General features: G+C 43.8%; 2 protein-coding genes across 4 annotated transcripts; one reads left to right on the forward strand and one right to left on the reverse strand.

The window, feature by feature from the left end:
* The first annotated feature begins 2,742 nt into the window (after positions 1 to 2,742).
* Positions 2,743 to 65,171, forward strand: LOC120927970 (C4b-binding protein-like). Of its 2 annotated transcripts, XM_040339003.1 has the most exons (11): positions 2,744 to 2,851; positions 4,446 to 4,536; positions 17,122 to 17,313; positions 23,821 to 23,917; positions 26,010 to 26,089; positions 31,688 to 31,870; positions 39,836 to 40,015; positions 43,458 to 43,643; positions 54,975 to 55,157; positions 60,418 to 60,652; positions 64,981 to 65,171. In XM_040339003.1, coding segments are annotated over exons 2-11 (1,407 nt in total). In that variant the 5' UTR covers positions 2,744 to 2,851; positions 4,446 to 4,466; the 3' UTR covers positions 64,982 to 65,171. The 2 variants fall into 2 exon arrangements, with proteins under 2 accessions (XP_040194945.1, XP_040194937.1); XM_040339011.1 differs by lacking the exon at positions 31,688 to 31,870 and having other exon boundaries at positions 2,743 to 2,851.
* Positions 65,172 to 108,507: 43,336 nt separating this feature from the next.
* CCL28 (C-C motif chemokine ligand 28) lies at positions 108,508 to 135,924 on the reverse strand. 2 transcript variants are annotated; one of them, XM_040339037.1, is made up of 3 exons: positions 135,808 to 135,924; positions 116,839 to 116,965; positions 108,508 to 108,988 (listed from the first exon to the last, which is right to left on the reverse strand). In XM_040339037.1, the coding sequence occupies exons 1-3, from the start codon at positions 135,860 to 135,862 to the stop codon at positions 108,808 to 108,810; spliced, it is 363 nt and encodes a 120-aa protein (XP_040194971.1). In that variant the 5' UTR covers positions 135,863 to 135,924; the 3' UTR covers positions 108,508 to 108,807. The 2 variants fall into 2 exon arrangements, with proteins under 2 accessions (XP_040194971.1, XP_040194963.1); XM_040339029.1 differs by having other exon boundaries at positions 116,839 to 116,968; positions 135,808 to 135,915.
* Positions 135,925 to 144,179: the final 8,255 nt, after the last annotated feature.

The following is a 144,179-nucleotide window of genomic DNA, read 5'->3' on the forward strand; positions in this document are numbered from 1 at the left end:
TTGCTCCATAAGTTGGGACGGCGGAGTGTAAATGCCCCGGCGTAGCCTGGCGGATCTCCAAGGGGGCGGCTTGTATTCAAATTAAGCGCGCCCCCGATTCTAATGAACTGCGCATGTGCCGGGCTTCAAAAAGCCCAGTGCGCATGCTCCAGTTCTCGGCGGAAAACGTCAATGACGCCGACGTGTGCGTCATTGACGTAAAGTCGTATTCAAGAACGACTTACGGAAACGACGTACCCGACGAAAAAACACGACGCGGACCCGACGCCATCCGTAACATGGCCTACGTGGGACTTGCGGAAATTTACTCCTCATATAGCAGGACTAAATTTCCGCTTACGCAAACGACGTTAGCGACGGTTACGCGACGCGAACTCGTTCGGGAATCGGCGTAGAAGGATCATTTGCATACGCAAATGAGTCCTTCACGTAAATGCCATCTAGCGGCGGCTGGCGTCATTACATTTAAGTGACTTACAGATGGCGGATCTTAAGTGTATCTATGCGAAAATGATTCTAAGAATCCTGAGATACTCCATCGTAACTTCTATGAGAATATGGCCCAAGATCTGACATCTGTAAGACACTTACACTGTCAGATCTTAGGATGCAGTACCGCATCCGCCACTGGGGGCATTTCGCATTGAAATGCAGCTTTGCGTATGCAAATGAGGACTTACGGAGATCCACAAAGCTTTTCAGCTTTGTTTTTTCTGCGTAAGTTTACGTTTGCATACGTAAAATTAGGGCTGCTTTTACAAAGTGTAAACTGTTTACACCTTGTAAAAACAGACCTTTTTTTCGATCGCCGCGATTTTTTTTTAAATTTGATTTTTTTTTTTCGCCGGATCTTTTTTTTAACCCGTCGCAATTTTTTAACCCGGCGCGATCCTCAAAACTCGGCGTATCGTAAAAACACGCGATGCACGTCGGGAAAAATGACGTCACGGGCGTGCGCAGTACGTCCGGCGCGGGAGCGCGCCTCATTTAAATTGTAATCGCCCCCTGGAGAAGAGGACCGCCTTGCGCCGGGAGAATTTAAGTTACACGGCCTGAAATTTCTAGGTAAGTGCTTTGTGGATCGGGCACTTAGGTAGAAATTTTAAGGCAGTGTAACTTAAATGGGAAAAGATAAGTTAGGCAGGATTTTTGAGGATTTGGCCCAAGATTCTGTGTCAGTTGTGACCATCCTAGAATAATGTACCATCCTGCCACATCCACAACAAACCGCATCCATCACCACTGCCATTTTTATTTCTAGGAGAGGTGGCAACTCTAACCAGAACAAGGTATACAGTCCTGATATTTACAGTAGTTGGTCAGGTTTGGCACCATATTAGTTCTATGATATGTTGAAAATAAAGTTTGGATGCACCAAGCATCCTTGTCTCGTCTCCAAATGCCAAACACATAAAATGTTACAATATATGATTGAAATTGAGCGATTTACATTTTGTGCCTATGCAGTATAGAACAGTACTAAAAACATTTTGGGCCTAATCCTCAAAAACCCGGCGCAACGTAACTTTTGCCATTTAAGTTACACCGCCGCAAAATCTCTACCTAAGTGCCTGATCCACAAAGCACTTACCTAGAAATTTTGAGCGGTGTAACTTAAATCCGTCCTAATTTAATGGGGCGAGTCCCATTTAAATTAGGCGTGCTCCCGCGCCGGACGTACTGCGCATGCTCCCGACGTCATTTTCCCGACGTTGCGCCGGGTTTTGATAATCGCGACGGGCGTAAAAAAAAAAAAACGAGTTGCGGCGGGAAATTTTTTTTCTTTTTAAAAAAAGACAGCGACGCGGGATAGAAGGGTCTACTTTTACAAGGTGTAAACAGTTTAGGCCTTGTAAAAGTAGCCCTAATATTGCGACGGCAAACTAATACTTACGGAGAAAAAAGGCCCATTGGGCCTGATCCTCAAAAGGGATACGCCGGCGTATCTACTGATACACCGTCGTATCCCTGTTTCTATCTATGGAACTGATCCACAGAATCAGTTTCACATAGATAGGCAGAAGATCCGACATGTGTAAGGGACTTACACTGTCAGATCTTAGGATGCAGTACCGCAGCCGCCGCTGGGGGCATTTCTCATCGGAATGCCGCTTCGGGTATGCAAATTAGCACTTACGGAGACGCTTCGTTTTTTCTCCGTAAGTATTAGTTTGCCGTCGCAATATTAGGGCTGCTTTTACAAGGCCTAAACTGTTTACACCTTGTAAAAGTCGACCCTTCTATCCCGCGTCGCTGTCTTTTTTTTTTTTTTTTTTTGCCGCAACTCGTTTTTTTTTTTTTTACGCCCGTCGCGATTCTCAAAACCAGGCGCAACGTAAAACCGCGCAAAGCACGTCGGGAAAATGACGTCGGGAGCATGCGCAGTACGTCCGGCGTGGGAGCGCGCCTAATTTAAATTGGACTCGCCCCATTAAATTAGGAACGCCTTGCGCCGGACGGATTTAAGTTACACCGCTCAAAATTTCTAGGTAAGTGCTTTGTGGATCGGGCACTTAGGTAGAGATTTTGCGGCGGTGTAACTTAAATGGCAAAAGTTACATTGCGCCGGGTTTTTGAGGATTAGGCCCATTGTACACTGACTCCATCCAGGTTTCGTACAGGTCATCCTGGTAAGGGAACTTCCCGAAATTGTTTGTTGCAGGTATACGGTAAACATAGACACAGTCACAGGTCAATGGTGTATTATTTTAAATCTAAGTAAAACAAAAGTATAATTATTAACAGAGAATTCAGTGAATTGACCAGGTGATATATTGACACATTTTACTTAGAACAGTGACGACAAAGCATTGGCCCCCATTTCGCTGGTGAGAGAGGAGCTTTCCACAAGGTAAGGTTTATGTTCTCGTCAGTTATTTAGCATTGAAAGATTAAGATTGATATTGTTACATATTTGGTGTTCCCTTGTTCCAGATGCTGAACATATATATATTTTTTTAATCAGAAGTACTGCCGATCCAATGAATAAATTAGTTACAAGCAGTTAAACAATAAGTAAGCAAGCACCACTAGATGTTTTCAGTGACATTTGGTGGTTTCCAAAATTTCTCCTATTCTATCCCATTCTGTCTTACATTAAATATTTTTTCTGACAACCAAAGATAATGAAGTTAGGTCTACTCAAGAAATAGCAAATGTGCAGAGGGTGTATTTACACCTATAGTAGGCAATGTAATGCTCATCTTCATGCTCCAACATCAAAAATTGCATGTGATTCTCATTGTTTGTTACAGCAAAAAGCACAAGTCTACTTGTGTGTGTTAAAGAAGAAGTAAACCCTCTCGTCCAAAAAAAATGAAAAAGACAACCTGCAAGACAAAGGCATAATGAGCTAGTATGCATAGCATACTAGCTCATTATGAATGACTTACCTGAGATCGAAGCCCCCTCGTTCACCTCCTCCGACGCCCCCATGATACCTCCGGGTATCGCTGCTCCGGCGCTGTGACTGGCCGCAGCAGCGATGACATCACTCCCATGCATGCGCGCAGGAGCCACCACTAACGGCATGATGCTGTTAGTAGTGGCACGCTCAGTGTGCCTGCACCAGATGTCTTTGGCATAGACATGCGCCGTAGACATCGGTGCCGCTATTTTTTGCAAATATCTCCTAAACCTTTTAGGTTTGGGAGATAATTCTTTCACCTACTGGTAAGCCTAGGCTTACCTGTAGGTTAAAGTGGTTGTAAAGGGTTTACAACCACTTTAAAGTAAGCTGGATTAGAGGTGTAAAGTTTCCGTAAATTTTGAAGTCATGGGAAAAAAAAGATCCAGAAGCATATATTGCTCTATGAAGGGCTTGATCAATGTGCTCCTGATTTTTAGGTTTCATTTTCTCTATATATAAAGGAATTGTGTACTGTGTGATCAGGGGCAGCATGTCCATTAAGGGCGCATGGGCACCACCCCCCCCTGTCCATTGCCGCCTCCCCTATCCATGCATCCGGCTCCTTTCAGGACACGGGCGCATGAATTCCAACGAGGAGGGGCGTTTTTTTTTGAAGCACTGATTAGAGCAAGAGGCTCTAGTAGACTTCAACAGTGAATGAAAATTTGCTGTGGTAACACTGATCCTCCTTCCAGCCAATCAGGAAGCGGGTTTTGACACCGGTCACCCGATTGGCTGAAAGGACAGGCGAGCCTATTGGATGCTTTTGGGGGAGGAGGGGAGGAGCTGGAAGCCGCTGTAGAGGAGAGGACTCAGATTTGAGTCACTGCACCACGCTGCCTGGGGGGGGGGGGGGGGATGTGGGTGGTTGTTTGCTGCCCCCCCAAAAAAACACCAGCCGCCACTGTGTGATAAACAATATTGAAACACTCACCATTTTATTCTCTAGGTCCTCTTCTAAAAAAAACATATGCAATGTTTGGAGGTTTTAAGAATTGGCCCAGAGCTGAATTATAAATTCTGTCTTTTCTTATAGATTGAGGATCACCTTTATACAATGGAGAAAACGTGTTTGTCATCCGTACTGTGGCTAATTCTACTTTACTCCTTCATCAGCGCTGTTCACTGTGAGTAATAACAGACTGAAGATAATTAATTATTATACCATCCAGATATGATTAACATGCTGCTACAAGAAAGTGACGCCTGATTTCCACTCAAAATAATCCTTCCTGATCCTAATTACAGAGTTTTAGAGCAGGCATTAGGTGACTCAGCTTCCCAAATTCTTACTTCATGGCTTTTCCGAACAAACTTTAAAGTGTTTGCCATTTTTTTTTTTTTAAGAATTAAAAATCATTTAGACCTGTCAAGTTGGAAAAACCTTTTTGTGAGGTGCTAAGTGGATCTGCGATCCATGATACCATCAATCCACGTCATCCATGAAGATGAAGTGCTGAGGGGTTCTGTAAATTTCATCTTGAGCCAAAAACAGTTTATTAGTGGCTGCATTCATTTTCCTTTTTCAGGCCCCTTTATTTTCGCTTGGTAATCATGCAGATAACACACTTCCTGTCCCTGAGCGGCTACACTGACTCGTATATGGAAAAGCCATGGTTGACAACTAGGTTGGACATCAAATATGTCTGCCTTTGTTCATCTCCTTTATACGGAGTGGGGTGTGACAGGATTAAGCGGGCCAAGGATGGATCAAATACGATACATCTATAGGCAGGCTAATTCTACCCAAGTCCTGGCCGGGGAGGTTCCCTGCTGCCAAGGCACAATAGCGCTGTGGAAGGGATTCCCTCATCAACACTGACTGTGTTGATGGGGGAATCAAATGATTTTCTTTCCTTCCACCAGTGACTGTTTCTGCATTTAGGGCACGCATGCTTTCCGGAACAGCAGGAGGAATCAGTGTTGCTCTCTGTAGCAGATGAAAGTCGGATTCTCTCCCTCCCGCCGGCTTTCAGCTGCTGTAAGGAGAAACACAAACACAGAGCATTGTTCCTGTAATTGTTTCCCCCGTACTAATTCCACTCCCTGTTCTGCCTACTTCTTATCCCCGCCAGTGTGCCCCCTATTACTGTGTTGAGCCCCACCCCCTTCCCGTAGCACTGTCGGCTTTCCTGCCCTGTAAAAAAAAAAATAACATTGTATTAAATAATTGGTAAAAAAATTTAAATAAAATAATTCTAAAAATTTTAACATTTTACATTTTTTTATTTATTTTTTCTCTTTCAAAATATTTTATTTTCAGAAAATAAATATTACAATTCAGTACATTGCGGTGCATCTCGTTATGAATAAAATCTGGTAGATGACCTCTTAGAATAAATACTATTATTATGTAGATAAATAAAGACATATCATTAAAACGATAGATGTGGTTTTAGAATGTTAAATAATTAATATGAAGAATTTAAATAAGAGAAGTTTCTCCCATATAGGCCAACTGATAAACAAAGACATTTCTGACCTCCTGGTACCCCTTATTAGGAGCTAACTGCACCAGGGGACGAAACCTCTCACCATACTTGCAGTTTTAGTTAAAGATACCAGGAATAGCCAGGCTAAAAGAGATCGGCCTTATTATCTTTGAATGAGGATATTTTATCTATCATTTCTATGTATAATCAGAAAGTAAAAAAAAAAAAGGGGAGATAGGTCTCCCTCAGAACATCACCACAAATCCCTATAGGAGGGGAAAAATAAAAAGAAGAGGGAAAAAATATGAGAGAAAAAGGAAAGAAGGGTTAGGAAGGGGGGAAGATAGGAAACGTGCCTAACTTATAGTTATGTAGGAACCGGAGGAACACCCTGGGTAAGAGAGATTCCTATATATCTAGCTCAAGGTTCCCAAAGGTTTTCAAATTTCGGAACAGTATCAGTTAGAATACTAGCTAGCTTTCTTGAGTCATTATCCATGATATATTTTTTTGGGCTTCCAAGAAAGAAGGTTTAGGTTTCTTCCAGGCTTTGGCAATTGTAAGCTTGGCTCCTGTGAGAATAAAATGTGTGTGATTTGTTTTTGTGTAGTTTTTGGTATTTAAGGTATGTGAGCATTTAGGAGAGCTATTGAAAGAGACCTAGAAACCTGGCAACCAGTGACCTTGGAAATCATAGAAAAGATTTTGTCCCAAAATGGGCGGATTCTAGGACATTCCCACCAGATATGGGCCATTGATCCTAAAAGTTAGCATCCCTTGAAACAGGTCAGATCAGCTGTAGGGTATATAGATGCAAGTTTAGGGGAGTTTAGAGGAGGTTAAATACCACCTGGTTATAACCTTGATTTTAGCCTCCATCAGTGAGACATTTAGAATACCCTTGAAGGACTTTGACAAGGCTCTATGCCAGATGTCTAGGTCCCATCTATTATGAAGCTCATTTTCCCATGCCTCCATATATGAGGATTTCACTGTAGGGTGAGTGAGGCACGAATATATTACGGATATACCTCCCCTTTGCCCCCCAGCCTGGTCACACCATAGCTCATATTTTGTGAATTGGGGGGGGGGGGTTTCCTTCCAGACTAGTTGTAAAAATTGTGAGATTTGATCAAAACAAAGTCTTTCTGAATCAGGGATTTCCAAAGTTTTAACACAGTGGTTTAGAGACAAAGGTCTACCAGAGTAGAAGAACTGTCCTATACTGTATAATCCCTTGTCCACCCACCACTTAAATGCTTCTAAATCCAAACCAGGAGGAAAATCCGGGTTCCCCAACATATTTGCAAGTGGCCTTCTGCAGAAACAAGGGCTGAATGATTTCTAAGTCTATCCCAGAGCGCAAAGGATTGTGATAGGTATGGGGCCAGTATGGGAGGTCTTTTTTTGGGTGGACACCATAAAAGATAGTTGAGAGAAAAATGTGGTGCAGCCTGTCTTTCAATGTTGAGCCAGTCCGGTTCTTCTGATTTGGAGTAGACCGTAGATAACTGTGCCAGTCTAGTTGCAAGATAATATTTATGTAGATCAGGGAGACCTAGGCTTACCTTATTCCTATTGAGGAAAAGGGTGTTTTGGGGTATTCGATATCCAGATGAGCCCCAAGTGTACTTGAGTATTTTACTCTGAAGTTTTTTCAAATGGATTTTTTGGATGGGGATAGGGAGCAACCTAAAGTAATATACAATTTTAGGGAGTAATGTGATTTTGATCGAGTTGATTCTACCCAGCCAGGATAACTCATATTTGGACCAGGATAAAAGGTCACTTTCTAATTTCATGAACAGTGGGGGATAATTGTGTGTATATAGAGTTTCAATGCGGGCTGTTAATGTAATACCTAAATATTTGATTGAGGTGTCATTCCATTCAAATTTAAATGATTGCTTTAATAAGGAAACCTCAGAGAGAGGGAGCAAGATCTTAAGGGCTTGTGATTTTGTGTAATTGACTTTAAGGCCCGAAATCTTAGAAAACTTGTGTAGGAATTGACAGATATTGGGAAGGGAGATCAATGGAGAGGTTACAAATAGGAGTATTTCATCAGCAAAGAGTCCGCATTTGCGAGTTTGGAGTCCACAAGTTACCCCTTTAATGTTTGGGTTTTGTCGGATAGCTAATGCCACAGTTTCTATGGCTATTGCAAAAATGAGAGGTAAAGTGGGCACCCTTGCCTAGTGCCTCATGTTATGTTAATTGGTTTAGAATAGTAGCCTTGTAAATGAATTAGTGCCTTGGGATGAGAGTAGAGGGAATGTAGAAGGCCTGTAAATCATTCTCCGAAACCCCAAAGTTCTATAAGGGTGAATATGTATGGCTAAGACACTGTGTCAAAGGCCTTTTGTAAATCCAAAGACAAGAGAAGTCCCTGCTGTCTCATTCATCCTTCCCAATTTGACTGTAGTATTAACTATATTAATTGCGCTTCATATTTGATCTGGGCCTTGTCTGCATGGGATGAAGACCACTTGGTCCTTATGAATGTAGATATTGATAAAAGATGCCAAACGATTGGCCGTTATTTTTGCCATTATTTTTATATCATTATTTATTAGGGAAATAGGGCAATAGTTATTAACTTCCTTAGGGATAACCGTGATATATGCTGTGTTAAGGTGCATGTCCAAGGGGACTCCCTGTGTTTTAGTGTTAAAAAAATTGGTAAAATAGGGTGCTAAGATGTCTACAAAGGCCTTATAATAGGGGATAGATAATCCGCCAGGGCCCGGAGCTGACCCTTTTTTAAAGCCTCTAACGACCTCCCTAACCTCCTCTACCGTAAAAGCAGATTCAAGTAAATTTTAGTGTGTGGTGTTTAGAGTTGGGATGGGGAGGTCATCCAAGTACCTAGCTATTGAGTTTTTGTCAGGCTGAGAAGGAGAATTATACAGGTCAGAGTAGAAATAATGGAATGCCTCTAGGATTTTGACCGGATTGGCTGTAGGGGGTTGACCCGATATCCTGATTTTAGGCATAGTATGAGTTCTGATTCTGGGAGAGAGTTTTGCAGCGAGTAAAGATCCCATTTTGTTTGCGTGTGTATAGAATTTATTACCACTCCATTAAATTGACTTTTCTGCTTGTGTAGTGAGAGCAAGATTGAGATCCAGTCTGGCTCTTTCTATTAGGGATATGGGAACCTTGGTGGGATCCCTTTTATGACTAGCTCATAAGGCTGCATATTCCATTTCCAGGTGCTCTACCCAATCCCGTTTGGTTTGGGTAGAAATTTGGATAATTTTACCTTGAATGTAAGCCTTATGTGCAGCCCAAAGCACTTTGATTGAGATATAACCTGTGTCATTGATTGAAAGATATTCCTTAAGTGCCTTACAGGGAGTGCAGAATTATTAGGCAAGTTGTATTTTTGAGGATTAATTTTATTATTGAACAACAACCATGTTCTCAATGAACCCAAAAAACTCATTAATATCAAAGCTGAATATTTTTGGAAGTAGTTTTTAGTTTGTTTTTAGTTTTAGCTATTTTCGGGGGATATCTGTGTGTGCAGGTGACTATTACTGTGCAGAATTATTAGGCAACTTAACAAAAAACAAATATATACCCATTTCAATTATTTATTTTTACCAGTGAAACCAATATAACATCTCAACATTCACAAATATACATTTCTGACATTCAAAAACAAAACAAAAACAAATCAGTGACCAATATAGCCACCTTTCTTTGCAAGGACACTCAAAAGCCTGCCATCCATGGATTCTGTCAGTGTTTTGATCTGTTCACGATCAACATTGCGTGCAGCAGCAACCACAGCCTCCCAGACACTGTTCAGAGAGGTGTACTGTTTTCCCTCCTTGTAAATCTCACATTTGATGATGGACCACAGGTTCTCAATGGGGTTCAGATCAGGTGAACAAGGAGGCCATGTCATTAGTTTTTCTTTTTTTATACCCTTTCTTGCCAGCCACGCTGTGGAGTACTTGGACGCGTGTGATGGAGCATTGTCCTGCATGAAAATCATGTTTTTCTTGAAGGATGCAGACTTCTTCCTGTACCACTGCTTGAAGAAGGTGTCTTCCAGAAACTGGCAGTAGGACTGGGAGTTGAGCTTGACTCCATCCTCAACCCGAAAAGGCCCCACAAGCTCATCTTTGATGATACCAGTCCAAACCAGTACTCCACCTCCACCTTGCTGGCGTCTGAGTCGGACTGGAGCTCTCTGCCCTTTACCAATCCAGCCACGGGCCCATCCATCTGGCCCATCAAGACTCACTCTAATTTCATCAGTCCATAAAACCTTAGAAAAATCAGTCTTGAGATATTTCTTGGCCCAGTCTTGACGTTTCAGCTTGTGTGTCTTGTTCAGTGGTGGTCGTCTTTCAGCCTTTCTTACCTTGGCCATGTCTCTGAGTATTGCACACCTTGTGCTTTTGGGCACTCCAGTGATGTTGCAGCTCTGAAATATGGCCAAACTGGTGGCAAGTGGCATCTTGGCAGCTGCACGCTTGACTTTTCTCAGTTCATGGGCAGTTATTTTGCGCCTTGGCTTTTCCACACGCTTCTTGCGACCCTGTTGACTATTTTGAATGAAACGCTTGATTGTTCGATGATCACGCTTCAGAAGCTTTGCAATTTTAAGAGTGCTGCATCCCTCTGCAAGATATCTCACTATTTTTGACTTTTCTGAGCCTGTCAAGTCCTTCTTTTGACCCATTTTGCCAAAGGAAAGGAAGTTGCCTAATAATTATGCACACCTGATATAGGGTGTTGATGTCATTAGACCACGCACCTTCTCATTACAGTGATGCACATCACCTAATATGCTTAATTGGTAGTAGGCTTTCGAGCCTATACAGCTTGGAGTAAGACAACATGCATAAAGAGGATGATGTGGTCAAAATACTCATTTGCCTAATAATTCTGCACTCCCTGTATATATTGTTACAATTGAAGCCGGACTTGACAGAATGGACTCATTGAGTTTCCATTGACCCTATTTTCTACCTAGAATGTTAGAACAGATAGATATCATTACTATTGAGTGATCGGAGAGGGCCGTGTCTTTGATGTGTGCACTAACTATAAAAGGAAGTAAGGGTGTAGGAGTAAGAATATGGTCTATTCTAGAAAAAGTGTTGTGAGGATGTGTAATGCGTGAAGTCCCTTTTAGAAGGATTTAATTCCCTCCAAGTATCAGTAAGATTATTGGCCGAAATTATTCTGGCAATTTTGTGGCTTTCTTTGGTTGGACGAGTCATTTGGTTTTTGGGGGGTTTGGATTTGTCAAGAGCCTGATCGAATGCTGTGTTTGAATCTCCCCCAAAAATTACTGTGCCTACTAACATAGGGCTTAGAGTGTTCATCATGGTACTAAAAAAGGCAGCTTGACCTCTGTTAGGGGCATAATAAGAAATTAGGGAATATAAGTGTCCTTCTATTGTGCCTTGTATTAATAAAATTCTCCCTTCGGGATCGATATATTATAAGAATTTTTCAAATTTGCAGGATTTTAAAAAAATAATGGCTACTCCCTTGGTTTTATTTTCTGCATTAGCTAGGTGAAATTGGGGGAAATATGGATGTAAATATTTGGGACTATACCGTATAGCAAAGTGTGTCTCTTGGAGTAAGAGGACATCGAATTTAAGTGATTTGTAATAGTCCAAATGTTTTCTTTGTTTGATTGGGGAATTCAAACCTTGGACATTGTGGGAGGCTATTTTAAGATGGGTTTGTGAGCTAGCCATGAGGGCCAGGGGAGGCATACCCACTTTCAATGTCCCCACTGACCCCTAGTTGTCTTCTAATCGTAGGCGTTTCAGGAATTTCTCCCAACCAGTAGGAGGGGAATAAGATATCCATCTACAAATCAGGGACACAAAGTTCTGTGAAATACGAGAAGGTTAGGCATTTAGCGAAGAATAACATAAAATAACAGAGTAAAGAGAGAGGAAAAAGGATGAAAGATAAGGAAAAGTCTCCTAACATGTAGAACCAGGGTTCAGGAGGGGACACACCCTCTGAAACTTCAAAACTAGAACAGAAAGTAGTAGGGATAGGTTGATCAGACAACCTATCCCTCAGAGGCCCGTAAGTTTCTAAGGGGGTAGGTGGAGGCACATGTGGACCATATCATAAAAAAATGCTAAATTTAGCATGGCAAAACATTTGAGCACAAAAAATAAAAATAAAATTAATAATAATAAATAAAATATAATAATAAATAAATACATTTTAGGTAAGTCCATAAAACTGTAAGGCAGGCATGGATTAAAAAAAAAAGGGGGGATTGTTTTTATTTATAAAAAAGAAATAAAAAACAACCCTGGAGAAGAAGGATCCCTTAATAGTGTTCACAGACAGGTCTGTGGTCAGACTCTAGGTCTGAGATATGAAAATGGTGGTGTAGAAAGAGAATGAAGTCAGGTGGGACCACTGTCTTTGATTTTCTTCATCTTTCCTTTGTTCCAAAGGGGAGATTGAGGACTCGTTGGAGTGGGTCTTTTGGTTGAACCGATGCCGGTTGAGGAGGTATGCATTTCAGCCTCTTGTGAGATGAGTTTGAGTTGTAGTAATATGCTGTAACGGTCAGGGGTTAACGCCGTTTACGATATTCCATTCCACCAACCCACGACAGCTTATTGACACTCCACAATCCAGCAGACGAACCCCAATAACGAGACACAGCTCTGTTTGAGGTTCAAACAAATAGAATATTTTAATGGGAAACTCAGGCTTTTATACAGTTAGAAACCCCAAGGACATTCTTGAATATATTGTGGCTTACAGACCCATGTTAAATCAATCCAACATATGTCCATTATTTCCTGGCTCATACTTTGTAAGAGCTTCTGGGTCCCACGGCCCTCCCGTTACATGTCTCCCCTTTTGGCAGGAGACTAACACAGGAGGAGACCCCAGAGGGATTGACTCCGAAGTTAGTACATAGTTCCATTCCTCTAATGCCTGGAAAACCCATCAGCATTGCCATTTTGCTTACCAGGTCGGTAGCTGGTGGTGAAGTTGTAAGGTTGCAGGGTGAATAATGGAATTCAGTTCTGGAACAGTCACTTGCTTTGCTCTCTCAATGGCTCCCAAAACCTGTTGCTGATGCTCTTGGGAGAGATAAGGCACAACCTGGGCGCAAATCCCATTTAACCTTTTGACAATTTCAGCCTGTTTGTGCCTTTCAATGTTCAAGCCACGGGACATCTCATAATACATGACGTAGTGTCGTTGCATCTCCAATTTCTCACTGGCCAACTTGTCACGTTCCAATTTTAGACTGTGATATTGTGCCTGATCTAAGGTACATGTCGGGGAAGATAGTCTTACCTGGGTCTCAGCAGCGAGTGGGTTGGTTCCAGCAACACAGGTCTGGGCACAGTTAGTCACTGGGTTGGCTTCAGCGGGGCACATCGGGGCGTAAGCAGAAACAAGGGGGGCCAAATCATTCCCCAGTAGTACATCCGCTGGCAAATCCTTCATCACCTCCACATTTACGTGTCCTGAACCAACCCCCCAATCCAGGTGAACCCGGGCAACGGGTAGCCCGGAAGACGGTGCCTCCCGCTACTCTTACGGCTACAGTGTCTCCGGTGTGCTGGCTCTCTGGGATGAGGTTCTTCTGTAGCAGGGTCATGGTGGCCAGTATCACGTAGCCCATTGGCTACCTTTCCATTGACCCAGACAGTCTGCCTGTGTTGCTGCCTGTTGTCCTGGTTAGCTGCTTGTATTGGATCTGCCTCGTGCAGGACGCCCCAATGTTCTTCCTCCTGAGCGCAGTGGGCCGCAGGCATGGATGTGTGGGGGTTCCCCCTTTCTGGCTGTCTCCATGTCTGTGACTGCCTGGGTGGATTCAACGGACAGTCTAGCTTTTTGTGTCCTAGCTGTTTACACCCAAAACACTTGATGGGTTGTGAGTAGCCCTGGAAGTTGAACCTGGGCTTCTGAGGATAAGTGGCCGCTGGAGGTGGTGCTGTAGGGCTGTCCGACTGGGGTTTGTAGGCAATAGCTGGCGGGGGTGCCGCTGATTGATAATCCACCCAAGCTGTTGTCTTGACCACAGAGTTATCCCGTTTGCGAGCGTCTGTGTATTCGTCTGCCAGGCGAGCTGCTTCAGACAAGGAGAAAGGTTTTCGGTCCCGGACCCACTCTCTGACTTCCAGGGACAGTTTTTCATAGAAGTGCTCCAGCAGGAACACCTGCAGCACCTCTTCCCCAGATTCTGCTTGGCATCCATCGACCCAGTCGGATGCAATGCGGTGTAGGCGGCATGCCCACTCGGTATATGAGTCTCCAGTCTGCTTGTTCGTCTCTCGGAACCGCCTCCGGTATGCCTCTGGTGTGACGGCATACCTGGCCAAAAGTGCTTCTTTTACCAGTCAATAGTTCATAATATTCTTATCTGGGATGGCCCTGAACGCTTCACTGGCCCGGCCGGACAATTTCCCAGACAAAATGGTAACCCATTCCTCTGTGGGCACCCGGTGTAGGGCACATTGCAGTTCAAAATCCACCAGGTACCCATCAATGTCCCCTTCAGTTTCAATGAAATTCTTAAAAGCAGCAAAATGTATCTTTCTCCTTTCAGTTGGTGCTGCTGTGACTTCTGCTGCTGCAGAACCTCTTTGCCGTAGCCAATTTGCATCCACAGCAGCTATAAGCCGGTCTATGATCTCCGGTGGAGGGTTAGGACCATAGTGTGCCAGTCTTAGTTTAACAGCCCGATCAAAACTTGCCTCCTCGGGTGTCCTGTCTGTTACGCTGGGCCTTTCCGTTAAGTTGGGTCTTTCAGATCCATCCATTTGGACTAGTTCTGTGATCATGTCCATCTTCTTACGGTTGCTGGCTGGTCTGCCACGGTTCTCCAGTAAGTCCTTGAGGGTAGAGAGCTTTCCTAGTGTGCCTTCATTGTCCTGTGTCCTCTTGTAGCTGTTCTTCTGGCGATGGGAATCATTCCACTGCTTGCCAACAATTGTAACGATCAGGGGTTAACGCCGTTTACGATATTCCATTCCACCAACCCACAACAGCTTATCGACACTCCACAATCCAGCAGACAAACTCCAATAACGAGACACAGCTCTGTTTGAGGTTCAAACTAATAGAATCTTTTAATGGGAAACTCAGGCTTTTATACAGTTAGAAACCCCAAAGAACAATGACTTAACCCCACCCACAACATTATACAATGAGCCCAATACGCATCTTTTAGTCAGACTTTCTGGCACCAGGTCTGACACAATCCACATGAGCTAATTAGCTACAGCTGACAAGTTAGACATCATGACCCCGGCTTCTCTCACCTGCTATACAATACACATCTATAATCAATAGAAATTCACACAATACAGTGTCAATTAGCATAACACATCGAAAGGTCTTTTAGAAGCCAGACTAAGGTTAGTTTACATGACAGTAGCAGACTTAATTCCCCCCTTAACAGTCTGTGTTCCCACATGAATGAGTCACTCTTCTATTGACCTGTTGGGTTCAGAATCAACAACCTGTAATTACTTCTTCCAGACATTCTTGAATATATTGTGGATTACAGACCCATGTTAAAACAATCCAACATATGTCCATTATTTCCTGGCACATACTTTGTAAGAGCTTCTGGGTCCCACGGCTCTCCCGTTACATATGCGTTCTCCCTCCTGAAGGTTAGCGAAGGAGTATGATTTTCCACTGACAGAAAACTTGACTGCAAAAGGGAAAGTCCATCTATATTTGATTTCTTTCTGCGTCAAGACTAGTAATAATGATTTTAGTGCTGTGTTGGGGAACATTAGGTAGCATTGTTTTGATTAGTTCCTGAACTGCTGAGGAGACATCTAGAACAGTTTCAGGTAACCCTCTGATTCTAATATTGTACCGTCGGGACCTGTTCTCCAGGTCATCAATTCTGGAGATGGCATAATCAAGTAGCTCCTGGACTGTGGATACATGTTTGGAATGTTGATTAGAAACAGACACTGTTTCTTCCAGTTTATATTCTATTGTGTCTATCCTTGCTCCTAAATGTTAGAAATCAGTTTTCAGGTCTCCAGTTATATTTACCGCTGTTTGAGCCAGTCCCCTATCTAAAAGTTCTGAAAATTTCTGGAATAGTTCCTCCATTTGAAAAGCCTGGTCTCTGAGACGAGTTTCTGACAGCAATAAGGTATTCTGAGCTGAAGAATTGTTCCCTATGGATGTGTAGGGAGAGACAGATACTAAGTAGCTGATAAGAGGTTCAGTGGAGATTTGTGAGGGGGAAAGTATATGTGGGGGTCCTGCCTGCGTTTCTGAGGTGAAATTTTGAGCCGCTGAGGTGATTACATGTCTATTTTCTGTGAGACAGAGTTCACTGGAGGCTATATGCCGTGCTGTGGCGGCCATCTTGGGTTTTTTCCCTGACAACGGATTGAAATTGCAGCTGAGAAAACCAGCTTAGAGGGGTGTTCCTGGGTTGATTATCTACCAGCTCATCAATTTTGGGGTTAAACCGTTCGCCGTGACGGCTTCTGTGGACGCCGCTGTACACAGCTGGAGTGGAGCTCTCGGCTCAGGCAGCCATCCTCAGAGCCCCGCAAATGCGCTCTCTCTTTATTTATTTTTTAATAAAATGTAAAAAAAAAACAATGAAAAAAGGGCTAATTCACACAGGTTCTCTGTTATGTTTGTGCCCACTAATAATGATTTTAGTGTATTTTTCGTGAAACTCTTGTTATGATATATTTGGGTGGGAGGTCCCTGCCAGGTAGGCTGTATGGGACCCTATGATTTCTAAAATCAGCCCTGCCACCGACACCAGCTGTTATTGTACACAGCGGGAGTCTGTCAGCAGGTCGCAGCCAATGATTCATAGCTGGGACCTGCTAAACAATCAACATAGGGTTCTGTACAGAGGGAATGATCTTTTGCATTTCACCCAGTTTGGGGCTTAACCCTAGAGGCTATTGGTGTGCCTTAACAGTGTGCAATGGGTAGTCCTATGATTGAGCCTGATGAGCATTCATGCAACCCAACCAGCACCTCAAAGCAGCATGAGCCACCTGGAGTAATATAACGGGGCACTGAGGGGTACTGTTGTAGCTTTTCTTCCAGAATCCCAACAAATTACATTAATGAATATTGAAAAAAATACAGATGTCCATAACACAAAATGCTATCAAAGTACTGTATCTGCTCCATGTTACCTGGAACTATTTGCAAATTTTCTGGAAGGGCATCACCAAACAGGAGGTAAGTATCATAGAGATGATATTTTATGACCTTGTGCAAAAAAAAGTATTTGTGTTTTATTGACAGGTGATTGTGGACAGCCTCAAAATATTCCCTATGCAATTCTAAAACCAGAGTTTGCAGTTAAAATGCATTTTGCTGTAGGATCCACTGTGAAGTACGATTGCCAGCCTGGATTTATACGAACTCCTGGAAGTAAAAATTATATTACTTGCTATAAGGACTCCAGTTGGTCCTCCTACGATGAATTCTGCCAATGTAAGCAAACATTTACTTATCATGTTCTGTGCACTGCATCACACCTGATTTGCTACTTGTGCTGCTTCTCCCTACCTCTCTTTATTCTAATTCTCTATTCTATATTCTTAATTTAGAGGAAGCGGAATAACATGTGCTTCAACACATACATATCGGCATGAAATGCAGACAACATAGTACACCAAAACAAAAAGTCAAATACAGATAGATCAAAGGTGTGAATAGCAGTGACAGCCTGTCCATAGAAGGCGCGTGGGCGCCGTCTCCCTTATCCATGCCTCTGGCCCCCTGTTCTACATATCAGGGCGCTGGACTATGGCTTTTTTTTTAGGTTGATTTACTAAAGACATGTAGCGGTATCCTGGTAAGGGCTACTGAGTGTTGTGGTCCGTCTGTCACCCTGCCCAGCCAGGTACACGTATCTTATTCACCCACAGGCAGAAAAACAGTCCTTGAACTTTGTTTGTATTTTTATTGAGGGGAATAAACTTGGATAGGGATGGGGTATACTTGGGACTAGCTATATACACCTCCGGTATATGCAACTCCAGCACATCACTTGCTTACGGACTATTTTTCCTTAACACCTCCAGCACATCACTTGTTTGCACTTCCCAGACCAGCTAGCAGATTTATAGGCCTGACACAGGCTCCTGTTCGCACCCGAGCTCCAGGCCCAAGGTCACCCCCCCCACCCCCTCGAAGGCCCTGACAGCCTAACACTCCTTTTCCAGCTTCCACCCAAACAACTTCTCCCCAGTTGGGCTGACCTTAGGTATTTAAGGAGACCTGCCCCCTACCAACCCAGGTTGAGGATTGGTCAGTTCTCCATAAAACACCCCAAGCAACTCCACCTCTCCTCTTTACTTTCCAGAATATTCTAGAAGGCTCTAGAAAGAAGTGGGAGGTCTGGGTGATGCTGCCTGTGAGTCACCAGCTCTACTCTGAGTCACTTCCAACTCGGATCAAAACACACCCAGGCATGGCTGCTAGCCAAGCCTGGAAATTTACCGACTCTACCAACACTCTAGCCATTCTACTTCTAGCACACTAGAGGGTGCTACAGACGAATAAGCTGTTTACTTTGCAAGGGAATTTTCTCCAGAACTTAGTGAATGTGGTGAAGTTCTGATGATTTCTGTCATCCAATCATTTATATGCAAGCAAAAAAAGACTGTTTTTATTTCCCTTGCATTTAATTTCTTTACAAAGTGAAATTTGACCACAATCACTGAGCTTTGCAAAATTTTGCTTAAAAGAGCCAAATACTCTTGCAAGATGTAACGTCACTTGTACAGTAAACAGCCTTTTTGCAATTAGTAAATCAACCTCTAAAACTCCACCTACTGGCTTGAAATTTAAAATGCATAAAATTCACATGCAATAGATCATATTTACCTGAATTGAAAAAAAGAAAAATGTTACTATTTAATTCTGAGCTTAATAAAAAAAAGGAAAAAAATATGCAAAACCCATATAGAGTCACACTATTAATAAGAGTAAAAAGAAGGTAAAAAGAAAAAGGTTAATTCTTATCTTTAGGAAAGTCCAAAATGCAGCGCTTAAAATAATAATCAGTCCTAAGAGGGAGAGTTAGATACACCCATCACCAGCTTCAGCGTGTAGATAACACTAGACATGTGCACACTGAAATATTTTGTTTCAAAATTTAGTTTTCATCCAAAGAATACAATTATTTAGTTACTTCCGAAAGTCGTTTTTATTTATTTTGTTTTGTTTAAAAATGCATTTGTCCGAAAATTCGAATTAACTAAGGTCGAATCTGTCATTGAATGCTTATGGTAAAGAAGATTCGATGAAGCAGATAAACTGTACGTTGCCGCAATCGTACATTTCCGGTCGAATGCTCCGCCCACAAGCCATAGTAGAATATATATTATATTTATTCATTATTATTACTAGTCATTACTAGTCAACCAACATTAGAATTCTTCTATAGCCTATGGGCGGAGCATTTGACCGTAAATGTCCGCTCGCAGCAATCGTATGTTTTTAGCTGCTTCGTCGAATCTTCACGTCTCTACAATGCTGAATCTTTTCTCTCTATGTCGAATAATCTCAGACTAATAGAGTTAGGTTAGGCACATTCAACCTCAGATTCGATAGACACAGATCGCTATTGTCACCGTCATGTCGAATCTTCTATAGATATCAAACTGTAGTCGCAACGAAAATAAAGCATTTTTTATGTCGGATCTTACGGATTTCGGACTCTGCACATTCATTATCATTTGTTAAAACAAACGTGAAAATCCCTAAAAATTCTGACGAAAATGCATTCGGACGAAAACAGATGCTCATGTCTACTCGTCACCCCGTGAGACTTCAATCTGCTTGCCAGATAGCTGTAAATAATGTACAGTGGAACCTTGGATTACGAGCATAATCCGTTCCAGGAGAATGCTCGTAATCCAAAGTACTCGCATATCAAAGCGAGTTTCCCCATAGAAGTCAACGGAAATAAAAATAATTTGTTCTGCATTGACTTCAATGGCCTGCAAAACCGCATGTGGCCAGAGGTGGGGGCGCCGGAGAGCCTCAGAAACACCCGAAAAGGCCAGAGGACAGCTCGGCTGAACTCGGAAAACCTTGGAAAGGCTCTGGAACATAGTATTTCCGAGGTTTTCCGAACGGCTCCGATCGGCTCCACTCACCTCCGGCGCCCCCCCCCCACCTCAGGCAAAACACGGTACTGCACACCACTTTAGCTTGAATCTTGCTCGTCTTGCGAGACAACACTCACAAACCAAGTCAGGATTTTTTTAAATACAGTGCTCCTATTGTGAAAGGTTCGTTAACCGCGTTACTCGCAATCTGAGGTTTCACTACATATAATGGTAACCCAGCAGTCACATCTCCATTGATCAGCTTTAAATCCAACTCAAGGCGGCAATGTCAGGTCATCAAGTGGTATTCACACAACAGGATTTTCTTTAGGTTCTCACACCAGATTGTAAAAATTCAGCATATCAGCCAGCGATACCAAGTGAAGAAATAAGGTAGCCAATAGTGAAGCCAATAATAACATAAAAAAAAATATTCGTAGTAACTTACAGTTTTAGAACATGAATGAATACATCACACAATTCAAACGACCACAGCTTTCAGCGTGCTAGTGTCAACTACTTATCTTTCCTGCAGATGGTCTGTTAAATCTTTGCTATCATAAAGATGTCCAGGTGATGCTGTTATCCTACGTTTCCAGGTGTGTCAGATGCTGTGCAGGGCCGATCCTAGGCAGGGTGCACAGGGTGAATTGCACCCAGGCGCCTGCAGAGGTGGGGGCGCCGAACATCTAACAGACTCTCTAACAGAAGCCATCTCTGTCCATCAGAGAGGCTCCCCTCCAGGTCCCAATAAAGTACTCTGCTTCTCTTCCTGTATTTTGTTTATTGTTAAGAGATCATGTAAGGATCACAGGGTAATGGAGACTTTGTGGGGGAGCATCTCTGTGGTTGAGTCATTGAGTCTTTTTAAAGGAGCCAGCCAATTTAAACGCAATAGTTTGCATAGCATTTGTCATGTTGTATTGATGTTCATGGCTTGTGGGTTGAGAAAGCAGAAGGGAGTGAACCTGACATTGGAGATAAGGGGCCAGATCCACGTAGATAGGTGTGAATTTAAATGGGCGTAGCGTATCGTAGTCACGCTAAGCCGCCGCAACTTTGAGAGGCAAGTGCTGTTTTCACAAAGTACTTGCGTCTAAAATTACGACGGCGTATCGTAAATGTGCCGGCGTAAGCGCGCCTAAATCAAATGAGGAACAGGGGGGCGTGTTTTATGTAAACTAAGCGATTTTATTCTATTCTGTTCTATTGTTTTTCTATTCTATTCTTTTCTATTTTCTATTCTATTCTAATCTTTTCTATTCCAATTCAAAATCATTCTAAATGAACTTCGAATTTTCGGAAAATGGTTATATATGTAAATATTAGGGTTAGGGTTAACCCTAACATATATATATATATATATATATATATATATATATATATATCTATATATATATACACACACATATATAAAAAATCCGTAATTCGAATTTCGTATAGAATGAATTTGAATAGAAAAATTTAGAATAGAAAAGAATAGACTAGAAAAACAATAGAACAGAATATAATAAAATATAATAATAATAATAATAATAATAATAATAATAATATTTTTTTTATAATTTTTTTTATATAGGGGCTAACCCTAAACCTAATATATATATATATAGGTTTTATATAATATTTTTTTCTATTCTGTTCTATTGTTTTTCTATTATTTTCAATTCTATTCTAATCGCTTCTATCCAAATTTATGCTATATGAAATTCAAATGTTGTTATATATATTTTGTATAGAATGAATTTGAATAGAAAAGATTAGAATAGAAAAGATCAGAAAAGAATAGACTAGAAAAACAATAGAACAGTACAGAATAAAATATAATATATGTATATTTTATTCTATTTTGTTCTATTGTTTTTCTAGTTTATTATTTTCTATTCTAATCTTTATTAGGCTTAGGGTTAACCCTAACCCTAATATATATATATATATATATATATATATATATATATATATATATATACATATATATATATATATATAACCATTTTTCGATGTATGGAATGATTTTGAATTAGAATAGAAAAGATTAGAATAGAATAGAAAAGAAGAAACTAGAAAAACAATAGAACAGAATAGAATATAACATATATTATATTTTATTCTGTTCTATTGTTTTTCTAGTCTATTCTTTTCTATTCTAATCTTTTCTATTCAAATTCAAGTTCATTCTATTCAAAATTTGAATTTTGGAAAATGTATATATATATATTATATATATTCTATGCTGTTCTATTGTTTTTCTGTGCTATTCTTTTCTATTATTTTCTATTTTATTCTAATCTTTTCTATTCGAATGTAAATTAATTCTATACGAAATTAGAATTTCGGAAGATCGTAGAAAATATATAATGTAATATATATATATATATATGTAAAACCTCTTCCGAAATTCGATTTTCATATAGAGTAAAAACGAATTTGAATAGAAAAGATTAGAACAGAAAAGAATAGAAAATAATAGCATAGAAAAACAATAGAACAGGGCCAGGGCCAGATTCACAGATATATGCGGCGGCGTAACGTATCCCCTTTACGTTACACCGCCGCAAGTTTTCAGCATAAGTGCCTGATTCACCAAGCACTTGCGTGTAAACTTACGGCGGTGTAACGTAAAGCCGTCCGGCGCAAGCCCGCCTAATTCAAATGGGGCGTGTACCATTTAAATTAGGCGCGTTCCCGCGCCGAACGTTCTGCGCATGCTCCGTGTGAAAATTTCCCGACGTGCTGTGCGAGAAATTACGGCGCCCCAACGTATTTTTTGAACGGCGACGTGCGTTACGCCGTTTCGTATTCCCGGACGTCTTACGCCAACAAAAAAAAAATTTGAAATTCGATGCGGGAACGACGGCCATACTTTAACATGGCTGTTCTAAATATAAGCCATGAAAAAGCAGGCCTAAGTTTGCGACGGGAAAAACCGACTAGTGACGACGTAAGAGATTGCGGCGAACGTGCGTATCTTCGTGGATCGCCGTAATCAGCTAATTTGCATACCCGACGCTGGAAAACGACGCGAACTCCACCCAGCGGCCGCCGGAAAATTACACCTAGGATCCGAAGGCGTACGAAGCCGTACGCCTGTCGGATCTTAGCCAAAAGCCGTCGTATCTTTTTTGTGAATTACAAATAAAGATACGACGCGGCAAATTTGAAAATACGCCGGAGTATCAGTAGATACTCCGGCGTATTTCCTCTGTGAATCTGGCCCATAGTTTTGAGCGGAAAACTGACTTATGAGAACACCTAGGTATTAGTGCACCAGGGGAGCAGAAAACTACTATAGGTAGGTGTACATCATGCCAGCAATATGACAGAGTTGCTTTTGTTGATCTACAGTATGTACATGAATTGTAATAATCTTTGTAGCAGATTCCAATCTTTCTGTTCTGAAGAAAAAGCTTTTTGTTCCACTATGAATTTGGAAGACTTTCTGAATGGGAGGTTATGTGTTTATTATAATTACCTGGTGCACATTCACTAATCAGATGAGAGAAGTTGCAGTGTGTGCATCCCTTTAGAAGTAATTAACCCTCATGGCGTATCTCACCGAAAATGGAATTCCGATTAGAGAGGATGCCTAAAATTTTACTTGTATCTTAGTGTAGACTTCTGAAAAAATTGATGAACCAATTTTACAAGCAGAAAGTGACATTTATGGGGGCTTTCGGTGCCCAACTGTATTTAGAACAACTCAAGATTGCAATATGGCATTGCATTATAATTCCAAAATGACTAGTGTGGCGGTTTTTTATATATATTTTTTTTTTAACAAATTTGGAATTCCAAAAGATTAGCCCAACATTTGTCTGAGATTGCAGAATGGCAGTTTATGGAATAGACAGCTAATCAAGTCTTGTCTTCTCTTTTACAGTAAGATCATGTGGATATCCTGGTGACATAGAAAATGGATATCTTGAAACTGAAAGTTTTTTCTTTGGCTCAAAAGTAACATTTCACTGTAATCTGGGGTGAGTTTAAATCCTTGGTGGCCAACCTGTGGCCTGAGAGATACATGCAACCCATTGGTGCGGCCCTCCGTCCCTAGCAGTCAGTAGTGGGAGTATTAGATATGTGCATTCCCGTTCATACGAATGTTATTTTCGTACGAAAATTTTCATTTTCGTACCCGCAGAATAATGTGTACATACGAAAAACTTTAAGCACCAAAATACGAAAACAACGGGATTACGAATGAGTCGCATAACGAACAACCGCAAATACGAATGAACGATCCGACGAAAATACGACAAAACGAAAACGGCAAAAGAACGAATATGACATCTATAACAAAAGACTTGCATTCTGCATTTTGTTTGAATCCTTGTTGTGTTCGTATTTTGATTTTCAGTCGTATGTTCATATGACATCTAACAAAAGATTTTCATTCTGTATTTTGTTTGAATCCTTTCTCTGTTTGTATGTTCATATGACATCTTATAACAAAAGATTTGTATTCTGTATTCTGAATTCCTTTTTTCTGTTCGTAATTTGGTTTCAAAATACAGAATGCAAATCTTTTGTTATAAGATGTCATTTTCGTTTTTTTGAATGGGCAGTGAGTGTAGTTAGTTAGTGAAGCAGCTTCTCTTTTGTGCTGAGTACAGTAGTACAGTAAAGCCAAATAAACTTTTCTGTGGATTTTCGTCTGAAGGGAGAGATCAGTTTGCCAGACTTTTGAACCTGGAACCCAAAAATGGTTTTCTGATGGAGTTTTTATGTTTGTTGTTTGTTGTTAAAAAAGTCTGACCAAGTATATGGGGCTTAACAATAGTTAATATGGATGAGCCGCGTGTTGAAAGTGCCGCGAATCCCGCGATATATTTACGAAAGTACAAAATGACGAAAATTCACGAAAATTATTGTCTAACAAGTAACGAACATGAATTAAACAGAATAACGAACCATCCCGCATGTACGAAAATAAAACGGTAACCAAAATACGAAACGATCGGAATACGAAAAAATCGCGTCGTACGAAAAACGAACGGGAACGAACAGGAAAACGGGCGTCTTACGAAAAACGAACGGGAACGAACCTACGGAACGATACGAAACGGAACAAAAAAAACGAAAAAAAATTCTGTGCACATGTCTAGGGAGTATTGATTTGTTAACGGGCCTTTATTACCAATGATCTTTAGAAATCTCATCTTACATATCCGAAATCTTTGCTGTCTCCTACACCGTGACTTTGGGCTCTAGTCACAACTGTAGAACAGTCTTCTGTACCATTCTACAAATTAAATATTATTTGTGGTTCTTTGGAGATATCAGGGGCTACATTTGAGGTCCCCTTTACCTTGTAAATTAAGAACCACTGGTCTATATACTGTATATAGAGTTACATAATCATAAACTGTCAGCAGTCAAAATTGTTAGGACACGCTCCCTCTTGGGGGTAATATAGTTTCTATTTTTAAAAATATTTGTGATTTTTTAATATTATCCACATACATTTGTTTTTTTTACCACTGCCTGAATTTTGTAATGGAATCATGAGATGTCAGCCCACTTTATTAATGAGAAGATACATTCTATTTTTCAGATCAGCACTCCAAAGAGAGTGGAGGAGCAGAGCAGGAGAGATGCTGACTGATAAGCAGCAGCTCTCCGCTCGGGGAGGGGAGAGAACCAAGCCATCGGCGATGTTCAGTGGCTCGGTTCTCAGCGAAGAGGCGGTGTGGGGACAGATGCAGCATCGGTCTGATGCTGCATCCACCTAGGTAAGTATGAAATAAATAAAAAAAACATACTTCCCTTTTAACCATTTATTGGTGACTTGTGTAATGCATGTCATGCAGAGAAAACTAAGGGTGGATCTCTTTTTTTTGTCTCCAAATTTTTTTTTATACTTTTACATCTCCTCTTTATAAACTGGTAGAAAGACCATAAGCAGAAGCAACATAAAGCAAGTGAAATGGGCAGAATTAAATTCCTGTTACTTTATAATTGCTTTATAATTCACCCCCAGTTTCCTCTGCCTTTTAACATCCCATAGCATTGCTGTAAGAGATATTGCAACAAATGTATTTATTTCTGGTTACCTATTCATCTTTCAAGGTTCAATATGGTTTCAAAAAGAAATTCCCGAGAGTGTCAAGCAGACGGAACATGGAGTAACACGCTTCCTTCCTGTGAAGGTAAAAAGTGCTTTAAATCTTATTAAAGAAGAACTTCACAAAGTGCATTTTGGAGTTCTTTACAGTGGACCTGTCATTAAACTGTAATGTCATTAAAGTTCATACTTCACATGGGACAATGTAGCTCTACCCCTGCAGGAGCCGCTGCAAAGTATAGGTCCTCTTGTTCTGTACCTTGACCTTTCCAAGTATCTCAACCTTTTTGACTCACCTGGGGGGATATATATATATATATATATAAAAATGCATTTAGTACCATAAAGTCCACTAAACTGGTTCCTGACACCCAGCAACAATATTCTCTCATTAAAACAAACACTGAGTTGTAGAATAAAAAAGATAACTCTGTATATTGTAAGTTAGGTCAATAGGTAACCGAATAAACACAATATTAACAGCTAATTGACATTTAATGTAATGACTGACAGGATATGAGGTACTGTTAGAATTGAGACTCCAAATCAACATAAATGGTAACAATGCCACCAGTTGAGCAACTGTAAGCAGAGAAGGAATGTAAACTAAAAACGGGTAAGGCTATACTGTTCACGTGCACTGATGGCTGCTATGCTATGCCTAGAAAAGCACCAGACAAATAAGTGATGATAAAACAAACTAAAAGGACTAATGGGGGGTATAGTAAGGGATAAAGGAAGGGATAGTCCCTAATATGATCTATCTGTCGGCTATCATTGGGGCCCTTGAAAAATGTTGGTGCACTTGATAAAAATCCCCTTAAGAATCTGTATGCAGTTAATAAATCAGTGAGAGCCATCTTGTCGTGAATATTTGGTGTCTGCCATCAGATTTGGTTGCTGTTAAATGTCCCTGAGCTCACTTTCTTTGAGGAGGATGTAGTGTGGTATTTTTAACTTAAGACCCGAATTAGCTCAGGTGTATTGGGATTCTGATGCTTAACACCTAATGTCCTGTTCTCACCAGTTCTGTGAATAATTGCAGCAAATAAGGCAGCATTATTTTGCTGGGAAAGAAATCAATGCATGCATGTGGAGACAGTAAAGGTATAGAGTTCTGTAGTTTGGCAGGCAGAGTGGACAATGCTGCTTGGGATTTCAGTGCAGTAGAAGCATTGCGTTATCACCTCAAACAGAGGTTAGGAGCACACTGGACTTGTAGCAAATTATCAGGTATTTTTCTGTGCATGCATTGCAGAGATATACAATTTAAAGACCAAGGGCCGGATTCTCATAGAATCGGCGGCGGCGTAGTGTAAGCCATTTACACCACGCCACCGCAACTTACTGGAGCAAGTGCCGTATTCTCCAAGCACTTGCTCCGTAATTTGCGGCGGCGTAGTGTAAATGGCCCGGCGTATGGCCGCGTAATTCAAAGGGGGCGGCTTGTATTCAAATTAAGCCGCCCCGCGCCGATCGAACTGCGCATGCGCCGGGCGGAAAAATAGCCCAGTGCGCATGCTCCAGCTCACAACGGAAAACGTCAATGACGCCGACGTGAGCGTCATTGACGTAAAGTTGTATTCGCGGACGACTTAGTAAAACGACGTAACCGATTGAAAAAGTCGACGCTGACCCGACGCCATACTTAACATGGCATACGGCGGACTGGCGTAAGGTTACCCCTCATATAGCAGGGGTAACCTTACGCTTACGGAAACGACGGAAACGACGACGACGCGCAAATTCGTTCGGGAATCGGCGCATCAGGTTAATTTGCATAGTCAAATGAGAACTGAACGTAAACGCCACCTAGCGGCCAGCGTCGAATTACATCTAAGATCCGACGGTGTAAGTGACTTACACCTGTCGGATCTACGCCGTATCTATGCGAAAATGATTCTAGGAATCATACGCATAGATACCCGGGGCCAAAAACAGAGATACGACGGTGTTTCCTGAGATCAAAATCCACATCCTTTTTGAGTTCATCCCGTAACTCAATGGGGACTTTCAGCAAATAATTTTGCCAGGCGAATGCAGATGGTTGGTATTTCAGGGAAAAATTGATAAAAAGAAAAAGTAAACTCACAAGAATCTTCTGTTAAGACCCAATATGAAATGAAAGAGGCAAATAAATGTTTGGAAAGCTTGCCACAGCAGTTTCCCTGCTCAACTCTGCATTAGGAAACTGTTTCTGCGCCCTCCTGAGCTCCCTGTAGTGTGCCTTCCAGACCCCACTGTACTGTGCCCTCCTGACCCCTCCGTATCATACCCTCTTGACTCTCCTGTATTGTGCCCTACTACTACTACACTAGCCAGAGCAGACAGCTATGATAGCATTGAGGAGACAGGCCTGAAACTAGTTGAGAAAGTCATCCTGCAATTCCAGTTGTTCTGTCTTCATGATGGATTCCAGCATGAGGCTTGTGGGGGTGACCAATGCCTTGTTTCCACTGCACGGAACGGTTCGGGTCAGTAGAATGGAGCGGTTAGAATGGGACCGGTCTATTCTCGTGAGCGTTTCCACTGCAAATCGGACCGTCAGGGACCATTCAGGTTTTAGAAAAAATGCCTAGCGCATCCACCAATCAGTGGAATGTATTGCATCTCCGCCCTAATGGAACCGTTCCATTTCCTATGGCCCCACATCTGAAGCAGGACCCAGAATGGTCCGGGTACGGTTCGGTTTAATGGCACACTTTCATAATGGAAACACCCAAAATAGCGAACCATACCGAACCGTACCGAACCGTACCGAACCGCTCAGTGGAAACGAGGCAAAATATCTCCTCAGGCCTCGTACACACGGCCGAGGAACTCGACGTGCCAAACACATCGAGTTCCTCGGCCAGTTCAGCCCTGAAGCCGCCGAGGAGCTCGGCGGGACGAGAGCTCCCATAGAACAACGAGGAAATAGAGAACATGTTCTCTATTTCCTCGTCGAGCTCCTCGTCGGCTTCCTCGGCCGAAAGTGTACACACGACCAGTTTCCTCGGCAGAATTCAGCCAGAAACTCGGTCGGAAGCTGAATTCTGCCGAGGAAACTGGTCGTGTGTACGAGGCCTCAGACATGAATAAAATTGTGAATGAAAGTGAATGCAGAGTTCCTCGCTGAAGCTAACTTTTAAGGTAGGCTTAGTTTGTATTTTTATGGTCACATTTGCTTTAGTATCATTTTCAAATTTTTCTTCATGTCATCCTTACTTTTTATTGAAGGCTTGCTAGTTAATTTTCTTAAAAAGAAAAGAAAAAAAGGGTGCCACATTACAGTAATCTTTTACCTCTCAAAGGTTGCCTATCATTGCCCTGTATCATACCAGGCCACACACATTTGAACATTGTAAAGGATACATTTGAAGGTAAAGTTGCCCTCTGCCCTTGCAAGGCATCTTGTCCCCACATCTGGTCCCTTAAAAGAATGTGGGGGCATGTGGGGGGACATAGGAATATAGAAGACTCTGTATTTAAAACAGGGCCCCCATATACAGTATCTCACGTGAGTACACCCCTCTCATTTTTGTAAATATTGTATTATATCTTTTCATGTGTGTAAGAAATTACACTTTGTTACAATGCAACGTAGTGGGTGTACAGCTTGTATAACAGTGTGAATTTGCTGTCCCATCAAAATAACTCACACAGCCATTTATGTCTAAACTGCTGGCAACAAAAGTGAGTACACCCTTAAGTGAAAATGTCCAAATTGGGCCCAAAGTGTCAATATTTTGTGTGACCATTATTTTCCAGCACTGCCTTAACCCTCTTGGGCATGGAGTTCACCAGATCTTCACAGGTTGCCGCTGAGTCCTCTTCCACTCCTCCATGACGACATCACTGAGCTGGTGGAGCGCTCCTCCACCTTCCATTTGAGGATGCCCCACAGGTGTTCAATAGGGTTTAGGTCTGGAGACATGCTTGGCCAGTCCATCACCTTTAGGGCTCTTTCCCACAGGCGTGTCCATGTACGGACTCCGCTTTGCTCAGCAGGGATCACTCCGTTCATCCCCGCTGAGCAGGCAGATGACAGGTCCGTCTCTACACACTGTGGCGGGACGGAGCTGTCAGAGATCCACTCTCCTGTATGGGGGGGATCGGATAAAAACCGACCGCCTGTCCATTTTCATCCGGTCTGATCGGAGTGGATCGGATGTTAGCAGACATGTCACCACTGACATTCGTCGCTCCATAGACCTGCATGGAGCATCCGTTCAGGTCCGCCTATAAAAGCTGAACAGTCCGCCCATGTGAAAGGGGCCTAACCCTCAGCTTCTTTAGCAAGGTAGTGGTCATCTTAGGGGTGTGTTTGGGGTCTTTATCATGTTAGAATACTGCCTCCCAGAAGGAGAGGATCGTGCTCTGCTTCAGTATGTCACAGTACATGTTGGCATTCATGGTTCCCTCAACTGTAGCTCCCCAGTGCCGACAGCACTCGTGCAGCCCCAGACCATGACACTCCCACCACCATGCTTGACTGAAGGCAAGACACACTTGTCTTTGTGCTCCTCACCCGGTTGCCGCCACACACGCTTGACACCATCTGAACCAAATATGTTTATCTTGGTCTCATCAGACCACAGGACATTGTTCCAGTAATCCATGTCCTTAGTCTGCTTGTCTTCAGTGAACTGTTTGTGGGCTTTCTTGTGCATCATCTTTAGAAGAGGCTTCCTTTTGGGACAACAGCCATGCAAACCAATTTGATGCAGTGTGCGGCATATGGTCTGAGCACTGACAGGCTGGCCCCCACCCCTTCAACCTCTGCAGCAATGCTGGCAGCACTCATACATCTATTTTGCAAAGACAACCTCTGGATATGACGCTGAGCACGTGCACTCAACTTCTTTGGTCAACCATGGTGAGACCTGTTCCGAGTGGAACCTGTCCTGTTAAATCACTGATTGTTCTTTGCCACCGTGCTGCAGCTCAGTTTCAGGGTCTTAGCAATCATCTTATAGCCTAGGCCAGGGGTGTCAAACTGGCGGCCCTCCAGCTGTTCCGAAACTACAAGTCCCATCATGCCTCTGCCTGTGAGAGTCATGCTTGTAACTGTTAGCCTTGCAATGCCTCATGTGACTTGTAGTTTTGCAACAGCTGGAGGGCCGCCAGTTTGACACCCCTGGCCTAGGCCATCTTTATGTAGAGCAACATTTTTTTTTCAGATCCTCAGAGTTCTTTGCCATGAGGTGCCATGTTGAACTTACAATGACCAGTATGACCGAGTGACCAGTGAGCGATAACACCAAATTTAACACACCTGCTCCACATTCACACCTGAGAAATTGTAACACTATAGAATCACATCACACCGTGAGTGAAAATGGCTGATAGGGCCCAATTTGGACATTTTCACTTAGGGGTGTACTCACTTTTGTTGCCAGCGGTTTAGACATGAATGGCTGTGTGTTGAGTTATTTTGAGGAGACAGCAAATTCACACTGTTATACAAGCTGTACACTCACTACTTTACATTGTAGCAAAGTGTCATTTCTTTAGTGTTGTCACATGAAAAGATGTAATAAAATATTTACAAAAATGTGGGGGGTGTACTCACTTTTGTGAGATACTTATTACTCATTCCAAAAAAAATAAGAAATGTAATTAAAAACACAAACAGGGTGAAAATATCTATCTATCGTCTGATTTCATTTACTAAGCATACAGATGAATTTTGGCCTTTCAGTTGTAATGTGTCCCCCTCCTCCAACGATTCCGAATGGGATTTTTTCCCCTGTGAAAGAAGAGTATGAATTTGCAGATGCTGTAAGATATAAATGCACCAGTCCTAACATGGTGACGGAGTATGACAGCTCTGTATTCTGCATGGACAATGGAAACTGGAGCGATCCCCTGCCACGCTGTATAGGTGAGACTTCTAAGTGTTTTTTTTTTGTTTTTTTTTGTGGAATACAGTAAAATTGGCCATGTGTGGCATATGTAATAGATCAAGTCTTAACAATCATGTACTAAGAAGATCCAACAAGGATCAAATCATTTTTTCTAGGTTTTGGTGATTATTTGTTGGTGATCATAAATATTCCCAAAATAGTATTTTATTGGGAGAATTTGTTTTTCCTTTTTATGAAAAGAAAAACTACAAAACTTCTGAAAGGCAAAAGCGAAGCGAAGCCCCAACATAGTGGTGGACCAATAGGATTGTGTAGGGACAAATATTAGCGAGGAGCTTTGACACTACCCAGAAGTGTTGGGGCTTTGTCAGAACAGCCCATTGAAGATAATTTCTTCACTCTCTGACCTATAGACCCCACAGAAAATAGGAAAATCCCCCAACAGACAGTTGCCACCTAAAAAACTTGCTTCCCCTCTAACGATGTTCCACAATTAAAGATTTTCAATCTTCCCTCACTTAGTGTACCACTGACAATGGTCACTAGGACAAATATAAGACAGTGAAACTCCCCAGTTGGGACACAGCACTAAAACTTGACAGGTTTAACCTTTCCCTACTATATCCAAATAAATAACGTATTTTTTTGCTCTGGACACACTGTGTTAATTATATTACTTCTATGTGAATGCTGGCAAAATCAAATGTTACTAAACTATTTTCTCTCCAGGTCAGATGTTGTTCATTTATAATAGCAGGAATCAACAAAATACTGCAATATGGCCACTAGATGGAGCTGATTATCATAGAAAATAAATACTTAGGGCCTAATCCTCAAAAACCCGGCGCAACGTAACTTTTGCCATTTAAGTTACACCGCCGCAAAATCTCTAACTAAGTGCCCGATCCACAAAGCACTTACCTAGAAATTTTGAGCGGTGTAACTTAAATCCGGCCGGCGCAAGGCGTTCCTAATTTAATGGGGCGAGTCCCATTTAAATTAGGCGCGCTCCCGCGCCGGACGTACTGCGCATGCTCCCGACGTCATTTTCCCGACGTGCTTTGCGCGGTTTTACGTTGCGCCGGGTTTTGAGAATCGCGACGGGCGTAAAAAAAAAAAAAGACGAAAAAAAAAAAAGACAGCGACGCGGGATAGAATGGTCTACTTTTACAAGGTCTAAACAGTTTAGGCCTTGTAAAAGCAGCCCTAATATTGCGACGGCAAACTAATACTTACGGAGAAAAAACGAAGCGTAAAAGCTTTGTGGATCTCCGTAAGTGCTAATTTGCATACCCGAAGCGGCATTCCGACGAGAAATGCCCCCAGCGGCGGCTGCGGTACTGCATCCTAAGATCCGACAGTGTAAGTCCCTTACACATGTCGGATCTTCTCCCTATCTATGTGAAACTGATTCTGTGGATCAGTTCCATAGATAGAAACAGGGATACGACGGCGTATCAGTAGATACGCCGGCGTATCCCTTTTGAGGATCAGACCCTTATTTACTATGATTCATTCTATTCTTATGCATAACGAACATCCTACTTAAAGTGGAGGTTCCATCAAAAGAACTATTTTGCTTTAAACTGTAGCTTAAGACTAAAAAAGAAAAAAAAAAATGTATTTTTTTTACTCATCTGGAAATGCCTGTTGCTATGCGGTCCCACGAAATCTGCCTTTGAATCCACCTAGGATTCTGACATCATCTCCCTCTAATGCTCCTGGGAAATGTGTGTCATCATTTCCCAGGATGCAGTGCGCTGTCCAATTATCACTCCCCATCCAAGACTTCCAGGAAGTAAGTGCCTGTAGGCTTCACAATGCCCACAAGCAAAATGACAACGGTGTAGATATAGTTTTATAAACTATCTTTTTTGAATATCTATGCGGATCAGTGGCGGATTGTAAAATAGTAAGTGACCAGATTTATATTATAAAAACACAGGATGAAAGGACATACATTTAAAAAATGCTAATTGTGGTTGGAACTCCGCTTTAAGAAAATAGATTAGAAACATATGAGATTGCAGGCTTTTGCACAAAACAAATGTACATTCAATTTCACAGGGAAAATAGCTCTGCAAATTTTTATTACATACACCACTTTAAGATCTTTTTGTAAATCTGAATGCATAGTAAATCTATGCCAAGTGTATAGCAGTGGCATAGTATGTGCACCTCAAATATATCTCAAATATCTGAGTAGATTAGACTCATCTGTGGTTTTGTCAGATTTTAAACCAATAGTGAGCTTTTTATTAATACTTTTACCTAGAAAACCTTATGATTAGTGTTTGAAGACTGTGAATTACATTTTCATAAAAAAAAAAAAAAAAAACATAACTGAACAGTGGCCTTAGCCATAAAAACTCCCAATAAAATGGCTAACTACCCAGGTTTTTTGTTTTAGATGATTAGTGTTAATCTAATTCAATGACTGTATCCAGGGAAAAAATGTGACGTCTTCCATCCGTCAGCAGTTGCCAGAGAAGCAGCGGGTGCTTGTATCTGTCGAGTTTTAACTATCTACTGATGTCACCTGGTCCATTCACTTACAGTCATGGTCGAAATTGTTGGCACCCTAGAAATGTTTCCAGAAAATCAAGTATTTCTCACAGAAAAGTATTGCAGTAACACATGTCTTGCTATACACGTGTTTATTCCCTTTGTGTGTATTGGAACAAAACAAAAAAAAACAAAAAAAAAGGGAGAAAAAAAAGGAAATTGCACATAATGTCACACAAAACTCCAAAAATGGGCTGGTCAAAATTCTTGGCACCCTTAACTTAATATTTGGTTGCACACCCTTCGGAAAAAATAAGTGAAATCAGTCGCTTCCTATAACCATCAATAAGCTTCTTACACCTCTCACCTGGAATTTTGGACCACTCTTCCTTTGCAAACTGCTCCAGGTCTCTCTTATTGGAACTGCGCCTTTTCCCAACAGCAATTTTAAGATCTCTCCACAGGTGTTCAATGGGATTTAGATCTGGACTCATTGCTGGCCACTTTAGAACTCTCCAGCGCTTTGTTGCCATCCATTTCTGGGTGCTTTTTGACGTATGTTTGGGGTCATTGTCCTGCTGGAAGACCCAAGATCTCGGAAGCAGCTTTCTGACACTGGGCTCTACAGTGCGACCCAAAATCCTTTGGCAATCCTCAGATTTCATGATGCCTTGCACACATTCAAGGTACCCAGTGCCAGAGGCAGCAAAACAACCCCAAAACATCATTGAACCTCCACCATATTTCACTGTAGGTACTGTGTTCTTTTCTTTGTAGGCCTCATTCCGTTTTCGGTAAACAGTAGAATGATGTGCTTTACCAAAAATCTCTATCTTGGTCTCATCTGTCCAAAATAAGTTTTCCCAGAAGGATTTTGGCTTACTCAAGTACGTTTTGGCAAACTGTAGTCTTGCTTCTTTATGTCTCTGTGTCAGCAGTGGGGTCCTCCTGTGTCTCCTGCCATAGCGTTTCATTTCATTTAAATGTCGACGCATAGTTCGCACTGACACTGATGCTCCCTGAGCCTGCAGGACAGCTTGAATTTCTTTGGAACTTGTTTGGGTCTGCTTATCCACCATCCGGACTATCATGCGTTGCAACCTTTCCATCAAATTTTCTCTTCCGTCCACGCCCAGAGAGATTAGCTACAGTGCCATCGGTTGCAAACTTCTTGAATGTTGCGCACTGTGGACAAAGGCAAATCTAGATCTCTGGAGATGGACTTGTAACCTTGAGATTGTTGATATTTTTCCACAATTTTAGTTCTCAAGTCCTCAGACAGTTCTCTTCTCCTCTTTCTGTTGTCCATGCTTAGTGTGGCACACACAGATACACAATGCAAAGACTAAGGCTGGGTTCACACTACTACACTACTTTCATCCTACTTTGCTCTGCTACATTGGTCCTACATTTATCCTACATTGGTCCTACATCCATCCTACTTTCATGAACAGGATACTACTTTGGTCCGACTTCAATGATATTCAATGGGCCTGAAGTAGGATCAATGTACAGTAGGTGCACGCGATATTGTGTCAATCTCGCTCCCTTTCTCGGCGAAATTCAGCACCTACGAGCCCCATCGAGGGAGCCAGCGCCGAGCTGGCTTGCCGCGATGGAGACAGAGCCGTCATAGAAGCGACGGGAGATCCGACTTGGATTCCCGCCAATTCTACACGTGTGCGGCGTTTGTTATGAATCCTGAGGGGGGATTTTAAATAAAAATTCAGCATGGGTTCCCCCCTCAGGAGCATACCGGGCCCGGCGTAGGGGGTCCCCCTACAATCCATACCAGACCCGTATCCAAAGCACGCTACCCGGCCGGTCAGGAAAGGAGTGGGGACGAGCGAGCGCCCCCCCTCCTGAGCCGTACCGGGCTGCATGCCCTCAACATGGGGGGGTTGGGTGCTCTGGGGCAGGGGGGCGCACTGCGGGCCCCCCCACCCCAGAGCACCCTGTCCCCATGTTGATGAGGACAGGGCCCCTTCCCGACATCCCTGGCCATTGGTTGTCGGGGTATGCGGGCGGGAGGCTTATCGGAATCTGGGAGCCCCCTTTAATAAGGGGGCCCCCAGATACCGGCCCCCCACCCTAAGTGAATGGATATGGGGTACATCGTACCCCTACCCATTCACCTGGAGGAAAAGTGGTAAAAACACAAATAAAAAACACTATTCCAGTGAGTGCGAGATGTCGGCGAGATCTTGGCACCATGTCGCCGAGAATCAGCGCGATGCTGTCGTGCTAAAAACACAATATCACAAACACCTACTGTAGGACCAAAAGTAGTACAGGGAGCATTTTCAAAGTCGGACCGACTTGTGTAGGACGCTACAAGACGCTCTCATAGGGAAACATTGAACACAGAGCAGAGCAAAGTAGGATGAAAGTAGTGTAGTAGTGTGAACCCAGCCTTAGGCTGGGTTCACACTACGATTTTCCCGTCCGTCAGCCGCATACGATTTATATGAAAAACCGTATGCGGCTGAAACGGACGGGAACGTATGGAACCGCACATATGTGCGTTTTCCATTGACGTTAATGTTAAAGAAAAACGTATGCGTTTGCCATACTGTTTTAAAAACGGCCGCAAAACCGTGGTTGAACACGGTTTTGCGTACGTTTAAAAAACGTTTTGCCAGCAAATCGTACGCACCCGGATGCATCTGAGTGCATACGATTTGCAATGCATTGTCTATCTATACGTTTTCCCGTCCGGGCCCGTACGTTTTCAATACTGAAATCGTATGCGGCTGACGGACGGGAAAATCGTAGTGTGAACCCAGCCTTAGTGAACTTCTTTCCTTTTTATCTGCTTTCAGGTGTGATTTTTATATTGCCCACACCTGTTACTTGCCCCAGGTGAGTTTAAAGGAGCATCACATGCTTGAAACAATCTTATTTATCCACAATTTTATCCACAAGGGTGCCAAGAATTTTGACCAGCCCATTTTTGGAGTTTTATGTGACATTATGTCCAATTTGCTTTTTTTTGTTTCGTTCCAATACACACAAAGAGAATAAACATGTGTATAGCAAAACGTGTTACTGCAATACTTTTCTGTGAGAAATACTTGATTTTCTGGAAAAAATTCTGGGGTGCCAACAATTCCGGCCATGACTGTAAATGGCCTGGAATCCCCAGGCCACATAACATTGGCCAAATATAGCCTTTAACCATTTCAAAACCGCACGCAGTCATATGAAGTCCAAAAAGGTGATCTGTTATCCCAGGTGGACGTCATATGACGTCCTGTACTTTGTGCGGGGATATCTGAATAATGCCTGCACCTAGAGGCATCATTCAGATATAATTCTCTTCCGGTGGCGATCCTACGAACGATCATAGCAGCGGTTCCGTTGCTTGAACGTTCTTATAGGCGGCGGGAGGGGACATCCCCGCCTCCCGCCGCCATCCGGTGCTTCTCCGGGCTCTCCCGTGCCATCAGGGGCCCGGAGAGATGATCGCCATCCGCCGGATGTGAAGCATAGAGATGACTAGTGACCAGATGGTCACCAGTCATCTCTATGACTGTCGGAGGCCCGGGCGCGATGTGATGACGTCACGCCCGGGTACCCGTAAGTAAACAAACCGCAATTGCTGCTAGTAAGAATGAGATCTGTAAAAAAAAATAATTCACAATCTCATTCTTTCCAGCCTGGAGGAGAGATGTGGGGTCTCTCCTTAAAGAGGACCTGTCACACACTATTCCTATTACAAGGGATGTTTACATTCCTTGTAATAGGAATAAAAGCGATCGAAAAAAACAAAAAAAAAAGTGTAAAAAATAAAGTAAAATAAAAAAATTCGCCCCTGTCCCCGGTAGCTCGCGTTTAGAAGCGAACGCACACGTAAGTCCCGCCCATGTATGTAAACGTCGTTCAAACCACACATGTGAGGTGTCACCGCGTGCGTTAGAGCGTGTGCAACAATTCTAGCACTAGACCTCTTCTGTAACTCTAAACTGGTAACCTGTAAAAAATTTAAAGCGTCGCCTATGGAGATTTTTGAGTGTGCGCAATTTTAAAGCATGACAGGTTAGGTATCTATTTACTCGACGTAACATCATCTTTCATATTTTACAAAAAAATTGGGCTAACTTTACTGTTTTGTTATTTTTTTATTCATGAAACCATTTTTTTTTTAAAAAAGGCGTTTGAAAAATGATTGCGCAAATACCGTGCAAAATAAAAAGTTGCAATGACCGCCATTTTATTCCCTAGGGTGTCTGCTAAAAAAATATATATAATGTTTGGGGGTTCTGAGTAATTTTCTAGCAAAAGAATGATGATTTGTACATGTAGGAGAGAAGTGCCAGAATAGGCCTGGTATGGAGGTGGGTTTTAAAGCCCTGTATTGAAGTGGTTAATAAAAGACTTGTCAAACATTTTGGTATCCTTATTTAATTTTTTGAGTAGAGGTACTACATTGGGCAGAGGAGATATCTGGGGGCCCTTATTTTTAAAGGGGGCTTGCAGATTTTGATAAGCCCCAAACCACCAGTCAGAGTTGTGGGAAGAGGCCCTTGTCTTCACCAACATGGGGATTGCAAGGCACTCCCCCATGTTGATTGCATGTGACCTGGTATGGTTCAGAAGTGGGGCGCACACTTTTTCCCTCCTTTTTCCTGGCCAGACAGGCTGCATGCTCTGATTAAGGGTCTGCCATGATTTTTTAGGAAGATTTCAAGCTTTTTTTCTCTTTTGCACCTTAACATCCATGCATACCAAATCCAAATGGTCTGGTACGGATTTCCTATGGAGACCTCAATGTTATTTTTTTTGCATAAAGTACCACCTTTAAATTCATACCAGACTCAAATGGTCTGGTATGTATTTTTGGGGGAACTCTACACAAATTTACCTTTTTAGTTCCTGCTGTAGGATGTGCTATAGCCAAACTGACATCTACAAAGAAAATAAACAGCACCTAGACCCATGAAAAGGTCCTCAAAATACATGCTGGTAAAAAAAAAAAAAAAGATTGTCATTTGCCAGCAATTAACACTTTTTTCCTTTGTAAATGTCAGTGCAGCTGCAGCATTTTCTGTGCATCACTAAGGTGACCCCTTCAGGATTAGGGCACTCCCTCAGGTACGTTATTTAAAAGAATTGTCTATTTTTGATGTTTAATTTTAAGCATTTAAAAAATAAATAAATAAATAAATAAAATCACTGCTCCTGTTTGAATAGAGCTTTAAAAAATAAAAAATTGTGCATTGGTACATGTTCCCTGGGGCAGTGCACACTCCCATGTTATTTTTGCCACTCCATTCCCTATTAGCCTAGAAAATGGGAGTTTTTCGTCTGAAAAGTTTGGCTCCAAATGATTTCAATGGGGGTCAGGTTTGGCATCTGAACTTCGCCCAATGCTGCTTGAACCGAACCCTACTATATACAATACATTTACTACTACTACGCATTATGAATGTGTTAGTTATGAATTAGTTATAATCCTTGGTTGTTTTTTATTGTAGAAGTTAACTGTGAGCCTCCGGAAATCCCACACTCGCGAAAGATGTTAGGATTTGTTGGTCCATATACATTAAATTCTGTGATGAGATTTGAATGTAATAAAGGTTTTGCAATGGAAGGAACAGACACTATAGTGTGTAATATCCACAGTGAATGGGACCCATCACCACCTGAATGTATAGGTGAGTGTTAAAGCTAAACTTCAGACAAAAATCTCAATACATAGTTGCAATACATATGTTTATAGTATCTGTTTTAAATTCCAAACAATGTGTAATTTTGTCCAGGCAGTCCTGAGATTTACACAGCCCTGACCGACACCGCACATCTAGAATGTGGGTTTTCTGTCCTGCAGTTAAAGCGGGAGTTCACCCATTTAAGTATTTTTTTCTCTTTTCCCCTTAGATGGATGCTCGTTTTGTCTAGGGGAATCGGCTAGTTGTTTTAAAATATGAGCAGTACTTACCCGTTTTCGAGATGCATCTTCTCCGTCGCTTCCGGGTATGGGTCTTCGGGAGCGGGCGTTCCTTCTTGATTGACAGTCTTCCGAGAGGCTTCCGACGGTCGCATCCATCGCGTCACTCGTAGCCGAAAGAAGCCGAACGTCGGTGTGGCTCTATACTGCGCACCGACATTCGGCTTCTTTCGGAAAATCGTGACGTGATGGATGCGACCGTCGGAAGCCTCTCGGAAGACTGTCAATCAAGAAGGAACGCCCAGTCCCGCAGCCCATACCCGGAAGCGGCGGAGAAGATGCATCTCGTAAACGGTAAGTACAGCTCATATTTTAAAACAACTAGCCGATTCCCCTAGACAAAACGAGCATCCATCTAAGGGGAAAATGTGTTCTCTATGGGTGAACCTCCGCTTTAAGCAATACAACTTGGTCACCTCCCAGACAGAGCGTGATTGGACATTGACATGTTGATCCATCTGCTCACTCCTGCTGTCAGCATGTTTCATGTCAGCACATGTACAACAGAATCTGAATGGTTCTTAGTCTGACCTGCCTTCAAATAGGCTGAATGTAGTAGAAAGACGCTACGCCAAACTCAAACCAATAAATCAGAACCTTTACGTGCACTGTGTAGCGATACCCCCGTAGGAGCCACTTGATTTAAAAGGGTTCACCCTGTGTGTGCAGCCAGGTGGGAGGCATTCCAGCCCGACAACCAAGCAACCAGCACTTGTGACAGTCACTCGAAATCAGAGAACAGTCAATAGAATTGTTTTTTGTATTTATTTGGAGATTTTAACTTGGATTGGGTTTGGGAAAGGTCCAGGACGCCATTAATCCATTATCTTTGTAGACTGAGGACTCTGTCACTTTAAGTAATCTTCAGACTGCCCAAGAAAAGTCTCCCCTATGTGGCGTAGTCTCTTTTACAGCAAAACTTTACATACAGTCAGTGGCGTATCTAATAGGGGTGCAACGGATAAAAAAAACTCACGGTTTGGATCGATCCTCTGATAATTTTTCGGATCAGCAAAAAAAAGACAAATAAACATAAGTTGTCTTTTTGTTTATTAACACTTTAATGAGAAGGGGCAATCGGACAACTTGTTACACCCACCAGAGTTTTAGATTTCACAGTTATTTTCAACACAAAACGGAGCTTATATGCTTAAATACAGTATTTGGAAATTCGCAGTCTCTGGTCATCTCCTGTAGTTTTATTCGCAGTCTGGTTATTTCCTGTAGTCGCATCCTCAGTCTACTTAAAAGTAGTACCCGCTGTTGCACTGCACAAATCACTTTATGATATTTATGGATATGCATATTTATTTAATCCATATTGAGCACTAAATTTGATTGGCTGCTTGCTTCTGCTTGGGCCTGGCACACACAATCATGTGTGATTGTGTGTGTGCCAAGCAGAAGCAGCAAATCAAATATAGTGGTCAATATGGATTAAATAAATATCATAAATAAAGTGTAATAAAAAGTGATTTGTGCAACAAGCTCATTAAACATTCCACACTCAGTGAAAGTTCATGTACTGCAAACTTTGCAGTACATGAACTTCACTGAATGCAGCATGTTTAATGACCAGAGGCGGACTGACCCAATTGGGCACTTTATGTAGTGCCAATCCATAATTAGTTAATTGAAAGATTAAAGCGCTTGACTTATAGTTTTGTTAGCTGTTTTATTTGTTTTGACAGGGGCGCAGTTTCAGTGCTTTCCATAGACGCCATTTTCACTAGATACGCCTCTGGGTAGAGACCAGGTAGTGCTGTAACTACAGGAGGTGCGAGGGCCATATGAAATGTGAATGTACCTATTAACTCTTTTGTTGGAAGATGTAAAGAGGGCTAGAAACAAGTTGTTAATAGAAAAATGACATTGTAGGCTATTAATATGAAAGGGAAAAAAACAAAAACATTATGGGCTAGATTCACATAGATTTTGGCGGGCGAAGTGTATCTCAGATACACTACGCCGCTGTAAGTTAGAGCAGCAGGTCCTGTATTCACAAAGAAGTTGCGCTCTAACTTACGGTGGCGTAGTATAACTGGGCCGGCGTAAGCCCGCCTAATTCAAATGTGTAAGATGTGGGCGTGTTGTATGTAAAATCATTGTGACCCCACGTAAATGACGTTTTTTTACTAACGGCGCATGCGCCGTCCGTGGACGTATCCCAGTGCGCATGCTCCAAATTACGCCGCAAAGACTCATTGGTTTCGACGTGAACGTAAATTACGCCCAGCCCCATTCACGGACGACTTACGCAAACGACGTAAAACGTGAAAAATTTTACGCGGTTCCGACGTCCATACTTAACATTGGCTGCGCCATCTTTTTGGTGGTTTATCTTTACGCCTGAAAACGTCTTACGTAAACGGCGTATCTTTACTGCGATGGCCGGGCGTACGTTCGTGAATAGGCGTATCTAGCTGATTTACATATTCTAGGCGTAAATCAGCGTGCAGTTAAGATACGACGGTGTAGGAGACTTACGCTGGTCGTATCTTAGCAATATTTAAGCGCATCTCAGTTTGAGAATACGCTTAAATATACGACGGCGGGGATTCGGACTTACGATGGCGTATCTACTGATACGCCCGTCGTAAGTCTACCTGAATCTGGCCCTCATATATATATATATATATATATATACATATATATATATACATACACACACACACACAGTGCCTTGAAAAAGTATTCATACCCTTTGAAATTTTCCCCACTTTGTGATGTTTCAACCAAAAATGTAGATGTATTTTATTGTGGTTTTATGTGATAGACCAACACAAAGTGGCACATAATTGTGAAGTGGAAGGAAAATGGTTTTCAATTTTTTTTACAAATAAAAATGTGAAAAGTGTGGGGTGCATTTGAATTCAGCCCCCCGGAGTCAATACTTTGTAGAACCGCCTTTCCCTGCAATTACAGCTGCAAGTCTTTTTATGGATGTCTCTACCAGTTTTTTTACATCTAGAGAAAGTGACATTTTTGCCCATTCTTCTTTGCAAAATAGCTCAAACTCTGTCAGATTGGATAGAATATATAATTCTATTTTCTTTTTTCTTCATTCTAAAGGATAAAAAAAAAATCAAGCTTTGTGAACAAACACAACTAAATCTACTACTTTTTTTGCCTTTTCGTTAATTTCACAGGAGCGTTCTGTCCGGAACCTAAACTGTTAAATGGCAAAGTAAAACGAGGAAAGAAAACTGATGGATATAGTGTTGGTAATTCAGTAACATTAGAGTGTGATTTAAACTATAAACTAAACGGTGAAAGCAAAGTAACCTGTGGAGAAGATTTCCAATGGTATCCCCACTTGCCAACCTGTGAGCTGGGTAAGTTATCATAAAAAAATATATATTTTTTTTTTCTTTTATTACATTTGAGTGAACCAAATGAAAAAAAGCCCAGCTAGACTGTTATTCCTTATTATACAGTATATATAGGGCCAGATTCACAAAGGAGATAATCTCAGATACTCCGTCGTATCTCTCAGAGTATCTATGCGACTGATTCATAGAATCAGTTACGCATAAAAAGCCAGAAGATCCGACAGGTGTAATGGACTTACACTGTCGGATCTTAGGATGCAATACCGCGGCCGCCGGTGGGGGGAGTTCGCGTCGTAAACCAGCGTCGGGTATGCAAATTAGGAGTTACGGCGATCCACGAAGATTTTTCCCGTCGTTACGTCGTCGCAAGTGTTAGATTTCCGTCGCAAAGATAGTGCACCTTTAACATGGTGGAAAAGTACTCCACCATGTTAAAGTATGCCCGTCTTTCCCGCGTCGCTTTTGAATTTTTTTAAATTTTTTTCTTTTTCCCGGTGTAAGTGCTTTGTTGACGTCGCGATTCTCAAAACGTCGGCACGTCGTAATTTCGCGCAAAGCACGTCGGGAAATTTGCGATGGGAGCATGCGCAGTACGTTAGGCGCGGGAGCGCGCCTAATTTAAATGGTACCCACCCCATTTGAATTGGACCGATTTGCGCCGGACGTGTTTACGATACACCGCCGCAAATTTCCAGGTAAGTGCTTTGTGGATCGGGCACTTAGACTGAAAACTTGCGGCGGTGTAACGTAAACGGTTTACGTTATGCTGCGCCGCGGGTATGTGAATCTGGCCCATAGTTTGTAGGTTGCTTGCTATACTCCTGTCAGCGCTTTAGTAGCATATTTTACATATATATATAGATGTGTGTGTGTGTGTGTATATAATATAAATTAAACTCTTGATTGCTGAAGAGACTTGAATAAACTCAATCCGTGCTCCGTGACAGTCTCTGCAAAGAATAAGCGCTGACAGATAATCACCCCCACCTACGTGTGCAATGCCTGCTCACCTCAAATAAATACCCTCTTGGGTCTATTGGCACTTATAATATTGGCACAATAATAATCCACACACGAATCAGCTCGATCGTACACACGTTTTCAGCTAATGGCTCCAGGACTACCAGCAGGACTTCTCCATAAACAATTACTTTCTACAAATTCAATTTCTCAAAGTAAATAAAAAATCATCATCGTGCAAGATTGCTTAAAAATACTTGCTTTTAATTAACCACTTCCGGACCACCACACGACTATATACGTCGGCACCTTGAAGAGTGATATCTCTGTTATGGCAACAGCTAGCTGCCATAACCCAGGTATCCTTGTCTTCAGCCGGCGGTCCGGTTTCCGATAATGGGGGTCTCTGCGGCTGATTCACTGTGAGATCACCGTTATCGGCGACGGGAGAGGAGCCCCTCCTGCCGTTCTACCGTGCCCTCTGCCGCTTACCAGAGCCGGCGGTAGCGGTGGAGGCGATCGAGTCCTTCTCCTTCCTGGGTATGGATACGAGTGAGGGGAAGAGGGCTCCCACCCGTCTCCATACCATAGCAGGGCGGAAGCGATGTCAAAACGTTACTTCCGCCCATAGCTCTTAAGGGATTTTTTATTATTATTATAATTTTTTTTAAATTACATTTTCATTTATTATTATTATTATTATTATTATTATTATTATTATTATTATTATTTATTGCATTTTAGTCCAAATATGAGATCTGAGGTCTTTTTGACCCCAGATCTCATATTTAAGAGGACCTGTCATGCTTTTTTCTATTACAAGGGATGTTTACATTCCTTGTAATAGGAATAAAAGTGACACTTTTTAAAAAAAAGAACAGAGTAAAAAAATTAAATAAAAGGTAAAATAAATAAGAAAAAAAAATGTAAACGCGTCCCGTCCCGACAAGCTCGCGTGCAGAAGCGAACGCATACGTGAGCAGCGAACGCATATGAAAACGGTGTTCAAACCACACATGTGAGGTATCGCCATGATCGGTAGAGTGAGAGCAATAATTCTAGACCTCCTATGTAACTCAAAACATGCAACCTGTAGAATTTTTTAAACATCGCATATGGAGATTTTTAAGGTTAAAAGTTTGTCGCCATACCACGAGCTGGCGCAAATTTGAAGCATGACATGTTGGGTATCAATTTACTCTGCGTAACATTATCTTTCACAATATAAAACAATTGGGCTAACTACTGTTTTCTTGTTTTTTAAGTAAAAAAAAGTGTATTTTTTCCCAAAAAAAGTACGCTTGTAAGACCGCTGCGCAAATATGGTGTTACATAAAGTATTGCAACAACCGCCATTTTATTCTCTAGGGTGTTAGAAAACAAAATTTATAATGTTTGGGTTTTCTAAGTAATTTTCTAGCAAAAAAACGTGTTTTTAACTTGTAAACAACAAATCTCAGAAAAAGGCTCTGTCCTTAAGTGGTTAATAACATCATATGCACTCACATTTGAGCAGAAATAAAACCGCATTGAACGATCAGTTTGGCATTGGGACAGCTCTCCTCCTCACTACACATCCAGGGTAATGAGACATCGGAAGTGTCGTCACTGGCTCCTTCTGACGCATTGCATCACAGGTCGCGTGACTTCCTTAAAGGGGTTGTAAAGGAAAAACATTTTTTTCCTAGCTTCCTTTACCTTAGTGCAGTCCTCCTTCACTTACCTAATCCTTCGATTTTGCTTTTAAATGTCCTTATTTCATCTGAGAAATACTCACTTCCTGTTCATCTGTCTGCAACTCACCACCGTAATGCAAGGCTTTCTCCCTGGTGTGGAGAAAGCCTCTTGAGGGGGGAGGGGGCGAGCAGGAGTGTCAGGACACCCACTAACACACAGCTCCTTTCTCTATCTGCGAAGTAGAGAGTGTCCTGACTCTCCTGCTCGCCCCCTCAAGAGGCTTTCTCCACACCAGGGAGAAAGCCTTGCATTACTGTGTGTAGTTACAGACAGAAGAACAGGAAGTGAGGATTTCTCAGAAGAAATAAGGACATTTAAAAGCAAAATCGAAGGATGAGGAAAGTGAAGGAGGACTGCACTAAGGTAAAGAAAGCTATTTAGGGATTTTTTTTTTTACCTTTACAACCCCTTTAAGAGAAAATATTCCATCAATCGCCCTTGGTCTGGAACTCCATGCAATATTTCACTTCATTGGGTAAGGATGATCATGAGAAAAGCAGGGGGTCAGCCCAGAACTACACGGGAGGAACTTGTGAATGATCTCAAGACAGTTGGCACCACAGTCACCAAACAAACCATTGGTAACACAATACGCCACCATGGATTGAAATCCTGAAGTGCCCACAAGGTCACCCTCCTCAAGAAGGCACATGTACAGGCCCACCTGAAGTCTGCCAATGAACATCTAAATGTTTCAGAATAGGATTGGGAAAAAGTGCTGTGGTAAGATGAGACCAAAATTGGGCTCTTTGGCATTAACTCGACTCGCCATGTTTGTAGGAAAAAAAATACTGACCTTGACCCTAAGAACACCATCCCTACAGTCAAACACGGAGGTTTGAAACATGATTCTATGGGGCTGTTTCTCTGCTAAAGGTATAGGCAGACTTTGCTGCATTGAGGGGCCAAGTATTGTGAAATCTTGGATGAGAACCTTCTTCCCTCAGCCAGAACACTGAAGATGGGTCATGGATGGGGCTTCCAGCATGACAATGACCCAAAACATACCACACAGGCAACAAAGGAGTGGCTCAAGAAGAACCACATTAAGGTCATGGAGTGGCCTAGCCAGCCTCCAGACCTTAATTCTATAGAAAATTTATGAAGGGAGCTGAAACTTCAAGTTTCTAAGCAACAGCCAAGACACCTTAAGGATTTAGAGAAGATCTGTAAAGAAGAGTGGACCAAAATCCCTCCTGAAAAGTGTGCAAACCTGGTAACCAACTACAAGAAACGTCTTACCTCCGTGTAAGCGGGGTGAGGGGTGCAGCGATTCACTGAGGGAGACACACGTAAAGTTCTTTGAACAAGGTAACGTTTATTACCGAGAGGCGGTAGTAGTAACAGTCTTTACAATCAAACGGCAAATGATTCCTCTCCAGGCATGGAGGCACATATATGCAGTACAGATACTGTAGTTCTAAGCGATGTGGCTTTCTGAGTATCACAGGCACTTCCCACTTAATGGTATATTATATACCCCAGTTCACAATGCTTATTGGAAGAGGCTGGAAACACATTACCCGTAGCAGCTGGGAGTCTTTCATCCGACCAAGGTTACCACTGCAGGACTCCGTGGGACCCCTAAACTATCCCTCACAGGCCGGAACACTCTCCCTGGCTTCTCCTGTCTCTCCCTCACAAGCAGGGTCTCTGTCCCTATCTACATCCACACGTGTTCTGCCTAAAAACAAGCCTGAGCTTTACTATAAAAATAAACCACCCAAAAATGGTCACCCAAATCTCTCGAGATCTCGTGCGGCCTATCAGAACACAGGGCTCCTCCAAAATGGTGTTGGAGACACTATAGAGGCAGAAGTGTTAAACATAAATACATACAAAAACATAACAGTTTGACTGCAGTATGAACACATATGATTACTTTACCACTTGCTCTTGCAGCACTAGACTGCCCTATCACTGACAGCTGCTTACATTCGTGCTTGCGGACAAGGGTTTCTCTACCAAGTACTAAAAGACAAACGTAGTGCTCATAGGCACAGCATAACCCCTCAGGATTTTTAGGACAGACCAGGTGAGTATTTAAAAATAATTGTTTATTAGAAACATTTGATAATCTATACAGTAGAAAAAAATGTAAAGCAGTACAAAAATACAGGCATGAATATAAATGCCCTCTGGTGTGAAAGGCTATTGCACGTAGCTGTAGGAGATAATGCCTGACATGTTTCAGACCCCTAGGTCCTTCTTCATAGGCTGAATGTCATCTAAAGAATACATACATCTATAAAGTGAACATATTTAAACATTAGTATAATAGTACAATGTTAACATTGATCAACCTATTGCATGGAATTGAACATCCATGCAAGTACAAAAAATAGGCATAGAAGACTGATACTCACTTGCATGAGCCGATCACCAATGAACCATGAGGGGGACCTGCACTGTAGTTATTACACAGTGGGACAGATGATGAACTCTGAGATAACAAGACACCAGACAACAAAGGGCAGGAGCTGAATATGCTCAGTGAGACTGTGAGAACTCCCACTGATAGGAGTGACCACTCCTGTCAGTATAGGGTCAACCAAAAAGCCCAAGATATCTTGGACTGATGGCTGCCTGTCTGTGGAAGACAAAAAAGATAGGGTAGTGATAGTATATATATAGTAGTAAAGTTAAAAAAAGCTGAGTGCTATAATGAAGGGATCAAATCAACCTACCATGTGCAGGAGTAATCACAAGTCTGTTGATCCTGTCAGCCAGACACCAGCAGTGTGATTGCTGGTGCTGACAGGAAGTTTAAATAGCTTGTATGGCTGGTTAGAGCAGCTGAGAAGGAGCTTAAAAGCAACCCTGCTCAGCTATGACGGATGAGACAGAGCATTGTGCCATGTTGGCTGCAACTATCTGCCTCATAGTTCCCTGATGGGATGGCGCGTGGAGAACCATACAGGAAATTGCATCGCCAATAAATTTCTGAATAAATCTAGCAACAAACAGAATAATTGTCAGGTTCAATAAATAAAACGAGCCAAAAACACTGAAGGCAAAAGAAGGAAAAAAATAGGGAGGAATTGCATACCGTCAGGGCTGGGCTCAGCCCTTCCTTCTCTGTGCTGGCAGCATAGCTGTTAGCTAATTGCCAGCTCCTATCTCTCAACAGTGATCCACCTGTTGATGATCCTGCTCATCAGCTCAGCCCACTTAAAGCCTTCCAGTTCATTTGCTCTTTGCCTTCGCCTGTTTTAACATCCACAAGAGACTTTTCTCCTGCGTTCCAGTTGAAGACCTGCTTGACTAACGTGCCCTTGGGCTACAGATCCTGCTTGCTGTATGTCTACCTTTATCGCTGGCTCTTGGACTTTGGCTTGGCTGACTACCCGATCCAGTTACTGAACTCTGGCTATGTTTTGACAATGCTTACTTTGTTTACCTTTTTATTTTTATTATTAAACGAGTGTGATTTAACTGTACTTCTGTCTCGGTCTGATTCATGGTTTCTGACAGTAGGCGAAGGCCATGAATTCAGAAGATGCAGCCAATCCACTTGTTGATAATATTTTTTCTTCATTTGGATGACCTGGATCAAAGCATAGATCAGTTTGCCATGACGATAAAGATGCTCCTGAGTCGCACGGCTCGTCTACAGTCTCCTACTGTGGCCGCTCCGGTAGTCTCTGTGCAGGCACCCACCTCGAGTATTACCTCTTTAAGAGGTATGTCTGGTTCCGCTCCGCTTCCCCAGCGATTTCAGTGCAGAGGGTTTCTCAACCAGATTGAGATATACTTTGAGATGCTGCCCCAGGCGTTTCCCACGGACAGAAGCAAAGTGGGTTTCATGATATCTTTGCTTTCTGACAGAGCCTTGGCCTGGGCAAACCCTCTATGGGAGACGCAAAAACATGTGGTCCTGAGTTACCCAGAATTTGTGGCTTCCTTCAAAGGGGTATTTGACGTTCCTGCATGCTCCGCTTCTGCTGCCAAGTGCCTCATGTCCATCATACAGAGTACGAGGACGGTTGCCGATTATGCCATTAAATTCCGTACTCTGACAGCAGAGGTTGCTTGGAACAATGAAGCCCTCGTGGCTGCTTTTTCGAAAATATACTGTATATTTATATATATCAATGTTTAACCTCTTGCTGACGGTTCCACGTACATATACTGCAGGTAGGCGGGTCTTCTGTGCAAAATCACGTACAGGTCTGTGGCGCGCACGAGCGCGCCGGCAACCAGCTCCCGCTGTGATTGGACAAAGCGGGAGCCAATCCTGATGTCCGATGACCTGCTGATCGTTCCCGAGAGAGGCAGAACGCTGGTCTGCCTATGTAAACAAGGCAGATCACTGTTTCTGTGGCAAGGGAAGATAGAGATTCTGAAAAAAAGCATCCAACTGCCTCTGAACGTACGTTTAGCAGCGCCCCGTGTACATGGGGCCTTAGAAAGCACCACTGAGGGACACACTTAACCCTTTGATCGTCCATGATGTTAACCCCCTTCCCTGCCAGTGTCATCAGTACAGCATTTTTTAGCACTGATCACTGTATTAGTGTCACTGGTCCCCAAAATAATGTCAAAAGTGTCACTTAGTGTCTGATTTGTCCACCGCAATGTCGCAGTCCCACTATAAGTCACTGATCGCCGCCATTACTTGTAAAATAAATAAACAAAAATATCTCATAGTTTGTAAACACTATGGGCCAGATTCACGTAGGAGAGCGTATATTTCAGCGGGTAAAGCGTATCCTATTTACGCTACGCCTCCGCAACTTAGTCAGGCAAGTGTTGTATTCACAAAGTACTTGCTCCGTAAGTTGCGGCGGCGTAGCGTAAATTGGCCAGCGTAAGCCCGCGTAATTCAAATGTGGAAGAGGTGGGCGTGTTTTATTAAAATGATCCGTGACCCCATGCAAATGAAGCGCCGATCGTACGGCGCATGCTCATCATCACGTCGAATTTACTCCCTAAGATACGCCGGCTCAATGCCTGTGACGTGAACGTAACCTACGCACATCCCCATTCACGTACGACTTGCGTAAACGACGTAAAAAGATACGCTTGTTCCAACATCCATACTTTGCATTGGCTGCGCCTCATATAGCAGGGGTAACTTTACGCCAGACGTAAGCCTAACGTAAACGGCGTAGCGGGCGCAAGTACGTTCGTTAATCGGCGTATCTACCTAATTTACATATTTGACGCGTAAATCTACGGAAGCGCCCCTTGCGGCCAGCGTAAATATTGCACCCTAGATACGACGGCGTAGGAGACTTACGCCGCTCGTATCTTGGCCAAATTTATGCGTAACTGATTCTAAGAATCAGGCGCATAGATACGACGGCTCGCATTCGGACTTACGACGGCGTACGTAGAGATATGCCATCGTAAGTCCTTTAAGAATCTGTCCCTATATCTTTTGCGTAAACCACGCTTATTGGGATTTTTTTTACCAAAAACATGTAGCAGAATACAGATTGGCCTAAATTGATGAAGAAATTACCGTAGATTTGTTTTACATGTTGTTATTGGATATGTTTTAAAGCAGAATGTTAAAAATATTTATTTTTTCAACATTTTCAGTAATTTTTTGTTTATAGCGCAAATAAGTCATCAAATGCCACTAAAAGGAAATTCTATTTGTGGGGAAAAATGACATACATTTTATTTGTGTACAGCGTCGCACAACCGTGCAATTGTCAGTTAACTTAATGCAGGACCGTAACACAAAAAATGGCCGAGTCAGGATTAACTGAATAAAAATGAATATATACCAAAACATTTATATATACAAAAAATTATATCCGCGCTGTGTGAAATAATGTCTAATAAGGCTGCTTACACCAAAGTGCAGTATGTTTGTGCTTCAGTTAAATATTGTGCAAAATATTAGTGAAACGCTTCATATAAAGCAAACAACTTAAAACATAATTAATACAATAAAGTCCAATATAGCCCTGGTTCACACTGGGCTGCGGGAGTGAAGCCGTGCGAGTTCAGCTGAACTCGCACGGCTTCACTCCCCCTGGCAGTCCTGATTTTGGCCGCGATTTATGAGACATTCTGCACAAATGTTAATGTAACTCACGGCCCGAAATCGCAAAAAGTAGTACAGGAACTACTTTTTGAAATCGGTGCAGCACCGCAGATGCGGCGTCGCACCGATTAGGACGGTGTCATTGCCGGCAAATGCCGCCGATTTGAGATGCGATTTCACATGTGAAATCGCATCTCAAATCTAAGCAAATCGCACCCGGTATGAACCTGGGCATAATGTCCAATGGTAATAAACAAGGGTCAATCAGTAACACCATTGTTGATGTAACAGATCTTCATAAATGTGCTTCAGTGATCTCCCACCACCAAGTGAATTTCAAACTCACAGGAGCGAGTAGCTGCCATCACAGCAGCAAAATCACCCAAAGCAGTGTGTTGATTCAGCAAAGACTGTAAGGCCGCGTACACATGACCGGTTCATCCGATGAGAATGGTCCGACGGACCGTTTTCATCGGGTCACCGCTGAAGTGGCCTGATGGTCTGATGTGTGTACACACCATCAGCTCAAAATCCGATCGGGTCAGAACGCGGTGACGTAAAACACACGACGTGCTGAAAAAAATGAAGTTCAATGCTTCCAAGCATGCGTCGACTTTATTCTAAGCATGCGAGGGTTTTGAACCGATGCTTTTGTGTACTAACCATCGGTTTGGACCGATCGGTCAGCGGTCCATCGGTTCGATTTTAAAGCAAGTTTTAACATTTTGGTCGGTTTGGACCAATGAAACTGAACTTCGTTCCATTCTCATCGGTTTTGACCGACCATGTGTACGCGGCCTAACAGCATAGGGACTCCAAGGACCTATCCTTATGAAACCTCCAACTCACAACTCTCTGCACACGGCTGCCATCTTGTCCAGTGTTACATCAACACTGGTATTACTGATTGACACTTGTTTATTAGCATTAAACATTATATTGGAATTCTATTATTTGGACTTTATTGTATTAATATTCTTTTTTAGTTGCTTGCTTTATATGAAACACTTCACTATTATTTTTCACAATATTACATTTATACATACCCTTGTTTTTTTACTATTTACAAGGGGTATTAGTTGCACATGGAAGAAAATACTTTTACAGGAGGGGGGCTCTTTAACCGCTTGCCGCCCGCTGGCCGTCAAATGATGGCTGGGCGGTGCGGCTCTTGTTCTGGGCGGGCGTCATATGGTTTTTCCCTGGGCATTCCCCAGGTTTTTGTTGTTATCTGTTTTAGCCTTCCAATGCTACTTACTGCGATAGCCAGCTATAGATGGGGGCGGTGGACATGTTTGTGTTTCACCTATGGTGCTTGTAGTGTCCAGCAGTGCACCAACACCTTTGCAGCCACTGTGCTATATGCTGGGTGTTTGGTGTGCTCTTGTACCTTTAAGAAGGGGTGGCTCCCCTTCAGTCCACCTGCCCCTATCTATCCATTAAAATGCATGTGCCTCCACTGTGGGGACACTCATTGTTTAGCGTTAGGACCACAGATATTACAGGGTGCCTTGGCGCGGCTCTGTGGCTCACGCATGCGTTTGCAAATGCGTGCGGACTAGACCCCTGTTTTTAACGCATAGTGTTAGACAGGTTAATTGGTTGTCTGCTAGCTGGTCGGTAAGTAGGCTTGGTTTTTCCCTGGGCATTCCCCAGGTTTTTGTTGTTACATTTATACATACCCTTGTTTTTTTTTACTATTTACAAGGGGTATTAGTTGCACATGGAAGAAAATACTTTTACAGGAGGGGGCTCTTTAACCGCTTGCCGCCCGCTGGCCGTCAAATGATGGCTGGGCGGTGCGGCTCTTGTTCTGGGCGGGCGTCATATGATGTCCTCGGCTTCCCGCCCTCTAGGGGGCGCTCGCGCCCACCGCATCACTCGGGAGCCGATGCGCGTGCCCGGCGGCCGCGATGCTCGTCTGGGCACCCGTGATTGCCCAGTAACAGAGCAGGACCGTGGATCTGTGTGTGTAAACACACAGATCCACCTCCTGTCAGGTGAGAGGAGACCGATGTGTGTTCCTTGTACAGAGGACCCCTTCCTTGCCAGTCACATTAATACAGTAATCAGTGCATTTTTATAGCACTGATCGCTGTATAAATTTGAATGGTCCCAAAATAGTGTCAAAAGTGTCCGATATGTCCACCGCAATATCGCAGTCACGATAAAAATCGCAGCTCGCCGCCATTACTAGTAAAAAAAAAATGCCATACGTATCAGCCTAAACTGAGGAGAAAATTATTATTTTTTAAAAACAAATTGGGATATTTATTATAGCAAAAAATATTGTGTTTTTTCAAAATTGTCACTCTTCTTTTGTTTGTAGGCGCAAGAAATAAAAACCACAGAGGTTATCATAAACCACCAAAAGAAAGCTCTATTTGTGGGGTACAGTGTTGCATGACCGCGTAATTGTCATTCAAAGTGTGTCAGCGATGAAATCGGAAAAATGGATTGGGCAGGAAGGGGGTTTAAGTGCCCTGTACTGAGGTGGTTAAAGTAAGATTGGTTTAAGCTGAACCCCAGACAATATTTTTTATAAGTATGCAGAAATCTAAAAGTGTTGCTTTTTTATTTTTTATAAATAGTATGACAAATTATAATTTTTTGCATTTTTTATTATTTTCTTACAGGAACATTCTGTCCAGAGCCCAAATTAATTAATGGAAAAATAATACAAGGAAAGAAAACTTATGGATATTATGAGTGTGATTCAATAACAGTGGCTTGTAATTCAGGCTACAAATTAAACGGGGAAAAAAGAGTGAAATGTCAAGGAGATTTTCAGTGGAGTGAATTCCCAATCTGTGAGCTGAGTAAGTGTTAGGAACTATGATGCTTGTTAACCACTTAAGCCCCTGACCATTTTGCTGGCCAAAAACAAGGCCACTTTTTGCAATTTCGTCACTTCGTCACTTTAACTGACAATTGCGCGGTCGTGCGACATAGCTCCCAAACAAAATTGACGTACTTTTTCCCCATTTGATCACCTCTGCGTTCTTTATTTTTTTGCGCTATAAACAAAAATAGAGCGACAATTTTGAAAAAAAAAATAATATTTTTTACTTTTTGCTATAATAAATATCCCCAAAATATATATAAAAAAAATGTTTCTCCTCAGTTTAGGCCGATACGTATTCTTCTACATATTTTTGGTAAAAAAAATCGCAATAAGCGTATATTGATTGGTTTGCGCAAAAGTTATAACGTCTACAAAATAGGGGATAGAATTATGCCATTTTTATTATTATTATTTTTTTACTAGTAATGGCGGCGATCTGCGATTTTTATCATGACTGCGACTTTATGGCGGACACATGGGACACTTTTCACACATTTTTGGGACCATTGTCATTTTTACAGCAATCAGTGCTATAAAAATGTGAAAATGACACTGACAGTGAAGGGGTTAACCACTAGGTGACGCTGAAGGGATTAAGTGTGCCCTAGGGAGTGCTTCTAACTGTAGGGGGATGGGCTGTGTGTGACACGACACACTTCCGATTACAGGAAGCTGTGATCACTGTCCTGTCACTAGGAAGACTGGGGAAATGCTTGTTTACATCAGCATTTCCCCGTTCTTCCTCACCGTGACACGATCGCGGGTATGCCCGCGAGTCCGCGGTACCTGCGGTCGGAGTGCCGCTTCTTAAAGGGGACGTATATATACGTCCTTTTGCTTGTCCCTGCCATGCTGCAGACGAATATCTGCGTGCGGCGGTCAGCAATCGGTTAAATAAAGATATATTTAACCACTTAAGGACCGCCTAACGCCGATATACTTCGGCAGAATGGCACGGCTGGGCACAATCACGTACCTGTACGCGACTGTTAAATGCCCAGCCGCGGGTCGCGAGCGCGCCTGCGACCTAGTCCGAAGCTCTGTGACCGCGGGACTCGCGGACCTGATCGCCGCTGGAGTCCCGCGATCGGTCCCTGGAGCTGAAGAACGGGGAGAGCTGTGTGTAAACACAGCTTCCCTGTTCTTCACTGTGGCGCCGTCATCGATCGTGTGTTCCCTAATATAGGGAATCACAATCAATGACGTCAGACCTACAGCCACACCCCCCTACAGTTAGAAACACAGATGAGGTCACACTTAACCCCTTCAGCTCCCCCTTGTGGTTAACTCCCAAACTGCAATTGTAATTTTCACAGTAAACAATGCATTTTTAATGCATTTTTTGCTGTAAAAATGACAATGGTCCCAAAAATGTGTCAAAATTGTCCGATGTGTCCACCATAATGTCGCAGTCATGAAAAAAAATCGCTGATCACCGCCATTATTAGTAAAAAAAAAAAAAATTATAAAAATGCAATAAAACTATCCCCTATTTTGTAAACGCTATAAATTTTGCGCAAACCAAAAATAGGTAGAAGAATACGTATCGGCCTAAACTGAGGAAAAAAAATAGTTTTTTTATATATTTTTGGGGGATATTTATTATAGCAAAAAGTTAAATATATTGCATTTTTTTTCAAAATTGTCGCTCTATTTTTGTTTATAGCGCCAAAAAAAACGCAGAGGTGATCAAATATCACCAAAAGAAAGTTCTATTTGTGGGGAAAAAAGGACGCCAATTTTGTTTGGGAGCCACGTCACACGACCGCGCAATTGTCAGTTAAAGCGACGTAGTGCCAAATCGCAAAAAGGGGCCTGGTCCTTTACCTGCATTTTGGCCCGGGTCTTAAGTGGTTAAACTAGAGTCGGGCAAACACAATCCTGATAATCAGTGGAAATTTCATATGATAAAAATGTCATATAATAAAAAATTCCATGTAATAAAAAAGAGTCCACATGTAAATAAATTGATAATTGAACTCATCCTACCGGGAGGATCGAAGTAGGCACCCAAGAGGACTCATAGGTGTGTACAGGCCCAGGCTGATTATTAAGCCAAAATGTGTTTGACCCCCTATAACACGGGTTAAAAAACGTCTCTTAAGCAAGCATTTTGGCACTTGGTGGTGGTGATATCACATGAAGATTTTTTACAGTTATGGTGGTGGATGTTGTTGATATTCAATCAATTATCAATTTATTTCTACACATATGGACATTTTTATCATATGAATTTTTCACTGATTATCAAGATTGTGTTTGCGCAACTTTAGTTTAAATATATTATTTGCTACTGTACATATCTTGCAGAAGAGTTGCGGCTTGGATGAATTATTATTCTTTTTAATATTTATTCACATTAGCGCATTTTTTCCCCTCTTTTTTGTTTGTTAAATAAAGATGAATGAACCAAGTCAGGGGATACCAGGAAGGATGCAGATGATGCTGTTTTTCCTTAACCTGGAACCTTATGAAAATGTGGCCAAGCTGGGAGTTTAGCTTATCTTTTTTGTTAATGAAAATGGCACTTCAATTCTGCCATTGCCTATCCCTGCCTGCCCTAACATGCTATACACTAGTATAATTTCACTTGAAATTTTTCCTTTTAAGAACATTGATTACATTTTCTAATCTGGATTGTGGTCAAATAAAAACTTATTTTTGAACACAAGACAGGAAAATTTGAAGAAGCAGAATGGAAAAAACAAATGAATTGAAGAAAAGGGTTTCTAGTAGCATGTGGTTTTCATTCTGTAAAGTTCATTAAGTTCAAAATTGAATGGTAAAAGTAAACAAAATTTTGAATTACTTTTGAAGACCATTCGTCAAGCTATTGAGCCAACTGACAATTTTCACACAAATTTTTGTTGAAAATCCACTACTGTATAGCCAGGTCAAGTAGGTGGGATGTAGATCCACATGATTTTCTGCCTCTAGAATTAACCAATACCGGCTTAAAGGGGTTGTAAAGGTTTGTTTTTATTTTCTAAATAGGTTCCTTTAAGCTAGTGCATTGTTGGTTTACTTACCTTTTCCTTCGATTTCCCTTCTAAATGTTTTTTTTCTTTGTCTGAATTTCTCACTTCCTGTTTCTCCTCAGTAATGCTGATCTGGCTGACTTACCCCTGCTCGGATGATGGGGTCAAGCTTACTGAGGAGGAACAGTAAGTGAGAAATATAGACAAAGAAAAAAAACATTTAGAAGGGAAATCGAAGGAAAAGGTAAGTGAACCAACAATGCACTAGCTTAATGGAACCTATTTAGAAAATAAGAAAATTAACCTTTACAACCCCTTTAACATTTCTGCCTCTGAAATAATACAAAAAATCTATTGCCCAATGTTTTTAAATAGATTTTAATTAAAAAAACACATTTAATGCATACCTCCTGTCTGGCTCTATACCTTAGATGCACTGCACCATGGTCCAGTGCTGGTCTGCTTCTGGGTTGAATGACACCGGGGGGTTTATTTACTAAAGGCAAATCCACTTTGCACTACAAGTGCACTTGGAAGTGCAGTCGCCGTAGATCCGAGGGGGACATGCAAGGAAATAAAACCAGCATTTTTGCCTGTATATGATTAGATGATAAAAATCAGCAGAGCTTCCCATCATTTCATATCTTCCCCTCAGATTTAGAGTGACTGCACTTCCAAGTACACTTGCAGTGCACTTGTAGTGCAGAGTGGATTTGCCTTTAGTAAATCAACCCCCAAGTGTCATTCCATCCACTTCCTGAAAGTCCAAGCCATTGTGGTTGCTCCTCTCTGATGTCATGACATCAACAGGGGTTACAGTACTGTTGCACAGTTCTATGCAGAAGTAAAGATTGCCTTCCGTCTGTACTGGAGAGCCAGATAAAGGACATATGACATGACCAGCCAGAAAACAGCTGGATTTAGGGCATGTATTCTATGATTTGAAAAAATAGTGACCATGGGTGGGGCTTCAGGGAGGGGCAAGACATGGGGGAGGGGAAGTGGGAATATATGAAGGTGAGTTTTGAGAGCTGACGTGAGACAGCGTCTCCTTTTCTACTTTGTGAATATGATCATGAGTCCAAATGATCAAATCATATTCACATATATGATCATAAGCAATGAGGTTGCTTCACTAAAGGAATAGAGTATATCCACTGTCAAAGGGAACTTTTCATTATTTTAGTGAATGACATGAAACAAAGTGCAAATGTATGAAGAGAAGCGAAATAGGAACAAACCTGGGGACTTTTTAGGTGTCAGATCAAAAATAGATTACAATTGATAAAATGTAATTGATTTTATTACAACAATAAAACATGAATAAAAGATTCCTTATTATATAATTTGTTATATTCAAAGCATATACATACACTACTACTCTACATGTTTCGCTTCATAAAGCTTCATCAGGAGATTCAGGTGTACTGTATTGTATGCTATAAATTACAAAAAAGACAGGAATACATTTCATGACATTTTTTGATAGGATATTGCATCTATCACGTTATTGGCATACATAAAGTATACATAATTTATTACAAAAGGTCAGAATATGATCTGAGTATGATCAGAATAGAAATTTAAGAAAGTATGGCAAAATTAGATAGCATGAACCTACCGGATATAAATAGACCTAAGTTTGATAAAAGTGGACAACATGGGTCCTAGATAATTTCAGTGGATGCCTTGTTGGTTTATTTCTTAGCGCGTTTGATTCACGTTTTATTGTAATAAAATCAATAAAATGCTATCAAATGTAATCTATTTTTGATCTGACACCTAAAAAGTTTCCCTTCTCTTCATATGATTACATTGGGATGTGGTGCCTTCTCTGATCTCTCTGCCCTTACCTTCAAAAAGTGGAAATGTAATTTGCAAGGAGTATTCAAATATGCGCTAACAAATAAAAAAAATAAAACATTTTTTTTTGTTTGCACTGCACGATGGAAGTCAGTGCAACTGCATTAATATTCTCTTCTTTCCCTTAACTGAGTGAATGAGCTGAAGTTGTGCCAACTTAATCATCCAACCATGCGCAAGCAAAAAGCCTGTTTTATGTTCTTACATTTTCCTTGCACATGATTGGGTATTTTTTATTTCCCCCCCCCCCACAATTTTTAGAATGTTTCCGCACTTATCGCATAGCTAAAATAAAAGCTGTTAATGGTATATTTAATAGATCAAAAAGGAGCAAATAAGAGAAGTTAACTTTCAGCGTTGATATATAAAAATATTTTATAATTTTTTTTGTAGAAAAAGGCTGCCGTTCACCACAAATTGCTAATGGACATATAACTCAGAAAAATGGCATCCGTTACGATCCTGAAATTGATGGTCATGGATTCTCTACTTCAGATGAAGTCGAAATTGTGTGTGATAAGGGCTATAGACTTCAAGGAAGTAGCCAGAGCACATGCATTGAGAAAAGAACTTGGTATTACTTTGACTTTAACTATTTATGGTCACCAGAGCTGCCAACTTGCATCTAGTGAGTTTATGTCATTATTATTATTATATATTATGCTATACATGGAAAAAAACTATATTACCGTATGCAGCTCTCAAAGTCAAAGAAGTCACAAGACTGTACAGAGCAATTACTGTGTAACTTTGTAAGTGACAATAGGGGGAGATTTATTAAAATCGGAGAACTCAGAATTGGGTGCAGCTGTGCATGGCAGCCAATCAGCTTCTAACTTCAGCTTATTCAATTAAGCTTTTACAATTAAATCTCAAAGCCAATTGGTTTTTATGCAGAGCTGTGCCAGATTATGCCCACTCCAGTTTTAGTAAATCCCCCGCAATGTATTTATAACGTGTTATACTGTTTTTGTTTGTGTAGACCGCCTTTCTCAACTTTAGCAAGATCAGAACCTTGGATGCGTTCAGGGTCGGGCACCTAAATGGATGTGGCATGGATGTCGCATTGGGACACAGTGGCTGTGTCTGTGCAGCTGTGTGTTCCAAAAGACATCTGTGGGACTGCCAGCATATAGATGCATGTAACATCTGTGCATCCCTGTGCCGGAAAAACATGGTCCTGCTCGGGGCACACAAGTAAACACCCTGTGTGAATGAGGCATTAAAGGAAGTTGAAAATAACATACAGTACTTACTGGCCAGATCACTAGGTGGCAATAAAAAAAAAAAAAGAGAAAAGAAAACCAATTAAACGTTATCGCCTAAGGGTCCTTTCACACGTAGCGGACAGTTTTTGTGTCCGCTCCGTGTGTCCGCAAAAGCTCAGCGGGGATCCTCCGTAATCCCCGCTGAGCTGTCGGCGGATAGGGCGGTCCCCGCACACAGTGCAGAGACCGCCCTGTCTCTCCTCCACTCTCCCCTATGGGGAATCGGATGAAGACGGACCATCTGTCCGTCTTCATCCGATCCGTTCCGCCGGACAGAAGAAAATAGGGTTTTTTTTCCGTCCGAAAAACCGGATCCTGACGGACGCGGATGGTTGCGGACGATAACGGATGCTTCATCCGCTAACGGACGCGATCCCATAGGGATGCATTACAAGTCCGTAAACGGACTTGTAATAAACGGACGAACGGTCTGTCAATGTGAAAGGGGCCTAACTGTAGCTAACATAAAAAAACAGAAAAATCAACACAAGGGACATAACTTACAGTTATAGAATGTGTCCCTTGAGCTGATTTCTCTTATTTTAGTAGAAATACTTCTCGGACCATGCCCCACCCACCCCCGCCGCCATTATCTTCCAGTGTGGAGGGTGTTAACGATTAGATAGCCATCAATAGCTCTCACCAAGAGAGCCCAATAATGCCCAGCTTTTCCACCCAGCTCCTCCATTCATAATAGCCGTACTAAACCATTTATTCTTCCAAAACATATACATTTTTGCTCACTGGTACTGACTAGTATTCCAATATTTCTCTTCTCCCTCAATTTCTCTACATCAGTCAGCTAATGTGACCTCAGTGCTGAAAGAGAAGGGCACAGGAGGGTAAAACAAAGATGTTGTGTAGGTGACCGACATCCTCCTTATCAACTGATGAAGTAATTGGTTGTTAGGATGATGGTGGCTAGAAGATCATAATGGTGCATAATGAAAACCTGTGGCTTTGTGTAACTAAAAGGTAGGCTTCATCCACCTACTGTCTTGTATACAATTTTTGGGAAATTTTTAGGCATTTTGCCAAGGCACCCTTGAAGAAACCTTAAGGCACCCCATGGTGCCTGAGCACCCTGGTGAAAAAGGCTGCTCTAAATAAAGGACGTGTCAATGTCCATTCATAGATTATGTTTAATTTATTCACGTTAAGCTGCCATCAGGTACCCACTGTGCCTCAGTTATATCCTAGATCATCCAATCTTGGGGAACTAGCTGTCAAACTACCTTTAAAGAGGGATAGATATCTAAGTCATGACTTGGCGTGCCAGCTGCCCATCTTCTAAGCCAGGGATGTCAAACCCAATATAATTTGCGGGCCTCATCAGTATTATGGTTGCTCTCGAAGGACCAATTGTATCTGTAAAATTATATAATTGTATAAATGTATCCAAAGAATAGGTGCAAAAACTCAACTATGCCCCCCCCCCCCTGCCAAACTGAATCGAACAGTGGGAGTATCTTAAAGGGGGAATAAATACCAGGAGTGTGCTAAATACCAGGAGTGTGCTATGTGCAGAGTTCAGGGGTGCCCTATGCACTGAGTGCAGCGTTCAGGGGTGTGCTAGGTACATAATGCAGAGTTCAGGAGTGCACTTTGTACAGAGTGCAGGGTTGAGGAGTGCACTACATTCAGAGTGCCGGGTTTACAGGTGTGCTATGCAGTGTGCAGGGTTCAACTCTCTTTCACAGGCTGTCTACCTCTCCTCAGTTCTGACCTCACACATATCTATCCACAGCCCTCATCTCTCCCCCCCGCCCCCAAAAGCTCCTTGCATATTACCTTCCCGGCCCATCTCTAGTACCTCCTGGCAGTGTAGACGGCTCCGACTCTCTCACTTGCAGGGAGATCAATGGTCAGTGTCTGTGCACCCAGGCACAGATGGGGATCACAGAGCAGCTTACCACATAATGTCCCATCCCACACTGCACCTGCATCTCCCTCGTCCCTGCCATGAGTGCAGATGTTGGGGGCAAGAACTGGAGGTGGCCACGTCCTGGCTAAAAAAAAAAAGGCCTGGGGGGCCACATAACACATGTGTTCTATGCCATGGATTACTTTTAGAGCAGTTGATTCAGCAGTAGGAGGATGCATTGGGGGCTATTTACGAAAGGCAAATCCACTTTGCACTACAGTCGATGAAGATCCGAAGAAGGCCATGCAAGGAGAATAAAAAACAGCATTTTAGCTTTCACATGATTGGATAATAAAATCAGCAGAGCTTCCCCTTATTTCAGATCTACCCCTCAGATTTACAGCGACTGCACTTCCAAGTGCACTTGTAGTGCAAGGTGGATTTGCCTTTCGTAATTAATCCCCATAATCAGTTTTCTAAAAATGTAAACTACTTTATTTTTTCTTTCAGTTATGCAATATTATTTGTATCTAATATATATATACTATAGAAATATACTGTAACAAATGTAAGTACTATACAAAAATAAGTGTAACTAAACTCTATTTGGACAATATAAAGCATTGTATATAAAAAACAATTGCAAATTTTTAAATAAAATAGGGCTAGATTCACAAAGAGATACGACGGCGTATCTCCTGATACGCCGTCGGATCTCTGAGATCCGACGGTCGGATCTATGCGACTGATTCATAAGAATCAGTTACGCATAGATCTCCCTTAGATCCGACAGGTGTAAGTGACTTACACCGTCGGATCTTAGGCTGCAATCTTCCGCTGTCCGCTAGGTGGCGTTTCGTGTTTTACTCGCGAATAATATGCAAATGATGAGATACGCCGATTCAGAAACGAACGCCCGCCCATCTCTTTTTTTATGTCGTTTGCGTTCGGCTTTTTCCGGCGGATAGTTACCCCTACTATATGAGGGGTAGCTAATGTTAAGTATGGCCGTCGTTCCCGCGCCGAGTTTTGAATTTTAACGTCGTTTGCGTAAGTCGGTCGCGAATACGGATGGCCGTAATTGACGTTAATGCCGAAAACAATGACGTCCTAGCGACGTCATTTGGAGCATGCGCACTGGAAAGTTTCACCGGCGGCGCATGCGCAGTTAAATCGGCGCGGGGACGCGCCTGATTTAAATTGTACACTCCCCCTAGCTGCGGAATTTGAATTCCGCCGGGAGAGTTACGATCCGCCGGCGCAAGTTTGGAGGTAAGTGCTTTGTGAATACTGCACTAGCCTCGCAAAATTGCGCCGGCGGATCGTAAATCACATAGATTACGTGGATCTAAAGATCCGCTAATCTATGTGAATCTAGCCCATAATGTTTTTCATTTTTTTACATTCTTTGTTGCATCCTCTGTGCTGCTTATCCCCTCCAGCCTTTCAGCCATTTCCTGTCTACATGCACACGGTCCAGCATCGGCTGCATGTCACTGCACTGAACCGTCCTGATAGCGACAACCGTGGACTGTGTTAGCACAATGTGTGTCAGCACAGCTGCTTGTTGTACATGTAGCGGGGGTGCATGTGACAGCGTGACAACACAGAGCACAAATGAAAGTTACAGTTGTCACCCTATAAAAGGAAATGGTGGAAGGATCACCAGGAATTCCATAATGAAAGCTGAAGATTTCTATATATTTAAAACAGTTTTTGAAATTATATTAATATGGTAATGCATACTTGAGATTTTAGTGACTGGCTTTAGATCTATTAATTTCATCATGTTTCCTAATATATACACACTTTTCTGTATTACAGATAATTATGTTCAAGATAAGGTGATGATGACCCACCTGAAACTGTCCATAAATCAAACTCAAAACAACCACGTTTTCAGAGAATATCTGTATTTTAGTGCATTCTTTTTACTCTTACTTTCTTCAAAATTAACTTGCAATAAAACAAGAAAAAATAGAGTGTGTGGCATTGAAAACTGTCAGAATGGTAAATCTGATGTCTCTAGCCCCTTTTTTTCCGGGAGTTATGGGAAATGGCCCTCCCTAAACAGACTTTGGCCCTAACTCTGCAGGTAATAGGGAGAAACAGAACCTTTGCTAAATCTGGCCATAGACTGTTTGAATCTCGTCCGGTTCAGTAGGAACTGTCTGACATTCGAACCATGTATGGGCAGGTTGATTTTACCCAAGTTGATAGATCAATCAACTTGAGTACAGCCAGCCTGCTGGATTTTACATGCGATTATTGCTAGCGGCTGTCATAGGGGATTCCCTTCTTAGCAAATTAACCAGTAATGCATGCAGAGGAACTACTGCAACCAGCATATAATAATGACTATAAGTATATACAGTAGATGCACACCAGTATAGACTTAATGCAATCTTTATGTGATAAAGGATTAACAGTAGTAGATGCATCTAATTTATAAACATAGAATATTAGCAAATTAACCCAACATAAGTCCTTGTGGTGTTGTAAATATAAACCCTGGTATTAGGGGTGCGCATCTTCACTGGTTTCACGATTCAATTACGATTATCTTGTCCACGATTCGATTAGATTCAGCGGTGCATCACGATTACTGCGCAAGTGCGCATGGTTAAAAACTTTTTATCCAAAAATTCAAGAAGTCAGAAAAACTAAATTTTTCTCCAGTGGCAGAGGGATGGTGGGATCAGAGGCAGAGGCATGGTGGGATAAGAGGCATGGTAGAATCAGAGGGATGGTGGGGTCAGAGGCATGGTGGGATAAGAGGCATGGTAGAATCAGAGGGATGGTGGGGTCAGAGGCATAGTGGGATCAGATGCATGGTGGGACGGTGGGATCAGGGGCATGGTGGGATCAGACTGGGATGGTGGGATCAGATGCATGGTGGGATCAGAGGCATGGTGGGATCAGACTGGCATGGTGGGATCAGACTGGGATGGTGGGATCAGATGCATGGTGGGATCAGACTGGCATGGTGGGATCAGACTGAGATGGTGGGATCAGACTGGCATGGTGGGATCAGACTGAGATGGTGGGATCAGACTGAGATGGTGGGATCAGACTGGGATGGTGGGATCAGAAGCAGAGGGGTGATGGTAGTGGAGGGATGGGATCAGTGATACTGGCACTCAACTACTATTAGTGTCAGTCGATTCCTTTTTCCTCCAAGCTGCTCAGTGTGTCTTCCGGTGCTTCTAGTGATTCCTCTCCTCATGTCCTCCCCTGCACTGTACTGGCTGTCAGATCACCAGCTGACTTTCCTATTCAGTGAAGGGGAGGGGCCTTTATCCACCATTCAGTGCTCTGCCTCTGTGTTTCTCCTGGAGAGGCAGAGCACTGCACGGAGTGACGGATGATATCATCAAAAAAACGGTTCAGGAGACTCGCAGCATCGGTCCAGCATCGTGAACATTCAAATCGCGATGCTGCGATTATATTCAACACCCCTACCCAGGGCCGTCTTAATAGCATCATGGGCCCCTGGGCAAAGAAATTCTCTGGGGCCCCTACAATGGACACATAGTACCCCCTTTTGCAGTGGACATACAGTGCATGTAAACTTTTGGCTCTGTGCCCACCTACAGCACTGCACTCACCTATACCAATCAGGCAGGCAGAAGGAGGGAGCAATCCAAGCCTTTTGGTGCAAACAGTGCTGGACAGCTGGTCTCACCATGACACCAATATGCTACTTTCAGGGCTCTCAGTGCTGCCGACTCAACAGCTCCCACTCCTACCCAGCAGCCTTTGAGTCCCGAGCATTCAAGCTGCATGGGGCGGGGTCAGAGCATCATTGGCGCTCTGGCCCTGCCCCTCCCTGCTGGCTGTGAAATAATAGGTATCGTTCTGCACAGCGCACCGCTGCCAGCCTGCCTCCCCTGTGTATCCATCAGTCTCAGTGCCATCATGGGGCCCCCAATTTCAGGGCAGCGTGGGCTCAAGTACCAGCTGCTTTGGGCAAAATGCAGGGGCCCCAATGCAGATGGGGCCCCTGGGCAGTGCCCTCTCATTAAGACAGCCCTGCCCCTACCTGGTATATACAGATGTTTAGTTACAAAGATATGTCCGTATGAAATTGGTAACAGGGACCAGTTGAGGGGCCCCTGGGAGATGATTGCATGTGCAACTCCCTTTCTGGTTACAAAGTGCTAAATACTGGATCAGCTTGGGATGCAGCTACTTGCTGACAAAGTCTGTGCTGTGACATTGGAACTCAGATCAAGCCTATCTACACTGCTTCTCAATTCCTAATAGTCAACCAAGCAGCAGGACCTCTAGCTACAACTTGGAATTTTTTGGGCAGATATTGGAATTAAAATATACATCTGAATTATTTAACCAAGCTGTAAAATGTCAGAACACCTTCCTAGAACTGAACTTTAATGTATTGGTTCTGTATACAATTACCTATGTGGTTATTTTGTTCTGGTTGCATACAACAAAGTGTGTAAGGTAATAAATTCAGAACAATACTCACTATAACCTCTTTCTTCTGACACCTCTTCCTAGTGCCCTACATTATTAGCAACCAGTGGCGGTTCGTCCATAGAGGGCGCTGGAGCGCCGCCACCTCTGGCTCTCACCGCCACTGAGTCTAATAACATAGATTCATGCATTGCACAAATCTATGTTATTGTCCCGTTGCCGCCCACTATTCAGCTGGCCGGATGTTGAGCGCCAGCCAGCTGAATAACGGCAGCTGGTTGGCTGTACGAAAGTGCCTATCAGAGCCAGCGGCTCTGATAGGCTTTCCGAGTACAGCCCTCGGGTCCCCGGGAAGCTTATCCTCGGAACACACGGTATGTGCGCTCCTTGGATAAGACTGACAGGCGTCTCAGCCAATCAGGTTGGCCGGTTCTGGCTACCGGTAACCTGATTGGCTGAAGCGTCATCGAGGGCGGGAGAAGACATTGAGGCGAGGGTCGATGACGTGGAAGGCTGACTCCAGTAAAGGTAAGTGCCGGGCGGGGGGGGAAAGGGGCACAGCGGCGACGAAGGGCACAGTGACATCAATGGGGACAATTGACACAGCGGTGACAATTAAAGGGCACAGTGACATCAATGGGGACAATTGACACAGCGGCGACAATTAAAGGGCACAGTGACGAGTCTGACGACAATAGGCACAGTGGAGACAATTGGCACAGCGGCATGAATGGGCACAGTGGTGACAATTAAAGGGCACAGTGGTGACAATTAAAGGGCACAGTGGCGACAATTGATGGCACAGTGGCTGTGTTTGATGGCATGGCACAGTGGCTGCATTTGATGGCATGGCACAGTGGCTGCATTTAATGGCACAGTGGTGACAATTGATGGCACAGTGGCTGCGTTTGATGTCATGGCATAGTGACTGCATTTGATGGCATGGAACAGTGGTGCGAATTGATGGCACAATGGCTGCGTTTGATGGCATGGCATAGTGACTGCATTTGATGGCATGGAACAGTGGTGACAATTCATGGCACAGTGGCTGCGTTTGATGGCATGGCATAGTGACTGCATTTGATGGCATGGAACAGTGGTGACAATTCATGGCACAGTGGCTGCGTTTGATGGCATGGCATAGTGACTGCATTTGATGGCATGGCACAGTGGTGCGAATTGATGGCACAGTGGCTGCGTTTGATGGCATGGCAGAGTGGTGACAATTGATGGCACAGTGGCTGCATTTGATGGGCACAGTGAGGCTTCAATTTTTTTTCCCGTTTGCGCCCCTCCAAAAATTTTGAGCACCAGCCGCCACTGTTAGCAACTCCACCTATTCCTCTGCTTGCCATGTTCTCCAACCTAGAAAATCTCCCTTTATGTTCCATCTTCCTGCCTATAAATTACCCTGACCTCCCCTAGTAGACTTTTACATTCATTCTACATTGCTGCTCCCCCCTGAATTGATTGCTTTTGGAAGACTTGGTGAGAGTGGACTAAGTATCCCTAGCCTACTTTTGACCGTGTTACAGACTTACCCAAATAGTATATGGGGAAAAAAATACTGAATAAACACAAAATAATTTATGTCACAGCAAGATATAGGAAATGTGAAACTTACCTCCAACAAAACACCCAGCTGGTATTTGTTCTTGATCAAACTGCTAGCTTTGCAAGATCATGTGACAGGCAGCATGCCTACATTATGTTATTAATGTTACAACCCAACCTCAAGACCTACCCCCTGAATGTTAATCATCAGGCCGCAATGGAGCAGAAAAATGCTGTAAAAAATGGTTCCACTTCATTTACTGGAAATATTGCCAATTATGTAAGGCTAATGCGGATGGCTGAGTGTGCAGGGATATCACTTGTTCCCGTACCCACAACAACCCACAGACAAACTGACGTGCCGGGCTGCCATTCATTCTTAACGGCACCCCCAAAAAATACAGCGGGTGCAGGAACTGCCGAGAAATTGCATGGTGCAAAAGCACCATTCAATTTTCCTGCCGCTGCGCTTTAAAAAATGGTGCAGGTACCTTTTTCCTGCATGAAACACAAGCATAGGAGCCCATTTAAATGATGCAATGCATACTAGCCCATTATGCTTTTTATTTGCAGGGTTTGTACGGAGCAAAAGAGGAAGTAAAACCCATCAGGGGTTTAATTACTCTTTAAAGCTACTCTTGCAGGTGGGTTAACCCCACAGTACACCCAAAACTGCATTCAAAGCACGCCCCCTAAAGGGACCAAAACCCAAATAACAAGAGAACATACCTGCTTTCCATGATTCATCCCTTTCATCCCGTACAATCAATATATATACCAAATTGAAGGATGTTTAGTACATAACTCATTTAAATTCCTCTTTTAATTGTCAATCAGTGCAGATAAACAAATCACATTTTCTTGATGAGTTTCGAATGAACCATGTTCTTTGTAAATCTAAATGAACCACATGCTTTGTCAAGTTTATTTCTTATCAATTTATCAGCCATTGTATCTAATTTTTAGGGACTCTTTAAAGTGGAGCTCCACCCAAAAGGGGAAGTTCGTGTTAAGGATTCCCCCCTCTTACAGTATGCCACATTTGGCATGTAATTTTTTTGTGGGGGGAGCAGGTACTTAGTTTTGACAGGTTACCCAGCTCCCACTTTCGCTCAGGCTGCCTAGGCAACTCAAGCAGGATTCTCCTTTTCCCCTCTCTCCCTGAAATCTTCTGGGAGTCCCAGGTCCCAGAAGACTACCCAACTATTGAGGAGGCGCAGCACGACTTGCGCATTTGCTGTGCACACCTGGCTGTGAAGCCGCAATCTGTGACAGCCAGGTGCCCACACTTGTAATGCCGGCCCCTGTGGAGAGGCAAGAGATAGAAGCGCGGGTTCGGACAGCCACATTGCTGGATCTTGGGACAGGTGAGTGTGTGTTTATTAAAAGCCAGCAGCTACACTTTTTGTAGCTGCTGACTTTTAATAACCACAAAAATTACTGGAACTCCGCTTTACTGACCAGAATAGTTCCACTGGATTGGTGTAGGGCCAATGTGGTGCTTATATTTAAAAAGGATCAAAGTTTTTACCAAGTAACTATAGACCTGTTAGTTTAACTTCTATAGTCGGGAATACTGGAGAGTTTAATAAAAGACCACATAGATGAGTTCTTGCTGGGAAAAAATATATTAAGCAACAGAGAGCATGGATTCATGAAAGACAGATGTTGTCAAACAAACCATAAATCTTTTTATGAGGAGGTAAGTTAAACCTTGGACAGAGGGGTGGCTGTGGACGTGGTATACTGTACCTTTCGAATGAAGCTGAGGGTATTCTGACTCCGATTGTTGTAAAGCGATCTATGCCTTGTGAGACCTCTATGCTTGGCCTATATAAGCAGATATAATCACTGAGGACAATCCTCATTCGATAGCTTGAACTCACCAAGTACCGATTCTATTCACAGAGGTGCTTTTATTCCGGAACATGGGGTTACAGCAGATGACAGGATACAACAGATGAATAGATTGTGGTACTTATGCAGTCAAAAGATGTTATTGTCTGTAGCTTACTATGCAGAATACATGTGCCCTGTTACATGTGGCCCGCTAGCTGCCTCCATTACAAAGGAAGTACCAAACACTGGAAGAAGGGGTGGAGCATTACATACAAAGGAAGTGTGTCATGCATCAGGGAAAGAAACATAGAAAATACAAATGCATACCACAAAAGGTCATGACAGCGTGTGAACTAAACATAACATCTATAAAAAATGGTTCAGAGAAACAATATATATATAAATTCTATGCCCCATTGGGGTGGCACAGAGGGTAAAGGTGATGAACTGGCCAAGCATGTCTCCAGACCTAATGAGCATCTGTGGGGCATTCTCAAATGGAAGGTGGAGGAGCGCAAGGTCTCCAACATCCACCAATTTTGTGATGTCGTCATGGAGGAATGGGAGGGGTCTACAGTGGCAACCTGTGAAGCTCTGGTGATTTTCATGCCCAAGAGGGTTAAGGCAGTGGTGGAAAATAATGGTGGCCTCACAAAATATTGACATTTTGGGCCCAATTTGAAAATTTTCACTTAGGGGTGTACTCACTTTTGTTGCCAGCGCTTTAGACATTAATGGCTGTGTGTGGCGTTATTTTGAGGGGACCTTAAATTTACAAGCTGTACACTCACTACTTTACATTGTAGCAAAGTGTCATTTCTTCAGTATTGTCACATGAAAAGATATAACAAAATATTTACAAAAATGTGAGGGGTGTATTCACTTTTGTGAGATACTGTATATAGTTTTAGATATTATATATATATAATAAATCATCTTGTATTGAATCTATGGAATTTGTACCTGAAGGCAGCCACATAAAGTATGTGTGGTGATATTAGCACTCCTCCAATGCAACCTTTTTGCAAATATGTGGCCTCTCAGCAGCTGGGTCTTGGCACCGATTGATCACATATTTGCGTCAAAAATAGCGCCAATGGAGCTGTGCCAAGACTGCGCGTCCTGCGTTCAGATATGAATAGAGGGGCTAGATGCACTACCGCTGTCTGTGTCTATGGAATTTACTTTCCCTAATTGTCCTGATTACCGGACCGGATCACTGAAATAAAAGTGAAGGAAAATGCAGCATTTTAAGCTGTTACCAGAGCAGAAATAGCAGGGAAATCCTCCACTTTCTAAGAAGAGATTTTTCAGATTGCTTTCTATATACTTTAAATAATGTATTATTTATATATATTCTAAAACATTTGAAGCATGTTCTTAACCACTTCCAGACCTTAGGTGTTTTTCAGATTTGGTGTTTGCAAGACTAAAACAGTTTTTTCTGCTAGAAAATTACTTAAAACCCCCAAACATTATATATTTTTTTTTCTAACACCCTAGAGAATAAAATAGTGGTCATTCCAATACTTTTTGTCACACCATATTTGCGCAGCGGTCTTACAAGCGCACTTTTTTTGGAAAAAATTCACTTTTTTGAATAAAAAAATAAGACAACAATAAATTTGGCCCAATTTTTTTATATATTGTGAAAGATAATGTTACGCCGAGTAAAATGATGCCCAATATGTCACGCTTAAAAATTGCGCCCGCTCGTGGCATGGCGTCAAACTTTTACCCTTAAAAATCTCGATAGGCGAAGTTTAAAAAATTCTAGAGATTGCATTTTTTGAGCTACAGAGTAGCTCTAGGGCTATAATTATTGTTTTCGCTCTAACGATCGCGGCGATACCTCACTTGTGTGATTTGAACACCGTTTTCATATGCGGGCGCTACTCGCGTATGCGTTCGCTTCTGCGCGCGAGCTCGTCGGGACGGGGCGCTTTAAAAAAAAATTTTTTTGTTTTCTTATTTATTTTTATTTTTTTTATTACTTTTTACACTAAAAAAATAAATAAAATAATTTGATCACTTTTATTCCTATTACAAGGAATGTAAACATCCCTTGTAATAGAAAAAAGCATGACAGGTCCTCTTAAATATGAGATCTGGGGTCAAAAAGACCTCAGATCTCATATTTGGGCTTAAATGCAAAAAAAAAAAAAAAAAATGTAATTTTTTCAAATGACCAAAAAAATTTTTTGTCTCTTTAAGAGGCTGGGCGGGACTGACGTTTTGACGTCACTTCCGCCCAGCCGAGCTATGGGGACGGGCGAAGGAGATTTTTCCTTCAGTCTCGTCCCCGCTCACCAGCCGACAGCACTCGATCGCCTCCGCCGCTACCGACGGCTACGGTAAGCGGCGGAGGTCGCGGGAGAGCGGCGGGGAGGGGACAGGCCCCTCTCCCGCCACCGATAACGGCGATCTCGCGGTGAATCCGCCGCGGAGACCGCCATTATCGGATTCCAGACCGCGCACCCTAAAGATCGATACCTCGGTTGTGGCAGCAGCTGCTGCCGTTACCGAGATATCAATCTTTAAAAACAGGACGTACATCGTCGTGCGCAGGTCTGGAAGTGGTTAAAATCAGTTTTTTAGACTATTTTTTTGTTAACTCTATGGCCCTTAGACAAACACAGGCAGCGCAAATCCTCCCGATATCCTGGTCAGATCATGCTCCAGTCTTACTGACTATAGCACTAGGGGTCCCCATCCGCAGACCATGCACCTGGCGGCTGAATACGCTTCTTCTACAACACCTTCCCTCAAAATCCGAACTAGAGATAGCCATGAAGTATTACTTTGCGGAGAATGAAGAGCCGGACACGACGCCTCCCGTCTTGTGGGAAGCCCACAAGGCTGTGATGCGAGGAAAATATTTAGCCCTGTCGGCCGCCATGAAGAAAGACGCGCAGGCCCTGAGACTTCAGACTGAAGGGGAGCTTAGGGTGTTGGAGGGCCAGTTGCAGAGCTCCCCCACCTTGGCGCTCCTTAAAAAGATCACCTCCCTGCGGGCGACCCTGAGTGACCTAGCGATAGGTCGGTGGAAAAAGCCTTGGTCAGACTAAGGCAGTTGTTCTATGATAAGGGGAATAAGGCCCACTCCCTCCTGGCTCGGAAACTGCGGGACAGCACGCAGGCCTCGACGCCTCACCAAATTAAATCTGCCACGGGTACCTTGCTTACGCACCCAAGGGACGTAGTCCACTCATTCGCGGAATTTTACACACATCTTTATAACAACCCGGACATTCCAAGCAGCCCGCTCTCTCCCGACGTAGCCCGACGTATGGCCCAATATCTGGAGAATAGTGGGGTCTCCCGGCTGAGGCCTGAGGACTTGTCCTCTCTAAATGCCCCGATTACGGAAGAAGAATTAGAGTCCACCATCAAATCCATGCCATCTAGCAAGGCCCCAGGGCCAGACGGCTTCCCTTATGAATATTATAAAGCGTTTCATCCTATATTGCTCCCCTACATGTGCAAACAATTCAATGCATTTCTTCGTGAGACCCCCATCCCAGTGGACATGCAGAGGTCCTTCGTCACAGTGATACCCAAACAGGATAAGGACCCTTCCATCTGTGCCAACTATAGGCCTATCGCCCTTTTAAACTCAGACCTCAAAATCTTCACTAAAGTACTCTCTGTCCGTCTGAACGCAGTCCTCCCCTCCCTTATCCATAAAGACCAGGTGGGCTTTGTCCCTCTCCGCCAAGCAGGTGACAACACCAGGAAGATAATCGACCTGGTGGAGGTGGCGAACAGGGAAGGCCTGCAGTCTCTGCTACTCAGTTTGGACGCGGAAAAGGCCTTTGATCGCCTGGGCTGGCCCTTCCTGTTCGCCACGTTACAACACGTGGGATTCCGGGGACCCTTCCTGCAGGCGATTCGGCACCTATATGCAAACCCCTCCTCCCAAGTTAAGACTCCCTTCGCCCTCTCCCCCTCATTCCCGGTGACAAATGGCACCAGGCAGGGCTGTCCGCTTTCCCCCTTGCTATTCGCATTATGTGTAGAACCCCTGGCGGCCACTATCCGAGGGAACGCTAGTATTAAGGGCATTATGGTCAGAGAAATCGGGAGTTCAAGGTCTCGTTGTTCGCAGATGACGTGATTTTGACTCTGACCCAGCCTAGAACATCCCTTCCGAATCTCCACGCGGAACTCGATCGGTACAGCGCTCTTTCGGGGTATAAAATTAATGCGTCCAAATCGGAGGCGCTCCCGCTTAACATGCAGATTGGTGAAGCGACCCATCTGCAAATGAACTTCCCCTGCACGTGGAAAACAACCGCTCTAAAGTACTTGGGTGTTTATATTACCCCGAGCTTTGGCACACTTTATCAGGAAAATTTCCCCCCGCTCTTCCGCTCCATCAGAGCCCTCCTGTTACAGTGGAGAAAGCATCATATATCTCTCCTGGGGAGAGTCACGTCGGTGAAAATCACTATCCTCCCAAAGGTCCTATACTTGTTCCAAACACTACCCATCCAAGTCCCGTATGCCCACCTGAGAAAACTCCAGACAGATCTGTTGCAGTTTACTTGGAACTACAAGCGTCATAGGATACCATGGTCAGTCCTGACGGCGGCGCGTACGGATGGAGGCCTGGCCTTCCCAGACCTTGTCAGGTACTATCAAGCGGCCCAGCTGCGAGCCATAGCTTCTTGGTTTACACTGCGTTCATATAACAAGTGGACGGAAATTGAGAAGCTATGGCTGGCCCCAGTTCACCCCAATAGTCTCCTGTGGAGCGCAAATGCGGACGTAGACCCCGATCGCATGCTTGGCCCAATGTCGGTGCTCCGACGGATGTGGCGTAAGCTAATACCCCACCATAGGCTGACCTCCAGTGGCTCGCTCCTGACCTCTTTTGCCTGTAACCCCAAGGTGCCGGACAGCCTCACCCACCGCATGTCATTCCCGTGGACCTCTAGGAACCTCTTCCACTTTGGCAATCTGGTTGACCCTTTGACCCGTAAATTACGCTCCTTTGCTGAACTGCGGTCCCAACACGGTCTCCCGAACCGGGAATTCTACGGGTATCTCCAAATACGCCATTATGCCTTGTCGATAGCTCCAAAATTGCAGTTTTCCCCCCCGAATCCGTTTGAGCGTTTGATTCTGGCGGGGTCGGCTCAGAGGGGATTGATCTCGGGGATATACTCTATACTGAAGGCCTGGCCCATGGAGGCGAAGGGCAAGCATGCATACATGATTAAATGGGAAAAGGCCCTGGGCGAGGAGATCCCTGTGGAACAATGGCACGAGATCTGGGGGCAGGCGGCAAAGAGCTCGATTTGCACGTTATACAAAGAAAACATTTATAAAATTCTGTGTTTCTGGTACATGACCCCGGACGTCCTCCATGCCATCTATCCCACTAGCTCGGACCGCTGCTGGCGGTGCCTGGGGGCGAGGGGCACCCTCCTCCATGTATACTGGGAGTGCCCACTGATTGCTCCTTTCTGGGACTCGGTCCGGCAGCTGCTGGAGCGGCTCCTAGAGAGGAAGATCCCTTCCTCCCCAAAATATTTCATCCTGGGACTTCCTCCAGTAAGACTACCGCCTCCATATAAGAAACTGGCCCGACACATTCTCACAGCAGCCCGCTGCCTGGTGGCGTTGCATTGGAAGCGTCGGTCTCCCCCTCCCCCTGAAGCCCTATACGCGGGGATTAAAGACGTGGAGATCATGGAGGGGATGACGGCCAGGTTACGGGATCGGCAGGAGGCTCACGACAAGGTCTGGGAACTGTGGCACCGCCGGGAGGATCCACCCTGAGAAGGTACATGGGCCGAAATGACGACACTCCCTCTCTCCATCACTTTCCCTTTCTTTTCCCCTCTTTTCTTTCCTTTTTCTCTTTGGAGACCCCTAGTGTCTCCGGTTGCTTTGATACTTAGAAGTTAAGTCTACTGCTCAGTTTAGCCATAACATGTGGTTAGTCCGGAAGGACAATGGCCAGCTTGCACTTCGCCATGTTGGCGGCACTGGTTTTAATAGGCAAGCTGGCATACTTGCAATTGCTAGGCAGAGATAACATGCACGCCCTAGGCTACTGTTAAGGTGTTTATTCTTTATGTTCCCCCTGCGGGCCTGGGGCTCTGTATGGCTGTATGTTATGTACATTTGAACCATTGACCAATAAAATTGTTATTGATAAAAAAAAAAATCAGTTTCTGTTAATTTGTCTAATTTAATGTTTTCTGCGTTCTTATAATGAAGACAGAAACATAACTTTCATTATTTATTCAATATACATGTCTATTGATGCATATCAGTGTGCCCCTGCATGAAAATATAATACCTTTCTAGTAAGCAATTTTAATTCTACACAGTTCCCACTAGAGTGCACCAGCGTTCCTTTGGACAGTCTAGTTAATTTTTATTTATTTTTTTATTTTGGGGTTAATCAAACCACACAGTGTGCATTTGAGCTGGTCTGCAGCGGGATCACATGCTGCCAAGCACGGCACGGTGATGTTAAAATGAGTTGCAGTTCTTTTTTTTTTAAACCCTATGTAATTCTAAGCACTGTGCAAAAATGTTCCTGTTTTTTTCACATTAATGCAGAGCGATGATTTGCACTGAAGCCAAAGAACACAAGGCAATGTGCCCTGGGCCGCAGCACACCAACACACATAACATATATTAGCACATGTTTTATATACAGTGGGCCAGATTCAGGTAACACTTACGCCGACGTATGTGAAGATACGCCGCGTAAGTGCACAGATGCGCCATCGTATCTATGCGCCTGATTCTTATTACAAGATACGCCTTAAATTTGGCTTCATCGGACCGCCGTAAGTTTCCTACGCCGTCGTATCTTGGGTGCATATTTATGCTGGCCGCAAGGGGCGCTTCCATTGATTAACGCGTTTAATATGTAAATGAGCGAGATACGCCGTTTCACGAACGTACTTACGCCTGTCGCTGTAATCTACGCCGTTTACGTAAGGCGTACGTTTGGCGTAAAGTTAAGCCTCATAAAGCAGGGGTAAGTCATGTTAGGGTATGGACGTTGGAACAGCCGTCGTATTTTACGTCGTTTACGCAAGTCGTATGTGAATGGGGCTGGGCGTAGGTTACGTTCACGTCGTAGGCATTGAGCCGTCGTATCTTAGGGAGTAAATTCAAAGTGATTCTGAGCATGCGCGCCCATGCGCCGTTCGTTTGGCCTTTCATTTGCATGGGGTCACGGTTCATTTAAATGTATCATGCCCACTACCTTCCTACTTTGAATTAGGCGGGCTTACGCCGGCCAATTTACGTTACGCTGGCGCAACGTAGGGAGTGAGTGCTTTGTGAATACTGCTCTTGCCTCTCAGAGTTACATCGGCGTAGCGCATATGAGATGCGCTACGCCGGCACAAAGATGCGCCGAGCTACCTGAATCTGGCCCAGTATATATATACAGTATATATTGGGCCAGATTCAGGTAGGGAGCGCGTAACTCTGTGCGGGCGTAGCGTATCCTATTTACGCTACGCCTCCGCAACTTTGACAGGCAAGTGCATTATTCACAAAGCACTTGGGGCCAGATTCACAAAAGAGATACCTGTGATCCGCCCGTCCTAACTATGCGACTGATTCATAGAATCAGTTACGCATAGATAGCCATAAGATCCGACAGGTGTAATTGACTTACACCGTCGGATCTTAGGATGCAATTTTAGGCCGGCCGCTAGGTGGCGATTCCATTGCGGTCGGCGTAGAATATGCAAATGACTAGTTACGGCGATCCACGAAGATCCGCGCGTTCGACGCAATCCCATACGTCGTCGCTAGTCGTTTTTACCTGTTGCAAAGTTACACCTGCTTTAACATGGCTTATCTTTAGATCAGCCATGTTAAAGTATGGCCGTCGTCCCCGCGTCGAATTTCGATTTTTTTTTTTTTGCGTAAGACGTCCGGGAATACGAAACGCCGTAACGCACGGCACATTAAAAAAAAACTTTGGGGCGCTGTAATTTCGCGCAATGCACGTCGAGAAATTTCCTAACGGAGCATGCGCAGAACGTTTGGCGCGGGGAAGCGCCTAATTTAAATAGTGCCCGCCCCATTTGAATTAGGCGGGCTTGCGCCGAGCGCATCTACGTTTCACCGCCGCAAGTTTACAGGTAAGAGCTTTGTGAATCAGGCACTTACGCTGTACACCTGCGGCGGTGTAACGTAAATGGGATACGTTACGCCGCCGCAGAGTAACGTAATTGTCTGTGAATCTGGACCTTGCTCCGTAAGTTGCGGCGGCGTAGCGTAAATTGGCCGGCGTAAGCCAGCCTAATTCAAATCTGTAAGATGTGGGCGTGTTTTATGCAAAATCATCGTGACCCCACGTAAATGCCATTTTTTACAAATGGCGCATGCGCCGTCTGTGAAAGTATGCCAGTGCACATGCTCCAAATTAACCCGCAAAAAGCCAATGCTTTCGACGTGAGCGTAAATTACGCCCAGCCCTATTTGCGAACGACTTATGCAAACAACCTAATCGACGGAAAATTCGCCGCTGGCCCGACGTCCATACTTAACATTGGCTGCGCCTCATATAGCAGGGGTAACTTTACGCCGGAAAAAGCCTTATGTAAACGGCGTATCTGTACTGCGAAGGCCGGGCGTACGTTCGTGAATAGGCATATCTAGCTGATTTACATATTCTAGGCGTAAATCAGCATACACGCCCCTAGCGGCCAGCGTAAATATGCAGTTAAGATACAACGGCGTAGGAGACTTACGCTGGTCGTATCTAAGACAAATTCTGGCGTATATGATTCTTTGAATCAGGCGCCAAGATACGACGCCTCACAATCAGCGATACGACTGTGTATCTCCTACCTGAATCTGGCCCATTATCTATAGAGTGCATACAGAAAGTATTCACAGCTCTTCACTTTTTCAGTTACAGCCTTATTCCATAATTCATTATCATCCTCAAAAATTCTACAAATAATACCCCATAATGACAACGTGAAAGAAGTTTGTTTGAAATCTTTGCAAATTTATTAAAAAACAAAAAAAATCCAGCCTTTGCTCAATATTTTGTTGAAAAACCTTTGGCACCAATTACGGCCTCAAGTCTTTTTGAGTATGATGCTACAAGCTTGGCACACCTATTTTTGGTAAGAATGTAAGAAATCCTCATACTGTTCCTTCCTGAGGAAATGAGTATATTCCATAAAACACAAGAAGTGGAGGGAGGCTCCACTTTTGATGTGATCTTTTTCTACTATCTAGTAACATGAATTTATAGCATCACACTAGGTTGTCACTGGTATAATGAATCCCTCCCCTCCCCTTTTTGGAAAAAGTATGTGAACCCTTGGATTTAATAACTGGTTGAACCTCCTTTGGCAGCAATAACTTCAACCAAATGTTTCCTGTAGTTGCAGATCAGATGTGCACAACGGTCAGGAGTAATTCTTGACCATTCCTCTTTACAGAACTGTTTCAGTTCAGAAATATTCTTGGGATGTCTGGTGTGAATCGCTTTCTTGAGGTCATGCCACAGCATCTCAATTGGGTTGAGGTCAGGACTCTGACTGGGACTGACTCCAGAAGGCGTATTTTCTTCCGTTTAAGCCATTCTGTTGTTTATTTACTTCTTTGCTTTGGGTCGTTGTCCTGTTGCAACACCCATCTTTTGTTGAGCTTCAACTGGTGGACAGATGGCCTTAAGTTCTCCTGCAAAATGTCTTGATAAACTTGGGAATTCATTTTTCCTTCAATGATAGCAATCCGTCCAGGCTCTGACGCAGCAAAGCAGCCCCAAACCATGATGCCCCCACCACCATACTTCACAGTTGGGATGAGGTTGGTGTGCTGTGCCTCTTTTTCTCCACACATAGTGTTGTGTGTGTCTTCCACAACTCAACTTTGGTTTCATCTTTCCACAGAATATTTTGCCAGTACTGCTGTGGAACATCCAGGTGCTCTTGTGCAAACTGTAAACGTGCAGCAATTTTTTTTTGGACAGTAGTGGCTTCCTCTGTGGTATCCACCCATGAAATCCATTCTTGTTTAGTGTTTTACGTATCGTAGATTCGCTAACAGGGATGTTAGCATATGCCAGAGACTTTTGTAAGTCTTTAGCTGACACTCTAGGATTCTTCTTCACCTCATTGAGCAGTCTGCGCTGTGCTCTTGCAGTCATCTTTACAGGACGGCCACTCCTAGGGAGAATAGCAGCAGTGCTGCAATTTCTCCATTTATAGAGAATTTGTCTTACCGTGGACTGATGAACAGCAAGGCTTTTGGAGATACTTTTATAACCCTTTCCATCTTTATGCAAGTCAACAATTCTTAATCGTATGTCTTCTGAGAGCTCTTTTGTGCGAGGCATCATTCACATCAGGCAATACTTCTTGTTAAAAGCAAACCCAGAACTAGTGTGTGTGTTTTTTATAGAGCAGGGCAGCTGTAACCAACACCTCCAATCTCATCTCATTGATTGGACTCCAGTTGGCTGACACCTCACTCCAATTAGCTCTTGGAGATGTCATTAGTCTAGGGGTTCACATACTTTTTCCACCTGCACTGTGAATGTTTACATGGTGTGTTCAATAAAAACATGGTAACATTTAATTATTTGTGTGTTATCATTTTAAGCAGACTGTGATTGTCTATTGTCGTGACTTAGATGAAGATCAGATCACATTTTATGACCAATTTGTGCAGAAATTCATATCATTGCAAAAGGGTTCACATACTTTTTATTGCAACTGTATCTATTCTTACATGCATGTATTTGTTATAATACTTTGTGGCATTTTAAGATGTATCATAAGTTTTTAATTCTGTATAAATAATCTGTACCTTTAAAAAAAAAAAAAATTACTGTGTTCTTATGTAAGTCCAGGGAATAGGTTCAGGAACTCCGCCCTTCTGAGTCACCTCTTGTCTCCGCCCCCAACCCACCTCCGAGCACTGTTCCTTGGCTCCACCCCTTACCACCTCCCACTACCACCCCTTTTAGAGAATACAGAACCAATTTGTAGTGCCAAGTATTTTGCATGGGACTTGTTAATGATAACAAAAATAGATCTAGTAACAATGGACACCCCAGTGACAATAGATCCACTGCAGCAACAAAGGACTCCCAACAGCCAGCATCAATAGACCCTCCAGCAGCCAGAAACAATAGACCCCTCCTTCAACAGTAGATCCCTCCCAGGGTGGATAAATTACTGGGAGGGGCTGGGCATGACCCAGCTGTCTTGGTCCACGTTGGAACCAATGACAGTATACATGGAAGGTGGAGGCTCCTTAAGAATCAATTTAAAGAACTAGGCTGCAAGATGAAGGGAAGGACCTCCAAGGTGATATTCTCTGAAATATTGCCTGTGCCATGCGCAACACAGGAAAGGCAGGGGGAGATTAGAGAGCTGAATGCATGGCTAAAGACCTGGTGTAGGAAGGAGGGATTTGGGTTTCTAGAGCACTGGGCTGACTTTTCATTGGGGTGCAGCCTATATGCTAAAGACGGTTTGCACTTGAATGGAAGGGGGTCTGCTGTGCTGGGGGAGAGGTTTATGGGAATGCTGGAGGAGTATTTAAACTAGGATTGAGGGGGGAGGGTGAATTAGAATTACATCGAGCAGACAGGTCAGTTAGTGGTCAGACATTAATGGAGAGTGGAATGGGGATAGATGGGGGGAGGGTTATGGCAGGTGACAAGAAAGTTCCCATGTTGCAAACAGCCATTGGAAATAATAGTGCCATTTGTACTACTATAAATTATATGAAAAACACCAGAGAAAAATGTAACAATACATTTAAGTGTTTGTTCACCAATGCAAGAAGTCTGCCAAGCAAAACAGGTGAGCTGGAAGCTCTGATGCATGAGGAGAGCTATGATGTAATCGGTATTGCTGAAACTTGGCTTCAATCCTCACATGACTGGGCTATTAATATTCCTGGCTATGCTCTCTTTCGGAAAGACAGGGTAAAAAGGAAAGGTGGAGGGGTCTGTCTCTATGTGAGAAGTGACCTCAAAGCAAGCGTGAAAGAGAACCTGGTTGATGGAGAGTGTGTTGAGGCTGAAGCATTATGGGTGGAACTGCATACAGATGTGCGTAGTTCAAAATTAATCATTGGAGTTTGTTAAAAAACCACCAAATGTTAATGAGGAGGTGGAGACTCAGCTCCTTGCACAGATGGAAAGGGCTGCAAGGTCTGGGACGGTGATAATAATGGGGGATTTTAACTACCCAGAAATTGACTGGATTAATGGCACTTCTGGGACAGTTAAAGGACAAAAATTTAAAAACCTATTGCAGGACAATTTTATGGTGCAGTTTATTGAGGCCCCAACTAGGAATGATGCCCTGTTGGACCTGATAATTTCAAACCATGCAGAGCTTATTACTAATGTTCAGATAAAGGAACACCTGGGTAGCAGTGATCATAACATGATTTCATTTAATGTTAACTATAAGCAAGAAATACATACAGGAAATATTAAAACACTAAATTTTAAGAGAGCAAATTTTCCAAGGATGAGGGCTGCTCTCCAGGACTTGGACTGGGAGGGACTATTGGCACAGATGAACACAGAACAGAAATGGGAATTCTTCAAAAAGACTGTGTGGAACCTCACTGCAAAGTATGTTCCCATGGGCAATAAGTTTAAAAGGCTAAAAATAAAACCTATGTGGCTCACGGTCAAAGTTAAAAAAGCTATAAACAATAAGAAAGTAGCTTTTAAAAAATATAAAAATGAAGGAACACTAGTGTTGTTTAAATGTTACAAAGAATATAACAGGATATGCAAAAAGGAAATCAAGGATGCAAAAATTCAAAACGAACGACAGATTGCAAAAGATAGTAGGACAAACCCCAAAAAATTCTTTAAATATATTAATAGTAAAAAGGTGAAGTCTGAGCATGTAGGCCCCTTACAAAATAATCTAGAGTGGGTGACTGGGGACAAAGAGAAGGCAAATTTACTAAATGTTTTCTTCAGCTCTGTGTATACAATGGAGCATGGGGGAGCTCATGTCCAAAATGGGGGTGGGAGTGACACAGCCCCAAATCCACAATGGCTCAAAAGTGATATGGTCCAGAAATATTTAGACAGAATAAAGGTGGATAAAGCACCTGGACCTGATGGCATCCATCCACGGATCCTAGGTGAGTTGAGCTCTGTCATTTCAAAGCCACTGTATCTAATATTTAGGGACTCATTAAAGACAGGAATAGTACCACTGGATTGGCGCAGGGCCAATGTGGTGCCCATATTTAAAAAGGGAACAAAGTCTTTACCAAGTAACTATAGACCTGTTAGTTTAACTTCTATAGTTGGGAAGATACTGGAACGTTTAATAAAAGACCACATGGATGAGTTCTTGCTGGAAAAAAACTATTTAAGCAGCAGACAACATGGATTCATGAAAGACAGAAGTTGTCAGACAAACCTGATTTCCTTTTATGAAGAGGTAAGTAAAACCCTGGACAGAGGCGTGGCTGTGGACGTGATATATTTGGATTTTGCAAAAGCGTTCGATACAGTTCCGCACACACGGCTCATGTGTAAGGTAAGGTCTACAGGATTGGATATATCAGTTTGTAAATGGATAGAAAACTGGCTGAAAGACAGAATTCAGAGAGTCGTGGTTAATGATTCTTACTCTGAATGGTCCAATGTTATGAGTGGTGTACCCCAAGGTTCAGTGCTGGGACCCTTACTTTTCAATATATTTATAAATGATATTGGGTCTGAGATCAAAAGTAACATTTCTGTCTTTGCAGATGACACCAAGCTATACAGTGGAATAACGTCCTTGCAGGATGTCTCCAATTTACAAGCCGACCTCAATGCTCTGTCTGATTGGGCGACTAAGTGGCAGATGAGGTTTAATGTAGATAAATGTAAAGTTATGCACTTGGGGTCTAAGAATATGCATGCATCATACATACTAGGGGGAGTACAACTGGGGGGGTCTGTAGTGGAGAAGGATCTGGGGGTTTTAGTTGATCATAAGCTCAATAATGGCATGCAATGCCAAGCTGCGGTTTCCAAAGCGAGCAAAGTCCTTTCTTGTATTAAGAGAGGTATGGACTCCAGAGACAGAGATATAATTTTGCCCCTGTACAAATCATTAGTAAGACCTCATCTGGAATATGCAGTTCAGTTTTGGGCACCAGTTCTCAAAAAGGATATAGGAGAACTGGAGAAAGTGCAGAGAAGAGCAACCAAACTGATAAGAGGCATGGAGGAGCTCAGCTATGAGGAAAGATTAGAGGAACTAAATTTATTCACTCTTGAGAAGAGGAGAATAAGGGGGGATATGATCAACATGTACAAATATATAAGAGGTCCATACAGTGAACTTGGTGTTGAGTTATTCACTTTACGGTCAACACTGAGGACAAGGGGGCACTCTTTACGTCTAGAGGAAAAGAGATTTCACCTCCAAATACGGAAAGGTTTTTTCACAGTAAGAGCTGTGAAAATGTGGAACAGACTCCCTCCAGAGGTGGTTCTGGCCAGCTCAGTAGATTGCTTTAAGAAAGGTCTGGATTCTTTCCTAAATGTACAGAATATAACTGAGTACTAAGATTTGTAGGTATAGTTGATCCAGGGTAAATCCGATTGCCTCTCGGGGGATCAGGAAGGAATTTTTTCCCCTGCTGTAGCAAATTGGATCATGCTCCGCTGGGGTTTTTTGCCTTCCTCTGGATCAACTGTGGGTATGGAGTTGGGTGTATAGGATTTTACTGTGTTTTTTTATTTTGTTTTTTGTGGTTGAACTGGATGGACTTGTGTCTTTTTTCAACCTGACTAACTATGTAACTATGTAGCAATGACTGACTACCCCAGCAACAATAGATCCCCTGCCAGCAACAATAGACCTCCCCAAAAACAATACACCCCCTGCAAGAATAGATCCTCTCCAGCAACAACAGATTCCCCAGTTGCCAACATCAATAGACCCTTCAGCAGCCAGCAACAAAGACCCCTCCCTCAACAGTAAATCCCTCCCATAAACAACTGACCCCATTTCATGAGATAGTTTATGAGGCCGTGTTTAGGGGCGGAATTAGGGGTGGTGCAGGGTAGGGATTGGTTGGGTCAACTGGTGGCAAGTAACCCTTAAGGCCTGGCTAGTAGCTCAGGACATGACATTTTGAGCCCTGCCTGAACCTACTACCTATTACCCTTCCACCTCTTCAACTTCTGCTTTTATTCTTTTACCACGTTTGGTAAATAAAGCAAATAAAAAGAAGCGCAATGTGTGGACATTGAACTCTTTTCTCAACTCTCATCTGATACCCTAGACCAGTGTTTTTCAACTCCAGTCCTCAAGGCACACCAACAGGTCATGTTTTCAGGCTTTCCATTATTTTGAACAGGTGATTTGATCAGTTTCACTGCCTTAGTAATCACCGCAGTCGTTTCATCTAAAGGAAATCCTGAAAATATGACCTGTTGGTGTGCCTTGAGGACTGGAGTTGAAAAACACTGCCCTAGACGGCAAAGAAATAGAGGTAACATGCCACCCAAAACAAACCAGCAGCTCCTTCGGGGGTAGTGCTACACATGCATGACGCAAACTACAATCAGGTTTGCTTGACTCCAGCCATGTTTATCTGTCCTGTGTATGATTACCCATGGCAATCTGTAAATAGTGAAAAGTGGGGGGAGCGTGGCTGACAAGCAAAAGTGAATCCAGAATGACTGCCCAGCAAGAATATTATAGGTGAAGAAATGTAAAAATGGTGAACTTGGGCTTTACTATGAGCATTGTGTTTGGGTGGAATTTTTTACCATGTGCACAGAAAAGGAAAGACATCTCAGTCACTGGTAATTATCGTATGCAAATATCAGAAATGTCAAACTAAAATGTTACTTAACCCGGAGAACAATATCAGCCCTATGTGACATGAAAGGCGTGTTGTTTGATTAATTACGATAAATAAGCAATGATTGTCTCCATGAAATGTGGTAAGTAGTAAGTCAAACATTTCATATTTACATCTGAACAATTGTTCTTAAGTGCCATCAGTGTTGGCAATCAAATTCATTATTTTTCTAGTGTTATTAAACAACAAAGGACGGAAGTGATACAAAGGGATCCATCTGCTCCAGGCTATTGATGCCACTCAGGGCTCAGTGTGAAATAAATACCCGTTACAGTGGGGTTGTGCCAGCACTGCAAGGAATACCTGCTTGTTTTGTCTAGGGGAGAGGAGAACCACATTTACTTACCTGATCCTCCTTTCCTCAGGCAAATGGCACTCCCCCACTCTCCTCTGGTGGACTGTCCCTCAGTGTTCTTAAAGTGGAGTTCCCGGTGTCACATTTGGCACCTTTCAGGGGGAGGGGGGGAGCAGATACCTGTGCAAAACAGGTATTTGCTCCCACTTCCTGGCATAGATCACCACGGTGATCGCGGTGACCTACGTCATGTGTGGCGCCTACACTGTCCTCCCATGCTGTCTTCTTGGAAACACACAGGTCCCAGAAAACAGCAGGGACCAGTGAGCATGCGCAGTAAGGAACCGGAAAGTGAAGCCGCAACACTTCACTTCCTGATTCCCTCACCGACGATGGTGGCGGGGGCAGCCGAGAGCTGAGCGATTGATGGGCTTCGGCTGTCGACATCACGGGCACCCTGGACAGGTAAGTGTCCATTTATTAAAAGTCAGCAGCTGCAGTATTTGTAGCTGCTGGCTTTTAATTAAAAAAATGTAGGCGGACCTCTGCTTAAGTTCTTAAGTTCATTTTATCACTATTGACTCTGCACTGGTCTAGATCACCCTTTTTCAACCAGGTGCCTTGAGGCTTCTTCAGGGGTGACTTGGCAACATGCCTAAAAACGTATCAAAAATTGTATACAAGCCAGCAGGTGGATCAAGCCTGCCTTAGTTACACAAAGTCACAGGTTTTCATTATGCACCATTATGACTTTCTAGACACTGGCATCCTAACAACCAATGACGTCATCAGTTGATAAGGAAGATGTCTGTTGCCTTCACAGCATCCTTATTTGACCCTCCTGTGCCCCTCTCCATCAGCACTGGGGTCACATTAGCTGACTGATTAAAGCGGGGGTTCACCCTAAAAAAAAAAAAAAATTCTACCATGCCATCCAGCATACTAGCGCGAGCTACAGTATGCCTTTATTTTATTTTTTGGCACCGTATTCACAGTTTAATCCCGTAGTTAAGTTTCAGACTCCCCGCGGGGAATGGGCGTTCCTATGCAGAGGGAAGATGATTGACGGTCGGCTATGGCGCGTCACGCTTCCCGAAAATAGCCAAAATAGGACTTGTCTCTTCACGGCACCTGCGCAGTCAGCTCCTAGTCTGTGCGCAGGCGCCGTATAGCGCCGTGAAGAGCCGAGTCCTACTCCGGCTATTTTCGGGAAGCGTGACGCGCCATAGCCGACCGTCAATCATCTTCCCTCTGCATAGGAACGCCCATTCCCCGCGGGGAGTCTGAAACTAAACTACGGGATTAAACTGTGAGTACGGCGCAAAAAATAAAAATAAAGGCATACTGTAGCTCACACTAGTATGCTGGATTTCATGGTAGAAACTTGTTTTTTAGGGTGAACCACCACTTTTAGAGAAATTGAGGGAGAAGAGAAACATTGGAATACTAATCAGAACCAGTGCGCAAAAGTGTATTTTCTTTGAAAGAAACAATCACCTCTAATGTTGGGTGTCCTTTGTGTGTGGATGTTGCTGCATTATGTAAAACAATTAGAATAGTTTTTTTTACATTTTAGAATGGTGTGCCTCGATACTGTCCATAAATTTAAAGGGTGTCTTGAGATTGTCTATAATTTTAAAGGGCGTCAATGATGCAATGGGGTTGATTTACTAAAACTGGAGGGTGCAAAATCTGGTGAAGCTCTGTATAGAAACAAACCAGCTTCCAGGCTTTTTTTTGTCAAAGCTTAAAGGGTCACTAAAGGAAAAAAAATGTTTTGCTGAAATGACTGTTTACAGGGTATAGAGACATAAAAGTTAACTGATTCCTTTTAAAAATGATTACAAATAGATAAAAATCAATCATATAATGTGCCTGCAGGTTAGTTTCACTTTTAAACTGATTTTATGTTCCTGTGAACTAGAGAGACACACAGAACAAAAACAAACAAATCCAGGGCAGTGTTTTGTTTTTAAAATGAATCTGATTGGTTCTGTTAAGTTTTAGACACACAGTAATGACAGCTTAGACCACAGTGAAAAGCTCCCAGTACTGTGGTTATAAGGAAACAGACAACCAGGAAGTGTGGAGATCAGAGCAGCTTTACAGCAACTTCAAAGCAAAAACGAACAATAAGGACATGAAACTAGTACTGCACTAAGGTAAAGGAAGCTATTTAGCTAAAAAAAAAAAAATCCTTTAGTGATCCTTTAACCTCTTCCCACCCACGCTATAGCCGAAAGACGGCTACAGTGCGGGCCTAATTTGCTGGGAGAGCGTCCATCCTCCTGTGCATGTGCTGCCTGCGCACTCCCTGCGGGGTGCTGGTGGCATGCTCTGTGATCAGCAAGTCCATGAGACTCAGCTGATCACAGATTGGAGTAAGGGGCCGATCCCAGCCCTAAATTTACCACATGATCAGCTGTCAGCCAATGACAGCCCAGGTAAGCAAGTGGTTACTTGAAGACGCTGAAGTCAGAAGCTGATTGGCCACCATGCATAGCTGCACCAGATTTTGCACTCTCCGGTTTTGGTAAAACAACCCCAATGTATCTCTTTATCCCCATGGAGAATAATCAAGAGACATGTGGACATGTTACCGGTTGTGATTACAGTAAAACCTTGGTTTGAGAGTAACTTGGTTTGAGAGCGTTTTGGAAGACAAGCAACATTTTGAAATAAATTCTGACTTGATATACAAGCGATGTCTTGATATAAGAGTAGCGTCATGTCACAACTGCGTATAAAAGAGAGGTGATTCTAAAGCCCCATACACACGATCGGAATTTCCGATGGAAAAAGTCAGGCGGACTTTTTCCAACGGAAATTCCGACCGTGTTTATGCCCCATCGGAGTAATTCCACTGGAAATTCCGATGAATTACATTTGAGTTTACATAGAGAACATGTTCTATTTTCCTCCGATGTAATTCCGTCAGAATTCCAATGTGAATTTGGTCGGACAAAGGTCCGATCGTGTGTACGAGGCATAAGTGTAGCAATATGGTTACATTTAATGAAGGTACAACATTTAGCAGGACTATTTCAGCCAACTTTCACCAAATCACGTGTTTTTTTCTGCTCTTTATCGCCACCCTTTGGTCAACTTCTGCTATTGTTATTTGATTTTAACATTGGTTCTGAGCATGCGTGTTTGTACTTTGGACTGAAGTCCAATGGACTTCTGTACACACGATAGGATTTTGCACCGTAGGACTTTTGTTGCCGAAAAGTTTGTCCCTCTGATTTTTTTGAAAACCTGCTCATTTTGAAGTTTGTTGTCAAAAAGTCTGACCGTGTGTATGGGCCTTTAGAGGCGCCTCTCTTCTCTTTAATACTGGATTTTGCTACTAGTCTCCTTGTTGAGGCGTCCATTTGTGGATGGACATTTTATGGTTACACAACCTGATCACATTACTATAATCTTTTTATATAGACTATAAACTGAAGAACCTATGAATAAATGGTTGTGGAACGAATCATTTGAGTTTACATTATTTCTTATGAGGAAATTTGCTTTGATATACACATGCTTTGGATTACAAGCATGTTTCTGTAATGAATTATACTCGTAGTCCAAGGTTTTACTGTACAGTGCTTTTTTAATCAGTTTGTTTAGTTTTTTTAATCAGTTTATGTAGTTATGATCATAATCTTGCTCTTGTACTAACATTGTAAATCTTAGTAAACTGGTTTTGGTTCGGTATGTTGTGTTAGCATAGAGCAGGGTGTCACAAATAAGATGGCCTAGGGGAGAAAAAAAGTATAAATCTGGTTCTGTGAGTATTATAAACCTTTGCATGTTATGAGACTTGCTTTCATTTTTTTCCTGTAGACCTATGCATGGGATTTTATCTTTAAATTGGGCATTAAACTCATGACTGCAGTCATTGATTAACTACTTGGGACCCGAGCCATAGACGAATGACATCCATAACTTGGCTCTACAAAAAAAAGCAATATTTTTTACTGTTTTAATAAGTATCCCCCAAAAAATATAAAAATATATTTTTTTCCTCAGTTTAGGCCGATACGTATTCTTCTACATATTTTTGGTAAAAAAAAAATCGCCATAAGCATATATTGATTGGTTTGCGCAAAAGTTATAGCGTTTACAAAATAGGGGGTAGTTTTATGGCATTTTTCTTCTTTTTTTTTTACTAGTTATGGCGGCGATCTGCAATTTTTATCGGGACTGTGACATTATGGTGGATACATTGGACACTTTTGATGCTATTTTGGGACCATTGGCATTTATATAGTGATCAGTGCTATAAAAATGCACTGATTACTGTGTAAATTACACTGGCAGGGAAGGGGTTAACCACTAGGGGGCGAGGAAGGGTTTAAGTGTGTCCTAGGGAGTGATTCTAACTGAGTGGGGGCTGGGCTACCATTGACATGACAGTGATCGCTGCTCCCGATCACAGGGAGCAGAACATCACTGTCCTGTCACTAGGCAGAACAGGAAATGCCTTGTTGGCATCCCTATATACTGCGTCTCCATGACACGATCGTGGGCCGTTGGCGAACATCAAGTTTGTGGGGCCCGCGGGCACGGTCACGGACAGTGCAAAGGGACGTACAAGTACATCCATTTGCCTACCGCTGCCATTCTGCCGACGAATATATCGCCGTGCAGCAGTCGGCAAGTGGTTAAATGAGTGAACATTTTCAACTGCTGCTTGCTGTTGTTGATCATCTGTCCAATTTTTTAACCACTTCCGGAGCACTGCACGACTATATACGTCCTCTTTTTGAAGAGGGATATCTCTGTTATGGCAACAGCTAGCTGCCATAACCCAGATATCCGAAAAGTGGACATTGCATTTCTGGGTGGAACTCCGCTTTAAGTGGTTAAAAGACATCTCAAGGCAAACTTAGAAAATAAAAGCATAAGTACAGTTCTGCAATACATCCCTTTAACCACTTGACCACTGGGCTCTTAAACCCCCTTAATAACCAGACCAATTTTCAGCTTTCGGTGCTCTCACATTTTGAATGACAATTACTCAGTCATGCAACACTGTACCCAAATGAACATTTTGTCCTTTTTTTCCCACAAATTGAGCTTTCTTTTGGTGGTATTTAATCACCTTTGGGTTTTTTATTTTTTGCGCTATAAAAGAAAAAAGACTGAAAATTCTGTAAAAAAAAAAATATTTTTCTTTGTTTCTGTTATAAAATTTTGCAAATTTGTAATTTTTCTTTATAAAATTTTGGCCAAAATTTATACTGCTACATATCTTTGGTAAAAAATAAGTACAAATTGGTGTATATTATTTGGTCTTTGTGAAAGTTATAGCGTCCACAAGCCATGGTGCCAATATCTGAAAATTGTTCTGTGCAGGGGGTATTGCAGAGTATTGTGCAGGGGTATTGCAGAGTATTGTGCAGGGATTTTGCAGAGTATTGTGCGGCGGTATTGCAGAGTTTTGCGCAGGGGTTATTGCATAGTATTGTGCAGGGTTTATTGCAGAGAATTGTGCATGGGGTATTGCAGAGTACTGCGCAGGGGGTATTGCAGAGTATAGGTATTGCAGAGTATTGTGCGGGGGTATTGCAGAGTATTGTGCAGGGGTATTGCAGAGTATTGCGCGGGGGTATTGCAGAGTATTGCGTGGGGGTATTGCAGAGTATTGCAGAGTATTGCGCAGGGGGTATTGCAGAGTATTGCGCAGGGGGTATTGCAGAGTACTGCACAGGGGGTATTGCAGAGTATTGCGCAGGGGGTATTGCAGAGTATTGCGCAGGGGGTATTGCAGAGTACTGCACAGGGGGTATTGCAGAGTACTGCACAGGGGGTATTGCAGAGTACTGCCCAGGGGGTATTGCAGAGAAGTCCGCAGGGGGTATTGCAGAGTATTGCGCAGGGGGTATTGCAGAGTATTGCACAGGGGGTATTGCAGAGTACTGTGCAGGGGGTATTGCAGAGTACTGTGCAGGGGGTATTGCAGAGTACTGTGCAGGGGGTATTGCAGAGTATTGTGCAGGGGGTATTGCAGAGTACTGCACAGGGGGTATTGCGCAGGGGTATTGCATAGTATTGCGCAGGGGTATTGCAGAGTATTTCTCATGGTATTGCAGGGATGGCTGGGCAGGGATGGCTGGATCTGTGACTGCAATAGTCACAGATCCAGCCCACAGCGTTGCTGACACCCACTCTCTCCTCTCACACTGTACCGATCGGTACAGAGAGAGGAGGGAGGAACCGGTGTCATCAAATGACGCCGGTTTGTTTACATGTGATCGCTCCATCATTGGACAGAGCGATCACGTGGTAAACAGCCGCTATCAGCGGCAATTTACCGCAATCCGTGATGCGCCGGGTGCGCGCCCCAGGGGGCGCCCAGGAACGCGATTCTGGGAGGACGTCCATGGACATCCTCCCAGAGTTAAGGAACCGCCTTGTAGCCGTAAATGCCTCAAAAGCGTCATAAAAGCAATGCAAGAGCAATCAGCGCTTTACTGGCAGTTTTGAAACTAACCAGTCTGAAAGGGTCCTTAAAGTGTTACTAAACCCACAACAGTAAAATCAGTCTGTATATGCCGTAAAGCATGCTGGTTATACTCACTGTGGAACCTAAGGGGCTAATCCTGCGCATTGTCTAAAAAGGCTGTTTCATCCTGTCTTCTCTAATCCTCTCCTTCTTTCATAGTCCCCAATCTATCTCCTGATAGTACAGAGCCTTGGGGTCACTCTGCACATGCTGAGTTTGGTGTGTTTTGCTAGAAATGTTTTCTTTTTGGGAGACTGCATGTGATCAGCACTGTCCAGGCAAAGGGTCAGGGGTCATGCAGCCTCCAGTCAGTGGAGAATGAAAATTCCTCCTACAAGCTTTAATCAGTGCTTGGCCTGACACTGATAGAAATCACAAGCAGTGGCGGCTGGTGCTCAACATTTTTGGGGGTGGAAACAAACTGAAAAATTCTGGAAAAAAAAACATCAATTGCAGCCACTGTGCTCATCAATTGCAGCCACTGTGCCATCAAACACAGCCACAGTGCCAATCAATTGCAGCCACTGTGCCATCAAATGCCACCATTGTGCCCATCAAACATAGCCACTGTGCCCATCAAAAACAGCCACTGTGCCTATCAAATGCCACCATTGTACCCATCAAAAATAGACACTGTGCCCATTAAACATAGCCACTGTGCCCATCAAACGCTGCCACTGTGCCCTCAAACGCTCCCACTGTGCCATTAAACGCTGCCACTGTGCCAATCGCTGCCACTGTGCCATCCAATGCTGCAACTGTGCCATCAATGCTGCCACTGTGCCCATCAAATGCTCCCACTGTGCCATCCAATGCTGCCACTGCGCCATTAAATGCTGACGGCGAGCGGTGTCCTCCATGGGTCTTCTCCCGTCTTTCTCTCCTCCCGTCCTCTCATATAGGCAGTTGGACACCTGATGCGTGTCCAATCACAGCGCCTGACGTTTCATCCAATCAGGTGATGGCTAACAGACCCGAGCACCTGATTGGCAGTGAGGCGGTTCAGTGTTAGAACAGCGAACATTCATTTGCTGTTCTAACACACCTGGGTGAACTGCAAGTGCCAAGCATGGCGCTCGCAGTTCACCGTTTTTGATGCCTATTAGAGCCTATGGCTCTAATCAGGTGCTTCAAAAACACCCCTGCCGCTGTAATTCAGGCGCCCGGCGCCTGAAAAGAGGGCAAGCGCCTGAATAGAGGGTGGCAGCAGCGGCCATAGAGGGGGTGGCTGGAGAGAGGGGTGGTGCCTGTGCGCCCTTATGGACACACCGCCACTAGTCACAAGACTGCTATATACTGCTGATGAGAAAGGGTATTTAGCAGTTTATATTTACTAAAATAATTGCATTTCCATGTTTTTTGTACTGTGGGAGGCCAGATATAGTGAATGCAGGATCCTGGGTTTAGTAACACTTTACAACAAAGTTATCAATGCTCCTAGACATATAAAAGTTTCATCCAACAGATAATGTGGGAAGGGAAAGGAGAATGTAAAAGGAGGGCACTAATAGGGGCCCACCTGCTTGAGAGTTTGGCCAGCACACACCTGTAGTTATTAGTGCTAGCTAGGTCTGTTTAATTGCATATATGTACAGTTTTATATTACAGGTGTGCTTGGTCCAATAGGAGCTCAAGGAAGGTACTGGAAGCCCCAGGTAGGCCTATAAAAGATCCAGCTGCTGTGGGGCTCATCCTCTTCCCCCCTGGACCAGATCAACAGGCGTAGTGCTGCCGGATTTTTCTACAATCTGCTTACCTGCATGATGGAATCCCTGATGAAATTGTTCCTGAACAAAGCCAGTGAAGAGGGAGGTGAAGCCTGGCTACGTTGATGGCTGGAGCCTGCCACCGGAAGCGAGGAGGACGAAGAAGCTGGGAGTTCCACCTCACAGAGAAGAAGCGCGGGTCAGTGGGTGGACGAGCCGCCGGTCGAGTGCCATCAACTGCGAAGCATGGCGACTAGGAGGACCAGCCCAGCTGCAGCACGGATGGAGGACGCGGTCGTGGAGAACAACATGGCGGCAAGGGACAGCGGCAGCCAGTCGGGACGTGGCAGCCGGTCAGGCGTGAAGAGGGGGACCAGTTCGCGGTCACCAGCAAGCGGCGGACGGCGGGGCGGTTCGAATAAGCCCGTGACTCAGGCAGGAAAAGGGGGGCCATCCCCTTCAAAAGCTTCCAGGCCTCTCAGCGCTGCCAAGGATTAGGTGCAGCCAGCAGTCGGCCAGGCTAAAAAGACACGGAGCCCTGAGGTCACAGTGCAGAGTGTATTGCTGGATAGAGCGTCTCAGCAGGGAGCAGGACAAACCCCAGTGGCTGGTGAGTGTAACCAAACACAAGCATTACAGGTTATTATGGATTCCCTGTCTTCCCTGGTGAAATCTCTTTCCCCTCCTGTTAACCCTGTCACTGCTGCTCCCTCTCATGCTATAGTATCTGCTTCTCCTGCTACTGTTTCTGGCTTTTCTAATTCGCTTGTGTCACAGCCAGTTTCTACTGATAACACTGCAGGGATACTATCATAGCATCAAAGCCATGGTTGACCAATGTGCATAGTGAATGGAATGCATAAAAAAAAAAGGTGAAAATATAAATACAAATAAAAAAGTCTCTGTGTGACAGATAACCACAAGTGTTGTAAAGCAGTAGGTGCAATAAGTCCTATCGCAAAGCAGCTGATTTTATACTCTTCATAAACACTTGTTCCTATGGCGATATCAGCAGGCAGGTAATTTAAATCCAAAAAGATATAGGATGGCCGCTTACCAGAACGTTGTACCCTCATCAGCTGTTCGGACTGCATCGCAGCCGTCAGCTGTTACACACGCTGACATCCTATCTTTTGATTCATGAGGATCTGTGTGTGCAGGGTGAATTTGTTTTACCATCTGTCAGTGTCATACTGAAGAAAATAAAATCCTTTATTAAACCTACTGCACCATGAAGTCCTTTATCCTCTCCTTCTAATCCCACTCATCGTTTGAGCATAAAGAATTCGTTTGAGCAGTGAGCACACGGAACGGCATATCTTCCAATCCTGAAGGTCCAAGAAGGGAGCTGAGACACAGCATTGGAGTACTTCCTGGGATCCACGGAACTACAGCCCTCTGAGTGCCCAATAACCCCTTGAGGGTACAACGTTCTGGTAAGCGGCCATCCTATATCTTTTTGGATTTAAATTACCTGCCTGCTGATATCGCCATAGGAACAAGTGTTTATGAAGGGTATAAAATCAGCTGCTTTGCGATAGGACTTATTGCACCTACTGCTTTACAACACTTGTGGTTATCTGTCACACAGAGACTTTTTTATTTGTATTTATATTTTCACCTTTTTTTTTATGCATTCCATTCACTATGCACATTGGTCAACCATGGCTTTGATGCTATGATAGTAGCGCACTTGTATTTTTTGTTTCTATATGTCTTCTGGAGCCCAATATTAGGTTCCTATATTTTTGAGTGCAGCACTTCACTTTTTATTTTTTATCACTATTTATATTCAACATTATTTCAATTGTACTTTTGGGGAGTAGTGCGGATTGATCTGTGCCTTTATTATAACACTGCAGGGATGTCATTAATGGATCAGGGGCTTCCAGAAACTCATATGAAAGATGTTATACCATGTGAAGTTTCTCCCTTAGGCTATCACTTAAGTAGTCAAGTGAAAGAAAAAATTTGGAAAGGGGATTTCATATAAATCTTGTCCCTTCTTCCCATACACAAAGAGCTGGTTTTTAAAACTGACAGACGGGAGGAGAAACATGAGGAGGATAGACGCAGGCAGGCGCCTAGGTCATTTCACAATTGGCTACAGGCATTTTTTTTTTATTCAGGTGTGATGGCCTAATTTAAATGGCACATGCCCCTTTGAATTACGCAGGCTTACGCCGGAGGCCGCCGGCGGAAGTTTTCTCGCAAGTGCTTTGTGAATCAGGCACTTGCGATGAAAACTTGCGGCGGTGTAACGTATCTACGATACGTTACGCCGCCACGATTCTACGTAAATCTGGCCCTTAATTCTTTTAATTCCCTAAAGGGCAATCTTTGAATGATGACATAGACATGTCTTTATGTTCAGTTTCATATGCTACATTTGAAGAGGCAATTGAGAAAATCAGGTTGTGTGGTCCAGGGGCTCTGCTAGCTAAGGCAGATATAAAGTCAGCATTCCGTCTTTTGCCCATTTCCCCTGTGGCGTTTAACTCCTTAGGTTTTCAATTTGACAACAGTTTCTTTTTTGACAAATGTCTTCCAATGGGCTGTTCTTTATCATGTGCCTATTTTGAAGTTTCTCTACATTTCTGCAGTGGGTAGTTTGTTTTCAAGCAGGGGTGCACAGTGTGGTGCACTACTTGGATGATTTTTTATTTATTGGTCCAGCTGATGATCCGCGTTGTGCAAACTTGTTGAGCACTTTTTAGTCCTTGGCGCAGGCCTTCGGCGTACCTCTAGCGGAAGAAAAGACGTGCGCACCGGTTTCCTCTTTGGAATTCTTGGGGATACATATTGACACAGTAAAAATGGAATTCAGCCTGCCTGAGGCAAAAATTAAGAAATTAAGATTCTTGTTGGCACGTTTTATGCAGAAGAAAAAGGTACTTTTAAAACAGCTGCAGTCCTTATTAGGCATTTTGGCTTTTGCATGTAGGATCATGCCGATGGGTCGCATCTTTTCTCAAAGGCTTTCATTGGCCACTGCAGGTATAAAATCCCTGTTTGCACACATTCGATTGACATGTTCCTTGAAGGAGGACATGCGTGTATGGTCTAGGTTCCTGGAATCATACAATGGGAGATCGGTTTTTCAAAAGGATTTTGTGATCGCCCCAGATCTAAAATTATTTACAGATGCAGCAGGTTCCAAGGGTTTTGGAGATATTTGGAGGTCCCATTGGTGTTTTGCAGCTTGGCCAGATTCTTGGATACAACTGGGTGCTACTAAAAATATAGTTCTACTAGAGCTGTTCCCTGTTTTAGTGGCCTTGGAATTATGGGGTGAGTCGTTTGCGAATCAGCGTATTTTAGTGGAAACTGACAACAAAGGTTTGTTATTTGCTGTAAACTGTCTTTCATCTAGCTCATTATGGGTGGTAAAAGCTTTACGACAAATAGTGTTTCTCTGTTTAAAACATAATATTTGGCTAAAAGCCAAATACGCCCCTGGTATATTCAACACGCTCGCTGACTCTTTTTCACGTTTTCAGATGGACAGCTTTCGGAGCTTGCTGCCAGAGGCAGACGAGGTGGGCGCCAGGTGCCCGGATCATTTATGGTTGATAGTATGAGTTTGGCTGCTGAGGCGATTAAGGGTTCCGTGGGGCCCAAGACATGGGCAGGCTATTCGGCCTCCTGGAGGAGCTGGATGGTTTTTGCTAATAATTCAGGTTTCAATGGCGATACGCTGTCGGAAGGCGGGCTGCTAGCTTTTGTAGCATATCTCATGAAGGACGGTTTTTCCTGCAGTCATTTAGTTAAATCATTAGTCGGCTAAAAGGTTTGCCATCATGCATGTCATATTTTTCAATAAAACAGGCAATTAAAGGCTACAGAAGGAGAACCTTTGTAGCAGATGACAGAAGGCCAATTTCACTTGACATACTGTCCGGTCTGTGTGCCGGGACTAACATGGTGTGTTTTTCAGATTACAAAGCACTGTTTTTTTAAAACGGCTTTTGTAATAGCGTTTTTTGGAGCATTCCGGATTTCAGAATTGGTACCAGATTCCAAATATGGTGGCTCGGGCTTCCGCTCGGAGCATGTGGTGGTGGTGGAAGGTTCTGTGGTGCACATTTGGCTACAACGCTCAAAGACGGATCAGTGTGGTAAAGGTTGTTGGATTACGTTACGGGCTCAGATCAATGAGGTGGTATGTCCTGTATCCATGGTTTGGCAATTTTTGAAGGTAAGACCGCAAGGTAATGGCTAATTTCTTATACACAATAATTTAGCACCTTTATCCAGATACCAATTTAATTTTGTCTTCAACAAATGCCTGGGGTTGCTAGGATTACAAGGTTTAACATTTTCTTCACATTCCTTCCGGATAGGTGCGGCTTCAGAAGCAGCTAGAAGGGGTATGGAAGAGTCTGCTATTAGAGAAATGGGGAGGTGGAGGTCGGATTGTTTTAAATTATATATAAGACCTAAATTGTTTGTTTGATTTCCAGATTTGCATCGCACTGTTTGGATTCTGGGACATTCGTTCTTACAATGGGCACATAAGAGAGCGGCTCATCGTCCATATGCGGTGAATTTATCACTACAGCCGGAATCCCACAGGTTGCTTTGGAAAGGAGTGCATGGCCTCCAGTGGTATCAGTTATATTTTCATTTATCACGTTTATTTCAGGTTTGGCCGCCTCCTTCTATTTTGGTGCTACATTTAGGAGGTAACGATTTAGGAAACCTCAGGACTTTAGATCTTTTAGGTTTGATCAAACAGGATCTGCTCAGATTTCATGCCACTTCCATAAATACGGTCATAGTTTTCTCAGAGATATTTCCTCACCTGGCATGGCTCTCCTCTAACATGAGGAGGGTGATGGAGCGGATGAGGAAAAGGGTAAATAGGGCCATGGAGAAATACATGCCCACCATTGTTGGTTTATCTTATCGGCATGTAGATTTGGAGGGTGGTGTTCCCGGGTTCTATAGATCAGATGGGGTTCACCTTTCAGAGATAGGCTTAGATTTGTTTAACCTTGGTTTACAGTCCGGTATTGAAATGGCCGCGTTGGTGGTGGGGGTGGGCCGGGCTTGAGGCAAGCCCGCCTGGTGGGGACTGTTTGTTTTCAAATAAAATGGTGTGTACTGACTGCCCGAGTTCTGATAACTGGGCAGGAAGCTTGGTGATTATTGATAAGTTTAAATGGTGAGTTTATATAAATACATTTTTTGTTATGGTGTTTAAACCAATAAAGGTACCGCGACCAATATATTTGCCAAAAAGAGTTAAATGGTGTATGTGTTTTATTTATTAGTTATAATAGGTTATTAAGATGGGTGTGTGGCCTACAGTCTCAAGAGGAGGAAAACATGATAAAAGGAATTTGGAGAGGGTAACAAAGATGGGAAGGAAAGTAGAATTGGGTATGGAGAACTGCTTTCCTTGGCTCAGGTTCCGACCCCCCACCTTGACTTCGAATTTAGGTAGGTGATTGTAGATATCTTCTCCAGGGGTTGGTCACTGTTTCTTAAGTGCTGTAGTGGTGTCACTTTTGGGGTCACCACGGTTTAGTCTGTACACTAGAGGTGAAGCTGTCATGTACACCATCTTCTCCCCACCTCTCCCTCAAACCACAAAGGTAGTCAGCCTTGTCTGTTGAGTTTTTTTAAGCACAACTTTTCAGTGTCATGTGACCACATCACGCATTATCTACTTCAGCCCCTACAGCTATCCTAGTCTTCTTTAGAAATAAGAAATAAAATACCCGATTTTAGAAGACAATTTCTTCTGATATTACAATTTATTTTTATAATAGAAAGGATTCCAATACATTTACTGGTGGTTTCTTTAATAAATTGTGTATTTATGATGGTGTCTTAAAGTGGTTGTAAACCCTCTCCTATACCCAGTGAAGTGAACAGCCTCAGATGATACACAGAGATGAAACAAATCCTCCTACATAAGTTCTACATGTATATCTGCTGTCTTTCCCTTTCTACATTCCTTGGAAAGTGCACATTGTGTTACACATCTTCCTTCCTGTTTCAGCAGGGTATGGAGTCTGGGCATACACTGCATGTGACCTGATTTGAGGAAAGGCACACCTCCCCCCTCCACATAGGCAGAGGAACGAAGGAACGTGCAAAGCTTTACTGTGAATAGACCAGCTCTCTGTTACTCTATCTCAAAGCTCCCACTCCGACACAAATTTTCAGCTGCTGTTATCTCGTGTGTCGGAGAACTTGTCAGAAGTGACTCTGCTGATAACAGAGTAATGGAGCAGCAGAAAGACATGGCACTTAGAGCTTTGGAGAGAGATAAGTAAACACTACAGATATATGTGCCCAGGTCAAATTTCATGAATGGGGTTTAAAACCACTTTAACTTCCACTTTAAAGGGAAGCTGTATTGTGAATATGGCACATATTTTGAGTAAGGATGAGCTCGGGCCTGTTCAGATCTTAGTGTAAACCCACCTGAGTGAGCCTGCCAGAAAGTTGTCACTGTACTGGCCTAATCAACTTTATCCTGGGCATTCCCCGCTCCACAGCCACACAAGGGGCATGCATATGTGGGCCTGCAGGGCAAGTAATGCTTCCGCTGCTTGTGATTGGCTCAGTACTGGAAATAACTTCCTGGTGGATTTGCCCATGCGGGTTCAGACTAAAGGCTCATACACACTATAAGAAAATCGGGCGAACATTTTCGTCCAAAGAATTTTCATACAATTTTCATATAGTATGTACACAACTTTTGACAGCCAATTCCGAATTTTTGTATGAAAATTTCAGAGAGGACAAACTCCAAAAATGTTCTAGTACAGGAACAGATCGAACAATTTTCGTTTAATGTGTACCGTTTTCGTACGATTCTCGTACAAGAAAAATAAGAAAAGAGACTGCGCATGATCAGAAACAATAATCAACAAAACAAAAGCCTTTGTTGTAGGGGAATTTTCGTGCGAATTTCTGTACAAATTTTCATTCCTCGGTTCCGTTTTGCTGTTTAACATCTAGAAATATCGGATGAACGTTCGCCCCAACTTTCTTATAGTGTGAACCCCACATAAGACCCGAACATGCCCAAGCTCATCCCTAGTCCTGGGTCAGGCTCCATTGCTTGTGTGTTCTTGAAAAAAATTCCTTGTGCTCATAGGTGTGCACCCCAAAGCTCAAACACACATGCGTACACACACATGTGTGTGTGTACACATATAGGGCAGAAGGGCAATGGACAGTGTCGGTAGAGCAGTGAACGGTGTCAGAAGGGCAGAGATTGGTGTCAGTAGTTTATTTTTTATATATGTTTAATATTACTTTAACATTTTTTACAATATTTATTTCCCAATAATTTTTTTATTGTTTTTTACAATGTTTTTTAGGTACCCCATTGGTGGGCTTTGGTGAAATATCGGGGTTGAAACAGACCTCCGTTGTCTCACTCTTCAGATAGAGACAGGGACTGAGGCAGAGATTCCCCAGTCCCTTTCACTGCAGCCAAGCAGAAGAGAGGATTTGCCTAGTACAGGGTCGTTAGGGTGTGCCCAGGCACACCTATGCTTGTGCTGTAACCTTGGGGTAGATCACCTGAAAGTCATTCACTGTTTAATTATTCTCCAGGAAAGGGTCCATCCTTTTATATAGTGTTTGATATGTCAGAAATTTGGGATGTATGTTGTCTAGCCACAGTAATTATACTGCAGCTGGGCAGCACCTGCAAGAAGAATGATGTACATGTATGTCATTGTGCCTGCTCTGGTTTAGGAGCACGTGGTGCACCGCTCCCCTACTCCGCGACCACTGTGCCCACCGAGCAAGAGAATGTCACCAGCACACCAAAGATCTCCAGAACGAGTCCAAAGCTTTATTCAGAGATCACATTGTTACATAAGATTGCAATGTTCCAAAGTCACGCATGACCACATCATCAGGCATGTGAGGCCACATGCCTGATAAAGGGGTCCTGTGTGGCTCAAGCTATCACGATGTGATAGCTAAACAAATCTTTGGATTCATTCTGGAGATCCTTGGTGTGCTGGTGACATTCTCTTGCTCTGACTTGACACGTTTTCAGCCGGTGGTTGCTTGAGCACCCGCTTATATGCCATTTCTACAGGAACATGTGCATTGGGAATAGTGCGTTGGACGCTGTGTTCACCAGACATAGCGAATTGCAAATCCACAATGTAAACAAAGCTGTTATGAAAGTATCTCATTCACAACAGCTCTGCTTCCAGTACCAGTCAGCTGCGATTGGCCCACACTTATCACATGGTACCTGGGCCATTTACAGCACCCTGTACCATGTGATTAGCTGTAGCCAATGACAGATCACTAGTAATCACAGCTGTCATGAATGTAACCCTTTCATGACAGTTAAACATTGCTGATTATCAGTGTAACAACAAACAAAGTGTAATTACCCCTCACCCCCAGAGTAGTACAGTGTTACTGTGGTGACACTGAACTACTCTGATGAAAGTATTTAAAAAAAATACTAAAAAAATAAAAAGGTAAAATAAATTAATAACATACCGGTATTTAAAAAATTATTAAAAAATGATTTACATTTTTTATTCGTTTTTTTTTTCAACATACTATCAGAAGTGTTCCTGATCACCGCCACATCAGTCATATGATGATGCTGTACTGCACCGGTGACAATATTAAAAAAATTAATAAAATAAATAATTAAATTTCTTCATTGTCCAAAAAATGATGACAAAAAGTTACAAATTCAAAAAAACTCACCATGCCTCTTACTAAATGCCTCAGACTCTCTACTCTATAAAAAGATGGTCATTTGGGGGTATTTGTACTGGCCAGGCATTTTAAGGCCTTCAAGAAATTAGATCGGCCGTCAGTACATCAGAATTGATGAATTTTCAAATACTGTATATACCATAGTTTGTAGACACTTTAACCAATTAACTGCTTGCCGACCAGCCGCCGTCATTCTACGGCAGCAGGTCGGCTCTCCTGGGCGACAGCCCGTAGCTCTACGTCGGCACTTTGAGCCGCCACTAGGGGCGCGTGCGCGCGCCCCCCGCTCGCCCCCGACTCCCGTGCGTGTGCGCCGCCGGGCACACGCGATAGCTCGTTACAGAGCGGGGACCGGGAGCTGTGTGTGTAAACACACAGCTCCCGGTCCTGTCAGCGGGGGAAATGCTGATGCTCTGTTCATACAATGTATGAACAGAGGATCAGTGTTTCCCCTAGTGAGTCCACCCCCCCCCCCCCACAGTAAGAACACACCCAGGCATACTTAACCCCTTCCCCGCCCCCTAGTGTTAACCCCTTCACTGCCAGTGGCATTTTTATAGTAATCCAATGCATTTTTATAGCACTGATCGCTATAAAAATGCCAATGGTCCCAAAATTGTGTCAAAAGTGTCCGAAGTGTCCGCCAAAAAAATCGCTGATCGCCGCCATTACTAGTAAAACAAAAATAATAATAAAAATGGCATAATTCTATCCCCTATTTTGTAGACGCTATAACTTTTGCGCAAACCAATCAATTAACGCTTATTGCGATTTTTTTTTACGAAAAATATATAGAAGAATACGTATCGGCCTAAACTGAGGAAAAAAAAACGTTTTTTTATATATTTTTGGGGGATATTTATTATGGCAAAAAGTAAAAAATATTAATTTTTTTCAAAATTGCCGCTATATTTTTGTTTATAGCGCAAAAAATAAAAACCGCAGAGGTGATCACATACCACCAAAAGAAAGCTCTATTTGTGGGGAAAAAAGGACGCCAATTTTGTTTGGGAGCCACGTCGCACGACCGCGCAATTGTCTGTTAAAGCGACGCAGTCCCGAATAGCAAAAAGGTCTCTGGTCTTTGGGCAGCAATATGGTCCGGGGGGTAAGTGGTTAATATGCACTGATTGTGATTTTTGTTATTACCAAAGACATGTAGCAGAATACATTTTGGCCTAAACTTATGAAGATTGTTTTTTCTTTTTTTTCTTTATTGGATATGTTTTATAACATAAAGTAGAAAATATTGTAGGGAGGTTAAAAACAAATCTTTTTTTTTTTTTTTCATTTATATAATAAAAGTAAACCCAGTAGTGATCAATTACCACCAAAAGAAAGCTCTATTTGTGTGAAAAAATATATATAAATTGTATTTGCTTACAGTGTTGCATGACTGTGCAATTGTACAGAGTGATATGTGTCCCAGGAGCCACACAAGTAAAAGCCTGCTGTGTGTTAGGCCCCTTTCAGACGTCCGCTCCGTCTGTCCGTTCATTACAAGTCCGTTAACGGACTTGTAATGAATCCCTATGGGGACGCGTCCGTTAGCGGATGGAGCATCCGCTAGCGTCCGCGTCAGTCGGGTTCCGCTTTTCCGAACGGAAGAAACACTATTTTTCTTCCGTTCGGCGGAGCGGAACTGATGCAGACGGACAGACGGTCCGTCTGCATCAGGTTCCCCATAGGGGACAGCGGAGCAGAGACAGGGCGGTCCCTGCACTGTGTGCGGGGACCGCCCTATCCGCCGACAGCTGAGCGGGGATCCCCGCTGAGCCGACGGAGAAACACGGAGCGGACCCGGAAACGGTCCGCTCCGTGTGAAAGAGCCCTTAGTGAATAGCAATCTCAGTCTGAGACCAGGCCACATCCCCAACATGTGAAAGGAAATGAAAGGAAAAGAAAGTGAAAGGAAAGAAAATGAATTATTATCAGGTGTGTGAAGTGATTGCAAAGGGTTGATCATAGAGAAACCAGGTGTGCAGGAGTTTGATAATGCTGGCCATACGCTATACGAAAAATCGTCCGAACGTTCAGCTGTGAGCGCAAACGACAGTGCCATTATGTAATGACCGTTAAATCGCTCAGTGGACATAAATAAAAAGAAATTGGTTTGTTTTTTTTAAATATACCTAGTGCAGAAGGTTCAGACGGGAAACACATTAACCTTTTAAATTTTATCGTTCGTTCGGCAGAAAATTTCCAAACTTGTCCTTCGTTTTTTCGGCTGAAAAACATCCCAATGATTATCGGTTTTGTGCCCATTAACTGTTCAAAAAAACAAAGAACTGTCTGACTGTCGTGCGACGTGGTATTCAAACAAAATTGATGTCCTTTTTTTCCCACAAATAGAGATTTCTTTTGGTGGTATTTGATTACCTCTGTGGTTTTTTATTTTTTGCACTATAAACAAAAAAAGAGCAACAATTTTGAAAAAAAAGCAATACTTTTTACTTTTTGCTATAATAAATACCCCCAAAAATATATATAAAAAACAAAATTTTCCTCAGTTTAGGCCGATATGTATTCTTCTTCCTTTTTTTTGGTAATTCATTTTTTTTTTTATTATTATTATTATTTTTTTACTAATAATGGCGACGATCTGTGATTTTTATCGTGACTGCGACATTATGGCGGACACATCGGACACTTTTGATGCTATCTTGGGACCATTGTCATTTATACAGCGATCAGTGCTATAAAAATGCACTGATTACTGTGTAAATGACACTGACAGGGAAGGGGTTAAACACTAGGGGGCAAGGAAGGGGTCAAGTGTGTTCTAGGGAGTGATTCTAACTGTGGGGGGGCTGGGCTACGAGTGACATGACAGGAAGCAGTAGATCACTGTCCTGTCACTAGGCTGAACAGGGAAATGCCTTGCTTACATGGGCATCTTCCCATTCTGCAGCTCCGTGACACGATCGCGGGACAACGGCGGACATCGGGTCTGCGGGTCCAGCAGGCACGGTCACGGCAGCAGGTACGTTGCTTTGCCCAGCCGAGCCATTCTGCCGACGCATATAGTCGTTGGGAGGTTGGCACAACCTCTATGACCAGCCCTTCACAAACTTCACAATATTTATTGTTTCACTGAGTGGTAGCCGATGACGTATTTAACCACTGGGAGACTCCATCTCCATGACTCCATGAGTAAGCTCCGGTGGGCTGAATGAAACACGTTAGGATTGTGGCCTGGCGGGGGGTCCAAGCTGAGATTGCTTTTCCCTATGACACAGTAGGCTTTGACTGATGTGCGGCTCCTGGGACACCTATCACTCTCTATCAGTGCCTGGAGCATAGGAAAGCTCCCTTCCAGGCCAGCACTCACAGCGGTGGGCACAGGACTTCACTCCCACTCCCTGAGCGGCTCACACACATATGTTGGTTCACAATGACTGCACAATTGGCAGTTAAATTAGCGCAGTGGTGAATAGCAGAAAAATGGTCTGGTCCTAAAGGGGGTAAAACTTTACAAAGCTTAAGTGGCTAGATACAATACGCACAGCTTTTTTTTGACAACCAGCACTGAAAATCGTTGAGAGTATTTATTTTTGTTTTTTATTTACAAGAGTGGAGAAAGTTACCAATCACCACCAGTCACACCCTCATTACCACCAGTCACACCACCATTATCACCAGTCACACCGCCATTACCACCAGTCACACCACCATTACCACCAGTCGCACCACCATTATCACCAGTCACACCACCATTACCACCAGTCGCACCACCATTACCACCAGTCACACCACCATTACCACCATCATTATCACCAGTCACACCACCATTATCACCAGTCACACCACCATTACCACCAGTCACACCATCATTACCACCAGTCACACCATCATTATCACCAGTCACACCACCATTACCACCAATCACACCATCATTATCACCAGTCACACCACCATTATCACCAGTCACACCACCATTACCACCAGTCACACCACCATTATCACCAGTCACACCACCATTACCACCAGTCGCACCACCATTACCACCAGTCGCACCACCATTATCACCAGTCACACCACCATTACCACCAGTCACACCACCATTATCACCAGTCGCACCACCATTACCACCAGTCGCACCACCATTACCACCAGTCGCACCACCATTACCACCAGTCGCACCACCATTATCACCAGTCGCACCACCATTATCACCAGTCGCACCACCATTACCACCAGTCGCACCACCATTACCACCAGTCGCACCACCATTACCACCAGTCACACCATCATTACCACCAGTCACACCACCATTATCACCAGTCACACCACCATTATCACCAGTCACACCACCATTACCACCAGTCACACCATCATTACCACCAGTCACACCATCATTACCACCAGTCACACCACCATTATCACCAGTCACACCACCATTATCACCAGTCACACCACCATTACCACCAGTCACACCACCATTATCACCAGTCACACCACCATTACCACCAGTCACACCACCATTACCACCAGTCACACCATCATTACCACCAGTCACACCATCATTACCACCAGTCACACCACCGCTTAATAAGCTTGATGTGCAAGAGAGTATGTGGAGAATCCTCCTATTCTTTTGGAAACACTGGTGGAATCATGTTCATTTTACACAAAGTTCCATTTGTGTGAATGCTTTAGGGATTTTCTTCATTTGGGGCAGTGAGCTCTCAGTATATAGTCCAAATGCATATATCAAATTTCTGAGCACATTAGTTTTGTTTGTTCTTTTTAATTATTTTTCTCCTGTTCTTTCTTTGATTCGTTTTCTTTTTCTTTTTCAGAGAATGATTTAACTTGCTTGGACTTTTGACGTTGACTTTCTTCGCAATCCATGTCCTGACACGTTTACTCTTGGGGCTCACACATAAAGTCTTCTCTTTAGTGTACAATCTATGAAAATATACAAAAATAAATTACAGAAAGATGCAATAAATCAGCTGTTTTCAAATTGTGAAGCATGAGTTTACATCAATCTAAAATATACAAGTCAACAGAAGGAGGCCATGGTTCTAGCAATACAAGCTTTTAACCCTTTGGTGATTGATGCCTGGATGCCCAGAGCAAATTTAACACCAAAACCCCAAAAAAATCCAAGACCAACTTACCGACCAGCCTGCTAACCAACTAAATTGTCCTGTCTAACAGTAGGCATTAAAAACATGTTTTTAAAGCCTACTGTTAGACAGGACAATCCAGTTGGTAAGCAGGCTGGTCAGTAAGTTGGGCTTGGAATTTCTTTGGTTTTGTTTTGCATGCGTTGCCCTTCCGTGTGCACCTTGCTGCAAGGCCCGTTATAAGTGAGGGCAATGGCCCCTTGTTTGTACAGATTTAAAGTGGTTGTAAACCCAATGTAAAAAAATAAATAATAAAAAAACATCCAAGACAAAGGCATAATGAGCTAGTATGCATACCTTAGATCAAAGCCCCCGCAGCGGTCTTTGTCCCCCCCTCCGGCGACGACATTTCTCCCGGGGGTTACTTCCGGGTATCGTGGCTCCGGCACTGTGATTGGCTGGAGCTGCGATGACATCACTTCCGTGCATGCACGCAGGAGCCGCCGGTAAAGGCACACGGACTGAAGCAACGGCACATAGGTGCGCATGTGCCAATGACATCGGCACATACAGAGGACAGGGGATATCTCCTAAACCGTGCAGGTTTAGGAGATATCCAGGGTAGCTACAGGTAATATCTAGCCTTAATATAGTCTTACCTGTAGCATAAAGTGATTGTAAACCCCCCCTTAAAAAAACGCTACAAGACAAAGGCATAATGAGCTAGTATGCATAGCATACTAGCTCATTATGAATTACTTACTTTAGATTGAAGCCCCCGCATCGGTCCTTGTACACCGCTTCGGCAAAAAGTGATTGTAAAGAGTTTACAACCAAACATGGTATACTTGCAAAAGTTTTCCACAGAGCAGCCCGAATCCTCTTCGTTTTGGGTCCCCCACTGGTGGTCCTGGCTTCTCCACCCCACTAAATACCCCCAATAGAAAGCCCCTTGCTAGGGGAGCACTCAAGCAGGCTCGCTCCCGTTCCGTTTTCTGTATGTGAATGGACCGGCCCCGCCCCCTGCTCTCTCTTCATTGGCTCACTGGCTGTGATTCAGAGAAGCAAGAGCCAATGGCTCCTGCTTCTGTGTGAGCCAATGAAGAGAGAGAGACCCAGGAGAACCTCTGCTGTCATGCACATTGTTGGATCGAGAAGGGGTTTAGGTAAGTATATGGGGAGCTGTACTCCTTTAGAACCACTTTGATTTGTGTCTAGATTATGAACTTTTCAAATAGTCTTCTTTCAACTCTGCATCTATTAGCATTGTGGAGGAACACATTTTCACAGCACAGAGAGAGAGAGAGAGACTTGTAAAGCGCAACACATGCGAACTGAATCGCCTCTGGGCGCTGTATCCATTTCATGGGTAAGGAACTCCTTGACCTCAGAAGAGATGGGTTTTAATCTTTCTCCTGAAGGCCAAGTGGTCCGACTCCAGTCGGATGGTGGTTGGTAGTGCATTCCACAGGCGAGGTCCCTGGACTGCAAATCTTCGATCTCCTTTGGACTTGTATCTGGCCTTGGGTATCTGGAGGAGGTTTTGATTGGTGGATCGCAGAATGCGATTGGGGTTATGGGCTTTTATTTTTTCGCATAGATATTGGGGGGCGTTGCCTTGAATACACTTATGTATTAGGCAGAGTGCCTTGAAAGTGATTCTGTCTTTTACTGGCAACCAATGAAGGGATCTCAGTGAAGGTGAGATTGATTCCCATGTTTTTTCCCAGTCACTAGTCGAGCGGCCGTATTTTGAACGACTTGCAGACGAGTGATTTGGTATTTGGGGAGTCCTAGATAGAGGGCATTTGCGTAGTCGAGTCTGGAATTGATGATTGTTCCCACCACGACTGCAATGTCCTCTTTCGGAATAAAGGGCGTGAGTCTGCGTAGTGGGCGCAGCAGATGGTGGGATCCGCTGACTACTGACCCTATTTGTGCATCCATTGTCATGTAGGTATCGAAAATGACTCAGAGACTTTTGACTTTGGTGCTAGGGGTGATAGTTTTACCCAGAATGGGTGGGGGAGTCCATGTTGACGCAGGGTGATTTTTCCGGTTAGCGTGAAACAGGAGACGTTCTGTTTTCGACCCGTTGAGTTTAAGATAACTGTTTGTCATCCAGTTATCTATTAGAGTGAGGCATTTCTCTAGTCCAAGAGAATGATCCTTTTTTTTGCAGATGCGGAAATACAGTTGTGTGTCGTCTGCATAGGAGTGGTAAAGTAACTTCTGGTTACTGATGATTTCAAAGAGAGAGCGAAGATAGATATTAAACAATACGGGCGATAAGGGAGATCCCTGAGGGACTCTGCATGACACCGTACGTTTTTCAGAAGTGAAAGACCCCAGTTTCACTATTTGTGATCGGTTTTCCAAGAAGGAGGAGAACCATGGTAAAACACATTCAGCGACTCCGGCTACTTCAGCTAGCCTAGCCAGTAGTAGTCCGTGGTCTACAGTGTCAAAAGCCGCGCTTAGGTCCAGCAGTATCAGGAGACAAGATTCTCCTTCATCTGCGACCTCTAGAGCGTCATCCCATATTTTGAGCAGCGCCGTTTCTGTTCCGTGACCCAGACGGAAGCCTGATTGAAACGGATCGCACAGGCACTGAAATCTCATCTTTCTTCTAGAAGAGCAGATTTTGGACTGACAGCTCTTGGAAGTGGGAACAAATATCTGGATTAGACAGTTATCAGCTCCCCCTGAAATGTGCCAATTGTGACAACAGGGGGGGGGGGGGGGGGGTCGGAAAAAAAAAAGCCTAAATCCAATTTTTGGGTGGAACTCCACTTTAATAAATGAGGTAAAGATTCACTTTGCAAAGAGTACCCAATCACGTGCAAGGAAAAAAAAATGCATTTTTGCTTGCACACGATTGGATGATAGAAGTCAGCAGAGTTTCTGCTCATTTACTAAGCTCTGGAGCAAATGCACTTGCAGAGGGCAACTTCACATTGGCCTGAGGCTCCGTTACTGAGATGTAGGCCCAGGAGCTGCTGGGGTCTACTGATCCAGGGATGGTCCTGTGTCGCCTTGCCTGCTGGAAGGGACTGAACAATTGAGGACTCAATTGGAGGATGTATCCAGATCAAAATCTACCTCGCAGTGCTGCCGGAATGGCTGAGAGATTCTGGCACTGTGAGCGGTGCTCTTTTCTTCAGAAGTTAACCCAGTGCGCGGTTACCCAAGTCTGTGGCAGAGACTATTGAAACCAATTCTACTTTTACCAAGTCTGTGGCAGAGACTATCTTTTGATCGAGCTTTGCACCGGCTGCTAGGCCAGTGAGAGTGGGCCTATGTGGTGGACACTAAGTCCAGCGTGGAGACAGTTGTTCCTCTGGACCTAAGAGAATATTCGTGATTCGCAAGTAAGATGCCTGAATCTCCCCTAAACCTCCATCCCTCTTTTCTGAAGTTTACTTTATAAAAAACCCTCTCTGTAGGAGGGAGAAAAAGAGACTGGGGCCCGGATTCAGATACGTTGGCGTATCTCCTGATACGCCGTCGTATCCTTGAGTGTGGGCTGTCGTATCTATGCGCCTGATTCAGAGAATCAGTTACACATAGATTTCCCTAAGATCCGACTGGCGTAAGTGTCTTACACCGTCGTATCTTAGGCTGCATATTTACGCTGGCCGCTAGGTGGCGCTTCCGTATAGTTACGCAAGGAATATGCTAATGAGGTATTTACGCAGATTCAGAAACGTACGTCCCGCTGGCGCATTTCTTTACGTCGTTTACGTTAGGTTTTTTCCGGCGTATAGTTACCCCTGCTATATGAGGCGTAGCTAATGTTAAGTATGGCCGTCGTTCCCGCGCCGAGTTTTGAAAATTTTACGTCGTTTGCGTAAGTCGTTCGCGAATAGGGCTGGACGTCATTTACGTTCACGTCGAATCCAATACGTCCTTGCGGCGTACTTTGGCGCAATGCACACTGGGATATTTCACGGACGGCGCATGCGCCGTTCAAAAAAAACGTCAAACACGCGGGGTCATCTGAAATTTAAATAAAACACGCCCACAACATCCCCATTTGAATTAGGCGGGCTTACGCCGCCACACATACGTTACATACGTTACACCGCCATAACTAAGGGCGCAAGTTCTTTCTGCATACGGAACTTGCGCCCAAAGTTACAGTGGCGTAACGTATCTAAGATACGTTACGCCCGCCCATAGATAGCGCATTCTATCTGAATCCGGGCCTGGGTGTTTGGCGCAGACATTTCTTTCTTTAACCACCTCTTCAAGGAGAACCCCTGAGACGAGGACAAGGAACAGTAAGGTAACGGCAGGCCCAAATCTAAACCAGCAGCTCCTTTGGGGGTAGTGCTACAATAGGAAAAACATTTTATGCCAGTAAATACCTTATACCTTATACAGACCACTTCCTGTTTCTTGTCTGGTCATTAACCTAGGCTTATGACATCATATACATCTCTCTCTCTCTCTCTCTCTCTCTCTCTCTCTCTCTCTCTCTCTCTCTCTCTCACTTTTGTGAGAGTTTGCCAGGAAAGGAGATAGGGTGAGTCATAAGAGGGCCAATGAGAGCTGAAGGTGTGCCTCTGTGTGTCTGTGTTAATCTAGGAAGTGAACAGGCAGCAGCTTCAGCTGCCCACAGTTAAAATGGCTGCAGCCAGACTTAGTGGCAGGAGATTTCTGCAGCTTATTTGGCAAGTACAGAATCACAGATATAAAATAATATGCAAAGTGGTTGGAGGGAAGCTTCAGAATGGTAAAGATGTTTTTATTACAAATTATGTGAGCAGACTGCAGTTCTTCTTTAAAGGGGTAAAACATTCCGGGGCTGAAGTGGTTAAAGTCACCAAGAAAAATCTATAACAACTAAGTGGACTGACCTTTTCATGTGAACAATCCTAATGAATTTATGTCACTAAGTGCACAATTTGGTACGTTAATTCCAGTAAATAAGAGGTAGAATTTCGAGTTTTCTAACAAGTATGTTCACATCTGAGTCTTTGTAGCACATTCTTGGCTTAGTTTCAATAATTTTAAACAGAAAACAATTCTACATAAATATCTTATCAGAGCGATATTTGTCGCAGTGCTTCTGGAGCCGTACCTTTTTAGCCAACCATCCAAATTAGAGGGAACGCCGCATCGCCTTTCCATGGCAGGAGCTTTCTATTGCTTTCATTATTTCTTCACAAAGTTCAGTTGTGACTTACTGTACTGTATATATTGGGGGGATATTTATTATAGCAAAAAGTAAAAAATATTGTTTTTTTTTCAAAATTGTCGCTCTATTTTTGTGTAGCACCCTCAATGACCACAGCTAGTGATCAAGTGATCAAGGTGTTCTGCATCATAGTGGCATCTTGATTCCAGGGCTGGTGCAAGGATTTTTGACACCCTAGGCGAAACCTAATTTTGCAGTCCCATAGGCTCCACCCCTGACTCCACCCCCTTTTCCCTACCCATGTGACAGGAGGCAGCGCTATACAGGAAGCATTGGCTTCCTCTAGCGATGGTTTCGGTTCTGCGATGCGCCTTTAATTATACCACCGGTCAGACGGAGCAGCTGCCTGGGACTGAGTTAGTTACATGCTGCAGCCTGCAGAGAATGCAGATGCGGAGGTCCGGGTGCCCCTTAGGCAGCAGTGCGCCCTATGCGGCTGCCTAGTTTGCCTAGTGGTTGCACCGGCCCTGCTTGTATCAAATGTAAAACAGTTTTTATATGAATAGTAAAGGAGTAATATAAAGCAATAACTTATTACAAAATTTTACATAAAATCAACCCAATCCTTTGAGAAAACGCTGTGATTAACTGAAATGGGTTAAAACAGAACATGTTCCTGCTGGCTGTTTTAATAAAGGAAGAATATAATTTTCCATCTCGGTATAATTGATTTGCTTTGGCACAGACAAGTCATGCCAGCACCTAAAATGTGCCCATGGAGTGTGGAGTCTAATCTCATCTGAAGCTGCATATTTACCAATTCATTATTCCTTCCCCGTATGTCTGACCTAAACTTTCAAGTTAGATTAGGAATGAATATTGCAGGCTAGAGCTGCACGATTAATCGTCAAGAATTGTTATCGCGATCTTTTTCCTGTTGCGATTCTTGACACAGGGTTTCACGATCTTTGACATGAAAATAATTTTCTCTCTGCACTTTGGTATGCAAAGAATCTTCTCTCTGCTCTCAGCCAAAAGTCAAAGTCTGGGCAGCCTGCCAAGTTTTGAAAACATTCTTTATCAGTGGATAGTTAAGTCTAAACATTGTATCACATCAAAGGAATAAACTTCTGTATGTAAATTAGGGAACGTTTAACCACTTAAACACCAAACCTTTTTCTGACAGCTCTTTTTAAGTTAAAATCATTGGGCCGGATTCAGATCGATTTGTCTATCTATCTGCCGGCGTAACGTATCTCAGATACGTTACGCCGCTGTAAATTAGGGCACAAGTTCCGTATTCAGAAAGAACTTGCGCCCTAAGTTACGGCGGCGTAACGTATGTGGTCCGACGTAAGCCCGCCTAATTCAAATGTGGATGATGTGGGCGTGTTTTATTAAAATTTAGTGTGACCCCACGTTTTGACGTTTTTTCCGAACGGCGCATGCGCCTTTCGTGAAAGAATCCCCATGCGCATGCTCGAAATTACGCCGCAAATCGTCAATGCTTTAGACGTGAACGTAACTTACGTACAGCCCTATTCGCGAACGACTTACGCAAACGACGTAAAATTTTCAAAATTCGACGCGGGAACGACGTCCATGCTTAACATTGGCTACGCCTCATAATAGCAGGGGTAACTTTACGCCGGAAAAAGCCCAACGTAAGCGACGTAAAAAAAAGCGCCGGGCGGACGTACGTTTCTGAATCGGCGTATCTACCTAATTTGCATATTCCTTGCGTAAATATACGAAAGCGCCACCTATCGGCCAGCGTAAATATGCAGCCTAAGATATGACGGTGTAAGACACTTACGCCGGTCGGATCTTAGGGAAATCTATGCGTAACTGATTCTCTGAATCAGTCGCATAGATACGACCACGCAACTCAGAGTTACGACGGCGTATCCGGATATACTCCGTCGTAACTCCGTTGTGAATCCGGGCCAAAGTCTGGGCAATCTGCCAAGTCTGGGCAGCCTGCCAAGTTTTGAAAACATTCTTTATCAGTGGAAAGTTAAGTCTAAACATTGTATCACATCAAAGGAATAAACTTCTGTATGTAAATTAGGGAACGTTTAACCACTTAAACACCAAACCTTTTTCTGATAGCCCTTTTCAAGTTAAAATCATTATTTTTTTTTTGCTAGAAAATTACTTAGAACCCCCAAACATTATATATTTTTTTAGTAGAGACCTAGAGAATAAAATGGCGGTTGTTGCAATATTTTATGTTGCACTGTATTTGCGCAGCAGTCTTTTTAAATGCAATTTTTTTGGAAAAAAATACTTTAATGAATAATAAAAAAAACTAGCCAGTAAAGTTAGCCCATTTTTTTTTTTTTTTTGTATAAATGTAAAAGATTTTACGCCGTAAGAATCGTGATCTTCATTCTAAGCAAAAAAATCGTGATTCTCATTTTGGCCAGAATCATGCAGCTCTATTGCAGGCATTATAAAAGGGTAGTGCCAAGAAAGACAGCATAAAGATATCGATCATATATACGTAAAACATGAACATGTGACCAGGTAATTATACTTACACAAAAGCTTGGAGGTGACAAAGGCCATCACGTCTCTGGATTTTATAGCGGATTACTTTTTTTAGCGTATTCTTTGAAATTCTTTCCCCAAGCTCGGTGCAACAACTACTGCTGAAAGCAGAGAAAGCTGCTAAAATAAATAAAAAAATACATTTAAAAACAGGCAGCAGAAACTCAGAACTAGCACAAAGCTTCTAAGGTGTATGTAAAGCCAAAATCTATATATTTTTTTTTTTTAGGATAGAGTAGGGAAGGGCTAAAACCAGATAGTTTTTTGTTATCTGTGTACCTTTCTCTTCACTTCCTGTCCCAGAGACACAACAGGAAGTTAGAGGAAATCTCATAGGCTGCATTCACACCTGGGCATTTTGAAAAGAACCTCCCAAACTTTTTTTAAGTGAGAAGCTTCACACAATGTGGTTTGCAGTACAATTTATTGTGCGACAATTGCGGCAGAATCGTGCCGTGTTTTTAGGTGCCATTTAAAGGGATGGCATCTGAAATGTACATTGTGCAATTTGTCATTCACATTTGGGCATCTTGAAATCTATCCTATTGGAAGCTTTCTTTCATCCTTTGTTCTGGGTCAGATCTAATGCCTCGTACACTTGATGAGAATATGGAACAAATGATCGTCTGTTTTTTTTTTTTCCATGCTAGTCTCATATGCAAAACGAATAGGTCACTATAGAGTTACAAAAAATTCTCGCAAGACAGAATATAACTTCCCGCGATGATGTAATCTATTGTATTGTAATGTATTCTTTCATTTCTGAGCATGCACAGTCTTGTTAAAGCGGGGCTCCAGGCATCATTTTTTATTTATTTTTTGCCAGCTAAAATTAACCACTTAAGACCCGGACCATTATGCAGGTAAAGGACCTGGCCAGTTTTTGCGATTCGGCACTGCGTCACTTTAACTGACAATTGCGTAGTCGTGCGACGTGGCTCCCTAACAAAATTGGCGTCCTTTTTTCCCCACAAATAGAGCTTTCTTTTGGTGGTATTTGATCACCTCTGAGGTTTTTATTTTTTGCGCTATAAACAAAAATAGAGAGACAATTTGGAAAAAAAAACTATGGCCCAGATTCTCAAAGGCGTTACGACGGCGCAACACCATTTGCGCCGTTGTAAGTCCTAATCTGGCCCCGGGTATCTATGCGACTGATTCTTAGAATCAGTTACGCATAGATACCCATTAGATCTGACAGGCGTAAGGCTCTTACGCTGTCAGATCTTAAATGCAATTTTTTTTCCCGCCGCTAGGTGTCGCCGGTGTCGTTTTCCCCGTCGCTTATGTAAATTAGCAAATTACGACGATTCCCGAATGTACGCGCGCTCGACGCAGAGAATTTACGACGTTTCCGTAGCCTTTGCGACGCGTAAAGTTGCCCCTGGGGTCTATGAGGCGCAGCCAATGTTAAGTATGGCCGTCGTTCCAGCGTCGAAATTTAAAAAATCTACGTCGTTTGCGTAAGACGTCCGTAAATGGCGCTGGACGCCTTTTACGTTAACGTCTAAGCAAATGACGTCGGTGCGACATCATTTAGCGCAATGCACGTCGGGTAATCAGAGATACGCTACGCCGCTGTACCTTACCTGGCGTATATTCGAATCCTCAGCGAGTTCGCGCCGTAAGTTACGGCGGCGTAGCGTATTTCGTGCGGCGGAATTCAAATCGGCGGGTAGGGGGCGGGTTTCATTTAAATGAAGCGCGTCCCCGCGCCGAATGAACTGCGCATGCGTCGTTCAGAAATTTACCGCCGTGCTTTGCGCAAAATGACGTCGCAACGGCGTAATTTTTTGAACTTAGACGTGAGTTACGTCCATCCCTATTCACGGACGACTTACGCAAAAAAAAAAAATTCAAATTTCGACGCGGGAACGACGCCCATACTTAACATGGCAAGTCTATCTATATGCCGCAAAATACCAGCTTTAACTATACGCCGGAAAAAGCCGACTACAGACGACGTTAGAAAATGTGACGGCCACGCGTACATTCGTGAATCGTCGTAAATCGCTAATTTGCATACCCGACGCGGAAAACGACGCGAACTCCACCCAGCGGGCGCCGAAGTATTGCACCTACGATCCGAAGGCGTACGAAGCCGTACGCCTGTCGGATCGAACCCAGAAGCCGTCGTATCTTGGTTTGAGGATTCAAACTAAAGATACGACGCGGGAAATTTGAAAGTACGCCGGCGTATCAGTAGATACGCCGGCGTACTCGCTCTGAGGATCTGCCCCTTGCCTTATATCCTCCATATGTCCGTATCCATCATATGTGTGGGCATGTGAAGCCCAGTTCCTTTTTCTTCCTGGTTTTCAGGGAGAGGTGCATGCTGGGCGTTTTTTAGGCACAGTAATGCCCAGAGACTCCTGGGAAATGAGTGTCATCATTTCCAAGGAGGCAATGGGGTCTTAGGACAGGAAGTTGATCCACCTAAGACCAGGAACTAGACAGATTTCGAAAACTGCCTAGTAACAGCCAGATAGAAGTGAGTAAAATGTATTTATTTTTTTAAATTAATTTTTTTACATTAAAGGCAAGCTGTTAATAGAAAGTTAATTTTTAGGGTGGAACTCCGCTTTACTTCGACTTTTTACTGACAAATACTGTACTGATTAAAGCAAAAATTGTTCATTCTGTTATCATACGAGAAAAAATGCCACGTTTATCCCTTCGGATAATTTCGCATGAACTGACGTGATCGACTCTCTGAAGCTGTATACGAACGATCAGATTATCTGACGATCGCTCCCAAAGCAGTATTTTTGTCCAATTTTCTCATTGTGTATACTAGGCTTAGGAGTTTGCATTTCCCCTTGCTTTGTTTCTTGGGGACAAGACTATAAACGGAGGGGAGAATCACCTTCATGTAAACATAAACAGCAACAAAACTTTTCCCAATGGGAAGATAAGTAAACCTATAGAAAAATTCAATCTAAACTTAGCCTTGGGTTTTCTGGGATACAGTTATCTGAATAAATTACTGTCAAAGGCACTACACTTGAGCAAAACGATTTGGCAGCGGGCCCGAAGCATCGCGACCGCAACATGTAAACACCTCCTGGTGCTGCCTACTGCAGCTTAAGGGGGTGGTTCATAAGGTGGTAACAACACGGTTCAATGCATTCTTACTTCCGCAGCATACTGTATATAAGGAGCTGCAGGTGTCCTCAAACCAAAAAATAAACAAACAAACTCAAAAATAATAATGTATCAAAAAATATCTTTGTTCAGATAACTGTATCCCAGAAACTCCAAGACTAATAGCTGGATTCAAAAAGACGCGCCTAACGTTAGGCAGGCGTAGCGTATCTCATATACGCTACGCCGCCGTAAGTTAGAGAGGCAAGTTCTGTATTCACAAAGCACTTGCGTCCTAAGTTACGGCGGCGTATCGTAAATGTCCCGGCGTAAGCGCACCTAATTCAAATTGTGAAGAGGTGGGCGTGTTTTATGTAAATAAAGCATGACCCCACGCCGTCCATGGACGTATCCCAGTGCGCATGCTCCAAATTATGCCGCAAAGACTCATCGGTTTAGACGTGAACGTAAATGACGCCCAGCCCCATTCACGGACGACTTACGCAAACGACGTAAAAAATTCAAAATTCGACGCGGGTCCGACGTCCATACTTAACATTGGCTGGGCCAGCTTTTTGTTGGACCAACTTTACACCTGAAAACGCCTTACGTAAACGGCGTATCTTTACTGTGACGGGCAAGCGTACGCTCGTGAATAGGCGTATCTCGCTGATTTACGCATTCTAGGAGTAAATCAGCGTACGCGCCCCTAGCGGCCGGCGTAAATAGTCAGCTAAGATACGACAGCGTAGGAGGTCGTATCTTAGCTACATTGAGGCCTAGTACACACGAGAGGATTTATCCGCGGATACGGTCCAGCGGACCATTTCCGCAGATAAATCCTCTCGAGGATTTCAGCGGATTTGGATCCGATGGAGTGTACTCACCATAGGATCGAAATCCGCGCCGAAATCCCCTCGCGATGACGTGACGCGCCGTCGCCGCGTCATCATCGCGGCGCGACACGTCATCGCGAGGGGATTTCGGCGCGGATTTCGATCCTATGGTGAGTACAGCGCGACGCTGTCATATAAGGAATTCCACGGATGCGTCGAATCATTACGACGCATGCGGGGGATCCCTTCGGACGGATTGATCCGGTGAGTCTGTACAGACCAGCGGATCAATCCGTTGGGATCAATTCAAGCGGATAGATTTGTAGACATGTCCGCAGGAATGTACACACCATAGAATCTATCCGCTGAAACCGATCCGCTGAGATTTTTCAGCGGATGGATTCTATGGTGTGTACGGGGCCTTAAGTGTATCTCAATTTGAGAATACACTTAAATGTACGACGGCGCAGATTCAGAGATTTACAACGACGTATCTACTGATACGGCGGCGTAAACCTCCCTGAATCTGGCCATAAGTTTTAAAGTGCCGTTTCGGGGGTGGGGGCGGAAGTAAGAATGCATTGAGCCATGTTGTTACCACCTTATAAACCACCCCCGTTTTTTTTCAAACTTTTCGCTCTTCTTTTGTTTATAGCGCAAAACGTAAGAACTGCAGATGTGATCAAATACCACCAAAAGAAAGCTCTATTTGTGGGGGAAAATTTGGGTATAGTGTTGCATGACTGCGCAATTGTCATTCAACGTTTGACAGCGCTGAAAACTAAAAATTGGCCTGGGCAGGAAGGGTGTGAAAATGCCCTGTATTGAAGTGGTTAATCAATTAAACACCTTTGGAGTATCAATCCACTGCTGGTCAAGTTGTGCTCATATTAATTTGATTATGCATTTTTGCATGTGGATAATTCATGCACTATCATACGTAGTATCATATTACACTATTGACACTTTATTTGTTCACTGCTGCTAATAGCAATACATCACTTAGATAGAGCGGCATTTACTTTGAATTTATGCACACACACGATTGTATGAGACGTGATTAGTGCCAGCAGCTGTCCATAGAACCTTCATATAAAATAGGTAGCTTCAAGAATTTCTAATTTTAATGGGCTGCCTACATGCAGCTCAAGGCTAGGACGGGAAGAATTTACCCCCTTCCTGACCAGAGAACTTTTTGCAATACGGCACTGTGTCGCTTTAACTGACAATTGCACAATTGCGATGTCGCACCCAAACAAAATTTCCGTCCTTTTTTTCCCAGAAATAGAGCCTTTTTTTTGTGGTATTTGATAACCTCTGCTGTTTTTCATGTTTGCGCTATAAACAAAAAAAAAGCGTACATTTTGAAAAAAAAATAGCAATATTTTTTACTTTTTTGCTATATTAAATATTCCCAAAAGATATATATAAAAAACGAATTTCTTTCTCAAGTTTAGGCCGATATGTGTTCTTCTAAATATTTTTGGTAAAAAAATCACAATAAGCGTATATTGATTGGTTTGCGCAAAAGTTATAGCGTTTACAAAATAGGGGATAGATTTATGGCATTTTTTTTTTTATTAGTAATTGCGATGATCTGAGATTTTTAAGGCGGACACATCAGACACTTTTTTTTTTTTTTTTTAGGATAAACCAAGATTTTTAATAATGAGCGAAACATTTTTGACACTATTTTGGGACCATTGTCATTTATACAGCCATCAATGCTATAAAAATGCATTGATTAATGTGTAAATGACACTGGCAGGGAATCTAACTGTGGGGGGGGCTACCACTGACATGACAGCGATCGCTGCTCCCGATGACAGGGCGTAGTAGATCCCTGCCATGTCACTAGGCAGAACAAGAAAATGCCTTTTTTACATAGGCATCTCCTTGTTCTGCCTCTCGGTCTTACGATCGCGGGCCACCAGCGAACATCGAGTTTACAGGACCTTCAGGCACGCTCCTGCGGCGTGCGCGCACCCGCAAGGCGACAAATTTGAAGGGACATACCTGTACGCCCATTTGCCTGCCTGTGCCATTCTGCCAACTTATATGTGTGTGCGGCGGTCGGCAAGAGGTCAATAGATCTGGACAAATGTAAAATTTACTGATTTTCACACTCTGTGGACATGATGATCCCATAAGACAGGGGTCGTCAACCCCCGGTCCCCGGCCCACTACCGGGCCGTGGCGCTTCTGCAGCCGGTCCGCGGGTGCGAGCGGCCAGCAAGGGAGATCCTGGGCCGCCGGTGTCCTGCAGAGAACTGTCCGAAGAACACCGGCATGAGAGCGCTGTGTGGATGGGAAAAAGCGGGCGTGCAAGCAGAGATAAAACTAGTAGAATCAAATAAACGTGAACAGGTGTTCAAACTGATAAAAACAGCGCTAATATGTGGATAATCATCCAAATAAATAAATAAAGTGGTGAAAACCTGAAAGATACTGATGGTGTGAAGGGTGATCTATAGCTGGTATAAGTGCACCTGGCACCAGATATTGCACCAATATTGTGGATGGGTCCCAATCAATCAATGGGATGTGTGCTTACCACAAAAAAAGGCAGACCTTCAGATCAAACTGGTACTGTAAGGGTTAACACTCGAGCAGGGTCATATGTGGAGACAAAAAAAACAGCATAATCATGGTATAATATCGTCTACACAACAGCCCATTTGCCAGGTTTAAATGACAAGTCCCCAGTGTGTGCCCGTACAGTGACTGTGAATGATAAAAGCCAATACAAACGAGTTCACTGCTTCTCACTGGCGTCCTCCCGTCCACAGGGGCCGCGCTGGTGCTGCGGATACGATGGTAAGCTGTGTCCTGGATACGATTGGATAGCCGTGGAACGCAGTGGAACGCACGTAGACTTCCTGTGTAGCGCTGTGTAGCCACGCCCTGACGCGTTTCGTCACTTCCGACTTCAACTGAGGGCGTGCAAGCAGAGATGATATCTTTCTCCGCCCCCCCGCATCACCGCTCTTCCGTCCTCAGTGCCAGTGCTCTGTCTGTCGGAGATGCGGCGGGGAGCAGAGAGATGACATCATCTCATACTGCCCGCATCACCGCTCTCCTGCAGCTCCTCGCTGTGTGAAACTTTGGATTCCTTGTTCAGCCGGCGCAGATTGCCTCTGAACAAGGGAAGGGATGCTTTACTGATCTGGTGACAGGCAACATGGCTAGTGACAATCCATATCTGGTGACAGGCAATGTGGCAAGTGGCAATCCACATCTGGTGACAGGCAATGTGGCAGGTGGCAATCCACACCTGGTGACAGGCAATGTGGCAATCCACATCTGGTGACAGGCAACGTGGCAGGTGGCAATCCACATCTGGTGACAGGCAATGTGGCAATCCACATCTGGTGACAGGCAACATGGCTAGTGACAATCCACATCTGGTGACAGGCAATGTGGCAATCCACATCTGGTGACAGGCAACGTGGTAAGTGACAATCCACATCTGGTGACAGGCAATGTGACAATCCATATCTGGTGACTGGCAATGTGGCAGGTGGCAATCCACATCTGGTGACAGGCAATGTGGCAGGTGGCAATCCACATCTGGTGACAGGCAATGTGGCAATCCACATCTGGTGACAGGCAACGTGGCAGGTGGCAATCCACATCTCGTTACAGGCAATGTAGCAGGTGGCAATCCACATCTAGTGACAGGCAACGTGGCAGGTGGCAATCCACATCTGGTGACAGGCAATGTGGCAGGTGGCAATCCACATCTGGTGACAGGCAATGTGGCAGGTGGCAATCCACATCTGGTGACAGGCAATGTGGCAATCCACATCTGGTGACAGGCAACGTGGCAGGTGGCAATCCACATCTCGTTACAGGCAATGTAGCAGGTGGCAATCCACATCTAGTGACAGGCAACGTGGCAAGTGACAATCCACATCTTGTGGCAGTAAGCGTGGCAGGTCATGTGGCAAGTGACATTCTGCATCTGGTGACAGGCAGCGTGGCAAGTGACTAGCCACATCTGGTAGCAGGCGACAGTGGCAAGTGACACGTCAGGGCTCCCACTGATTCTACATTATGGTGAGTTGAACTATTTCATTTATTACTACAATGTAATAATAGAAAAAATGCGTTTCAATCACCCTGACACCATAACAAGCATGGTGCCGTGATGATTGAAGCGTTAACACCAGCCATTGCCCGCGTGACCGTGTTGAAATCCGTAAGGAGAAAATGCAGTCCTGAAAAAAACGCTGCATTTTTGTGTGTGCCGTGTGCATGAGCTCAAGAAAGGATATGACACGGATAATAGTTAATGCATACGCTGTGATTTCTACTGTTAAAATGCCAAAATAAACAAAAAAACACAACTAGATTAATGTGACCAGATTTTTTTAATTTAAATCCAGGGACATATTTTTTTTTTTTTTACTAGTAATGGCTACGCTCTGACCAGCACATGATCACCAGAAAGGGGCACAGAAAATGGAAAAAAATACACCCCCCTAAGCTAGTAGGAGCAGCGGAGCGGGGGCGTGTAATTCAGAATACATTCTTTTTTATTCTGACTGTCTACACAACGTCTTTCATGTTGAAAGAATTGCCGGCAAGTGCGAGGGGTGATTATCCCGATTATCCAAAGACTGTCTGACTGACTGTCTTTGAAATTGTCCCAGCCCGTGTTCATATCCAATCCGGGGACAAAACCGGGGACAGACTTGGTCCGGGGACAGTGTCCTCAATCCGGGGACTGTCCCCTGAAACCGGGGATGTATGGTCACCCTAAACTAGATGCCACTAAGCAGTTTCCATCTAGTAAATGACACCTGCATGTCCTCATATACACTGTAAATTATCTACATTCACAATGGCAGGTAACACAGAGTGCGACTAAGCGGCTTAACATTATTTACCTGCAATTTACTACATTACAAAGTTAATTTTTATGAGCTAATACTGCAGGGTTTCACAGTTCTCCGTTTTCATTTTTCCAGATCTTATCATGTTTACAGGCGATAGCCGAGTATGGTATGTTTAGGTTCCTTCCATGAAAATATGTGTGCGCCCCTCCTTTGTTCACAGTGTGAGAAAATACCACTGGCCTGTGAACGGAGGAAAAAAACATATCTGAGTCCTTCTGCCCCTCGAGATAATCACCCCTCGCACTTGCCGGCAATTCTTTCAACATGAAAGACGTTGTGTAAATACAGCAGCTGTAATAGAGATCACTGGATATGCTTCATTTGGAATACTGTATAATGACAGTTACATCAACCTAACAACTAAAACAAATGTTTTATTGTTTTTATGTGTGTAATAAAATGTCTCGCTAATCCGCCATTAATTAACTCCTTCTTCCCATTCTTCTCTTAACTAATATTTTCCTGCAAGTTCCATTTTTTTAGTTCTATTTTTCTATTAACCCTTTAATGCCTAAGCCTATTTTTGACATTTGGGCCCAGATTCACGTAGATCGGCGCATCTCTGCGGCGGCGTAACGTATCCGATTTACGTTACGCCTCTGCAACTTAGACGGGCAAGTGCTGTATTCTCAAAGCACTTGCTCTGTAAGTTGCGGCGGCGTAGCGTAAATCGGCCGGCGTAAGCCCGCCTAATTAAAATTTGGATCAGGGGGGCGTGTTTTATGTAAATGTACTGTGACCTGACGTGATTGACGTTTTTCACGAACGACGCATGCGCCGTCCGTGGAAATCTCCCAGTGTGCATTGCTCCTAATACCCTGCAAGGACGTATTGGTTTTGACGTGGACGTAAATTACGTCCAGCCCCATTCACGGACGAGTTACGCAAACGACGCAAAATTTTCAAATTTCGACGCGGGAACGACGGCCATACGTAACATTGTTACGCCGCACTTAGACCACCATATAGCAGGGGCAACTATACGCTGGGAAAAACCTAACGTAAACGTCGTAACTTTACTGCGTCAGCCGCGCGTACGTTCGGGAATTCGCGTATCTAGCTAATTTGCATACTCAACGCGGAATTCGACGGAAGCGCCACCTAGCGGTAAAAAAAAATGCAGTTTAGATCTGACGGCGTAAGAGACTTACGCCTGTCGGATCTAATGGATATCTGATATCTATGCGTAACTGATTCTAAGAATCAGGCGCATAGATACGCCGTCGTATCTCTTTTGAGAATCTGGACCTTGGTGTTTACATGTTAAAATCCATATTTTTTGCTAGAAAATTACTTAGAACCCCCCCCAAACATTATGGGCCAGATCCACAAAGAGTTACGTCGGCGTATCTATTGATACACCGCGTAATTTTCATTGATGTGCCGTCGTATCTTTGTTTTGTATCCACAAAACAAATATACAACTGAATGTGGGCTAGATCCGACTGACGTACGTCTTAGTACGCTATCGGATCTTAGGTGCATATTTACGTTGGCCGCTAGGTGGCGCTTCCGTTGATTTCCGCGTCGAGTATGCAAATTAGCTAGATACGCCGATCCTCAAACGTACGTCCGCCCGGCACATTTTTTTACGTCGTTTATGTAAGGCTTTTTCTGGCGTAAAGTTACCCCTGCCTCTATGAGGCTTACGCAATGTTAAGTATGGACGTCGGGACAGCATCGAATTTTTCGTCGTTTGCGTAAATCGTTCGCGAATAGGGCTTTGCGTAAGTTACGTTCACATCGAAAGCATTGACTATTTGCAACGTGATTTCGCACATGCGCACTGGGATACGTCCACGGACGTTCGTAAAAAGCGTCAATTACGTGGGGTCATACTAGATTAGCATACAACACGCCCACTCCAAGCCTACTTTGAATTATGCGGCCTTACGCTGGCAGATTTACGTTACGCCGGCGCACATATAGGAGCAAGTTCTTTGTGGATACCCTACGAGCCACTCAGATTTACGGCGGTGTAGCGCATATGAGACGCGCTACGCCCGCCTAAATATACGCCCTTTTTTGTGGATCTGGCCCTATATATATTTTTTTAGCAGAGAATCTAAGAAAAAGACACTTTCATGAATTAAAAAAAAAAAAACGAAACAGTAAAGTTAGCCCAATTTTTTTGTATAATTTGGAAGATGATGTTACGCCGAGTAAAAAGATACCCAACATGTCACGCTTTAAAATTGCGCACACTCTTGGAATGGCGACAAACTACGGTACCTAAAAATCTCCATAGGCGACGCTTTTAAAAAAAATAAACGGTTACCAGGTTGGAGTTACAGAGGAGGTCTAGTGAAAGAATTATTGATATCGCTCTGACGATCGCAGCGATACATCACTTGTGTGATTTGAACACCGTTTACATATGTGGGTGCAACTTCCGTATGCATTTTCTTTGCTGCGCGAACTCGCGGGACAGGGGTGCTTTAAAAAAACAATCGTATTTATTTTTAATGTAGCGCTACCCCCGGGAGGAGCCGCTGGTTAGATTTGGGATCGGCGTATTTAAGTTACCTCTATACTGTGTCTAGGGGTGATGGTGGTGTTGAGAGCAGTAACAGAATGTCTGGATCGTTGGTTGACGTTTTCAATGCTTTATTCTCTGGTCAAACACGACCAACATGTCAACTTGAGGTAGACAGGATAGGTTGGTGAAGGAAGAGCAATTTCACAGAATCAGGCTGTGGATAGTAAAGGCAGTCCTGCCCTTTAGCAACTGTGTTCGTCTACGTCGCCACTCCAGCCGGAGTGGGTAAAGTGCCCCTGGACAGGCCCCTCTCACAGGCCTGGCAGCCAGAGCGCCACTTGGAGTTTCTGGGAGGAACAAGTCTCTGTCACCGACTTGGCCCTAATCAAATTGGGATATTAAAGTGAGACCTCTGCCACAGGCCTAGTGCTTGAAAGTTAGAGCGGTAGAGCGAATCCTCCCAGCTTGTCTTTGGGGTCACCGACTGACAGTTTGAGTGTGACCCAGATCCCTGATGGTTCGTTCAAGCCCTGTTGGATCACCTGCCTCCGGGTTCTCCTCAGACCGATCCCCCACCGAACAGCACCCAGCTTGGAATCTTCTCAATAGGTATGGGGACCCAGTAAGTCACTGGGGTCCCCTGGCAGCTTCAGTTGCTCTGGGCTATGAGAGCCCAGAGTCAGGAACTCCGCGTAGCACACGACCCCGGCCTGGTAGGCCATAGTGGTGGGGCCTGTGATGTGCGCACACCCTAAAGGTGGGTGCCGCACTTGGAACCAGGAACCCGCGAAAAGAACCCCGAACAACGGCCTCCGCCACAGAAATACTCCTCCCCAGCATGCCCCGCGAGGGAAAACTTTGGCTGCTGGGAAGTAGCGGCTCCGCCTGGACCCCCTCTGGCGCCACATGCCGCCCAGAGATGAGACCGCATCTCTGGGGCACAGACTGACCCACAGGACAATCTAGATTTGGCAACAGCCAAATTTTAACAAATCAACGAATGAGAGCAATATAACTCTCTCATTCCCCCACTAAATTTAAATATAGCACCTGTACGAAAGTACACAGACGCTACATTAATTTTTTACATTGTGTTTTTAAAAAATATATTTTTTGTTCACTTTTATTGCTGTCACAAGGAATGTAAACATCCCTTGTGACAGTAATAGGTGGTGACAGGTACTCTTTATGGAGGGATCAGGGGTCTTAAAGACCTCCAATCCCTCCTTTTCATTTCAAAGTATTCAGATCGCCGAAAACTGCAATTCTGAATACTGTAATTTTTTTTAAAACCGTCGCCATTGGCAGCCGAGTTTACATTCAGGAGACTGGAACAAAGCTGGGAGGCCCGGTCAGAGCGGTGGAAGGTGTCGAGAGGGGGGATGTCCCATCCGCTCCTCCGGGATAACAACCGAGCGGCTTTTAGCCGCATCAGTTATTATCCCTGGAAAGCCGATCGCCCGCTCTAAAAAACTATACCGGGATGCAGGGCCGGACTGGGAGAAAAAAACAGCCCTGGAAAACATTTCATACCAGCCCCATAGCATTATTATACCAGCCCAACATCATAGCGTCATTATTTTCATGTTCCTAAAAGAGAAAACCTTACATTTTAAAGAAACATTTAAAGAGCGTATTATATAAAGATAAGACAGATATGAAAGCACATAGGGCTAGGGAGATTTTATATATATATATATATATATAGTGGAACCTCGGATTAAAAGCATAATCCGTTCCAGGAGAATGCTCGTAATCCAAAGTACTCACATATCAAAGTGAGTTTCCCCATTGAAGTTAATGGAAGCGAAAATAATTTGTTCCGCATTGACTTAAATTGCATGCAATACCGCATGTGGCCAGAGGTGGGGGGCGCCAGAGAGCATCGGAGACACATTTGGAAATGTCACTTGCCACTTGTCCCTTGTCACCAGATTCAGCATACCACTTGCCATCCGTCCCCTGCCACCAGATTCAGCGTGTCACTTGTCACTTGGACTGGGCGACAGCAGGGGGACTGGCTGACAGCAGAAATTCTTACAAGGCCTCATTCACACGACGGGCCGTTCGGGTCCGTCTGTCACGGACATGAACGGCCCCTCCATGCATCGCTATGGAGCGTCGGATGTCAGCGGAGACATCTCCACTGACATCCTACCCGATCCGATCTGCTAAAAACAGACGTATGGGGGCCACGTCCCCATCTGTCCATGCGGATCGGATCAGGTAAGATCTGATGAAAACGGACATGCTGTCCGTTTTCATCAGATCGCTCCATAGGAGACAGCTGTGCCCGACAAGCCCCTCCCCGCTCAGTGAGCAGAGAGGAGCTTGTCATCCGTCGGCTCAGCGGAGATCTGCGGACTGATTTCCCACTGAGCTGACAGGAGCAGGCGGACTGCGTAGCGACTGTGTGAATGAGGCATAATAGGCTAATACATATACAAAAAAATGTATATAAAAAAACGAATTTGTTCATCAGTTTAGGCCGATATATATTCTTCTACATATTTTTGGTAAAAAAAATCACAATAGACGTATATTGATTGGTTTGCGCAAAAGTTATCACGTCTACAAACTATAGGATCGTTTTAGAAACGATCTGCGATTTTTAGCGGGACTGCGATATTGGGGCGGACAAATCTGAGACCAAATTACACTTTTTGGGGACCAGTGACATTATTACATTGATCAGTGCTATGAAAAAATGCAGTGATCAATGTAATAATGACACCGGCGATCAAGGGGTTAATTAAGTGTGTTCCCTCAGTGTGTTCTAACTGTAGGGGGGATGGGCTCGCTGTTCCCGATCACTGGGAATAGAAGATCTCTGTAATATCACTAGGCAGAACGGGGAAATGCCTTGTTTACAAAAAATATATATATAATAAATAGAAAACCTCCATATACAGAAATCCATAGCCACAGTTCATCCAGAGGAAGGCAAAAAATCCCAATAAAGAATGATCCAATTTGCTCCAGTGGGGGAAAAATCAATTCCTTCCTGATCACCCAGAATCCAATTGGTTCCCTGGATCACAGAGCCTGTCTAGGCTGGGGAAAGGTCCCGACCATTTGGTTAAGCGAGCCGCTGAGAGCGTGACCCAGAAGCTCCCGTCCTCTCCATAGCCCAATGCTCCAGTGAGTGGTGGGGGGGGGGGGTGTTGGAGTAGAAGAGAGCTGGTGACTGAGAGTCAAAAAAGCACTGGGAGCTGAGCGATCGCCGGTGTTCGATCGCTCAGTTCTCAGTCTTAGAGCTGGCAGTGGACAGATGCAGCATCCACCTAGTTAAGTATAATTAAAAAAAGAAAAAACTTCTCTTTTAACTATAAATGTTAGCATCCAGTTATATTTTCTGCATTTAGAAATGCATCCAGCTCTTTTTAAAACAATCTACTGAGCTGGCCTGAACCAGTTCTTGAGGGAGTCTAGTGCACATTTTCACAGCTCTTACTGTGAAGAAACCTTTCCATATGTGAAGGTTACATCGCTTTTCCTCCAGACGTAAAGAGTTCCCCCTTGTCCCTTGTAATGACCTTAAGCCGGCCATACACGGTTCGAGCCATGTATGGGCAGGCTGAATGTGCCCAAGTTGACCAATCACACAACCAGCCTGTCGGATTTTACATGCGATTATTGCTATCGTCTATTATAGCTGCTAGCAATAATCACTGTGTTCTCCCAGAGGGGACGGATTCTTTCCCCCCCCCCCCCCCCCCCCCCCCCCCACCAGGAGAACACAGCAGTGAAAGCCGGTAATGCAGGGCGCCTGCCTATCCATGGTCCAGCCCCTTAATCCAATAGACTTAAAAAAAGGGTGGGCTCGGGCGCAGAGCACTTGTCACGCCCAGTTGTGTGACAATAGCGAATTAATATTTGCTATTGTCACACTGATTCTCCTCCTGGCCAATCAGGAAGCGTGTCTTGAGACCTGTTTCCAGATTGGCCGAGGGAGAAGCGATCCTATTGGCCGAGTAGGAGGGAGGAGGCACATGGCCGCTGTGATGCAGGGGAAGCAGCCGTTGCCCGGAGGGAATCGCTAGATGGGGAGAGTACAGGGCTGGCAACCTGACCAACCACGGACGGGGGGGAGTGGTGCGATTGACCTACCAATCCACGGGGAGCCCGACTCACGGGGGAGCCACTGTGCTGTTTTGGGGGGGGCACACATTGCTCCCACCCACAGCCACCACCCCCCTCAAAAATTAACAACAGCCGTCACTGGAACACAGTGGCTCTGCGAGAGGGATTCCCCCATAGACACTGACTGGGGATGGCTTAATAAAGCAAATAGACTGTGCACTTTGCAAGTGCAGTTGCTCCAGAGCTTAATAAATGAGCATAAACTCTGCTGACTTCCATCATCCAATCATATGCAAGCAAAAAATGCTATTTATTTTTATTTTCCTTGCATGTGATTGAGTATTCTTTACAAAGTGAATCTTTACCTCCTTTATTAAGCTCCGGAGCAACTACACTTGCAGAGCCCAACTGCACTTTGCAAAGTGCACAGTCTATTTGCTTTTAGTAAATCAACCCAACTGTGTTGATGGGGGAATCAAGCTCTTTTCTTTCCTGCAACCCATGATTCACTATATATGTGAACTAGATAAGTACCGTATTTATCGGCGTATACCGCGCACAGGGCAAAATCGTGGGTGCGCGGTATACGCCGATACCCGCTTTCCCGCGCCGAGTTTGAATACTGCGCCGACATATACAGAGCGCAGTACACTCGTGTATTGTCGGGCAGTCTCGGCTCCTCCCGCGCTGACGTTCTGAACGTACAGGACGTCAGCGCCAGAGTAGCCGAGCATTGCCGACAATACACGAGTGTACTGCGCTCTGTATATGTCGGCGCAGTATTCAAACTCGGCGCGGGAAACGAGCGGGGAGGACGCGAGGACGCCGGACCCGACAAAGAGGACACCCGAAGCCGCAGACGGACGCCGGACCCGACGAAGAGGACACCCGAAGCCGCAGACGGACGCCGGACCCGACGAAGAGGACACCCGAAGCTGCAGACGGACCCGACGAAGAGGACACCCGAAGCTGCAGACGGACGCCGGACCCGACGAAGAGGACACCCGAAGCTGCAGACGGACGCCGGACCCGATGAAGAGGACACCCGAAGCCGCAGACGGACCCGATGAAGAGGACACCCGAAGCCGCAGACGGACCCGACGAAGAGGACACCCGAAGCCGCAGACGGACGCCGGACCCGACGAAGAGGACACCCGAAGCTGCAGACGGACCCGACGAAGAGGACACCCGAAGCCGCAGACGGACCCGACGAAGAGGACACCCGAAGCTGCAGACGGACCCGACAAAGAGGACACCCGAAGCCGCAGACGGACCCGACAAAGAGGACACCCGAAGCCACAGACGGACGCCGGACCCGACGAAGAGGACACCCGAAGCTGCAGACGGACCCGACGAAGAGGACACCCGAAGCCGCAGACGGACCCGACGAAGAGGACACCCGAAGCTGCAGACGGACCCGACAAAGAGGACACCCGAAGCCGCAGACGGACCCGACAAAGAGGACACCCGAAGCCGCAGACGGACGCCGGACCCGACGAAGAGGACACCCGAAGCTGCAGACGGACCCGACGAAGAGGACACCCGAAGCCGCAGACGGACCCGACGAAGAGGACACCCGAAGCTGCAGACGGACCCGACAAAGAGGACACCCGAAGCCGCAGACGGACCCGACAAAGAGGACACCCGAAGCCGCAGACGGACGCCGGACCCGACGAAGAGGACACCCGAAGCTGCAGACGGACCCGACGAAGAGGACACCCGAAGCCGCAGACGGACCCGACGAAGAGGACACCCGAAGCCGCAGACGGACGCCGGACCCGACGAAGAGGACACCCGAAGCCGCAGACGGACCCGACGAAGAGGACACCCGAAGCCGCAGACGGACGCCGGACCCGACGAGGCCGCTGATGGACGCCGCGCAAGACACCAAAACTGTAAGTACAATAAAACTTTTTTCCACAGGATTCGGGGCAACTTTAGGGGTGCGCGCTATACGCGGGAGCGCGCTATGCCCCGATAAATACGGTAAATCATAATGATGCAGAGAAGACTGAAGACAATGATAGAAATACATTTTACTTTTTCAACTCCTGCTATATCGGCAGACCAGTCAGCAGTGGAAAAAAATAAAAATACATTTTTTTCTCATACAGTCTGGAGTTCACAGCCCTCTTGGTTGCCTGGACATCAGATCATTACTCCAAATAACCCAGAAATAACCCATTAATCATTAATAGTTCATTATTGTCAAACTCAGCAGAAATATACAGTACTTCTTTATCTAATGAGACTAGCACCCTTGTCTTGAGGAAAGGATTTACTAAAGACAAATAGACTGCGCACTTTCCAAAGTGCAGTTGCACTCTGCAAGAGCAGTTGCTCCAGAGCTTAATAAATGAGCAGAAGCTCTGCTGACTTCCATCATCCAATCATGTACAAGCAAAACTGCATTTTTATTTTTTTTCCTTGCACGTGATTGGGTACTTTTTGCAGAGTAAAGCTTTACCTCATTTACTAAGCTCTGGAGCAACTGCACATGCAGGGCCAGATTCTCAAACGAGATACGACGGCGTATCTCCAGATACGCCGTTGTATCTCTGAGTTGCGGGGTCGTATCTATGCGCCTGATTCTTAGAATCAGTTACGCATAGATTACCCGTAAATCCGACTGGCGTAACTGTGTTACACCGTCGTATCGTAACTGCATATTTACGCTGGCCGCTAGGTGGCGCTTCCGTCGAATTCCGCGTCAAGTATGCAAATTAGCTAGATACGCAAATTCATGAACATACGCCCGGCCGACGCAGTACATTTACGCCATTTACGTTAGGCTTTTCCCGGCGTATAGTTACCCCTGCTATATGGTGGCGAAAGTGCGGCGTACCATTGTTAAGTATGGCCGTCGTTCCCACCACGAAATTCGAAAATTTTACGTCGTTTGCGTAACTCGTCCGTGAATGGGGCTGGACGTAATTTACGTTCACGTCAAAACCAATACGTCCTTGCGGCGTATTAGGAGCAATGCACACTGGGAGATTTCCACGGACGGCGCATGCGTCAATCACGTCGGGTCACACAACATTTACATAAAACACGCCCCCCTGTTCCAAATTTGAATTAGGCGGGCTTACGCCGGCCGATTTACGCTACGCCGCCGCAACTTACGGAGCAAGTGCTTTGAGAATACAGCACTTGCCCATCTAAGTTGCGGAGGCGTAACGTAAATCGGATACGTTACGCCGCCGCAAAGATACGCGATTCTACAAGAATCTGGCCCGCAGAGCGCAACAGCACTTTGCAAAGTGCACAGTCTTTTTGTCTTTAGTAAATCAACCCCAAAGACTGTGCACTTTGCAAGTGCAGTTGCACTCATTTTCATTAGTAAATGTAGTAAAGCTTCGCTCTGTAATAAATACCCAATTAGGTGCAAGGAAAATAAAAAATCAGCATTTTTGCTTGCACATGATTGGATAATGGTAATCAGCAGAGCTTTATCGCATTTACTAATCGCTGGAGAAAATACGTGAAATTGCACTTGCTAAGTGCACACTCAGCCTTTAGTAAATCCTTTGCGGTGCCTTTGATAGCGATAAAAAGGGAGCAGTAAAAACGTACCTTCAGTAAGACACAAGAGACAAAGGAAGGACGAGGCCAGTCTGAGAGCTGTCATTGCGGAATCCGGAGAGTGTGGAACAGCCTGTCTCTTATATATACATACAGGTAAGGAGAGCCCTGCCTAGTGTCTTCCATGAGGTCACACCTTCATCTCAGCAATCAGCCTCATAATATTTTGTTACGGATTATTTATGGCAAGTCACATGATCTACCATACACATTCTGCATATTAGCACCAGAATTTACAAAAACTCGAATTCTCACACATAAATTATTTATAATAATTATAGGGGGTTTTCTTCCTTCCTCATCAAAAGAGGAAAACACCTTGGCCCAGATCCACGAAGAAGTTACGTCGGCGTATCTATTGATACGCCGCGTAACTTCTAGGATGCTCCGCCGTATCTTTGTTTTGTATCCACAAAACAAGATGCGCCTGAAGCTGGGCTAGATCCGACTGACGTACGTCTTAGTACGCCGTCGGATCTAAGGTGCATATTTACGCTGGCCGCTAGGTGGCGCTTCCGTTGATTTCCGCGTTGAGTATGCAAATTAGCTAGATATGCCAATCCACAAACGTACGTCCGCCTGGCGCAATTTTTGACGTCGTTTACGTAAGGCTTTTTTCGGCGTAACGTTACCCCTGCTCTATGAGGCGTACGCAATGTTAAGTTTGGACGTCGGGCCAGCGTAGAATTTTCCATCGTGTACGTCGTTTGCGTAAACTGTTCGCGAATAGGGCTTTCACGTCGTCTAGGCATTGAGCTGGCGTAATTTAATTTGAAAATTCAACGTGATACTGAGCATGCGCCGTACGAAAAAAGCGACATTTACGTAGAGGCAAGCTTATTTTACATAAAACACGCTCCCTGTTCCTCATTTGATTCAGGCGTGCTTACCGGGAGATTTACGCTACGCCGCCGTAACTTTAGAGGAAAGTGCTTTGTGAATACAGCACTTGCCTCTCAAAGTAGCGTCGGCGTAGTGTAACTACGATACACTACGCCTGCTTAAAATTACGCCGCGCTACGTTGATCTGGCCCCTTCAGTCCAAAAATGACTCTTACTCCAAACTCTAAAAGTTTATCTGCCATAGGATTTGTATGTCTGTCCATCCAAACCGGAGATTTATACAGCTCTGCCACACCGCACAGCCCTGTGTTGAAGGGCAGAAAACCTGAAACCAGTCAGGGACCAGCATTGCTGGAGCAGAGTGATGCCCCTAGCTGCCAGGGGAAGAACTCCAGTGAGAGTGTGGGGGGGGGGGGAATCCAAGGGCAAGGAAAGAAAGATTTTGGTGGTAGGGGGACTCAATTCTCAGAAGGACAGAGAGGCCAATCTGTCACAAGGACCTGAAGCGCCAAACTATGCTGTATACCGGGCGCTCATGTTCGGGAACATCACGGATCTGGTGGACAGATTACTGGGGGGGGGGGGGGACACTGGCGGTCATGGTGCATGTTGGCACCAATGACAAAGTCAGAGGAAGATGGAGTGTCCTAAAAAACGGTTTTAGAGATTTAGGAACTAAATTGAGGAATATTTTCAGAAATACTACCGGTACCTTGAGCCACACGAGAAAGGCAGAGGGAGATTAGGGCAGTAAACCAGTGGCTGAGGAGCTGGTGTAGTAAGGAGGCGTTTGGGTTCCTGGAGAACTGGGCTGACCAAAGGGTAATACATTTAAAAGAGCTAATAAAAGCCCTGAGTGGCCTAACGCCAACGTAAAAATGTATCTAAAAGCAAAGGAGAAGGCCTTCAAAAAATACAAGGCTGAGGGAACAGTATCAGCATTCTAACTGTACAAAGAATGCAAAAAGAAATGTAATGTAATCAGGGTGGCTAAGACAGAACACAAAAGGCACATAGGAAAGCAAGAAAAATACCAAGAAATTCTTGAAGTACATAAGTAGTAAAAGAGGGAGGACAGATAATATTGGCCCCATAAAGAATGATGAAGGGATTCTGGTTACAAAGGATAGTGAGATGGTGAAGGTTTTGAATGTATTCTTCTCAGTCTTCACAAGGGAAACAGGTGGCTTTAGTAACCAAAACTGCAATGTTTATCCTCATGACACGTCACAGGAAGCACCACCATGGCTAACAGAGAATAAAATCAGAAACAGACTTGAAAAACTTAACATAAATAAGTCCCCGGGACCAGATGGCTTGCACCCGAGGGTCCTTAAGGAACTTAAGTCAAGAAATTGCTAGACCATTGTTCCTAATTTTTACAAACAGTCTACTGACTGGCAGTGGCATAGCGTGGGGGGGGGGCAGGGGGTCCGTGGCCCTGGGCGCACTATTGGGGGGGTGAAATCCGGCACCAGTTGGTGTCACTTTGCCTCAATTCTCTGCACTGTGTCCCCTGTGATCCGCCGCCATATTGCGGCAGCTGGCGCCCTGTGATTGGGCGAATGTGGTCATGTGCTGCTGCAGGGCCGGCCAGTCCTTGAATGCGGTCGGCGCATGCGCGAAGACTTCTCCTGGAGTCCCGCCCGCTCTTCTGTAAGCCGCCATCTTCTCCTCCACCCTTCCTTCTGACCGCGCCGGATCTGGAAGTGGGACTTCATCTGTGGCAGACTGTGTGATCCAATGGTGAAAAAAAAGGCGAGTGCGTGGGCCGCCTCAGATGGGAGCAGCCACCAGTCAGCGAGCAGTTGGGGAGAGTCACACGCCACCGCACTGCCATTCCACATGTTAATCCCAGCCAGCATGCATCATGCCTGTCACTGTGGGCCTAAACTAAGTTACATGCCAAAAGCCACCCCCCCCCCCGAGGGACATGCATGCTGAGTTACATAGAAGTGTAGTGGTCAGTGTAGAATACAGTATAGGGGGTCAGTGGACTACACAGTATAGGGGGTCAGTGTAGTGTACAGTATAGGGGGTCAGTGTAGTGTACAGTATAGGGGGTCAGAGTAGTGTACAGTATAGGGGGTCAGAGTAGTATACAGTATAGGGGGTCAGTGTAGTGTACAGTATAGGGGGTCAGAGTAGTGTACAGTATAGGGGGTCAGTGTAGTGTACAGTATAGGCGGTCAGAGTAGTGTACAGTATAGGGGGTCAGAGTAGTGTACAGTATAGGGGGTCAGTGTAGTGTACAATATAGGGGGTCAGAGTAGTGTACAGTATAGGGGGTCAGAGTATTATACAGTATGTGGGTCAGAGTAGTATACAGTATAGGGGGTGAGAGTAGTTGACAGTATAGGGGTCAGTGTAGTATACAGTATAGGGGGTCAGTGTAGTATAGTGTACAGTATAGGGGTCAGTGTAGTATACAGTATAGGGGTCAGTGTAGTATACAGTATAGGGGTTAGTGTAGTATAGTGTACAGTATAGGGGTCAGTGTAGTGTACAGTATGGGTGTTAGTGTAGTGTACAGTATAGGGGTCAGTGTAGTATACAGAATAGGGGTTAGTGTAGTATAGTGTACAGTATAGGGGTCAGTGTAGTGTGCAGTATAGGGGTCAGTGTAGTATACAGTGTAGGGGTCAGTGTAGTGTACAGTATAGGTGTTAGTGTAGTATACAGTATAGGGGTCAGTGTAGTATACAGTATAAGGGTCAGTGTAGTATGTAGTATAGTGGTGGCCAGTGTAGTTCTTAGTGTAGTGTAGTGGTCAGTGTAGTGTAGTGGACAGTATAGTGGTCAGTGTAGTTCTCAGTATAGTGGTCAGTGTAGTTCTCAGTGTAGTATAGTGGTCAGTGTAGTGTAGTGGACAGTATAGTGGTCAGTGTAGTTTTCAATGTAGTGGTCAATGTAGTTCTCAGTGTAGTGTAATGGACAGTAAAGTGGTAAGTGTAGTTCTCAGTGTAGTGTAGTGGTCAGGTAGTTCTCAGTGTAGTGTAGTGGACAGTATAGTGGTCAGTGTAGTTCTCAGTGTAGTATAGTGGTCAGGTAGTTCTCAGTGTAGTGTAGTGGACAGTATAGTGGTCAGTGTAGTTCTCAGTGTAGTGGTCAGTGTAGTTCTCAGTGTAGTGTAGTGGACAGTATAGTGGTCAGTGTAGTTCTCAGTGTAGTGGTCAGTGTAGTTCTCATTGTAGTATAGTGGTCAGTGTAGTTCTCAGTGTAGTGGTCAGTATAGTTCTCAGTGTAGTATAGTGGTCAGTGTAGTATAGTGGTCAGTGTAGTATAGTGGTCAGTGTAGTTCTCAGTGTAGTGGACAGTATAGTGGTCAGTGTAGTATAGTGGTCAGTGTAGTTCTCAGTGTAGTGGTCAGTGCAGTTCTCAGTGTAGTATAGTGGAGTGTAGTGGTCAGTGTAGTTCTCAGTGTAGTGTAGTGGACAGTATAGTGGTCAGTATAGTTCTTAGTGTAGTGGACAGTATAGTGGTCAGTGTAGTATAGTGGTCAGTGTAGTTCTCAGTGTAGTGGTCAGTGTAGTTCTCAGTGTAGTGGTCAGTGTAGTATAGTGGTCAGTGTAGTGGTCAGTGTAGTTCTCAGTGTGGTATAGTGGACAGTATAGTGGTCAGTGTAGTTCTCAGTGTAGTGTAGTGGACAGTATAGTGGTCAGTGTAGTTCTCAGTGTAGTGGTCAGTATAGTGGTCAGTGTAGTGTAGTGGTCAGTGTAGTCTGTAATGGTCAGTAAAGGAATCAGGTTAGTCAGTGTTGAAATCAAGTAGGTTAGTGCTTTTGTATTTGAAGGGACTCGGGAGCGCTAAAAGTCTGCAGGTTGGGGGGGGCGCAAATTACTTGCCTTGCCCCGGGTGCTGACAACCCACGCTACGCCACTGCTGACTGGTATGGTACAAGCTGATTGGAGAAAAGCCAATGTAGCACCAATCTTTAACCACTTCTTCTGTTGATCAGGCACTTCTTTAAATTTAGTGGGGGTCTGAGCTGTTATTTGGCTCAGACTAATGTGATTTAGGGCAATTTAGCCTCTTTTCCAGTCATGGCTGTTCTGGGAGTCCCACCATTGTTCGCCTGGGGGTGTCATTACCACTCCAGGCCAAGGGTGACAGCAGCAAGGTCAAGGTGCATTGGGTGTCCCCCTCGGCAGCAAATCAGTGGGAGTGGTCGCCCCACTGTGCATGCTGGGGAGGGGTACTTAAGGGACAGACGCCATTGGTGTGGGGTCCGTTGTTCGCGCCTCGTGGCTCGCCTGGCCTGAGGTGCGTGTCGTGAATCCTGACTCCGGGACCACGTTGATCCGGGGTCGCGGCTTCGCATGGTAGGCCTAGTAGTCAGATTTGGGCCTGCTTTCTGAAGAGGTGATCCTGTACTGTCCATCCTGCGGGAGGAAGCCACTTGATGAAGGAAGCCAGGGGAGGACCTATCCTGGAGAGGGCCATGCAAGAGGCTGGTACCTTGGGAGAAGGCCTGGAAACTTCATCGAAGGATGCACCGTACACTGAGATCGCATGTCGGATTTAAGTTCTACAAAAGTTAAATTGGAGAGATCCGGGTGCTGAATCATGTGGCAGGGGATTCCGGACCAAAAGTGTCTCCTCATAAAGCAAGGTCTGTGGCAGAGACTGTACTTTATTCTGTGCGCCATCCCAGCTGCTAGGCCAGTGAGAAGGACCTATCCCGGTGAGCAATACCCACTCTGTCTAGAGTGGCGACGAGAACTGTTTGCTGGAAGCAGGAGTGTTTCCTATTCGTGATTATGCACCTGAACCTACCTACCCTTCTACCCCTTTACTTATTTTCTACTAAAGTTCTGCAAATAAATCTTGGAAAAAGAAGTGCATTGTGTGGACATTGAAATTCATCAGACTCTCCTTTCACCCTGGACAACGAGAAGATAGAGCTAACGTGCCACCCAAAAATACTCAGCAGCTCCTTCCGGGGTAGTGCTACAATACCATCCCCATATCCTGGATACAATGTGGTTATGGATTTGGGTCTTGTTTCAAATAGTATATTTTTGACACAGTCCTTTAAGTGCCACTGCTGCATTTGTGATTGTTTCCAACTTGATTCCATATGACTTCTATTTTCTTACAAGGACATTGCCCGGATCTCCTCCATTTATCATTTGGATAAGATCTAAAAGATGTATGTCACTCACTTTAGGATCACCTTCTTACAAGCTTGGTTTGATTGGAGCAATATATATAAAAAAATATATATCTGTTCTCTCTTCGCCCTAGAGCGTTTTGCTGTATCTACTTACCTTATGATATATGTTTTTTTGGTTTTGGTTTGGGAGATATTTGGGGTGTCACTCAGTGTCCTCCTGCCCTTCTTTTGAGTTTGACCCCTGTGTCCGCCCCCATGATTTGTTGTTGCCTATTAGGTAGATTCAAGTACATCTGCCTAAACTTGCGGCGGCGTAGCTTAGCCTGTTTAGGCTACCCCGCCGTAAATTAGCTAGGCTAGTAATGATTCTCAATATACTTGCCTGCTAATATACGGCGGCGTAGCCTAAAGCGGGCGGGCGTAAGGGCGCCGAATTCAAATGTGTTGGAGGGGGGGCGTGTTTGATGGCAATGAGGCTTGACCTCACGTTTTTTACGTTTTTTCTTCAACTGCGCATGCGCCGGGCGCCTACATTTCCCAGTGTGCATTGTGGCTACGTACGCTGCACGGGCCTATTGATTTCGACGTGGATGTAAACGATGTAAATCCCGATTCGCGGACGACTTACGCAAACGACGTAAAAAATTTGAATCTCGCGGCGAGAACGGTGGCCATACTTTAACATTGTTATTCCACCTAATAGGTGGAATAACTTTAGGCCTGCTAATGCCTTACGGAAACGGCGTAAATCGACTGCGGCGGCCGGGCATACTTTCATTAAATGGAGTATCCCCTCATTTACATATTCTACGCCGACCGCAATGGAAGCGCCACCTAGCGGCCATCCAAAATATTGCAATCTAAGATAGGACGGCGCAAGCCGTCGTATCTTAGATATGTTTAAGCGTATCTCTGTTTGAGCATACACTTAAACATAGGTCGGCGTAGATTCTGAGTTAGGTCGGCTTATCTACTGATAAGCCGGCCTAACTCTACCTGAATCTACCTATATATTCCTTCTTTCAAGTCTGATCAGGCAACTATTTTTCCTTTTCTATTCTTTTCTCTCTAGTTCACTTTGTTCCTTCTGAATAGCGATGAACATATATATATGTACAAATTATGCCGCGTACACACGGTTGGACTTTTGACCGGACAAAACTTCTGACGAAAAAATAGAGAACCCGCTCTCTATCTAAGTCCGTCGGAAATTCTGATAGAAAAAGTCAGATAGGGCATACACACGGTGTGAATATCCGATGAAAAGCTCTCACCGGACTTTTTCCATCGGAAATTCCGACCGTGAGTACGCAGCTTTAGAGCTGCACGATTCTGGCCAAAATGAGAATCACAATTTTTTTTGCTTAGAATAAAGATCACGATTCTTGTGGCGTAACATCATCTTTCACATTATACAAAAAAATTGGGCTAACTTTACTGTTTAGTTTTTTTATCAATTCAATAAATTGTGTTTGAAAGACCGCTTTGCAAATACAGTGTGACATAACATTTTGCAACAACCGCCATTTTATTCTCTAGGTTCTCTAGATTTTAACTTGTAAGCAACAAATGTCAGAAAAAGTTGTAGTCTTTAAGTGGTTAAACTTCCCTCATTTACAATATCCGTTTAAGCTGTTGTCATAAACATTTTTAAGCTGTCAGCTGTGAGCAGAACTCTGCAGTGAATCGGGAAAATGCTTTGTTAAGATCACGAGGGGGGTAGGATTGCGATCTGCTTCTTTAACGATTAATCGTGCAGCTCTAGTACAAATAATACAAGAACTGTTTCTGTAAGATGAGAAATGTAATCTTTAATATGAATAAAGTGAATGATGAGCGCAAAAAAATTAATTAATGAATGGTGCACAATCAATGTGAATGTGAAACGTCCACTGTGAACAAAGCTCTCTTAAAAAAAGATAGATGAAACACCAAAGTGATAATTCATCAATACCACTGTACAAGAATACAGTGGGTGATACGCACAATTAATAAATGGTGCACTATGTGCAATAAAATAATATGAGCAAAATCTGAAAATAAAACAATGAACACAAAACAGTTGTGGCAAAAGTTCATAAGTGACAATTCCTATGTCAATGGAAAAAGAGTGATGGAATGTCCGTGTATAAGTGATGGAGCAATCCTCATATGCAGCTGGGCTCACAGAGCGCTTACCTCACCAACATGTAAAGACAGCATGGTATCTCCTTAGATGGGGTACGTCCCGGGAAACAATTCCTCCTCAACTTTCTCCCTGCTATGTCAACAGCTGTGGTCCTGTAGATCTCAGAAACAGCATCCTTCTCACTGTGTAGGCGGCTACGGTCTTCACAAAAATGGAGGCTCCGTGTGCAAAAAGCACTCGAGATGACCCAAAATAAAATGGAAAAGGCTCCAATGG

The sequence above is a fragment of the Rana temporaria genome, chromosome 1 (genome assembly GCF_905171775.1).
Source record: "Rana temporaria chromosome 1, aRanTem1.1, whole genome shotgun sequence".
In the NCBI taxonomy this organism is placed as follows: Eukaryota; Metazoa; Chordata; class Amphibia; order Anura; family Ranidae; genus Rana; species Rana temporaria.

Excerpts from the sequence above, each read along its gene's own strand:
- LOC120927970 (XM_040339003.1), top strand. The coding sequence starts at position 4,467 with ATGGAGAAAACGTGTTTGTCATCCGTACTGTGGCTAATTCTACTTTAC. Across the intron at positions 17,314-23,820 it reads CTACGATGAATTCTGCCAAT|TAAGATCATGTGGATATCCT; the intron begins GTAAGCAAACAT and ends TCTCTTTTACAG. Across the intron at positions 26,090-31,687 it reads CACGCTTCCTTCCTGTGAAG|TTGTAATGTGTCCCCCTCCT; the intron begins GTAAAAAGTGCT and ends TTGGCCTTTCAG.
- CCL28 (XM_040339029.1), bottom strand. The coding sequence starts at position 135,862 with ATGACAGCTCTCAGACTGGCCTCGTCCTTCCTTTGTCTCTTGTGTCTT. Across the intron at positions 116,969-135,807 it reads TCTCTTGTGTCTTACTGAAG|CAGCTTTCTCTGCTTTCAGC; the intron begins GTACGTTTTTAC and ends TATTTATTTTAG. Across the intron at positions 108,989-116,838 it reads TGTCACCTCCAAGCTTTTGT|ATTGTACACTAAAGAGAAGA; the intron begins GTAAGTATAATT and ends ATATTTTCATAG.